At 38.2% G+C, this 144,179-nt stretch overlaps 5 protein-coding genes across 8 annotated transcripts; 3 read left to right on the forward strand and 2 right to left on the reverse strand.

Moving 5' to 3' along the window:
• Positions 1-1,672: 1,672 nt before the first annotated feature.
• Positions 1,673-48,288, reverse strand: LOC131691068 (SEC14-like protein 2). Its single transcript, XM_058977232.1, is given in 5 exon segments — positions 1,673-2,285; positions 2,359-2,513; positions 2,945-3,749; positions 4,483-4,552; positions 47,402-48,288. Coding segments are annotated over 5 exon segments (1,233 nt in total). The 5' UTR covers positions 47,456-48,288; the 3' UTR covers positions 1,673-2,136.
• Positions 48,289-52,458: 4,170 nt separating this feature from the next.
• On the forward strand, positions 52,459-58,470 carry LOC131690183 (optineurin-like). The gene is made up of 3 exons (XM_058975755.1): positions 52,459-52,615; positions 57,561-57,916; positions 57,989-58,470. The coding sequence occupies exons 1-3, from the start codon at positions 52,508-52,510 to the stop codon at positions 58,191-58,193; spliced, it is 669 nt and encodes a 222-aa protein (XP_058831738.1). The 5' UTR covers positions 52,459-52,507; the 3' UTR covers positions 58,194-58,470.
• A 78-nt stretch (positions 58,471-58,548) lies between these two features.
• On the reverse strand, positions 58,549-60,878 carry LOC131690182 (phosphoglucomutase). Its single transcript, XM_058975754.1, has 3 exons — positions 60,593-60,878; positions 59,139-60,527; positions 58,549-59,071 (listed from the first exon to the last, which is right to left on the reverse strand). Exons 1-3 carry the CDS (start codon positions 60,668-60,670, stop codon positions 58,853-58,855), a joined length of 1,686 nt encoding a protein of 561 aa, XP_058831737.1. The 5' UTR covers positions 60,671-60,878; the 3' UTR covers positions 58,549-58,852.
• Positions 60,879-64,106: 3,228 nt separating this feature from the next.
• On the forward strand, positions 64,107-65,494 carry LOC131691873 (translocon-associated protein subunit beta). Of its 4 annotated transcripts, none has more exons than XM_058978550.1 (3): positions 64,107-64,288; positions 64,342-64,658; positions 64,725-65,494. In XM_058978550.1, exons 2-3 carry the CDS (start codon positions 64,463-64,465, stop codon positions 65,108-65,110), a joined length of 582 nt encoding a protein of 193 aa, XP_058834533.1. In that variant the 5' UTR covers positions 64,107-64,288; positions 64,342-64,462; the 3' UTR covers positions 65,111-65,494. The 4 variants fall into 4 exon arrangements, with proteins under 4 accessions (XP_058834533.1, XP_058834534.1, XP_058834532.1 ...); XM_058978551.1 differs by having other exon boundaries at positions 64,415-64,658; XM_058978549.1 differs by having other exon boundaries at positions 64,429-64,658.
• Positions 65,495-110,832: 45,338 nt separating this feature from the next.
• LOC131692865 (uncharacterized) lies at positions 110,833-112,676 on the forward strand. Its single transcript, XM_058980204.1, has one exon. The coding sequence runs from the start codon at positions 111,030-111,032 to the stop codon at positions 111,810-111,812; it is 783 nt and encodes a 260-aa protein (XP_058836187.1). The 5' UTR covers positions 110,833-111,029; the 3' UTR covers positions 111,813-112,676.
• The last annotated feature ends 31,503 nt before the right edge of the window (positions 112,677-144,179 follow it).

Consider the following 144,179-nt stretch of genomic DNA (forward strand, 5'->3'; position numbering starts at 1 on the left):
CTATTAACTCCTGGTTGGCCGTCCAGGCCAGTACTGAATTCATAAGAAACAATTATGAACTTTTCACAAAAGTGACGTTTATGAAAAACAAAATACAATTTTATAGAATCAATAACAGATCTCATATGGGTTTCACGAGAAAACTTATGAAATTCTTAAAGGCATATATTGGAGCGAAGTCATAAGACTGTTTTATGAAATACATTATTTGTACGTCTATGGAGTGCATGAATAAAGATAAATGAATTCATAAGCCTGCCTATGACATTCTAAAGCGTTCAATGACATCGTCAGAAGGTTGGTTCATATGCCGAGACTTATGAAATTCTCAGATGCTTTTTGCTCAGTGTAGTATACTCCGATGGAGAAATTTCCCTCGAAATCGTAATCTCGATGCTGGTCAGTTAGGTGCCGAGGTCAGTCCTGCGATTCCGGGGAGTCACGGCTCCGACAGCATAAGTCATTAAGTGACTTTACGCTTGTCCGGATTTGCCGCAGACTCAGGTGATTCGCATTTAATGCCAAAAGATCCTGACTCCTGCGTTGCAGAAGACAAAGAGTTAAGTAGCCGGGAAACTCAAAGCTTGCTCATATGACCCTACTCCACGCTTTTTTAAACTTTCTTACTTCAAATCCTTGCTCTTCCTTGATTACTATGGCTTTTAATATTGAAAAATATTTCACACTTTATGTGTTTTTTTATGCGGATTTTCAAAATTATGCGGTTTTTTTATGCGGATTTTCAAAGTTGTGCTGTTTTTTTATGCAGATTTTCGAAGTTATGCGGTTCTTTTATGCGGTACGTATCCCGCGCATAAAAAACTTCAGTGTATCTATTCGTAAAACTCGTTCCAAAAATACCCATATCAGTCTATCTTCTGACCTCGCACAAAGCAGAAGCAACAAAATCGCTACGCTATAGCAGGCTATAGGTACTAATGAATCAAGCCAGCTTTTGTTCTATATCAGTGCACAAACAAATTGTATCGTTGCCCCCGGCTGCGGAGTGAAACGAGTTTGCCAAATGAAACAAAAGTGCCCGTGCTACGGGATCACACGATTTCGATCGACTTTAATAAAATCGTGTTAGACCCACAGTTCAGGATTAACAATGTTACAATTAGTTAAAGTTAAAATGGAGCTTAATCTCACTGAAGTTACGTACATTCAGCTACATCACGTTAAAAACTGTGTTTTGATCACGGTTAGAAGTTTAGCACAGACAGAAAACTTCATTGCAAAGAACAACATGCAACACGAGGTCGAATTTAATAACACCAGAATCAAGATATCATGCATATGGAAAACGACAATGTGGACGTGCGTATCTATGATTTGGCCCCGCGCACTAGGGAAGATTACATTAAACGAATCATGTCGCAATATGGAGAAGTAGAATGTATTACGAATGACACCTGGAGAACATCACCAATAAAGCTAAAAACAAGACTAAAATAAATTAGATCGGGGCTAAAATTATGAAACAATTACAAAATTATTAACTGTTTAGTTACGTGTATTTTTTATGCGGATTTGCGTCATTTTTTGCGAATATTTAATTGCTTTAGCAGTTCGTATAATTTTTGATTGGAATAGGAATGCAAAACAATACGCCGCTGACATTTACCATAAATTCAATTTGTGTTTCTTTCAAAAATATTGAAACCATGCGTTTTATCCTGTTTTCGTTAAATATATTACCCTAAGATCACACTTTTCGAAGCTTAGTTGTTACGGGCAACGATCACCCGATTCCGTTTCTTCACAAATTAAAAATTAATGAAAATTTATTTCGCTTCGCTAAAAAAACCGATTTAACATCACATTGTTTATAATTATTGCAGCTGAATACACAATTCCAAATTCTTTGGTCGAACCTCAGCCGTTCCTATCTAATCCAGTTTGTATGTCTATGACCTATTAGCACGTGTTTTTAGAATATAAAACTACTGCATATACAAGACCATAATCTAAGTACCTTTATCGCCTTAAATGTTCTATCACCATTTGTTGTGAAGTGCATGTGCAGTCAAGGCACCGAACTGATTTGAATAAATTTTAATGACTATTTTTGACAGTATTTACATATGTAGGATTTTTATTAGATTACTACACAAAGAGATGAAATAGATCAGTTTAGTCTTCCGTTGCTTCGGCAGCATCTTCCGTAACGGTTATCGAGCTGGCTGTCTGTTCGATTTCGCTAAGTGGTGTAGTCATCAGAATCGAATATTTAATTTTCTTGTTCTTAAAGTAGCTGTACGAATTATCGAATAGAATCGAGTCTGGATAGGAGAAAAAACGAACGATTATTAGATCGGATAGGTTAGTTGTTTATTGAAACTAAGATTTACTCACAAGTGCAACCTGGTTGGCAAGTAATGAAACCAGATTCATCTACCTGATGGGATGCCACTCGTTTCAATGGCACTTCGATTTGGCTTTCCTGAGTTTTTTTGTTGACACATTTTATGCCGAATTTGATGTCGTGATCGATGGTGCGGAATTCCCATCTGTAGAGAGAAAAGGGGTTGTGTTTAAGGCTCGATCGTGGTGACATATATGTTTTATATATAATAGGCGTTGAAATAACTTCTACGTGCATGAACCTAACAGGCCTTTGCTTGAACTATAATCATGTGAGAAAGAAATACAATAAAAGTTCAATTTTATCACTAGTATTATAAAGATCTATTGATTATCGTCAATAATTGAGAACTGCTAGAAGGTTACTGTGCAGGTTTCCAATCAATGAAATACTGCAACGACGGATGAATGAATATGTTTGCGGGGTTCAATTTAGCATTTTAGAGGTTAAGCCTTGGTAGCAGCAGAGGTGCGAACCTGCCACGTAAAACTTTAGTTTAAGCGCAATGATTTACAGTCCGGTCACGTACGGCCGTGTGTAATACCGTATTGGTACCAATGTGTATAAGATACTTACTTCAAAAAGCAGCCCGCATCCTCACAGTCGAACGTCAGCTTCAGCTTACCACCCTTCTTGATTTCAGTGTCAGTAAAGGTGAGGTTGTTGTTGAAGCTATCCTCCTTCGAGGTATACATAGACTTTGGTACTTTTCCACCCCAGCAGAGTTTTTTCTCACACTTTGGATTCCCGTCCTCATCGGTTAGCGTTCCACCAAAGTACTTTGGGATCTGGGAAGCATCACACCGTTCCAGGATTGCCGGTAGCCATTTGTTCTGATCGGATTTGTAGATCTTAATCTTATCAATCGTATATTCTCCAAGAAAATTTTTAACCATGTTATACGCGAATGCGAAAACCTTCGGTGCATTTATAATGTAGCAGCATTTGAGAATCTCCGGATAATTGGCTTCGTACATTTTAATCAGTGAAATGACTACTTCGCTAGCCGGTCGCCACACATACTGCTTCAGGCTAAAATGGTCCATATCGAACACCACCACAAACTGTCGACAGTTGGGGTTGTTCATCTTCTTGCTTTGCTCGTACGCCAGTTGCATGTACCGTTCTAACGCCTGCAGGGTCATGCGAATAATGTCCGCTCTCGAAACGGTATGCAGCAGTCACCAAATGTCGAAACCCGCAAAGGGAATGATGATGATCGGAGAACCTTCCTTATCGAAGCCGCACACACCGTGGGGAGTTAGGTCACACAGTATCTGGGGCGTGGGCCACTTATCGATTTCATCGGCATTCCAGCGCTCGCGAAACTTCATCGAATCACGCAGCATCTTCTCGGACGCCTCCGGGTTCCATGAACGTGCTGGGAAAGTGAATGAGAATCATTATCATTGATACATTGTTTACGAGCGGGTAAACTTGAAATCTTCACGCATTAGTTGAGCAATGTAAAATAAACACGTGCTGGTGAGGTGAGAAACAGTTGAATCAATATAGGGTGTGGAGCCTATTTGAAGCATGTTTCTATTGTCACTGTACCCATTACAACCTGATAGGTGAAGCATAGTTCTGCTAAATACACATCTGTTGTATTAGGTTCTGCTACGTCTGTTTAACGCATTAGCTTAGGTAAAAGGGTGAGAATTGGATTGTTTGATGCCAAACTGTACTTTGTGGAGAAAAAAGGCCAATCACCCTATGAATTCAAACTGTGCAAAAATAATGACTAAACAATTACATCGTCAGTGTATTTCTATCTTGATACGTAAATTTGTGTATGCTTTAAAACTTACTTATTTCTAGACTATCGTCAATTTCAGTTTAAAAGTGAGAATATATAAATGTGAATAGGGCATTCCAGTTGGATTAATCTGTTGTTTTTTTTAGTAAATTTTAGAATATTTTAACAATCACAATGCATTTTTGAAAAAAAATCCTGAAGATTTCTTCCAGGATTATTTTTAAAAATTGCTAAACAAAAAGAAAGAAAGGTCTATTCTACGCGAAATGTAAATCTATCAGTATAAATTTTAATTGCACAACGTGTTTTAGCCGAATTGGACATTTGTAAAAAAAATCGAATACAGCGTAGATACCTCGTAACCATCGCAGTAGATAATAGTCGTCATGTTCTGGTTTCAGAATATCTGCTACTTGTCTTCGAAACTGTAAAGAAAAAAACAATGGAAATGAGCAATATATTAGTTAATAAATAGACGAGAGGTAATTTTCTTTATAGGACTTGGGTTTTTGCACAAGTAATCCAAAATAATGTGCATGTCTATAACGATCTTCATCAGCATACATTTTAGATACTAACTGTTGTGTACCCAAAAATGGGTATAATTTAGTACAACACTAAATTATACCCTAAATTAGTTTACGCTCTTTTGGCGTACCTACCTTTGCAGAAAGGTAAATAACAAACAACTGGATTTGAGACGTCAGTCTCTTATTCCAGTGCGCGATCAAACTAAGTTAGAAGTGTTTTTAACTTATTAAAAGAACTCCCCGGAGAAAGTGTTTTCCCCAAGTGGCATCTACTGAAGCTGTTCCTGCCTCTACTGGTGCACCTCCCGGACGGGATATTACAACTGGCGACGAGGAAAACCCGGAACGCGGCTCGACAACGATATCCAGGACGGATCCCCGGTCATCCGGACGATCTAAACCGCCGCTTCTGGAGCATGGCCATTAGAGCGCAAAAAAATTGTAAGTACTTAAAGTATAGAACAAAAGAAACAGTGAAAGTGCATTGTGTGTAAACCGACGCTAATCGAAACCATTATGCGGTTTAGCCATTTTGTTTCGTTTCAGTGGCGCGTCATTTTTTTTTTATTTTTTCTCGTTCATGGTGTGAGAAGGACGGCTTGGAAGTGACAGTGGTGCCAGTTTTGCACTAAAGGTTATTTTATACAAAAGTTTAGAAAATTAAAATTGTTCTATTTGATTGTAAGTTTTATTTAAAACGAAACATTTTTTTATATAAAAATTCTAATTTTTTTTATCTTTGTTGTTTAGGTCGCTGATTTCCCAGTGAACTGCTGCAGAGGCAAACACCAAATCCGACGGTGTAGTTGGAAGTTTTAGTTGATCGTAAGTCGGCACTGCGGTGATTTTTTCCTTTTATTATTTTTGCCACTCAATTGCTGTGCTAATTTATAGTTCATTGAATGGCGCATACAATAGCAGTCACTATTGAGCTTTTCCACAACGGCACATTGTTCGGAGATTGAGCCACACGATTGAAATACTTTTTTACCGCGAACAAAATAAATGCAGATTCTGACAAAAGAGCATATTTAATCACGTTGTGTGGTCCAGTTGTTTTTTCTCAACTGAAATTGCTCTACCCTACGGGTAACTTTGAAAATGTTCCTTACGATGATCTTATTGCTAAACTAAAGACTCGTTTGGATAAACCGGAACCGGATTTAATTCAACGGCTTCGTTTCAACACTCGCATTCAGCAACTAGATGAAACCTTGCAAGATTTTGCTTTGTCATTACGGTTACAAGCAGAATATTGTAATTATAGTGATTATAAGGACCAGGCAATTCTGGATAGAATTGTTGCCGGAGTAAAGGATACTGAATTGAAAAAAAAGTTGTTGAGTGAGGATAAATTAAATCTTGCTAGAATTGATAAAATTGTAGAAACTTGGGAGATGGCTCAATTCCAAATCTTTTTCTGATAAACACGACGAAGTTTTAGCTATGAATTGTTTTCCTGCTGTTGGCAGAGGGAAAGTATTACAGAATTTGACTGATGTTTACGAAAATAATTGTGGTAAATGCGAGGATAAAACACGCATCCCAGTCATAAATAGAATTAACAATAAACCCTTTAACGACCATCGTTTTAAAATAGTACATTTTGCAGACGCTAGAGAATTTCAAGGTTATGTGCCTGTAGAGTATAAAAAAGAAATCAGAAGCCAACCAATGTTGGACAGACGTGTTTGTTATTTTTGTGGTGTACGAGGACATGTGGCAAGGAAATGTTTCAAACGACGAGAGCAAAAACCACAACCGCTTGATCATATGGATGTTCAAGATAATAAAAGCAAAGAATGAATCCTGCTAGGCATCATGCGGAGAGACGTATGGTAATATGGTGAAATATATGATAAAAAGGTTTTTACTGAATCCAGGTATTTTAGAATTGTTTTTGAAGGCTCAGATAAATCTATGTTTATATAACTTTATAAATTATTTGACGAAAAATGCTAGATTTCCATCCGTAAGAGTTTTCTCGTATAGACCAAATATGTTAACTGATTTGATAACAAACACAAGGAAGAACATGATTTATTATTGAAAAGAGAGTTCCGGTAATTTCTGGAATATTTTTAAATAATCTATATATGGGAGATAAGCTGTGGTATACAAAATGTATTCCATACACAGTAACGTGTCTTAAAAGATTTTCTATTAATACTTCCCAGATTCAAATTGGAAGCATTCCAATTCTCGTCCATTATACACTGCTTAGAATTCCGGAGAAATTCCGGACGTGTTGACTACGGTCAAGTCGCGTAAACAGGACAAAGGACGAGAAAAAGCCAGCATCATCGAGCATGCTGGTAATGGCAGCAACGAAGAAATGCGATTGGAGTGAGAAGAGATTTTACGGCTCATCGAAGTTCCGCGGCTTAATTGGTCAGTGGCAAATGGATCGTCATGTGATGGCGAGGCTTTGTTCTGTGGTTTCCCAGAAGAGACATCCGCGGCAAAGAAGCGATCGATCAAACGTAAAGCAGTTATGAATGCGTTCGAAGCATTCTCTACTAGATTCAAAAGATTTAAGATTCCAAAAAGTTTCAATGATTTTGTGACTTAGAATTTGTCATGTCGATTACTGGCGATTGTTCGTTTAGTTTAGTTAGAGCAGAAAGTTTTTAAATGTTTGTATATATTAGATATGGTAATATCTTCTCGAAAATTGTATAATTTTCTTCCTAAATGGGAAGGACTGTTGTGTACCCAAAAATGGGTATAATTTAGTACAACATTAAATTATACCCTAATTTAGTTTGCGTTGTTTTGGCATACCTACCATTGCAGAAAGGTAAATAAAAAACAACTGGATTTGAGACGTCAGTCTCTTATTCCAGTGCGCGATCAAACTAAGTTAGAAGTGTTTTTTAATTTATTATTAACCTTCCGGCAGTCGCGCTAGTGCACTGAGTGCACTCGGCTCCGAAAATCTATCAAAATCGTCTTAGGGCACCAGCGGCTGCTCGTTCAGTGGGCCATAAGCTCGACTTCAGGAGGGTTAAAAGAACTCCCCACAGAAAATGTTTTCCCCAAGTGGTTCCTGCATCTACTGAAGCTGTTCCTGCCTCTACTGGTCCACCTTCCGGACGGGATATTACACTAAGGGATCATCCATAAATGACGTAGCATTTTTTGAATGATTTTCAACACCCCCCTCCTCCATCGTAGCATTTCGTCACAAAACTCTAAATACCCCCCCTGATAATTACGTAGCTTGACGGTAACCCTACCCCTCCGCTTGTCCCCGTAAAAAAATAAAAAATAATAAAAAAACGATGTCAGTTAGATGAAACTCGTAAAATTGTCGTGACATCAGGTCAACCCCTATTCTCTTTAAAAAAGCTACGTAGCATGACATGACCCCCTACTCCCCTGTCGTCACACATCATCACAAATTACAAAACTCCCCCCTCCCCCATATAATGCTACGTCATTTATGGATGGTCCCTAACATTAACACTCATGAAGATCCTTATCGACACAGGCATCTCTGTCGGTGCAAGTGGAATGGTATAATAGGTAAATAAAATGATTGAAAAATTCGTTAATTTTAGATTATTGCCCTAGAATAAATTGTTGTGTACCCAAAAACGGGTATAATTTAGTACACAATAAATTATACCCATAAGAAGGTCGACCGGATATGAGCATCGTTTTTTATTGGTCCAACTGAAGAGATGTACTTAGGCTGCTAGGGTCGACGGTAAGGACTTCTGTTCTAGACGTGACTGATTCATAATCGCGCGCACACGGGCGTTTGTAGGCTTGCGCTTGAGACCGCGATTGTCAATTTATACCTGCTAAACCGTTCACTCAATCACCGGTGTTTTTCATGTATGCCATATCGCGGGCGTATGATGATCGCGGACGTAGGTGTGTGTGGGTGATCGCGAAGGCTCGAGCGTTTGTATGTTAACGTGTTCGATCGCGGGAGCGTGTGTATTAATTAGATTTTAAAATCGTGTGGTCATTCGCATATTCTCATGCGTTCTGGAAATAAGGCGCGGACAATGAATATGGTTTTTTATTTTCAGTGTGCGGTTCAGAGTTTACAATATAGTGACTCCCTCATATCACTAGGTTTCACGGTAATATCGCCATAGAATATTGGCGAGTAGATATGAGCATCATTTTATGGGTCCCACTGAAGGCATGGAACTAGGTTACACGGGACATGACCGATCCATGATTGCGCGAACACGGGCGTTTGTAGGTTTACGCTTGATACCGTGATTGTATTTTAGAAGTGCTAAAACATCAACTTAATCACCAGGGTTTTTTCATGTTTGCGAGATCGCGGGCTTGGGAGTTCGTGATTGGTTGCGAAGGGCTCGAGCGTTTGTATGTTAACGAATCCTAGGAAGAAAAAAATCGCACGCGAGGCAATAAATTACTCACTATTCCATCATATATGCCAGTTCTATATGCATTTCCTGACTCAGCTGTTAAAAATAATCGACACTTACTTTGCACGCAAAGACTGGTAGACGGCCGACACTTCTCGGATGTTATAGATGTGAGGACCTTCAGAGGACCAAACATCGACTCTGATCACTATCTCGTTGTCAGTAAGATTCGAGCACGGTTATCAACCGTAGCGAACTCAAGAACTCAGTGACCGTTGCGTTTCAATATCCAACGATTCTCAGCAGAAAGTGTGACGGACGAGTACCGCCAGAAGTTTGATGAGCGGATAATGGGAATCAACGTAGACGACAACCTCAACAATCTGTGGGAGACAATCCACGGAGCGGAGCACAGCAGCGCGAGAAGTAATAGGTACTGCTCAGAGACGACCCGGTTGGTTCGATGAGGAGTGCCAGAGAGTGACGGATGAGAAAAATGCTGCCAGAAACCGGATGTTAGTGTCTGGTACCCGGCAGAACAGAGAGCGGTACAAGGAAGCAAGAGGAGCCGAAAAAAGAATTCACCGCAGAAAAAAAAGGAGTATGAGGAGAACGTCAATACTGAGGCGCAAAACAGTATGGAACAAAAAGATAAGCGGAAATTTTATGAAACTGTCAATGGCGTACGGAGAAAAATAGCGTCGTCTCCCGTCATGTGCAATGACCGTGAAGTGACGATGGCTGTGGAGCTCCCGGCCGAAGTTTTCAAATACGGTAGTAAGCAGCTGCACGAAATACTTCACCGTACTCTTTTGAAGGTATGGGAAGAAGAAGAAGAATTACCTGCTGACTGGCTAGAGAGCCTCATTTGTCCCTTTTACAAAAAGGGACACAGACTGGAGTGCGCCAATTATCGAGGAATATCGCTCCTCAATTCAGCGTACAAAATTATGTCACGTATTCTGTTCAACAGATTGAGGCCGTTGGAGGAGTCTCGTCGGCGAATACCAAGGTGGTTTTCGTGAAGGCCGATCAACAACGGATCAAATGTTTATCCTGCGACAAATCCTAGATAAATTCCGGGAATACAACTTGCAGACACACCATCTATTTATTGATTTCAAAGCGGCGTACGATTCAGTGAAAAGAAACGAATTATGGCAGATAATGGTAGAGCATGGTTTTCCGACGAAACTGATTAGGCTGATTCGTGCAACGCTGGATGGATCGAAATCAAATGTTCGGGTTGCGGATGAGATTTCGACGTCCTTCGTAACCTTAGACGGATTGAAGCAGGGTCATGCGCTGTCAAACTTGCTGTTAAACATTGCTCTTGAAGGTGCCATCAGGAGAGCAGGCGTGCAAAGGAACGGTACCATCGTCACTCGGTCGCATATGCTCCTAGGATTTGTGGGCGTTAAAGGAAGTTGATCGTAGAGCATTCGTTGTCTTCGAACGTAAGGTGCTGCGAACAATACTCGGTGGTAAAGAAGAAAGTGGCATCTGGCGGCGTCGCATGAATCACGAGTTATACCAAGTATATAAAGGAGTGGATATTGTCAAGCTAATAAAAAACAGCAGGCTGCGGTAGGCTGGTCATGTGGCACGAATGCGGGAGGAACGACAGGCGAAGATGATATCCAGTAGAGAACCGGGAAGAGGCCGACGTCTCCGTGGCAGGCCGCGTACACGATTACTGTTTGCAGTGGAAGAGGACCTAAAAGCACTCAATGTCTATGGTGACTGGAAGAGATTGGCCCAGGATCGGGTCCAGTGGAGGAGAATTCTTCACTTGGCGTAGATTCAACGAAGCGAATTGTTGCCCATCAAGTATCAAGTAAGTATCGACAATGACAATGGAGAGCGGATCAAATCAAACGTACACTAAATCGCATCTTCTAAATACAGATAAACAATTGTACATTTTTTTTCGAGAGTTGTCCTACTGGAGCTGTAGAGCTAGATTCTCGGAAAGGCTCCCCGTCAGAATCACTCACTACAATTGCAGACGAGACAGGCAGTATCGCCCACTAAAACACTGCCAAAGGCCAATTGCAGCGGGCCGTAACTCTGAATGTGATATTCATTGTACGGTTTAGAAATGTGCAGGCGTAGGGATTTCGCGAGCGCATGTATCATCGCAAAGGACTCGAGCATTTGTACGTCAATGTGTTCGATCGCGTGTGCGTTTGTATATCGCGTGTTAAATTCTATTTTATAACCGTGCGCCTTTTGCATATTCCCGTGTGTTCTTGGATGATTGCTGTCCACTAGAGATGAGAGCTTTCATTTCAATTGGATCAATTGAAGACATGGACCTAGACTTCTGGCATCGAGGATAGAGGTTTCCGGAAGTGACCGATTCATGATCGTGCGAGAGATTGTAGGTTTACGTTTGAGACCGCGTTCGAATGTTTATAAGTGCTGCGACGTTAACATTATCCCCTGGATGTTATCATGTCTTCGAGAACGCGGGTGTAGGTTGCGTGGATGATCGCGAAGGGCTCAAGCATTTGTATGTTTGTTTGTCGCGTGTATGTGACTTCGCGTGTATAAATTCGATTTTTATGTCGCCATGGGACGTGTTGTTTAGTGGATATGACCGTCATCTTTTTGGTTGGTTCACCTGAAGGCATTGGACTTATGTTACTAAGGCCGAGAATAGGGACTTCCGGACACGAAACCGATTCATGATCGCGCGAACAAGGACATTTGGAGGTTCAATCTTGAGACCGCCTTTGTGAATTCATATAAGTGCTAAACCGTTGATTGGGGTGTTATCCTGTTTGCGAGATCGCGGGTGTAGGTGTGCGTGAATGATTGCGAAGGGCTCGAGCGTTTGTATGTTGGCGTATCTGTCGCGTGTGCTAGCGTGTATGTAATTTCGCGTGTATGCATTATTTTTATAAGCGTGTGGCCAATTCGCGTATTCTACAATGATCTTGCGCGGACCGTGGATATACTTAATTTTTAATGTATGGCTCAGATGCTAGAAGAAAGTGGGTTGACCCATTTCACTAGAGTTCCCGATCATGTAGCCATGGAATGTGTTATCTAGTTTTGAAGGCATGAGTTTGGGCTGTTAGGATCAGGGTAGAGACTTTTGGACATCACCGACTCATGATTGCGCGAGCGGTGGGTTGATGCTTGAAACCGTGTTAGTAAATTTTAAGGTGCTAAAATGTTCACCTAATTACCGAGGTGTTTGAATGTTGGCGAAATCGCGTTTGTGACCAGGTTTGTGTTCAGTGCTGTGCAATCATACGATGGTCTTTGAATTGTGATGGTAAATATGAAGTGACTGTATCACCACAAAAATTTCCATTTCAATTTTCCTCTCTCAGTGTTTCAGTTAACTATATCTCACAGAAGCCGTACGAGAGAGAGCACATTGAAATGATGGAGAGAGTGAGTACCATTTATTTTGTATTGGTATAATAAACGAAATATTATCAGTGTATTGTATTCAGGCAGCATGCGGTGCTTTGTTTTAATTTTTTTCTCCACCTTTCTGTTTTTTTATGCAAACTTATTTGTGTGAAACCACCTGTTTGTTAATACTTGCTCGTTGTTTATAATAAGATGACCGTTATAAACGTTTCTATTTTGAAAATAAAATGATGTTCAGTTTCAATTTCTCTCAATGAAGATTCCAATCAGTAAGAGATTCAGAAGAGAACCTTCTTACTGTTATCAATCCATTGGAGTGAGAACCGTTACTCAATAAGCATCAATTACTGTTTTGACTGCTAACCGTTTCATTCTCTTTTGTCTAGCAGGTTTGTCATCAGTACCGTGATGGAGCTCAGCACTGTTTGTCGCATTTGTACGTTTGAGATGAGAGAGATTGTGAGTGTATATGAGAGAATAAGCAATTGATTGTGTTGGTGAGTGTTAGTATGGATCTCATTTAAAATATAGCAACAAGAGAAGCGTGTCTCCAGAGAGAACTTGGCCCTAAACCCACATTAAACATTATTTGACCATGGCACTGGGTAATAAAGGTTGCCAAGTTACAAACTAAAATTGATCACATTGTAGCTTAATTAAAAAGAAAATAATCGTGTCCCAAGTTTCTATGTGATATAATCACTGTAATACTGCTTTGGTGGAAAAGCCCCCAGACCACATCAAGGTACAGTATCATGCCGAGGAAAATACAAATAAACAATTGTACATTAGTACTAAAAACTACCTTTATTGCTACAAACACTATCACTAATGGGTATCTTCTTTTTTCTTTTTCAGTAATGTAAAAATTTCAATAAATACTTTCGATTGAAAATCAAAGTTTAAAAATAGTTCCCAAATATATTTTTAAATCTTCATTGACCTGAAAAACGTGAAACATACATGGGTATCTGTTCAGAGTCTTGGAATTCTTTGCATGCTTCATACGCATTATTCATACATAATCCGATAACTAATAGTGTTTATCTGAATCAACACTGTCTCGTTCAGGTTCATCTAGGCTGCGGACTAACGTGCGAAAGGTAGAATATATAATCAAGTTGATTTCCGAAGCGTCTAATTACAGTCCACCGGGCATTATAGGCGCCCTTAAGTTAGTTCAGCAAGCGGATGCTTTGAGTTCGTGGCCGTGAGCTTGACAACAACCGCGATCAATGATTGAAGTAGCTGCTGAAGCAGATCGCTTAGCTCGTGATATACATGATTGTCGGCGCGTGTACCTATCTACAATGTCTGAGTTTTCAAGCTACTTGAACTTTACCTAATAGTGTGGAGATTTGCGTTAATCGGATTTGTCTCTCGAGGCGGACACTTGATTAGTCATCGTTTTGTAGTAATAATTACGCTTGCAGAATGTCGCCATAGGGCTAGTAAGTAAATAGGAGAATTTGGGGCGAATGGATGGAAGATCCGATAGATACAACAAGAATTGCCTTCAGTATTCCATCCAGATGCTCTTCAAAAGATAAAGCTTTTTTCTTGGATAAAAAATGAAAGAAACTTCTGACTTTGGAACATTACATGGTCCTCTATTCCAAAATTCAATTTTGACGTTTTGTAGAAGACGCACCACCGCGACCAGTATTTAGATCTATTGTGTATATTATGTATATTAACCTATTCATAAAGTTACAAAGTCAGCTTCGTGGTGCAGATCAATACGAACATAATCAAGAATGCTTTGGTCATATCTGTGATATAGCTATCGTCTTCTGTGCAGAGATGATACCCTTTAGTTCAAGTTTCACTATAGAAATAGCAGTTAAACTTTGGCCTTAAAATTACAAATACTGTGCCACAAAAAGGTGTGCAAATTTCCCCATGAACCTCGCCCCTAGCTTCTCGATCAATTCGAAACACGTCCGCTAAACGATCGCCTCTAGCTGGTAATTATTATTAGATTAACCCTTCTATCATATATTGTCAATACTAATTATATACCTAATGGGCGGATGATCGCATCTTCTTGAGGCAGCAATTGAGCAATAAGCTTGCTGGAGAAGATGGTGACTTGACCTATTTTCGATGATTCGCGCAAACTTTGTCGATAAAATATGGTTTCATTGGAATGAGAATTTCAAATAAAAGTGCTAATAAAAGCAACCTTCAGCGATTTCGTTTGAAGTTACCAACTTTTACGAAATTTGCTTACGATCACTCATGTCATCTGCAAATTAGTAAATTTTTAACGTAAATTGACGGAGAAGAAGAAGTTGTATTTCGGTTATACAGTTAGTTACGCTCTCAGTAAGTTCTGGTTATTGAGGCTAATTTTGAGCGGAAATGACATATGCTTGATAACTGATTTATCTTTTACTTTTATGTTCTACCAAAACGTAAACAATTTCTTTCCCACCTATCTAATCACTTTGCTGAAGTCATTGTTACGAGCACCAGACGTTGACCTTCGCAGACTATTTTCACTCGGAGATAACCTTAACTTTTCGTATTTCGTACGAAACCCTTTCAATCTCTATAAGAACATTCCCACGAGTATGAGAACCTTATGCTGTTTTTTCCCAGATTTAGTTGGTGTTGTCGAAAATTAGCCTGTGAAAATGTTATGAATAGCGATTTATCTTGTCAAGTGCTAAGAGCTGTAAGCCGCACTGTGCTTGCATTCCCGTCCCATGTACGTCTTTGCTCCGAAACGCGATTTTATCGTATAATAAAACATTCAGCCAAATTAAATTAAAATCATTATATTACGATACAGCGGTTATTTTTTCATGTTCATACAGAAATTTGATTTTTGACATCAGTATCCACTAATTGATGAGAAAATTTTATTTTAGACACGAACAGGATGATTGTTTTGCAGTGTCGGATAAAACAATTAAACCACTCGTGATTGAAAGATACAAGCACGTGTCGATGCACAGATAGTGCAATGGTGAGTTTTTTGACATTTTGCAAAGAGATTTTTTTCCACGAAATTTTTTTTACGAATATTAAAGGAAACATTTTTCGCATGGTGTAGCAGAATGCAAAATTGCATGAGAATTTCTTCCTTAAATTTTTTTTAAATATTTTTCGGTGACAACAACATAGGTCTGCTGTCTAAACCTGAAGAATTCTGAATTGTCAATTAACAGATTTGGACCCTTCAACTAATACAGGTTTTTACTATTTTTTGTGAGGTGTGACTTTCAATAAAGGGTGTAAGAATCAAATTGTAATCATGGCCCAATAGATTTCGATCGGATAAAGTTCAGCATAGTTTGGAGGCTTTGGTCACTATGTTTGCCACAAGCGCATATGGCTCACCAAATCAGGTACTTTTATGTGAATTTCGATGATCGAAAGTGTCATTCACAGAAAATTTATCTGAAATTGCTTCACTGCGTCACACAGACAAGTAGCTGGTTCCGAAACTTGGCCAAAATTATTTACTGTTGCTACTCTGCCTATGATCGCAAATCAGCCCCATAGAGATAGAAACCCCCATAGAAAATGAGACAAATATGCGATCATGGGCAGTATTGCTGTTATTATTCCGAAATATGAACTAACAATAGGGTCGTCAAATGGTGAGATAACTTAGTTCTCACAAGGCTCGTATCTCATGCCTGCACGCGAGCCTAAGTCTATTGATGACATTTGGTCGATAGACCGGCGACGACTGGGTGTTATAAGCCTTCTGCCGATAGTAGCAGAATGAAAGGGTGAGATCAGCTACAATAAGACTTTAATCTGACTAGTATCGATGATCGCGGATCAATACGTACTAAAAATTCGACGCGTCTGTTTTTATGAATCCAATTTTAAGTTCCTTTATTGCTAACAAGCCCAGGTTAACAATCCTTTGTATTTCCTTTCAATGGTCGTTTTTATCGTGCATTTTATAAAAAAATAAGAAATGCAAAATAGGAAATACTTTCCTTTTTTTATTTTTTTGTTAGGGGAAACTTTGCCACTGCGACCACTATTCAGGTTATCTTTTGTGGCTGCCCCTGTTTGCTCTACATGTTACAAATTGGCCGAATCCAATGTAGTTAGAAGCGAGTTGTTTGTTTGTCTTCATATGTCCTTAATTTGTAACATCTTGCGCTATCATAACTCTTTGTCTGTATAACGTGCTATCACTCGGTAGTTTTCAACCCAATAAATATACCGTAGAGAAGAAATAGTGAAATATATCTAAAATTGTTACAATTCGGTCCATTACGTAGACAAGATTAGCTTTTCAAGGCAATACTCCCACGGTTGGTTGTGTGGAGTTCAAATTGCTTTTATTTAGAAAACAAAGGATACACTCGGTAGCCGGCTACCCAGATCTTTACCCTCCGAAAGTGGCTCACTGAACGAGCAACCGCTGGTGCGCCAACATAATTTCGCTAGCTTTTCAGAGCAGCGTGGACTCAGTGCACTAGCGCGACTGCCAGAAGGCAAGAAAGAACCAACAACTACACAAGATCTTTTCTTTTTCGAGTGATCGTGTACTCGAAGAATAACTAAAACTTATAAACTATGCTTCACAGGTCTCATCACTTGTTTGGAGCGAATCCTAGACCTTATACCCTTCTGAACCTCCAACTCCAACTGGATAGGTATAAATTACTACTTACCATTCCCTAAGCCACTTTCACTAGATAATGAGCAGTCAAACATGATGAAGTTAGTGTGTGATCCACCAAAACGCATGGCAATGCAACGCAAAGAGTGTATTGTTTACACCCACTATATTTTGCAGTTGTCAAAAAGATTTCGGACGAGATGAGAGAAGATTAGCTAACAACGCTCTCGAAAGGATTTTGTTAACCTACATGCAATATCCTGGGTTGTCGCATCGCGCCTTGAGATAACGGATGGATATACATCATTCAATCGTATCATCTTCTAAAGGTTCCAGGAATGACAATGGACCACAAGTCAGGAGCTGCACGAAAACCGGAAACAACGCATAAAAAACGACAGAGTGCTGATTGCTCATTTCAAGCTGAAACTGAACATTTCAACGCGGAACTAGTCCAAAAAACTTGTGTTTTGCAAAGTTTGATGAAAATTGTTGATTTTTTGAAAAGGTTAAAATTTACTAAGAGTTTCATCAATTATTGAAAATTCAGAAACATAAGTGGTCTAACAGATGCCATTCCAATCTACAAACAAGGAGAACCAATATGGAACAGTGTTCAAACCTCTATAGATTATTTTCTTGTACAATATGTCAAAGAATGTAAACTTCTAAAGTGGGACAAATTTTCGAAAACTTTCTCAACAGTGAAGATCACATAATTTCGAAATCATCAAATTTGAAGAAGTTTTCCAATATAAAACAACGCATGTTTTGAAATACAAATTCTACTGATTGATTCTCATAGAAGTAATTGTGAAAAATTAACTCTTAAAAATGGCAAGTGACTTGGTGCCTTCAGCAAAGTTGTTGAAGTTGTTTTGTTGAAAATATGAAGGCTACATGAAAGCAGATATAAAACAATATTTAGGAATTTTTTAAAGCCAATTCTTTTCAATAACTTTTTTTAAAAGTTTTCTTTTCAATATACCCTACTATATTTCGATAGTCTGAATACATAAAGTAACCATGTCTTCAATAAAGTTGTTTGAAATAGCATTTTCGAAAACTTTGCTGAAGACATTAAGTCTGGCGCTAAATTTTCTTGAAAATTAAATTCTCTATAATTATTTCTAGAAGGATAACCACCAAAATTATTTTATCAGACGATGTGCTGTTTTACCTGGTAAAATTCTTCAATGATACTTAGCATCGAAATTTGATAGTTCCGAATGAAAAAGATCGTGACCGTAAAAAAGTTATTCGAGTTATCTTCACTATTTAAGCTCACAACTTGACAACGAGTTCTAGTACATAGTTTAAAAGACATTCAATGAAACGTGCACGCCGCACCAACTGCTTACTAAGGACCGCTCTAAGGTTGCCAGTATGTTTTTGGTGTAACTAGTACTTGTATTTGCGATTTGCGGTAATAATAAGACTCCCATTTTGGTTTAAACACAAGGACAATTTTAAAACAAAATTGAATTGATAAGTACAGCTCATTAAACCAGTTTTATCAATTCTGTAATCAAAAACAATTTATGAATTTCTCTAAATGGGGTGAATTTAGCTCCAATAGGATCTGGTATATTCAACCAGCACAAAAAGTTGCATAACGCAGGGCTGAATTTTGTAACAACTTGTGTTCTCATTGAGCCCTTCGTCATGCAAATTTGGAATATTATGACAGATCGGATAAGTGCGGTGTTTTATGAAGCGCCGCCGTTCCTTTCGATCGGGAAAGGCCGCGTGGAATTTTTGGTAAATCCGCTAACATATTGAAATATTTATTAACTCCAATTAAGCTGCTCATACAACAACAATCAAATGTTCATAAACACCGATTCTGACCTGCTAGAGACAAACTGCAAACGTCATTTTTCACTATCTTCCATCTACTTTCCGAAATGTTATTCTTGTTCTTAATCACATTGAGCTTTTGTCTCAACTCTACACAATCTCAAAAAAACATTTTCAGCAAATGTAGAAATGTATGCACGTTTTTGGTGAGCAAGTTTATGTTTTATAGACAACCAACCTATTCAAACTTAGCTTCGATTTCGAAAAATTATCCCTAATTCATATTTTGGAACATCTGTCGAAAAAAGGTGATAATAATTCAGGCAATTATTTTATTTTATATTGATGAAGTTTGACAATAATGGGATCTTGGCTAAGAGATAAGTTACAAAATTCCCTTCCCATAATTTTCCAAAAGTTATCATGATGCTTAAAACAATAGATTTTCAATGAAGTAATCAGACAATATCCTTCCAAAAGTATTTTGCAAAATATATAATTAAATTAGTCAGCATCAATTAATTTTTTTCCTATCCCATTAATTATGGTTGGGGGGGGGGGGTCTACACCACTTTAAGTGCTTTCACCACGATGATCAATCGTCTATTTTTTGAAAATAATGTACCATTCATGAAAAATAATAACAAAAAGTTTCTATTCTGGGTGCATTGCTTTCCGTTCTTTCTTGGTGGTGAGCAATGCACAGTGGTCCCAAAGAGTAAAAAAGGGGGTTTTTATATAGCATCAAAACGGTTGACTTTAGCAATATGGTGTCTTTGAGAAAGTTTCTTGGAGTAGAACTCCCCTTCTTTTTGTCCTATCGGGTTGATGATTAATCCCCCTAAAAATGAGTTACGAAATTTATGTTCTTCAATAATTCAGATAGACAAGTACTTCAGCAAAGTTGTAGAAAAACTCGTTACAAACATTTCAACTGAAGACTTCAACTCTCTATCTTTTAAGGTTTTTGAGATATGAGACATTATTTGCGAGAGGCCCCTTAAAAACAGTTTTTTCATCATAAGTTTTCTTCTAGATTTTTTCCATGATATAAATGTTCTAGAACATTGTTTGGACTATTAAACTGCATTACTTTGCCGAAGACGGAAACTTGCTATCGCTAGTATGTGTGGAGATATTCACATTTTTTTTTTTTTATCGAAAATAGCTCTTTTTTAAATGCCGATAACTTTTAAACGGGCAAAAACGGGCAAACCACTTTGTAAACAAATTAAAGTGCAAGAAAAGCACAACAAATGATGGAAAAATCAGATCTCCCCAAGGCGGCCCTCTATAGAAATACTAGAGCTTAAGTTTGTCCATACTAGAGCTATTCCGGCATTAAATACATCACCATATATTACTATTAGTTTTTTTATTTCGATTATAGAGGTTTTCACCAGTAGCTTTGATTTTCGATGTTAGACGTTGGGTGGTTTTTGTGTTTTCGAGTGATTTTGGTATAGCCCAAGATGAAGATAATAAAAAGGTGGGAACGTTTGACACTTTTTAGTGTATTAGTTTTATACTTGCAAAATTAAGCATGGCGTCCGGGCCCCTTGAAATAAACATAAACTTCCGAACGAGCATCCTGATTCTTTGGCGCATGATGAAAAGAGAGAAAAGGCCGAGCTTCACATCCGATCTTCCAATACGAACACATAGGGACACTTTTTATCTCGAAACTACGGATAAAAAATAAATATAACCGACCCGAAACAAAACTTATGGCAACAGAAAAGCCCACAACGTCATTTGTTTATGCTTTTCTACTTTATATTCTCCTGTTTTATCGGCTTCATCGAAGTAAAATGACAAATGCACTCAGCCATAGAAAAAATGACACCACCTGTATCCGTCTTGATAGTCGCCTTTTTTTCCTGGCTACGTTAAATATTGGCTTGGGAATACCGTGGAATATTGCTTGTCTGGCATTATTTTGTGCATGGCTGTCTGTGGTGGATTAGCAGATGTCGAAGGATGTTTGGTGGCGTTGGTTGTAGTAGAAGAGTTTCTTTTAGTTGTTTGGTGCATGGCCTACCGTAGTGTGCCGTCTGGTTACAGAACTGACACGTGGGCGTCTGCCTAGGGTATGTGAATAAGATTATTTGTATGTAGTTAACACATTGCGATGATCTGCCCGTTAAGAATACCAGGGAAAAAGTTTCTCCAAGTGCCGTTTGTGACGGATTGTACTTCTCCATACTGCGACATGAATCTTTTAATATAGTCCGTCCAGTGCGCCAGATCGTGGAGGTGAATTTTCGTGAGATCAAGGACCATATACACGGGGATCTTGGCTTTGACATTTTCATATTCGACGTCATGTTGCATTTTGTTCTTTGCTACAAAGCCTTCTGCCTCGGTTAAGAAGTTGAACGTTATTAGTACTACTTGCCTCGTATGATGTAGCTGGATGTGTTAAACTTCTGCAAGAACAAGTTGCATTTTCACCTCGATCAACTGTTCCACTGGAGGTCTAAGACGAGTCTGCGAAAAGTCAACCGCGATTGTGTTCTCCCGTAATGGATGGAATGTATTCTATGGTTCACTCATCTCACTCGCAGTTGGGGGCAACGGAACTTTGCTGTTTCACGATTTTCGTAATTTATATTACGAAAACGTTAACGTGATATTTTATTCATTAATTTCGTAGCGGATTTTGCTGACAGAGTAGTGTGATTTATGTTCATGATTTTAGGACCTTAGTCACGATTTTCGTAATTTATAACTTTCGATTTTGACACATGGAATAATGTGACTAATTGGAGTGACAAGAAAAAATGATCCTCATCGGGCCACCCTTGAGTCGATTCCTAGTCCCAGTGTTTGCTCCGAATTTGAGCCAAATCGGACAAGTCTAGGTACCGGACCAACGTGATCGAAGTTTGTATGGGATTTTTCCGACAATTTACATGGCGAAAGCCCACTAACTTGCATTTTCACCGCTAGGTGACATTGCATGCCTCAGTTTATCACTGCATGTGAAGACTGCAAACCAGTCCGACTTCCTTGGTAAAAGCTATTTAACTTTTAGTGGAGTGATGTTTGAATCAATTTTACATAGGGCCTAACTGCATATAGTGGTCAATAAGTAGTCAACCCCCATCTTTATTTTTTTTGGGCCGATTAAGCTTTAAAATATTCGTATTTTTTCTGGGCAGTCTAGTGATTCATGTTTATAATATCAGTTGAACGATAGGAACTGGATTATAAAAGTATGACTGATTCGCGGTATCTTGTTTTGTGCACTATATCACGAACACGATTTGAGGCTCTATAGTGCATTTTTGGTGCTCAGCACAGTTTTCGTTTTTTGTCCGCACATCGCATTGAACCTTACCAAATAAATAATGATGTGCAAGGTCGTAATAGTTTCTTATATCTGTCACTCGGACCTATTATTAGTTGCTAGCAGCTAGATATAGAACTCAAGATAGATCATGAAACATGTACTAGGAATCAGGAGCGAGGTCACGAATCCATAAATAATATTTTAAGATTTTGTGAACTATTTCACGAGCACGAATCGTCAGTCTTGAATATTACACTAGAAATCATGAAGAAATTCGCGAATACATTAACAATATTTTATAATTTTGTGAACTATTTCACGGTTCATAGTATAATAGTCAGGCATGATTATTATACTAGGAACCATGGACTGTTCGCAATTCTATGAATAAGATTTCACGTTCACTATTTTACGACCACGAATCGTCAAGCGCGACTAATTCATTAGGAATCTGGAATTAGTTCACGTATACATGAATAATATTTTCCGATTTTGTGATCCATTTCACGAGCAGGAATGGTCCGTCGTGATTATTTTACTAGGAATCATTAACTGGTTCACGAATACATGAAAATTATTCCATGATTTTGTGAACTATTTCGCGAGCACGAATAGTGAGTCGTGACTAATTCGCTAGGAATCATGAATCAATCCACGTATACGTGAGTAATATTTTATGATTTTGTGAACATTTTCATGCTCGGACCTATTATTATTAGCTAGCAGCTGGATATAGCACTCAAGATAGATCATGAATCATGTACTAGGAATCAGGAACCAGTTTACGAATCCATGAACAATATTTTAAATTTTTTTGAACTATTTCACGAGCACGAATTATCAGTCTTAAATATTACACTAGAAATCAAAACCAGTTCGCGAATATATGACCAATGTTTTATAATTTTGTGAACTGTTTCACGGTTCGTAGTATAATAGTCAGGCGTGACTATTATGCTAGGAACCATGAACCAGTTCGCAATTCCATGAACAAGATTTCATGAATCAGTTCACGTATACATGAATAATATTTCCGGTTTTGTGATCCATTTTTCGTGATTATTCTACTAGGAATCATTAACGGGTTCACGAATACATGAAAATTATTTCATGATTTTGTGAACTATTTCACGAGCACGAATAGTGAGTCGTGACTAATTCGCTAGGAATTATGAATCAATTCACGTATACGTGAGTAATATTGTGTGATTGTGTGAACTATTTCACCAGCACGGATATTAGATATTATGAACTAATTCACACTGGTTGAAAGAATTCATGAATTATCTTCAGCTTCTAGTAGCTCTCGAAAAAATGTTTTGTTTTTGTGAACAACCACGAAAATTTGACATGTTAAAAATGTAATAAATCATGAATCAGTTCACGTCGTATAGTCGTACTCTGAATAATGTTTCTAAGTCTATGAATAAAATCAAGAGTCAACCTTTGGTATTATGAACAATGCTCATAAAGTTGTGAATTAGCTCACGTACAGAAAATTGATTTGGTAATGACATGGCGGAAACTGTGACTGAAGTTCACAAAATAAAAACAAATATTACAACTAATACAGTAATGTTTCGATTATATCACTATGATTTGATTTGCTTGTTTACATAGAGGGTAATGAGCCTATTATTAGGTTTCGGACTATTTCGTTAAGGGTTTATATATGATGAGGTTGGTCAAAAAGTCGAACGTTTTTATTTTTTTATCTTAAAGTATAGATTCTTAAGAAAGTATCTGAAATTTTTATAGAGGTATAAGTAGTAGAAGCAAAGTTATAGCGCTATTTATCTTGTTCCTTTAAGTGAAGATAGGGCGTGGCGCGAAACTTTAAACGTGAATAATTTCGAAATCATGTTTTACCAAGACGTTGTTGCAATGACTAGGATTGCCGAAATATTCTTCGACCGATTCAATTTTAGTTTTAAATTCTTCGTAACTTATTTGCCGTGTCCTTAAGGGACCGTCTGGAGGGACCGTTTGGTGTAGTAGGTAAACAAATCGACTTCTTTTTTAAATTGTTAGTTATCCGCAAGAAAATCTAACAAAATAATGAGAAAACAAAATACACAAGATATGGTAGGTATGCCTAGATATGCATTTTCTCTTGAATCGATGTGAATACTTTTCTTTTGAAAGGACAACATCAACAATTGGTGATGGGACTATTTCTATGGATGTTGAAACAACGAGAACTGAATCGTAATCTCTTCGAATACACTGATTTAAATAGTCAAGATATATGTCCAAAACCTTAATGTGGCAGATTCCTTTATGTTTAGTTTTGGGTGGTTCAACTATTTTAAGAACCGGTATGTGCTACGTAAGGTGAAGCTGTGTGGGGAAAAATTATCCACTGATGCCATACCGTTTTACCCAATGCGTTGAACAAAGATAGCAGACGCTGCCAACGGCTTCAAATGGGTAGTGTGATTATAGAAGCATGGCAAAAATAAGCCCATTACCCTACTATGATTTATTCTTTTGACTAACTTGACCTTTTCATTACTTTTTGTTTATAGAAATACATGGATTAATGCTTGAATGTAATTTTTTGGTTTGTTTTGAATATATCACGCTAATATACAGACCGACCGTGATATAATCGAAACATTACTGTAAAAGCGTTACAAAACATATGACTTTTTTCATGGTCCTGTTTTCGTAACGTAAAACACGTGATTGTCCCCGAATTCTTGGCACTTTATTAACGATTTTGAGCACATTTTTTAACGTTTACAGAATTAGTCAGTTCACCAAGCCGATGGTAGGTCACGGTTGCAGTCTTTATTTCGCTATATACATGGGACAGTTATGAGTATAACGGCAGTGCATTACGTAGGTGATGATACTGAACATAGGCAACTTCCGTAAACCTAAGCTGAATTTTGCCTTCAGAAAATATTTCACTTCACAAAGACTTGGTAGAATAGAACAAAATTTGAAGTCAGCGACTGCAGTATTTGATTGAAGCAACGCTTTTTCGTTAACTTCACTCAGGACCAGAGCTGCTAATTTTCAACAGATTTGTTTGAACTTGAACTGGATTGTGCCCTACTATGTTTAATTCGTAGTTGTTAGTTGCATCATACATTCAAACAGCAGAGCTGGTGAATCATTTTCCATTCATTTTCAATTTAATTGTCTCTGTGAATATCTTTCTACTTGGGTATTTACTAGATTTTTCAAGCAAAACTACTCTGAACGTACTTCTTACTGTTCATGTATGCTTGAAAATGTCAAGAATGTCAACATTTAACCTAAGCTGGCCTCTATACAGCCCAGATGACAGCTTCGGTTGGTGAATGAAAAAGCATGAATTTGACTTAGCATTTGAATTATGGGTGTATTGCACTGAAAGTTGGCATTTGAAAATAAAAATTCTCGTCACTGCTCAGGACCGCAAGAATAAATAAAACGTTTCCTTTATTCTTGGGACAATGCACACTAGATATCATGCTAGCTATCGTTCATTTTACTCGGTTGTAGCTTTGACTCGGGTAGAAGTAAAAAAGTAGACTGACGTCTCATGTTTTCAGGGTAGGCAGTTGCTCGATTGGATTCATATTCACAGCAGAAAATGAATTCAAAAGGAAGTAGTTCTCTTTCTAATAGTTTTTTTTCTAGGAAAATCATTCTAAGTGTTGACTGTTGATAACACTTCCAGTCTTTGATTACTTGATATCACTCTCTTCTCTCGTATAGAAATGAAAACCTATGTCAGCCTAACTCTCACCGAATTCAACGTGTATCTTCATTTCGATGAATGATGCCCACTAATTGAACTATTGGAGGCCCGGCAGCTAACCTCATAGCATAGTCATGCTCAACCAAAAAGCCTTCATATATGATTAATGGCATTTATAGCTGTTGCTACTGCATAACAAACTTTCGACATGCAATTATCAGCATCCAGCTTGTTTGCAATAAGCAGGTACCAGCTGAATTTTACGGCACATGGTAGAGTTTCATTTTCGGGGATTTGATCATTAATTATTACTACAAAGGTCAAAGATCAAATCTCCGTTTACATCGCTCTTAAGGTTCAATAGAGAAAGCTTGGGAAAGCAGTCATGCTGGAAAACGTCTCACACCGTTCCAAAAATCTTCATGAAAATCAATCAGTAATACTGTACCAATACCACGAATACAATTCATTTTCTTGATTTTCTTGAAGATTTTTCCAATCTGCTTTTTTCGTTTGCCAAGATGGCAGCTTATTGAGGCGTTCTCAGTTGAACCTTAATTTTCGTGGAGCGTACCTTCACAAACTTGACCGTGAATTTTGTACCAGTTTTTTTGGTCCGCTATAAAGTTGGTCATGTTAATGACCAGCACTTCCGAGTTGCAGCGTAGATCAATCACAGACAACAGGTATTTCACTCCAAGCTTCCCTCTGTCACACAACCCAACATTAGGTAGTTATAGTTCCTATACACGCGTTCAATGAGCACGTCCAATACGTATAATCCATCAATACCGAAATACAGTCGGCCAGTTTCTTTACGAATCGCAAACAACGAGCACTCAAGCGTTGTATTGAGCAACGCGAAAACTGAGATGGATAGGCCTGCCTGTCTATGAATCGGTTATTTTTACCTGACTTCATTTCACAACTTTGTTCGCTAAGTTTATGTACGTGCAATGATCTCAAGTGAAGGTGAAACTGTTTGACAGCATGGAGGGGAATCCGCCTGATCTGTGAGATGAGCCGACAATATTTAGCTATAGCCAGACAATAATTTTGTTTTAGAAAATCATGCACAAAATTAGCGGATAGTTTACGTGGGGATATTCCATTTTTTATCAAATGCGTAAACGTTTCGTTCCTAAACTCAATAAATGCGTTGTTGTTAAATATATTGTATGAACATGAAAAAGGAAGAGAAACACTGCTAATATTGGTAAGTTAAAAGAACATGCAAGATTGTGGCGTGATGAACATAGAAAGAATAATTGACGTTCGTCGCTTAAAATAGAAGCTTTTGTTCAGATACGTGTAAAAGAAATCCCATCAACTATCTTAGGATGTTGTAAATTCATCAAAGTATCGCCTGAATTCAATCATGTTCGCTTATGACTGACTGAATATTTATTTTCAAATCGCTTAAAAAAATAATATTCACTAATGACGTAACACGTGTGACACTAAAATCCTAAAAACAAGCTTGATTCGGTTTCACCTACTGATAACCTGTTTCAGTGGGAATATAATAAAAACAGAGCCGGCATGTAGGTCGATCCAAGAGTGGTAATAATCGCCACCGGTAAACACGGACGACTGACCTTCGCGAAGTTTATTAGGGCTGTATCATTGAACTGGTTAATAAACTATGCAGTAACATCGTGCGATCGAAACGGAGCAAATGGTTCGTATTACTTCGAAAAACGTTCTATTGGAGTCAGAGCAGGTATGTGGGAAATTTTAATCGCATCAGGACTAATTATTTCGATACGCGAATACCAACGTCGATAGGAATCTTCCATAGTTATTATATAAATTTTTAATGTAACTTTTGATTCCAATGAATAATGGATCAACCTTCGGACGTCGTTATGGTTATTGGCACCGTAAAATATCTACAACGAAGTTGGCATGTCCTTCTGAGCTCTCATAACATATCCAACAATAAGGAAGCGAATGGTTTCTGTTTTAGTTGATTAATGGAATGTTCATTCGCCTTGAATCATTTAAGAAACATCACATCGAAATAAAGAAGGAAGGTAGATAGGGTTAAAGTGTAATTGAAATGGTAGTAAATATTTACGCTAGAATATTGGGTGAAGGTGAACAACTTTTTCTCTGAGCCATCTCAGCCAACGACCTGCAGTCGCCACTTCACTGCTGCGCTTTAGCAGTTATTACTGCAGCAGACCAGACGTCAAATTTGTGACACGCTGAATAACGTCATCGGTTATGTTGTATCGGTGTGTAAATATGTATATACGGCTTGAATGCTTCAAAACAAACCGGATCGCTCCCTTCGCAGATATAGAAAACATCATTCGACGAGAGAAAATCCGAGCTTGCCGGCACGTGGCGATGTTATGGATAACTACGAGCACCGCGCCGAGCCAGCTGTTCTGAAACCTGTTACCGAGGCTTTGGGAAGCCATGAGTTATCTTCACCCCGGCGCGACGGTGGCATTGCACTTCGATTCGAAATAGACACACAGGTCTACCCGGTGACTGACTAACGGCGACGGCTGAATCGTTTTTTTTTTCTATTGCCAGAGTTTAGTTTCCATGCTGCAAAACTAGTCTACCATACATCGCTGCAAATGGAATTTCGTTCACGGTCTCAACCCGACTGCAAGTTTGAAGATCAAGCGATTTTCTCTACAGCTGTAATAGGAAAATTGCATGTCTACGTCCTACTCGAGCTAGAATGTCAACTATCAAGGCTGCAGATCGAACTTGGGCAAGGTTTTGCCCATTATCACACGCGTCGATTCTTGGGGCTCAATTTCAACTGATATAATTTGATTATTTCCTATGAACAATAAGCTGAAACAATTATACAAATTGCTGAGCTAGTGTTCGTTGACATTTTTATTAAATGCCTTGCTGATGTGGAAAATATCAACTAAGCAAAGCGTTGGTATCACATCCACTGCGGAACTTGATCTTCGATTTCGACAGACTTCATAGTCGATTCTTAGTGGACTATACAATTGCAGGCCTTCTGACAAAACTGGCGTTTTTGCTTGAAGATGAAGCTGGCCCAGTTTCGATATATGAGACATTTTGAAAGCAGTTGGAACTGACTTAAAACGAAAATCTCATGGGACTCGAACATATTTACATTTATACTAAAATCAATATTTCTTGGTCAAGAATTTTGCGTTTCGACTTTGTCTCTTCAAGACAGTGGCCCTTGGCTAAGGCACACGGAAATACTTGTTCCCAAAATTGTGAATAAAGTGCCACGTATTCTGGACCAATCACGTTTTTACGTTACGAAAGCAGTATGTTGAATGTTTCGGTTTCCGCCATACCCAAATAACCATAAGCATAAGGCCATTGCACAATATGTATTGGCAATACATTTGCACTAATGTTGCATTGAAACTCAATTATAACATAACAATGCAATCAAGCTCTATATTAGCTTCTTAAATACATACATGCACAGCCGAAATATAGCATTATCGCTTGCTTTGTATACGTATATAAAGCTGATATAAGGCGTATATGCTTCAACGATCTTTAAAGCATGTAAATTTTACAAGGGCATTTAGTGCAACTATATAGCAAATATAAAGCCGATATTATGCTAACATGATGCTGTGGGCTCCTCTTGAAGATTATATTCGGCATATTTCGTTTCATTCGAATATATGCAATATAGCCTAGACAGCAAAAGCTGCGCACTTGCCGTGAAGGACGAGGCAAGGTACTTCTGTTCGAGACTTACTAAAGTTAATTTTCATAAAACATTATTAATATTGTGTGAGAACGAAATCCCAACAATGCCTTACAATGCATTAGAAGAGAGTTAATTACGGTTCCAAACAATATTTTTATAATTTTCCTTTTTGTTCAGCATACCGAAAAGAAAACATAAAAAATCGTTGCAAAACCACATTGCGGAAAATGACAGCCAATTCAAGCTTTCTAATAGCATGCCATTTGTGCATTAAAGCTATGTGATTGTATTAACCCTTTCATGCCCAACTTTTATCTAATGCATTTAGGTTTTCAAATTTCCTTTTCCTTGAAAAGGGTGGGATCAAGAAACACAAAAAGCCTATTTTCATTAAGATAGGTGCTTCCTCGGTAGTGCTAGAAGCTGGTCAATTTTTACCTTCTAATACTCCATACAATTCTCCTAGAATAATAACAATAGTCCAATTACGTGATGTCAGTATTTTTTCAAAAACTAAAACATCGAAAAACCAACACAAAACTCGTGTTCAGCATTAATTTTTACGTAAGAAAATACTCACTTAACATTTTTGACATTGATTGAATGTACTGTACTGTACTTGCCAGCAAAATTGTATGGATGTTAGGCAACACACCATCCTGGGTAATGGTGACGCCGGAGAGAAATTTGTTCAGCTCTTCGTCATTTCGAACGGCCAACTGCAACTGACGGGGGATAATTCTGGTCTTTATGTTTCCACCGGCTGCGTTTCCTTCCAGCTCCAATATTTCGAGATATTCTATTACGGCCACAAGCTATAGGTAGGTGCTCCGGTATAGTAGCCCTTTCTCAGCACATGGTGAATTTGGCTGACAGGAAACTGGAGACCGATACAAAACGAGCGGGATTTTCGTTTTCCCTTCACCTTTGCTCCTTTACCGTATCCTGACATAGTGAGCGTATGTGTGGTGTAGCCAGCATGAATGTAACACACGAATGGTGCCGCACTCGTGTACGACCCCCGGTACTGTACTCGGTTCAGTTTACGTTCGAAGACAAATTTGTCTGTTTACAGTTTACTTCCATCATCAAAGAGAGGGAGCTTCGAATAAACACTGTTCAAGATTTATGACTCCGTGCATGTAATTAGCGGTATCAAATTAAGAGAAAATTGAGTCAAATGATTTAAAATTGATTTCTTCTGCATGTGTGTATGCTAATTTCGACCTGCCGGAAATAAAAATAATGGCTGGTGAAGGAAAAGATGTTCAAATTTAATTCTTGGTTGATGGTTTGATAGCGCTGATAAGTGCCAATTTGTTTTCCAAACAAAATGTTCTCTTGGTGGGGGATTTATGGCCTCTTTACTAGCATGTAGCTGGTCAAACTAATTATTACAGTCAGTCCACGGAGCCGGCTGAACCCTAGTAATCACGTTCTCTCCCGATTTTGATATGTAGATTCCGGCTTTCCAACAAGATTAACTTATAGAAACCGACCAAAATCCAATTCTTTCGTTTGAAGATATGCGGCTAGGGTGCATATATTTAACGGGAATGAATTACGAAGGAGCTTCGGTCGGGTGTTTTAAAATCGTTTTTCTTCATATGTATGCAGCATTTTACCCATTGGAAATGAAAATAATCGTTGGCGAAAGAAAACATTTCCAAATTTAATTTTTTGAGTAGTTTGATAGCGCTGATAAGGGCTAATTTGTTTGACAAAGAAAGTATTCTTCGAGTGGGAGATTTTTTTTTCCAATTGGCCCTGCTTACTAGCATGAAGCTGATAAAACTAATCCACGGAGACGAGTCCTAATAATCCTTCTCTGCCGGTGTTGATATATAGTATCCGGAAATCTGACAAGATTGGTTCACTTGCTGAAATCGACTGAAATCACAATTCTCTCTGTTCAAGATTTGCAACTCGGTGCATAAAATTAGCGGAAACCAATTACGAACGAGCTTCGGTCAGATGCTTTAAAATCGGTTTTTCGTTTGTGCATGCTACCTTTCACTCATCGAAAACAAAAATGATGGCCACTGCAAGTAGCACGTAACGACAAAAACTGATTCATCCGCCAGCCGTGTAGATCTCACAAATTCAGTTCGGTTTCTCATCTTGCTCAATTCAGAAGCTAAAAATCGCCCCGCTGCTATAGCAGGGCAGGTAATCTAATTTGCCCGTGCGCCACTTTGTGTAGTTGAAAAAGCAAAATTCGATTCCAATCACCTAGTGTGTGAAACGTGAACAATGAGTGGTAATGCCAAGCCAGTTTGAAGAATATGAAGCTCAACATAGCAGAAATTAAAACTGTGCAATTCCACCATTTACGTCATGAGGTACTGATTACGTCCAAAAACGTTAACCAAGCAGTATCATTTGCTACGCAGAACAACTTGAGACACGTTGTCGATTGTAATGACATTTTGTACAGCATCCCAACATACATGGACCGTGGCACTATTGAAGCTAAGCTGCATGACTTAGCATCACGTATTAATCGCGCTGCTATCAAACAACTCATGTCAAAATACGGTGAAGTGGAAAACGTTACGGAAGATACTTGCAGAAACTTCTTCTCAGGTCTCCGCAGCGGAGTTCGTGTCGTGAGAACGCGGCCGACAAAACCCATCCCCTCATATCTGACCATTCAATGCAAATCACAAGGTGTTACATTTAATCAGCGAACTATGGTCACGCACCTAGGGCAGATTCCTATACGCTCTAGTTCTGTGATCAAACGCTGCATTACGGAGATCGGAGCACTAGATATCAAATTACAGCCGTTTGCAGCGCGTTGGTTCTTCCACGAATGAAGTTAACACAAAAGTTTAAACGCAATTATCTCGAAATGAAGTTTGTTGCGATGAACGTGATATCTCAAAAACTATTCATCCGATTTTCAAAAACATAAAAAATTGAATTGTTTGTATTTACATTCTCGTGTGCTTGATCGGTGCCTTTTTCATCGAAATTTTTTCAATTCTTTACAATGATTTTTTGTTTAAACTTTTGAGCACCACAAAACTCTATTTTTGGTCAACAAGTTTTTCTCACAAAAAAAAATTATGGGAAACCGATCCGTTCAAGTAAACAAAAACACAATTTGTTTCAATAATTTTTTTTGTTTCGATTATAGAGTTTTTAACCTTAAGGTCATTCGCCTCTTCGGGTTAGAAAAATCTCTTATGAAAAATTTCCTTATGTGCGGGGTCGGGACCCGAACCCAGGTGCGCTGCGTACAAGGCAATCGATTTACCAACTACGCTACGCCCACCCCTAATAATAATCTTTTTAGTTTTTGTATTTTAGTTGAGCGATTCGGTTTGGAGATCGTTCAAAGCAAACCTTTGCCAAAAAACACCATTCGGGAAATGGGCCATAACTCCGGCAACCTTGAATATTTTTCGCATTTTCAAATAAAATTTGCAAAAAACACTTTAAAAAGTCACGAACTTAGCTTACTTTTTCGCGCTGCGACTTACTTCGTTGGTCCAGAACAAGTTCTACCACTATCGATATGTTGGATAAAGCACAAGACTCTCTCTTGGGCTGCATCCAAACATACCAACCAATGCATTGGCGTAGCTTGAAAACATGCGTTCGATCAAAAAAATTTCTGTCGCATGTGTGTCCGAAAATTTCAAAGAATTTGTTGCATTTTTCCAAGCACAATTGTAGTATGCCAGTCAGGGCACTGACTGGATATTGAAAACTCAATTATCACATGGCTACTATTCAGGGTGCTGAGTATTATTCGTGTGATCTTTGTGAATCCGATTACGGAACTTCATATCATTTGATATGTAACTGCTTTACATTAATGCAATTGCTAATGCGGATTTTTGATTCTCCATACATAGATGACCTATGTACAGAGAGTTGAAGCTCAAGGATATGCTATTGTTCCCAACCCAGTGTGGTAAAGAACTTGAATGACAATATCTCTTCGGGGGTGTTTTCTTTCTGTTACCTCAATATTCTCTTGGAGGTGTTGATATATCCGTTCATCGAGAAGTGTCGTTTATTCCCTTGGGAGTGAAGATTATGCCTCCTTACTTCCTACGGTATATAAAACTTGTGCTGGACAGTGAGGAACAGCAGTCCCGGAAGCTGTCAGAAGTCCGCCTTGACGTAACTCTCTTCATCCTTGGCTTCTTCTGGGTGTGCAGTTTCCGGGTCCGTTCCTTTCCCACTGTATTTTGCAGTTCGTCACGATTTGGAGCCTTCTGAACTTTGTACATATGTAGTCCCTCTCGGTCCATGACTCTCTGAGCGAAAGACTTGGACAGATTCAACATTTTGGCCACATCCCTTACCAAAGCATTGGGATTCCGCGTAAAAGTTTTCACTAGACGCTTGTAATCCTGATCACTAATAGAAGATCCATTCTGACCGCATTTCTCCTTCCGTTCGACGCTCAGAGTTTAGTATTAATTTTACGATTAATAATACGACTCACCGTTGACTGCACGATCCCGAGTTGTTTTCCGATGTACCGATGAGAGAGTAGAGGGTTTTCCAAGTGTTTACGCAAAATCATTTCGTGACGTTGCTTTTCGAGAGAAGCCATTTTCTCCAGTTTTCGAAAAACTGACAGCGATGAAAATACAGTGTAAACTAGGCCCAATGGGTTATTTTCTACAGCGTTTTTTTCCGTGATGCAATTTGATGTGGGACACCCTTTATCAGAAGACAGAAGTTGGTTTCATTGAACATTTAAAGCGTTGGGAAAAACTTTATATTATTGTATTATTGGGTCGGAGTGTGTGAGAAGAGATGGCTAAACGCAAATCCCATTTGGATGCCCTTGCTTTTTTCTCAAAATGGAAAAATATCTTCTGGAATGGTGAAATGTTTGCAATGATTCAAAGATAGATAGAATGGTGTGATTTTTTTCGTTAACGCGCACTGGCTTCGTTTCTATTTTTGCGAATTTACTAGAAAGCTGGATTGTAACGGCTACTTCCGCAGGGCCTGAAAGTAAGCTTTCGAATACATGGGATATGTTAATGGTGTACACGGTTTCGCACTGAATGGGGTATTATATCATTCTGATTCGCATATTATGTCTGTTGAAAAAGCAGTGCTTTCAAACTGTTAACAACGATAGAAACACATTTGAAATAATTGAAAAACATGATTTATGCATAATTTATTTATCAGAAAATAACGCTTTTATTCATTATGCTTTTTCTGATTACGCGTATTGTGACTCCCGTTACAGTTAGAACTTAAACCAAAACAATCATCACGCAATCGTTGTTTCATTCATGTCATACACGCAGAATTTTATTTATGCATCGATAGCATACTTTTCTATCTACCTCTCGTTTCTTCTGCTGTAAATTTTATGCATTGGACATATTCCGTCTATCCACCCATTGAATGCTTACTGGAAGTACATGCATGAAAATGCAAAAAAACCACAGTGGAAGAAAAAAGACGGAAATAGAAAGTATGCAAACTATGCATATTTTTGTTTCTCAGTGTACAGTCTGATTCATGTGTGGTTGTATAAGTGAGACAGCTTAGATTAAATTTTATTGGACCTTGAGAGGTTGAGGCTAAATTTTCTGTAGGCTTACATTGCTTACGCAATATTTCTATATGCGATTCATAGAGTTCTATGCAAATCATTTAACACACACTAATTGGGGGTTTGTTTTCCTCCAGCTGTCATATATAAAACTGTTAGCCAATTTAAACATTTGAAATAGCTCGCGTAAAGTATTTATAATAGTGTTGAAATGCTCTATGACACTGTAAAACTTATTACGGACACGTACAATACCGGTTGGTCAAGCTCCATGATGAAAATAATCCGACCGAAAAGCTATTTTCGATTTGGTTTCCTCCACCTATGACAGGTGGAGGAAAACAAATCGTTGAACACACTAATACAGTTACACATTGTCAAGTACTCTATAGAGGCCAAATGACTCGATCAATTTTTGACAACTCGATTGACAACAAAGCGACAGCGACTATTCAGGCAACTTCTTGACTGAATGAATAGTTTAACCAACCGTGTTCATCTAGAGAGTAAATGTACAACCTTAACATGTTTTAACCGTACTACATGAGATCACGACAAGAATAAATAAAGTTTGCGTTTAATCAGTTCTCTTTGAATCTTCACTTGTAACACACGCACCTCACATTAACTAGTCAACACAATGCGTCAATTGTTCTATTGTTCATATTAATGTGGTGTGATCTGATCTGAAATTCAAGGCCAGCCACTTCGATTGTGGAGTGATTTTCGTTGAAGGAAAAATATTCTGATTCCTAGCGGTTAATAACTGTACATAAAAAAAAATCAAAGAATCATTATGGCGACTAAGAAGACGAAGAGCAAATAAACACCAGTCCCATTAAAAAGATGATTTCTAAGACACTTTCCGATGGTGACGAACACCTCGGTGCTGTTAAGCCATTGCGTTGCACCGTGTTAAATAAACGAGATGATTATAATTTGTTTGTAGAAAGTTATATTCGTATCGATTGTTATTGCATCCTAGGAAGGTGCCCTGTCCATACTTGTAGAGTAAATAGATATGGTTGAGATTCATATTTTACAACTCGACTCATTTTATTGTATCAAAGCCTAGTTCGACCCGAACTCAACATATATATTTTTTCATAAAACCTGAACCCGATTTATTCGAATTCACCGAATACGAGCGAAACCAGGAGGTTCTACAAAATTATTTTATAATGGAAAACTTTTAAAATAATTTCCCATCAGCGGCTACATTAAACTATGTCTCTTAAGGATTTATTATTTTTTTAAAAATACAAATCATGGACAATATTCCTTTGTTATAAAAATCATCACAATTTGAATCCCTAAACCAGAGCAAAATCTAGATATATGACTTAAGGTTCGTTGTCACATACAAAATTTTGAATAAATTATAAACAGGTGTCGAATAATCGTGCCAGTATGCAGGCACGCTCATATATTTATGAGTATCAACGTCGTGGATCTTTACATTCAGTTTATCAATGTATTGTGATGCTGCAAGAATTGATTTGATTTTGTTATTATTAGAGATTCTATTTTCTTACAGTTTTTAGTTATAAAAATGCATCGTTTTCATTAAATCAAAAGTTTTTTTCAATGTACATACTTTTGAAACCCGATTATTTTTATTGTTTTCATCATACATTAAAAAGATTTTTGACAAATGACAGTCTCGTGCAGTTTTCAGTGCCCTATAAATAATAATGATTGGAACTATTAACATATCTTATACCAAAACGATTACGGAAAATACGATTACCATAGTTTGATCTGTTTAAGTTACTGTACAGCGTACAAATACTTTGCAAAGCATTCCTGATGCTTTTTGATGAGATAAACACACCTCATCTGTTCATTTCAAATCTTCGAGTAGTTTGAGCATAACATTGCATACGGCATTAATAGCACTGTTAGGCTTGTGTAAAGGGCGAACACGGAATTATTGCAGCACAATCAATCTACTACCAACAACCGGTAGGTAAGGTGTAAACATGTATTGAACACAGTTTGTATAAATAAAAGGTAGTTTGGAACAATTCTCGACACTTTCACTAAACGCCAAGCATCAGAGCTTCTGCCTGATTCGTATTGCTGATTCAATGCCAACCGATCCGTGACCCTTTCTAGTATTCTTGAGGCGGCGGAATTACAAAAGTTGATTTGTTTCTGTCCCAGCAGGAAAAAGTCCAGTTTTTTCGTGCTCACTCTTTAGTCACGCGCTGGATAGGCATTTTCACTTTCAGCGACTGACTAATATTCCGTTACTCGCTATAATTTGCACTTAATGTATTCGCTTTAATACGATCATATACTGCTTAAAATACCCAGAAGCAATTTGCTCCGTTTCTTTTCATCATCCCCGTTTAGCCGATCTGGATGCCGTGCAAATGTGTTATTGTATTCTAATAAAATAAATTATACTCTCAATATCCGGAAGCGGTGGCTGAATTGAGTGATCAAGCAAAATTTCGACCGAAACGGACGTTCGAGGAAAATTGTAAATCAAGCGATAAACGATCGGACAGATAGCCTTGGTTGGATAGTAAGATCATTACACAACACAATTCTCGTGCCACGATTCTACCGGTAGCTACTGCTTAGATATGTGAGAAACCGCAACTTGTCTACACCCTGAAGTCACGGCCACAGCTGGCGTTTGTTGCTTAATTTGCAGCGGAAAGCGCAGGTGCAGAATTTCCCAAGTTGCCTTCTCATATGTGCGAGTGTGAAAAATACTCTTTAACAGCACTGCGCACTTAACTTGCCAAAGAGAGCGCATCTACCATAAGCCGTATGTATCAGATTGGGGAAAACTTCGAGCTTATATTTTTTTCTTCTACTCGCGCACATGCCGGTCAACCTTCTGCCATCAGTTCATGGATTCTCGGAAGCTAACACTTTACTTCTGCCGGTGCATGTCGCATAGAACTCAACGAGCCGTGTCGTTGCAGTTGAAATGTGATCATCTCTGCTGAATTGTGTTTCGTGACATGAACTGTCGGCGCTATCCAAAATTCAGGAAAAAATCATTCTACATTTACGCCGTAAAACATGAAACACACACGGTTTTATTGCATGCGTTTTACGGGCAAATTAGCTCTGGTCTGTCACGAATGGCCTTGTCCAATGGGCAATAAAACATGTTTGATCGAAATCTGTGTATGTTTGAGCATTTTCAAGCAAAGCTGTTGTTTCGATAAACTCTGAGAATTGTTTAATGTTCTAAATGTCCTGATTGAGAGATGATAACGTGAACATGAAGCACTCAAATTGGAGAAGAAAAAAGGGACAAGATGTATAAGAACTAGGTAAATGAACCACTCATAAAAATCGTATCATAGGTTCCGGCATTTTAATTAACACGAAAGTATAGTAAAACATTTCGATTTTATTTCAAATTAAGTCAATTCCAAGTGAGAATATTACGATATTTCAGAGACCAAATTCAATACACTCATCATTGAGTACATGACATTTGATTTCAATCAATCACAAAATATTTTCAGAACTGATGCTTTTATGCTTCTTCAAACATTTCCTTTGCAGAATCATCCATCAGATTAAATTTTGGTGAATTTGATGGCTAATTGAAGCTGTGCTGAGTTCTTTTCTTTGTATTTTGGAGAGCAATTTAGTTTTGGCAAATAATGAAATAAACCACGTTATGATTGCATGGTGTGTATAACATTGTAATAGTGATTGAAATATTGTACCGGTTCAGTTGCCGGACCCTGTAAACTATGACTTTCGATCTACCGGCGTAGTATCTTCCAGAAATAGATAGAACAACCTAACTTCGTTCAAGCGTTAAAACCGGTTCAAATCATGTGCCTAAAATTAGTTGAATACGTTGCGGTGTCAAGGCCAAAATATTCTACGGGGAATCGAACCTAGTTTCACCTAGTTTAGTTTAGCCAGCATTCAGTGATACTAAAAATGTGAATTTTTTAATTTTTGTTGCATCCTTTGAAATCAGTTTCGGGATTGTAAATGTAAAAATTCCTGCATATCAACTAGTTAATGTTGTTCAATGCATGAATCATACAATATTTTGCTTGATAAATTCATAGTGACGTAAGACGAAAGAAGGTGCACAATGTTAATAAGGAAGCCAACTTGATTTCACTTGCTTTTTTATCTTCCATTTTAAAAACAAACAACTCATTTTATTATTCAGCATATTCCAACCGTTATAAATAAACAACTGTGTTTATTGTTACTATGTTTTAATTGCCACAAGGTTCTGCTGTATCGATGTTGTTGGCTAATTTTGTTCTGTATCCTTGAAGGCTGTGGTTGTTTTATTTGAATCTTTCCAACTGTTATAAAACGACCCTCAGATGGTGAGATAATATAGTACCCACAAGTTTCCTATCTCATGTCTCCACGTGAGTCTATTGATGACATTTGGTCATTAGACCGGTGTCGACTGCGTGCGATCAGCCTTCAGTTGTAACAGCGGAATGAGCGGGTGGCATCGGACGGGCCTCAAACTCCGTTCCGCAAAATTTATACCTCAATCCATGGTGTGACGAGACTCGTACCGAGGGATTAATGGCGGGAGGGGGTGGATCAGCATTTCGAGACTCAGCCCTACGTAAAAGTAAAGCCCTACATGAGTTTGGTGGAGATTGCTGCGATGGAGGTGGAAGAGGAGGAGGATTGCGCGGAAAGAAAACATGGAGAGCTGCTGAATAGTGCCTCGTTAGAGGACGTAGTGTCCTGCACTTTGTCCATTCTCAACACTCCAGCCAGACACGAGGATCGGACAGTGGTCAAGGAGGACACAGACCAGCCCGACGGTGCAACCGGTGGATCGAAGGGGTCCGAGAATAAAGCAAGAGGAACACGGGGAACTCGTCACTTAAGCAGGGCGGTGAAGAAGTGCAGAGGGTGGCTGCTGAGAAACGGCCACAAACCCGCTAAAGCGTTAGAGTTGGCAAAAATCCCTACAGGAAAGGTATCAGTCAAACGACAACGTTCGATGAATACCGAGTCGTCGAGCAATAGTGGGTGCAAGAAGGAGCCCCAACCTAAAAAGATCAAGGAGAAGAATCCAAGACTGACATAAAAAATTGAGCAGCGACCAACCTGCAATGAAATGGTCATGTCGAACTCGATGTTTATCATGCCGATGCGCACTGATCGCTAGCGTCATGGAGCAGAGCTCAAGCGATACGAGACCCCAGTTTACGAGTGCACACACAAAAAAGGGTACCGTAAACCGGGGTGACATTGATCACTTTTCGAAGCAATCATTGCATATTTTTAGACGCAACACATTTTTTTCAAGTTTAATATTTTTAAACCATGTACTGATGTAAGGAGAACAAGATTGGATGGTTTTACCTAAAATTGTCCGCTTACAGCTATTTTTCCAAAAATGATTTTAAGTTGATGTCCGTTTTCGTATTGCGGGGTGACTTTGATAACCTGCATGTTCACCCACATTAAGTTATTGATGTCAATGTTTTTCATTCAAATGTTTGTTTTAATAATTCTGGAAAGATACTCATTGTTAAATAGATGTTAATTGGTATTATACAAAGTATTTAAATGTACTTAAAATTTAAGTAACCAATATTCGTGTCCAACTAGAATAAAAGATTCTGAAAACCTTTAAAGCTGCTAAAATTGTTTTATTTCAGTGCTTTATCAATGTACCAAATGTTTCATCCATTTTAACACGTTGGAATATTGAACAATAAAAAAAGTTGCGAGTTTTAGCTTAAAAAAATTTGAAATAATTGCCAACTAGTTTCACAAAAAAATGTATTTAAAATAAACAAACTCTTAAAAGTAAATTTAGTACATCCCACTCTGAAGGAAAATAAAATCTCGCTTGTAATTTATTACTCTTGCTCAAATCTGAGATTTATTTGTTTTATAAAAAATAGACACTTTATGAAGCTTCGTAAAAATTAGGCAAAGTCAAATTTCGGATTTTTTTAGTTTTTGTACCCAAAAACCGAACAAAATACTCAAGAAGTATAACAAACCAGTATTTCATAAGTTTAGAGTAAAAATCATTCAAACTAAAATGATTCGGTAGACTATTCTGGTTTAATAAGCGATCTACGAAAAGAGTTTCGAGTGATCAAAGTCACCCTGATGATCAAAGTCACCCCGGTTTACGGTATCTCGAAATCGCCTGTGCAGACAGGATGTGTGGCATCCTTCATTCATGCTTTGGGAAGGCGCTTCATAGGAAGTCGTTGAAGTGTCGCAGATTTCAAAAAAGACGCTGTACATCGGGTATTTTCCCGACAGCATCGACAAGTCCAATCCTCCCCTTTGTTGCAGAATTAGTATGACGATTTCTGCAGAGAACGCTGGAGGAACGTGAAGAGAAGAATAGCCTTCAAAACGGTAGAACTTCTGTCAGCGGTATATGAGGCTTCAGTGAAACTGATAACCTCCCAACACAACCAGCTGAACTACGTATTCGGGAAGGCAAGAATGCGCCAGTTGAAGGGTGCCCCGGTCTTCGCCGAATGTGGAAATTCTGGGCAAGCATGTACTGAAAAGCTCCTGTGGGTGGCCCAATGCGGAACACTTCACGAAAGACTTCTAATCATAGCAAGCCTGCAGCAACGGTAACGAGTACTCATCGCACGAGTTATACACAAAAGCACCGGGTCATATGCGGCTCACGAAGTGATACGCAAGTAGAAAATCGGAAACCCACTATAGGTGAAGATGCGCAAACGGTAAGACCACTGGAACGTCGAGCAGCACACAATCTGCTACTAGCGACTAGTCGGCAAAATGAAGGGGACGAAGTATTGGCCCTAAAAACCGCACGATCAACTTTGCCCACAGCAAGGAAACGGGTGAAAGTTGTACTGGCAGCCAAAAAATTCCTACACAGTTCAACTGTGTGGGGTTTAATGCCATCATTGCCGATAATCCCTACCATCCACCGTTTATTGTACCGTCCGAACTTTATAATCATGATGCTGCTAGTTTGGCATGCGAGCAGCGAATGACTCAAACAGACACGCGGCACCTTTATATATAACCTACCGTGTTTGTTTGAGCTACTTAGGTGCTTCCTATGCATGCAGTTTGTGTTTATTGACAGTTGAGTCGTAACTTTTAATAAAAACTTAATTTAAATACTTGCCTAAAGCTAAAATATGTATGCTACAGGTGAGAAATTTAGTTATTTGCAATTTGGTTTGGACTTTCCTATGAAATATAAACTGGCAATTAGTCGAGTTGTAAACACGATAACTCTTGATAAAATTGTCTGACACAGGAAATTCAATAAGATTTCTTGAGGTTAGACTTGTAGTTACTCGAACAACTAAAAAAAAATCGAAAAAAGTACGAGTTACGGAAAATGGCTTTATGAAAACAAAAAAACCTCATAGTTTATTGTGAAAGTCGCTCACTTTTCTTCAAAATAGTAGGAAGAAAAAAATGTTTATTCAGTTTTCTGTGGTTTATCGACAGGCTACACATATTGTGCATTCTCATAAAAATAAGTCAATTCGTTAATTAGTTTTTGAGTTATCGTGTTCGCCAATTTGAAAGACGCGGTTTCGAAAAAAACGCTATTAACCCTTTGCAACGCAATTTTTTTCATTGTTCATCTGCTGTTATTTTTAGCTTTATATAGGTTTTCGGGGTCGCTGATTCTGATTCTGACGTCGAAAATGTAAAATTCAAAATGACGGATTCAATATGTGGGTTGGATAAATTTATTTTTTTTATATTGGCCTAAAACGTCCTACAATGGGGGTTTTCGGAGTCACTGATTCTGATTCTGACGTCGAAAATATAAAATTCAAAATGGCGGATGTAATATGGCAACTGTGCTTAACTAAAAATGGCTGCCATTGTGTCATCCCTGTCTCTCAGAACCTTTTATATACCAACACTATAGTAAACTTTATTTTTGCATATCTTGATAATTTTTTTTTCGAAAGAACTGACCTATGAAAAATTCTACAAAAAATATATTATTTAGTTCAATGTTTGAAAAACTTTCAAAAAATTAGATCTCTAGGACTTTTAGTTCAGACACGGCCAAATTTATTCTTGAAAAAACGAGAGTTTCGAGATTTAATTGTTTATAAGTAATAATCAACAAATTCACACAATTTTTTGTGCTAGTTGTACTCCTTACATCCCTAAGAGTTGATTAAAAGAGAATGCGTATTTATAAATTAGAAATCCAATAAAAACTTAGGAGAAGTAGGTGGGACGTATACGTCCCACTGCGTTGCAAAGGGTTAAAGGGTGTCCCTCATCAAATTGCATCACGGAAAAAAACGCTATAGAAAATAACCGATTGGGTATTTTCTCTTGAAAATTTGGGTAGAAGTAGTTTAGAGTACATTGTTTACACTGTGTTTTTATCGCTGTCAGATTTTCGAAAATTGCTGCCGATAGATTGAAATATGAAATATTTTCACCATGCCGAAATCTTCCGAACAGTGTTGCTATTTTTTTTTAATAAAAATGGATTCTTGTTAATTTTCTGACAAATTTTGGATTATGGTTTGGTTACTGTTTAATTTTTGATAAAATTAATCAATTAAGTATACGGTCAATGTGTAGTAGATACTCGTTCTACCTTGTCGCACAATTTCTGTTCAATTTCATCATTTTTTCTCATTAACGATAACCGTTCTTAGCCGTCAAATTTCTGTGCGCATCTTGGCAGGTCTGCCAAGCTACGTCAACCTTGATTTCGCTCACACTTTCTGGCAGAGTTCTGTGGGGAACTGAGCAAATCAATGGCAGAATTCTGATAAGAACCGTGTAAGAATCCTGATGTTTCTAACAGAATTATAGCAGAAATCGAGCAAAAAATCTGGCAAAATTCATTTCTGCACAGTACTGGGAAAATATTGAAAAGGAAACCGTCAGAATAGTGAAGGGTGAGCATAATTACGTCAAAATATTGAACAAATTTCCGCCAGAATTCTCAGTAGGATTTCCATCAGAATATTTGACAAAATTTCACTGGACCATCCCATTCATCCGCTGTCACTCCGCACTTTTCCCATCGACTAAATTTTACGCTCGGAAGAAATGTTGAAAAGCTCAATTCGAAAGGTTCTGAAGTCGGCGGAGAAGATTGGGGTTTCTTCGCCGTTACAAAGTGCATTGCATTTTGCATAGTTTTTCAATGTCACACTAGGATAAGACATCAAAAAATGTTTTCTTACAGAAAATCGATTATTCGGGAAGAGTAGCCGTCTGCCTCCGTTTATTTTTCACGTTTAAGCATAAGCATAAGCATAAGAGATCGCCCGTAGTTGCTACTCCGTTATTGACCAGAGCCAAATTAGGATGCAAAATGTTCATTGGAACAACATGCTTGGGAATAACATGATGAGCCACATTGTACAATCTATTCCCTGCATGCTAATCAATACCGACGCCGGCTACGTCCGAATGCAGATCTTCTGGGAAAGGAAGGAATGTTAGTCCGATACATGTTGCTACTAGAGACCGAGGTCTGCCTCCGTTTATTTTTCACGTTTGGCCAGAAACCCAAATCAAATATTCCGCTGGGCTGAATTATTCTTGAAATAATTTTATAATCAATTTGATAAAAAGACACCTCAATTGCCCTAATTTCATTTTTACTGGTTTCCTTAGAGTGAGAGTGATTTAAGCCAGAATCAGCTAGGGCTGCCACCTTCGGGTTTGACTCGGAGACTCCGGGTTTCGGGAGCGATCTCCGGATTTTACATCAATTTCTCCGGGTTTGGTAGGAAGAAGCATAATTTTAACTCTTGAAATTTATTGATTCTTTGCAAAATATTTAAAAAGTCTAAGTTTTTTATTACCCTGGCCCAGATTTATTTTACTCGACTAACCATTCGTTTCAAGGTGGCGAAAAAGAGTTCTAGAGAAAATTTAGAATAGGACGTAAGTAACAATGAGAGATTCTCTTTGGGGTCTTTCTCTTTTGTTCATTACTCGGCTATTTCAACATTTACTACTCTACTCTTTGCTTAATTTTCTAGTAAAAACCGTCGGCTTTCTATATGTACTGGAAAATTAGCGCAAAGTGTTGTCATAACGTCGAAATAAACGAAAGAGAAAGTAAACAAAGTGAGGCTCTCAATGTTACTTACGTCCTATTGAAAATTTTCTCTAGAGTTCACCAAACGTTTGCTGATTTCGTTCGCAAACCAATGAAAATGAAAAACAAATCAAATTTGCTACAAATCAAGGAAAGTAATATTTCACTATACGCTACAATTGAAATTTTGCATCCCACTACGTCGCTCAAAATGGTGTAAAAAGTTTTTTGCTGCAATTTTACCAAATCACTTCACTGTTTGTCGTGCTTATCGACCACTGCACCAAGATATGGCGGATTTGTTCTAATTTAACTGGCTTGGCTAGGTCAACATCAAACGAATTTTTCCAGTGTTGTTGCTTCTCCTGCAGCGACCCTTAACTGTTGGCTAAGGAGGTGAGTTTTGCCCCTTTGTTGGGACCTCTGGTGATGAATATCTAACACCACATAGCTATGCCGCTGTCCTGACTCCTTAGCTCGTCTTTGCCTGTTAGTTGGGAAGGAGAGCAATGCTCGTTCGAATTATCCACCACAGCGAGAGTAGCTAGTGCTTTTATATTCTGGGCACTTAGCTGGGGAAGTGAAATATAACACCTAATTAAACCGAAAAAATTGTTCTCAAATGTAAAAAAAGTGCAGCTTCCTTTCAATGTCATGGAAGAGTGGTACGCAATAAATTTGGCAAAAAAATAACACTCTATGGTGATTGTGAGATAATTTTGGTAATGAACTCATAGCATTGATTTAATGATGGTTCAATGAAACAGGTGCCCAGTAGGTTTAGACGGAAAATGAACCGTTATGCCGGCTGGTTCAAGTTAGCATTTCGCTTACAACGACACAACCGATTCTAACTGGAATCGGTTGTCACTGAAGTCGGAATACTAACTAGAACCAACCAGAATCTCGACTAATTTTCCTGCTAGTGCAGGTGGGTGAAGGTGGAATTTTCAATACATACTAACAGACACAACACTCGAAAACAACTCTTTACGATTTTTAACGAACATTTCAAATATGTTTTTAGTGGGGAATGGGGGGTAGACCCCTTGTGAAAAATTGTTCCTGAGCGTAAGGGATGATTTTACACACGGTCGTAAAAACTTATTAAGTTTGGCGGATCGATATTTTTGGTGAAATTTCTCATAGTGTTATATCTGTTTGACAGTGTTTTCAATATAACGTTTCAATATAACTAGCTTAACTGACAATAAAAGTTACACCCACTCTGGATTACTGAAGCTTAAACCTGATGCTATCAGGACTTTCATTAACAATACCGAATTCGATAAAGACGAAACGAAAATTAAAGTCTTCACAAAAGTTCTTTTCTGGTCTGGCTAAAGTCTTTTAACGAGCCATCATATGGTCGAACTCCGACTATTCTTGCCCAGTAAAGTTCAGCCGAATAATTAACCGAAATTCTAGCAGACTCTAGTTAGTATCCAGCTCCATCCATTATATTCTAACTATTAGAATCGATTGTGTCACTGGAGCCGGAATACTAACCAGAACCAACCAGAATCGGGTCATTAAGCCATATGCTGTTTTTGATTCTTTCCAATTCAGCTCACGTTAAAGATACGTAATCGAACTTTTTTTTATTGTTATTTGCGTACAATTATTTTATAAAATCGAATAATCACGACCACACCTTCCATTGAACTACCTTGATCCCTATTCTTTTGCAGGGGTAACTGCAAAAATGCTAACCCATGCGGCTAAATTCATTGTCAAGGAAGACGGATAGTGTCAAACAAGAACGTGTTTACACATTTTTAGAAAACCAATTGAAAATTAATCTTAGTTTTAAAGGTTGAACAAATATATTCTTACATTTAGAAAGATGAGCTTAATCGGTTTATGAAATAAAAGAATTTTATTCTTTATATAATGACCCAATTCCGGCCAATTTCCTGGCGGGACTTACTGGGTAATTCTTAACTTCACTACGATCATTGTACTAACTCTGTAATTGTCTTGTACGCTGAGAATCGCCTGTGCGAAATTTGCCGATATGTTGTGCTAAGCCTCATTCAACTGAGACCGGATTGTTTTTTAACAAAATGTTATTGTTCAATTCTAGAATGTTTCGAAATACAGATCGAAAATGAGCGAAAAATAATTCGAGTTCGTTGCTGATAGTTCATTCAAATCGTGAGGATAGATGGGATAAAGATGCTAGGCAGTAAAGATCTCAACGTCGGAGATAAATGAATGCAAAGATCTTACAGCGATCCTACCTTTCATAAATAAACGTTTTAACTGTTTCCATGACGAAACCAACGTAAAAACGTCACCCTTGAATAAAGAAAATGGAATTTGTTTTGCTCATATCAGCCTCACTTACCTTCATCAATGCAAATCTTTCGTCATCTTGCAAGCCAGGAATTTTCGAGGCCATCGCTGCTGGTATGCTTTCCTGGTTGCTCTCCCAGCTGGTGTGTCAATGCAAATGGCAAGGTAAATGACCGAACGAAACTGCACAAAATATGAAAGCCTCGGTAGATACGTTCTCTCGGAACTGCTGGGCGACACAATGCCTTATCCGTTATCACTTGTCCAACAAATTACCGAGAAATGATTTCAGCAAATAATATTTCAATCTGCACCTCAATTTCAACCACCACCGATAACACACAATCGAACGATCTTATTTATAGGTACTTTATCGCAGATACGTTAATGGCACTTGATAAGGTGATCCGCGCGGTTTTGTTTTGTATTCGTACCGGACAATTTGATAATGTATAGATTTGATACGTTATCTGACTGTACTCGTTGCTTATAAATTAAAAATATTAGTAGAACGAAACAGTTTCGCCGTTACGCAAAAGTTGGTTAATTCCGGTCAGAACACGCAAGCTTCGTTCCGCAAGGAAAGGAAAAAAATCCACGATCACACCCGAAGAAACGCAGTTGGTACGCTTTACTGGGCACAGCACTAACAAAACAAACAAAAATAAGTGACTTGGCCGAAGCAATGCATTGAATAAAAAGGCCTCAGCCCAAAAAAGAGAAATGTTGGAACGTGACTTTTTGAACTGAATAAGTGTCTACACTTTCAATGCTCATCCGGTGTTCGGCTCCCGTAAATACCGATTTACAATTACGAGCGCAAATAGAAGAAAACTGAAGTGCACTTTCTTCGACCAACAACAAAAAAAAAGTTTCGCTAAGTATTAATCTAACTCAAACGCTACTCGCCGTGAACCGCACAAGACTGAGTCTGTTGTCTGGCAGCGATGCGCGTTGAAGCTCTAGTCGCGTTCGGTCCACTTGCGCTGCTTCGCATTGCCCGTTCGGATTCATTCCGCTATACTGAATTGAGAGTGTGAGAGAGAGAATACACCTGTGCGGTGGAAATGAACGCGTGCCATTATCACGCCGTCTCGGTAGTAAAATGTTTACTGCCGGCTAAAAAACATGATGTGTTTCGTTTGAATCGTAGCACGAGTAGGAATATTGACAATAATCACATCATATTGATCAAAATATTCACAGAGTGAGGAATATGTATCTGAAAAAAATGATTCCATTGAATTTAAATCGCATTGACGTATTGAAGTAGCCTTGTTAATATTTTCACCTGGAGTGGAAGTTTTGTTTCACAGCATTTTCATCATCTGAATGGAAATCAATCTGTAGAGTAGAGTGGGTTCTTTGGCGAGCTCGTGCGATGGTATTTTTGCACTGATTTTAACAAACAAGCACTCGTTGGAAAGGTTATACATTTGACAACGTTTTGGCAATAATGATATAGGGTGATGAGCCTATTTGCGCCATGTTTCTATTATCACCCTACCCATTTGAAGCCATTGGTTGGAGCAGTGTCTGCCATCTTTGTTCAACGCATTGAGTCAAATGGTAGTGCAGCAATAGGGGCACTCGATTCGAGTTTTCATTGTGCTCAAACACGAGAATTTTACTGTTTTCAACGCATTTGTGTTATTATATTGGTTCTTAACAACGAAGCAAAGCGGTTGATTGATATTTTTACGCATTCCATTGATTGTAAGGCAAAAGATTACCGAATTAGTGAGGCACCTTGCTTAGTATGGTGAAAATAGGCTCATCACCCTATCTGGTTTTATATTTTTCAAGCTAAATCCAATAAGACAAAAGTACATTCGATGTTTTTTAACACAAATAATAAATGGATTGACGTCAAGCAGTGGACAATGGATGTGGCACATTATGTGAAAAATCATGACACCTCGGAGGAAAATGTTGAAAAAACATGTTTTTTCAGCAGCTTGGCTTTGTACTTGCGGATGACATCTTCGGTGTCCTCGTCGTCGTCAGAGTGTGGAATTAAAGTTGTGCATTCTTATTCACGTGGTTGCTTAGCTGCACGACGGCCATGTTTGCGCTTCGGAGCATTTTTTTTATTCCTCTTTTTCGATTATGTTTTTTCGATTATCTACTTCAACAACACCTTAAATTATTATATTGTTAACTCATGCGAAATATCTGACGCGCTTTCATTGATGACAAGCACATTCTTTTCACACGAACACGTCATGTTTCGAACGGAACCTTGGATCGTTTAGAGACTGATAGAATGCTGGCGCCATCTTGAACAGATGAAATTACGTTCTTTATATCCTCTTCATTTAGTTTTGGCGTTTTTCGTACGAAATTGCGCACAATGTTGCTGCCAAAATAATTTAAATTTACATTATAGTAATGACCTATAGTGCCCACAAACAGCTGATATATCGTCCCCCCTAAGTATATGTTTGATGTTGATGTGCGTATTATTCTCAAAAACAAATAAATTGAAAAACCAACACAAAACTCGTCTTCATCAAGAAAAAACTCACATTTTTTTTACATTGATCAAAGGACGAAAGACAATGCGTTTTCGCAGAACAACACGCGAAAACAAACGACGCCGTAACTAATACTGCTGATCCACGTTAACAGCCAAAATGACAGTCGTCAACGATGTTCTGTACCGTGTATCTAATTCACGCAACATTCATTGAACGTACCCTTGCAAGATGAAATTATCCAACGTTTTTACGTGCCATAATGGCGGTTTTAATTGTTAAGTTCGTAATACGTTTAATTGCCCTTTTTTGACAATAATCGTTTACGCCAACTTGATAGCAACGCCTAGTCGAAGATGTCGGGCGTTCATTGAATAAACATCCAACGCATTGGAATAACGTAAGATGACTTACTCTCACTGAGCTGTTGACGTAAACGATTATTGTAGACCGCCATTATGGCACGTAAAAAGCTGGATATTTACCATAAAAACTGCTAATTTGCTACAGAGCCGTAGCGTGCGGTTGGCCAGGATGGCCCTCGTTGAGGGCGCCAACCTTAGGGGGGTGCCAAAATCCCGATATGCTTTATATAATAAGTGAGGATAAATGCTAATATAAGTTAAACTAAATTTTCGTTCGAAAATCGAACTGAAAAAGAAAGCCAATGTAAACATCAAATAAGCGTACAACTGAGACTCCACCAAAGGTGCCAAAAGATTACCTTACGGTTCTGTCAGTCTCTTAAAACAAATGTGGATAAAAGAATAAACAGCGAACGTGCTCGAGTTGCACGAGCTGGTATATTTGGTGGCCTCTCAAGAGAAAAATTTAAGCTTTTGTAAGGAATCTTATCTGCCTATAATTTATGGGAGCAGTAATAGATGTCTCAGATTGCCATTCAAAATCTTTACTCGTTAGAGCCAGGGGTCCTTGAAATAGCCAACTCCGTGCTTCAGTAGACAAACTCGAATCGGTGATTGCACCGTCGATCTCAACGTTGTAAGCGGGCATGTAGACACGGTAGTCCTTCATGAATGGCTTATCGACAGTAATTTGTTTGCTTTAGTGATTCAAAAGAAGATCAGAGTTCAATGTGGTTGATGAAGGAACAAAAATTCATATAAAGTCTTCGAATTGTCGTATGATAGAAACGAATTGAATTCCCTAATAAATCGTCAGCTCAATAAACCAAGCTACACATCCAGTCTCGCGGAACGATCCTCTGTCCATCACCTTTAAATACCTAGCGCCACCTTATTTTCCAAAGCCTTCCGTAACCTTTAAACACCTGACTTGGAATGATATTAAAGACAAATCTGCCTCGAACTTCTATTTAAACTTTTACAGAACTATAGTGTTTTTGGTGCTTCATATTGATAGAATTACTTTCCGGTTAGATTGGTTGAACAAATGCCGCAAAGGACGCAAAACTGAGACATCGCCAAGGGCGTCAGAAGGCTTCGCTACGGCTCCGATCAGCTATGCCTGGCCCATACAATGAACCTTCTTCCTCCTAGAAAGAAGGATAAAGCTGTCGAATAAGACAAAACACAAATGTTTAAATGTTCAACACAGTTATGGAATTTGCGCTTCGACATCGTCTCATCCGAATCCAACGCTAACTTAGTAATAGGACTAAACTAGCACAGGATCGCCGCTAGCACCCGCATCAAAAGATATTTTGTTTAAGCTGATGAAAAGCAGTGAAAACGAAACTTGGTTTGGCTTAGCAAGCCAATGCATTATGTACTATTCTGCTATTCTCCATCCAAACAGTTTCTCATTAAGAACAAAAGTTTAGTTGAAGTTAGCATAAAAAAGGAAAAGTTTAGTAGGAGTTGGCACAAAAATGGCTCTACACAATTTTCTTCTTGGTGGAGAAAACTTGCTTTCCATCCAAACTTTTCTCCTCAGGGAAAAATACGGCATATTGTATAGTGCATTAGCTTGCTAAGCCAAACAAAGTTTTGGTTTCACTGCTTCTCATCAGCGTAAATAGAACATCTTTTCATGCGGGACATCACGCTTGTTTTCTCAGAAACACAAATCGAGTATCTATCTTTAGAACTAGCGTCAATCCGACCCTAGCGCAGTCTTGTCGCTAAGTTAGTGTCGGATTCTGATGAGACAAAGTCGAAACGCAAATTCCATAACTAATTCACCCTACCTTGATAGAATGTGATGTATGATAGAATGTGACAGTCATCAAATGTGAATTAGGAAATGATGTGCTGTTAGGTAAAAAAACGAAGTTTGGAGCATCTTTCACAGCAGCCTGTATTATTTTGACATATTTCTTATTCTGGCGTTCTGCGGATATTTGTTTTATATACTCCGAGATTTCTTATATACATAAAATAATTAGGCGTAGAACGCCTTATTAATGAATTTAGACTTTAAACATTCGTTTTATCGTACAGTACGCATTTATCTTATCGCGCGCGACCGCTGTTGCTAGAAATTTTAGCGTCCTCGGTCACGGCGCATGAACGAATACGATAATCATCAATACCCTACCCTGCTTTTGTTTTTGTCTGCTGGACTTTGATTGCAAATTCCCAATTCATATCAAAATTTGAAATTTAATCAAACAGTCGTCAGTAAGGTTCGGTCCCGGTCGGATATTGGCGGGTTGTGTGTAGCGACTCAATAATTCTTAATACGGTAGTGTTACAGAAATGGAACTCGAAATGATCAAAAGTAAAGTGGCTCTTCACGAGAAAATTCGCGATTTAGAGGAGAAAAACTCGTTACTTGTGGCCCAGATTACGGAATATGAAAAATTGGTATTTATTTCGCACTGTATACAATTGTGTTACATCTTGTGAAAAAAGTTCATCGACCTACAATGTTCCTATATTGGCATAATTTTACAATCAATGATGCATAAACGGGCGGTACAATTTTTCAAATATTTGACAAAGAAATAAGTTTTGAATAGAAAAATAAAAATTTTCAGTGGAGGTAGGCCAAAGCTTGCAGGAATTTCGGACGGTTCCTCTTTATACAAGAAAATAGACAAACAGTGCTTTAGCGGCTTTAGTATTTGAGGGAATTAAGCTTTCGCTATTTAGTAAACCAATTCTCGTTAGAATCAAGACTAAACCATATGATTCGCTAAAATCAACGTTATTCTGTAACAAAAACCTGCTAACACTCAAGAATATAACCCAGTCAACTCAACTTCAAAAATTTAGAAATCTAGAATGGATTCAGTATGGATTCCAACTCAACTGTAACAACCGATTCCGAACCGATTGAGACGGAATCGGTTGTTGCATTTGAGTTGGAATCCATACTGACTCCATTCAGAAATTCGAACCGGTTCCGGAATGGATTTAACTGGGTATCAGGTTCCTGGTACAGAAGAACATTGGTTTCTGAATAGGTTTGACTGGGAGGTGGTGGTGAACAGAAATTATACACAAACGGTTACCAATTGTGAAAAAAGAATGTTTGGTCAGTTTTGAAAAAATACCCACACATGAATCCGGTGATATTTTTGGACGCATATTGGGACTTGGTTTAACAGGCATTACCCGATATACTTAGTGGTTTACTGTTGCAATCGAGATACTTAAATGTATGTAATTGACAGTTTCATAGCGTCGATCTATGCGCAACTTATATATCCACCACATATTTGCTTTATGCATCAGTTAACATGGCGGTTGTGTTGCACATATTTCTATGACAAGCCTGGATTTATACACCATTATCATCATCGACTGAATCTATTTTAGATTTTCAGGTAATTCGATCTTGAGCCGTCATGGCCCAGTTTCTGCTGAGCCTAACTTTAGCTGATCTTTTTTCGGCATTCGTGAGACATGTCCAGCCCTCCTCAATCGCAGCAACTAACCAAACCTACATTAGCTGGATGATAACGAAGAACTCTCCTTGGAAGACCCTTTGTCTGGGGCAAATTACCATCCGGTTAAAGCCCTCAATAAACAAATTACAATTACAATTTGTCTGCTAGATGGTCCTTCGTCGAAAGAGGCTGAATACAAATTTGATCATCTTTCATCAAGTCACGTAGAAAATAGTATTTTACGTCCATATGTTAGAGAAGTCCATGGTGCGATTGTCTTTATAAAAATACACTGGCGTTTCGGCTTCTTGTCTCAGATCGATAATCAGTCAGTCGAGTTAACTAAACATCGTAACACGCAGCCGCACATAATGCGTTCAGCTCAGCTCAGGTCAGCTTTAGCTACTTCCCAGTAAAGTTCAGCCGGAAATGAACTGGAATTCTGGCTGGTTCCAGTTCGTATTCCGGCTCCAGTGCAACAACCGATTCTAACTAGAATCGGTTGTGTCACTGGAGCCGGAATACGAACTGGAACTAGCCAGAATTCCGGTTCATTTCCGGCTGAGCTTAACTGGGTTGCTGCTTCCTGGTCATCCAGCCGATGCAACATCCAGCTACCTTGAACAAATATCCACTAAGGGACCATCCATAAATGACGTAGCATTATATGGGGGAAGGGGGAGTTTTGTATTTTGTGATGATGTGTGACGACAGGGGGGTAGGGGGTCATGTCTTGCCACGTAGCTTTTTAAAGGGAAATAACTAACATAGTTTTTTATTATTTTAAAAAATTACGGGGACAACGGGGGGAGTTACCGTCAAGCTACGTAATTACCAGGGTGGTATTTAGAGGTTTGTGACGAAATGCTACGATGGGGGAGGGGGGTGTTAAAAATCACTCAAAAAATGCTACGTCATTTATGGATGGTCCCTAAACGAACGTCTGTCCACAGGATCATGGGCCCAATCCGTGTCCGAGAAAATCTCAAACAGCGGTGCCTTCGAATCAGCTCTATGCATCAATTCGATGTCTAGTGATCCCTTGATGTATTTCAACACATGCTTGAGGTAGGTCCAGAGCTCATCAGTCGGACAACTTTGTAATTGACTGAAGAAATTCACTGATGCTGACAGATCTGGCCTCGTTGTAAGCGACGCGTATATTAGACAACCAACAAGCTTGATAACGGCTGAGCCGTACGCTTCTGCTCATCACCTCTTTTTTTACAATGGAGAAGACCTTTACGTTCTAGCCCAGTACACGTGCTATTGGTAGGGTCCAATCTACCACACGGGGTGCACTGGGGGCGTGTCGGGCTCGAATGGTGACCAGCCATTAATACCGACTAAACTCCATTGGGCTCCGCCATCATTCCTCCCAGGAACTAATTACTTCTGGGGGCTCATCACCTCTAGGTAGTTTCAAACGACAAGATTCTCCATCGATCCACATTCCTAAGAAACTCTTAATCTCGCCTATAGCCGTCATTTCAAAATCGGACGAAAAATGTTTCACCTCCTTTAGACAAGTCGCTGCCACAATATCTTCCACATACAACACAATAATGATCGTTTCTTCTCCGATTTTCGGGATGTTCATGCATAGATCACTCGGGCTGCAATTGAAACCCATCCGGCTAGTTTCAGACCATATATTGACTCCTGAAGGCGTCTATCCCGTCTTCGAATTCCTCGGGTTGCACCATAAAGATCTTCTGTTTTAGCTGCCCATTTAGGAAGGCGTTTTTACGCCCATCTATTGGATAGCCATGTTTCCTCTTATATTCCTTGTTTTGACGTGACTCGATTATTTTTTTCTGTTTTTAAAGGTTTTTAGGAACGTGTCCAATGTAAAATACACACTTAATTTAGTTCTACCGAATCTCAGCTTTTTTCGCAAACTTAACCGAGTTTTACACAGCAGAATACTCAGCTAACAAAGTTTTTACCGAGATCTCAGCAAAAGTGACGATTGTTTTGCTGAAACTCGAAAAATATTTCGCTAAAAATCAGTAAATTTAAGGATTTTTATGAACGTGTCCACTAGAAAAGACAGAGAAAGAATGACCGTTCCGGTTCCGGTGAGAATGAAGAAACGGTGAAAATTCACTTTTATTGGAAACACTGAGAAAAGATATGTCCTCAAGCAGGAATCGAACCTGCGATCTCCCAGTATCTAGTTGGATGCGTTAAGCACTCCGCCATCGAGGAACTGTGATGATGCCATCACATGTTCCCAACAGTTTCGTGATCACGATAGGCTTTGAGGGCAGACATCAACATGCCCCTCCATAGCGCTTTCACTGCCAAAAGTCTGGCGGTGACTGAGTTAGGAAAGCCGTTCCGGTCATTCTTTCTCTGTCTGTTTTCCAGTGGACACGTTCATAAAAACCTTGAAAAAGGAAAAAACAAAGACTCACGTCCAAACAAGGAATAAGTGAATTAAAGCCAATTTGCTGAGTTCTCAGTTCATAAATTTTACTGACTGTTCAGCTGTGCGGAAGTTACCGAACTAAATTAGGTGTGTAGACAGAGAAAGAATGACCGCAACGGTGAGATTGAAGATATGGTGAAAATTCACCTTTTTATTGGACACATTGAGAAAACGATATGTCCTCGCAGGAATCAAACCTGCGCTCTCCCAGCCTCTAACCACTTCCCCATTGAGGAACTATGGTGATGTCATCACAAATTCCCAATAGTATCGTGATCACCGCAACAACCCCAAGACCTACTAATGGACCCATCAATTGGAGTCTCCTATAAGCAAATCGTCACCGCCTTCTCTCTTCGATAGGCCAAATATCTGTCGTTATCTAATTTTTGATTCTGTGGATTGCGTTCATGCTTGAGATATTGTCACTGTTTGCACCCAACTGAGATGGCAAAGAACATCCAGTTCTTTCATTTCAGCTTTCGTTCCTCGGTACTCACGCCCTAACTGATCAAAGCAATGAAAATGATCTGATGAGTTCCGCCCTCATTTCGCAACGCCAGCATCTGTTGCTTCAGGTGCATACGGCTGGCGATACGCCGATCAAATTTATTTCGATGTGCGTTTTCTGTGCACAAACACTAAATGGGAGTCGTGAATTCGGGAAATGACCAAACTTTTACATCTCTTTTCTTTCTTCATCCACTTTGTTCGTTCTTTTTCCTTCTGTTACGTCGCCTCCGTCGCGTCTTCGGGTTCTTCCTGCAATGCCTCCACGTCAGCAACATCAGCCTCAACACATTCTAGAAGATCGCACTCCTCCAACAACACCTGCATACGTAATTTCCATGACGAGAAATTGACCCATCCAACAGCGGTAGCTGAAACAGTTCAACTCGATCTTAATCGACCATCGCGATAACTATATACAATAAATTATCGGAATTTGTTTTGGAAATGATCTAGGCCCATAACCTTTTGTGGGTTTGTATGGAATTTAGACGAAATAGCAAAAGAACTATCGAGCAATTTCTGAAACACGTTTTACTTTATTGCGTCTTGTTTGCATAGATAACGACAGAAACATTTTAATCAATTTCGAAAGGTGTGGATAGAAAAATCAATATGAGTGTAGTGGTAGGTTTGCCAGGATTGTTATTCCAACACTGAAAATGTTCATCTTGAGGTTATTATTTCCTTAACTAATAAATTTTAGTGACTGAAGTTGTCTTTTTTCTGTTTAAAGGCATCACATACTTGAAACATTTCTTATAATTTTGCAATTGATTCTTTAAATGAAAAAAACTGCAGTACAAAAACGTCCTGTCAAAAACGAAAATGCCATTAAATTGATCTGTCACAAACATTTATAAACCCCATAACGTGACGATCACTTCTATAAAATTAGCAAATTTATCAAGAAAATATTAAAAAGAGAAAGAGCTAGAGAATATTTTATTAGTTCTACATTGATCATTTCCAGAAAACATCCTGCTCCGACAACTTGGAATTGATCAGAACCAGTTTGGACAATCTACAGGACCTTCTGGCAAAATGTAGAGCTGAGTTATTGCTTCATCTAAATCAGCCCAACCAACAGTCGATATCCTGCAGTCCCCGAACGGAAGAGAACAGTTCTCCAGCAAATAGCTTCGCTGTGAACACATCGCTCAAATCTGAAATTGAACTGCTCAAGGCCCAGCTGGAAATCTACAAGAACGACTTTGCCGAAGAAAGAGTGGCACGGCAAGCTCTGCTGGTGGAAAAGAATAGGCTAGCGGGAGAATTGGGCCAACTGCAGCAACAAAATCGAAACCTGATCGTCGAAGCTATGGCCGGGTAAGGGTTGACCGCTCGAAGCTTGAATTACTATTAATCCGTGTGACAAATTTGATGATAATGCAATTTCAGCCAAGCGGAACATCAGGAGCTTAACAGTTACAACCAAAGGTGCAGCCCAACGTCAACCTCTAGAAGTGATGGAGCGGTTAACGAGCCAAGAAATAGGCATGACGGACAATTGGAACGGGTGGCGTCACACTGCTCGCTTTGCAACCAAGTGTTTGGAGACATTCATTCGCTCGAGACACATATCGACGAGTGTCCGGCTTATTAGCTACATGTTAGTTTCCGTGCAGTTTGTAAGATAGTTAAGGTAATAATAAGAGCAATACATATGAAACGTACGTCTTTTCTTGCTTCCGCATTGACTTATACCACAGCTAGTACAGCCGTTAGTTTCATAGTTTTTCTGGTTCGTCTAACGGAATGCAAATACCTACATTCGTAACATCTGAGGAATGCTATGTTGCAGTATTATTTAAAATGATTTTGTCAAGTATCGAATGTTCAACATTGATTTGATTTTTTCCAACGTACCCATAATAAAGTAATGCGTGTAAAGCGCATTTAAGCTCATAACGATTAATTGATAGACTGCTGGTCATCATGAGGTAAATATTTTTAGCCAGTTTAACTTTTGTTCGATAGACTATAACGCTTGTGTTTTATTTGTCACGGTGATCGAAGCAAAATACAATAATTATAAAAAACAAATTTCACAAAATCATACCTTATGTGCAGTCTAATCAACTTTGCTAATAATATTGAATCGAATATAAAAAAAATAAAATGACACATTTCCTGGCAACAACTTGGTAGTGCATTTTGTTCTACAAACAACTGATAACCTCCATGATAACAATTTTAGTTTACAATTTGAGCTTTAATCTCATGACTATTCCTCTAGCTTACGATGGCACTCCTACCGTGTGTTTACGTGATGACAGTTGGCGCGCTGCGACCCGTGAAGGTCGGCAATTTGGAGATTTCCAGGGCAATATCAATGAGTGGTTTAAGCATATCGGCCGCTTGACCCAACACGTTTTCCTTCTCGTAGGAATCGATGTACAATCGCACGGTGGCACCGGAGCTACCGGTTCCACTGAGACGCATAACAATGCGACTGCCATCGGTGAACACAATACGAAGACCCTATTAAATGTGGATTAAGAACTCCGTTCAAATGGATGTCAAATTACGAGTAAACTTATTTGCTTACCTGTTTCGTGGATATGGACTTATCGATTGGGTCGTTGTAGCTGAAGTTATCGCCCAGTTTTACTTTATAGGTTTTGCCACCTGCCGAGAAGTCCCTGCCTGGGAAGCCAGAATCAGTGATGGTCTTTTCCAGGGTAGACATCATCTCATTGCAAGGAGCCAAATCACACTCCTCGTAATCGTAGCGAGTGAAATAGTTTCGTCCATAGCGTCGCCAGTGTTCCACGCAGATTTCCTCAACGCTTTTCCCAGTATGCTCAAGAACAGAGAACCATGCCAGCACAGCCCAGATTCCATCCTTCTCACGGATATGATCCGAACCTGTTCCAAAGCTTTCCTCCCCGCACAGACATAGACGACCGGCATCCATCAGATTACCGAAGTACTTCCAACCGGTCGGAACTTCGAACATTTCCTTTTTAAGAGCCTTGGCGACTAAATCAACCGCAGATGCTGTTGGCATACTTCTAGCCAGCCCGGTTACTCCATTCTTCTTGAAGTACGGAATGCATTCGAGATAGTGAGCAATAACGGCTAACGAATCACTTGGTGTTACGAAGAAAGCATTCCGACCGATAATCATGTTACGATCGCCATCCCCATCAAATGCCGCTCCAATATCGTAGTCTCCAGTACGAACCTTATCCACCAAATCCTTAGCATAGGTAAGATTTGGATCTGGGTGTAGCCCCCCGAAATCCGGAAGGGGAGTTGTGTGGACGACTCCATCCTTTGAAGCTCCCAAACAATTAACAAAGATTTCATTCACGTAGCTTCCGGTAACGCCGTTCATAGAATCAATTCTCATTTTCAACGGTTTTCCATTGCGAGATTTTCCACTGACAAAATCCTTCAGTTTATCCAAGTCAAAAATTTCCTTCATCAGTCGAACATAATCTGCCACCGAATCAATCACCTCCACGACAAACGGTTTTCCTTCGACCTCATAGCTGTTAACTCCGATCTTTGAAACATCAATCGCTAGTCCTTCAGCAATTTTGTACTCTTTAATCTTCTCCGATAGTGCAAAGATTTTATTAGTGAACTGATCTGGGGCAGGTCCACCATTCTCGCAGTTGAACTTAATTCCAAAATCATTTTCCGGACCACCTGGATTATGTGAAGCGGTCAAAACAATTCCCCCCAGAGCCTTGTTCCGGCGAATCAAACTGGACACCGCCGGTGTGGAGAGAATACCGTTCTGACCGGCCAGAATCTTTGCCACTCCGTTGGCTGCACATATGCGAGCTATCAGCTCACAAGCTTCCCGGCAGAAATAACGACCATCGCCACCAACCACCAGGGTGGAACCGGCCAGAGCACTACCATTAGCGTCCAGAATACATTGGACGAAATTTTCAGTATAGTTCTTCTGGGTGAATACTTTGACCTTTAGGGGGCAAATTGTAAAAAAATATACTTTTCTATTATGAAGCACTTTCATGCTAAGCTCACCTTTTTCCGAAGACCGCTGGTTCCAGGTTTTTGGCCCTCGAAAGGGGTGGTCGCAACAGTCTTAATGGTGATAGCCATGACTTGCTGGATGGTACAACCCACAGACAATCCTCTGATGTTTATCACCGAGCAATGATGAAAGCGCACACTGCTACTGATAATAACGAACAGAGAAATGATTACCTATGTTTTTTGACTTCTGATTTCCGACTGGTTCGATGTACTCTCGATGAAGAACATGAACAGTAACTAGCGGGCTGAAAATGTACTGAATGTCGCGTGAAGGTCGCCTCGCGTATCATCGACGAACGATTTTGCTGGATGCAGGAGAGCGAGACCGGCAATTCTCCGTCTCTCAGAGAACTATACTGCGATAACAAGATGTGATCCGAGCATTACGTTAATAAAAAAGAAATTAATAATTTATAAAGCATCATGTTAATATTTTTTTTGATGCCACTTATCCACCTGTTAGTGCAAAAAATCTTACGTATTTAATGGACGCCCCTACAACTTTGTTTTGATTTAAGAGTAAAGACAGAGCAGAGCTTTTGAAGTTTCATTGCACTATCATTTTTATTTCATATGGAGCTTTATACACGCAAAAGCATTAAGGTGTGTGTAAGCTCTGTGTGAGCTTTCACACGATCACGCGAATTATTAATTAATTAATTTCTCGACAAACATATGATTACGGCCTAAAAGCCAACTGTCAAAATCCACTTTGAATGGAAATTCCGGACAATCCGTTACACGCCAATCACAGATGTTGATAATAAACGAAAGAGAAAAGTTTTTTCTTTCATAAACTGTTGTGAACTGTGTTCGACTAGTAACGGTTTGTCTGGAATTTCCATTCAAAGTGGATTTTGACAGTTGGCTTTTAGGCCGTAATCATATGTTTGTCGAGATTTGTCAAATTATGACGCTCGAATCTAGAGCACTCTAGTTCTCGGTCAAATCATTAGGAATTTGAATCGGAATCCTTAATGGAACCAGTATGGATTCCAGCTCAAATGCAACAACCGATTCTGAAACCAATTGAGTCGGAATCGGTTGTTGCATTTGAGTTGGAAACCATACCCTCTAAGAACGGTTGGTTTCAAAATTGTCCAATCCCTCTAAGAACGGTTGGTTTCAAAATCGTCCAATGAAGGACGTTCGTTGGACCAATTTAGACAACGTCCAAAAAACCGTTCAACGAACGTCCATCATTGGACCCGTGTTGAACGATTTTGAAACAATTTTTTGGACGTCTCAGTGGGATGAAGGACGTTCATTGGGCCAATTTGGACAACGTCCAAATAACCGTTCAACAAACGTCCATCGTTGGACCCGTGTTGAACGATTTTGAAACAATTTTTTGGACGTCTCAGTGGGTACTGACTCCATTCAGAAATCCGAACCGGTTCCGGAATGAGATTAATGTGGTTTTTGTTTGAGGCGAAACTGAGTTAGTTACTAACCCCAACTGCTGTCAAAATGTATGAACTGACAGCGGTTGGGGTTAGAACATGACTCATGTCGTTTTCGATTGAGCACCTAGACACTAACCCAGGTTAGTTGCTTCAAACAAACGTTTTTAATGGAACTGAGTTGGGTTCTCGCAAAACAGCGGTGGTGTGAGTGAACCCGAAATATATTTCAGGTTAGAACCCAACTCGGTTTTCAGTTCAGTGGCGCATAACCTAGGTTCGAAACTGGCTTCAAACAAACGGTTTGACAGCAGTTAGGTTCGAAACTGAGTTAGTTTGTGCATCAAGCAAAAACAACATCAGTTTCAAGCGAAATCGCCATAACTGTGTTAGAGTGTGGCCATGAGGAAGAAGAAAATACTTGACGTATCCTAACGAGCATGAAATTTAACATATACACAATAGAACTACTTCAAATTGCATGCTCGTTCCCAGTCACCGTGGCAAGCAGAAAGTTTGCAAAAGTTGAGTAAAGCGAAATTGATTCTGGCAGAGTTTCTGCCAGCATTTTGCGCGATTTGTGCGAGAATTTGGCAAAGAATTCGCTGAAATGCAAAAACCGTTTCTGACAGAAGCGGTTAAACTAACCAGCGCTGCTCACTTTTAGTCAGAATCCAGCCAGGAATGTACGACCAGGATTTCTGTATGCTTCCTGCCACAACTTTGTCAGATGTTTTGCTCGATTCGCGCTAAATTCTACCTGGTACGAATTGCCAGAATCTGCACGATTTATTTCTGAGTTGTGCAAGGGATTTGCTCGGTTCCTACTAAAATTTGCCAGAAAACGCGAGCGAAACCGAGTTCGCTCTAGCTCAGCTAACCCGACAGGATGCGTGTAGAAATCTGACAGGGCTGCTAAACCAAGACTGACAGAAATATGGCAGAACGGTCTCTGCCAGAAAATTTGGTGACTGGGTTTTGATACGTCAATTATCTTCTTCTTCCTCGTGGCCAAACTCTAACTTGAGTTCTCTACACTGATAAAATAAAGTACCCATTAATTCACAGAAACCTACGCATTTACAATAAACGTGGAATAACCCATTAAATGGGTAGAGTTTGTACCCATAAAAGAGTACAGACTTTGTACGTCAACCTGGGTATGTTTTACCCATTATTTTTCGCAGAACTGTTACAACAAAATGCGTAAAAAATACCAATTCATGAAAATCGCGCCAGAATGAAAAATACTGCCAATAGAATTATTTCTGAATTTAAAAAAAACATAAAGTAACATTCATTTCACATTATTGTCTCCTTTTAAAAATATAAGAATCTAGATTGAGATCCTATTCCAAAGCTCCTTAACAAAATAAAACCGCCAACTGGATATATTTTTTATGGCTGGACCTTTTGGCTGCTCTAAAAATGCCGAACTGGTGCATATTTGCAACATCCTCAGTAGTCTAAACAGCCGTTGTTTTCGGAGCTTTGCCGAAATGTTCCGTTTCCACCACGGACTCCGATGCAGGCCGATAATTTGCAGGTTCCGCTATGATCCTTAGTTTGCAGGTTAACTTGCTTGAAATAATTCTTAAGGATTTTTGTTAACCCATTGTTAAGATCAACATACCCATTGACATTACCTCATCGAGTAGTTGTGAAATTGATATAAAGTACTCATTGTTAGAAACAAAAAAATACCCATTTTTGACAGCTCGAATAACTTCCGAAAATGGGCAAATTGAATACATAAAATTGGCAAAGTTTTTTTACCGTGTATACTCGAATCAGGCTTCTTCATGATTACCTAAAGTCAAGCTGATTTTGCTGTGTCGTGTAGGGTGGGCGTAAGTTTGCATGAACACCCCAATCAAATCTGCCGCAATTTGAATGGGATTGCTGATTGTTTTCTGGCGGAATATCGGTTCAAGCAAAACAACCGTTTCCGACTCGAAATCGGTTGATGCATTTAAGCCAGAGTTCCGTATCAAGTTGCGGGTATAGATTTTAGCTAGAACGCCTTGCCCTCCGGCTGCACACACACATACACAATCATCAAGCTTGTTAATGACAGATCATTTTGACAACTATCGTACACGTATTTTGAACTGCTTGCGGTGTTGGATTGAAAGTGTTGTGGCGAGCGGCTGACATTTCTCTTTCATTTCCACTCCACGGCGTTTTTTTAAGTCGGCAGACGTGTACGGGTCTAGCAGAAACGGAAGCATTTCAGTAACTTTTCTAACTAAAAACACCTGAATTAGTTGAAAAACTAATCGTAAGTACCGTTGCCATTTGAAGTAGAAAATATATAATATTTGTAATTTGTAGTTTTATTGCATACGAAAATCTGTTAGTTTACACTGTACATCAGGTCAAGGAAATATTAATATTCGTTAAATAGCATTTCTGTTATAGAAATTCTAACCAACGTAATACACTCCAGGTTAAAATGACGAATTTTGTGTATGCTATTGTGCTGGGATTATTTGCCCTGAGCCATCTAGGAGTTGCCAATGAAGATAATGCTGCACGGTTACTGGTGTCAAAGCAGATTCTGAACAAATATCTTGTGGAGAACCGCGACATTGTCGTTAAATACACGCTGTACAATGTTGGTTCCGGAGCCGCTCACAATGTACAGCTAGGTATGTTCTTATTAATGTTTGAAATGGTTCTTAATAACTTGATTATATTAATTTTTATATCTACAGTTGATAATGGATTCCACCCGGAAGCATTCACCGTGATTGGCGGACAATTGACGGCTACCATCGATCGTATCGCACCGCAAACCAACGTGACACATATTGCCGTGGTGCGGCCGAAAGCTTACGGTTATTTCAATTTCACCGCAGCCGAAGTAAACTATCAGCCGACAGAGGAGACTGCCAATCTACAGTTTGCTGTCAGCTCGGAACCTGGTGAGGGAGCAATCGTGGCCGAAGCACAGTTCAACAAACAATTTTCGTCGCACTATCTGGATTGGTTCGCGTTCGCCATTATGACTCTGCCGTCGCTGGCCATCCCCTATGCGCTGTGGTACAGTTCCAAGACCAAATACGAGCTGTTGGGCAAACCTTTGAAAAAAGCTAATTAGGGAATAGGTTACTCCTCCTATATATTGTTAGGAGACATATGCTGCCGTTATAAGCATATTTGTTCCATATTCTATGGGATTCCCTATATAAATGGAACAATTATGCGTAGAACGGCTGTATGGGGCGGGCTGGAAACGGGGCAGATTTTTACTGCCTCGCCTTAGAGTCGAGTTTTTCTGAAAGACTAATTTATTCGAAGTAAGTGCGTGTATTTGTTTCAATTCTCATCTTTAGAACGGCAGTTTTTGTTGAAGGCTAACAAAAGTTGAACAACGTTAAAGAGATCATTAGTTTGTATATGCAACGCAGAACCATATTGTTTTGTTACATCAAATCGTACCATGAAATACATCGACAGAAAAGCAAGTTTTTCGCTAGCTTAATTTTCTTTTTGAAACTAGTTATCACATGTCTAGAAATTAAGTAAATCATGGGTTTAAATTGTTTGCTAAAGTTTTTGAAATAGCCACCGAATCAGTCGAATTTTGTATTGCGTGTTGCAGGCAAACGCATGCCTTCGATATCAACCCGGCGTTTCGTCTCTTGTGAGCTGACGATACAGTTATCCAAATCGACACCAAATCGGCTCAAGGTTTATCCATGCTCGTCTACCGGTACCTACGTGATCTTCTTTCGAGCCAAAGGCAAGAAGTATTTGCCGTGACAGAAGTATCGAATATACGCCACGATAAGCTTCGAGTGGTGGTAAATAGTTTAAATCAGAAAAATGCTATAGTTGGCAACGGGTCTTTTACGAAGGAGTACCAGCTAATTAGGTTGATGTCTGTGGGGTCATTTCCGATTCGAGTTTGAATTGTGCGGATCAACTAATACATGAGGTTGGCTGTTTTAAACATTCCATGCTTCAGCCAGTTAAGATACTGGAGTGCAATCGTTTGCATTCAGCATCAGTCGCAGCCGACGGAAAGAGAACATATGTCAACTGAGACTCCTATCGGGAGACTTTCGCTGGGTCTGCCCTACCTAACTACGCGGATCGTGAACTGTACTAATTGCAAACAATTGTGACATACAACCTCTATTGTAGCAAGAAGAGTCGTTGTGGGAAATGCGGCGGGATGACTCCGGTGGTAGGGATGTTGTGAAGTGTCTACTGTGGGGGAAATTTACATGAATTTCCGATATGTCCCGCGTTCAAACAGCGCGCGGAGAAACTGAAGCAATAAAAAAGGAGGAACATCTCTCCTAAGCTTCGCTATAATGGTCGGAAGGTGTCTCTTCAAGGTCCTCTAAAAATAAAATAACACGGGTGAAATGACACATATTCCGGCTATCCCAGCGCGTCCTAGCGCTTTAGACTTGTCCCTCTGCTCGACATCGCTGCGGTTATATTGCATATGGAAGGTAATCCCTGATTCCCACGGCAGCAACAATCTGCTAATCGTAATTACTATTGCCAAGGTTCAGGGCCACCGAATACAATCAATGTTTCGTATGACCTCACACGAAATATTGATTGGAACAGCTACGCGACAGCGATATCCGGCAAAATCGAATCCACACAAGAGCTCCCTCTGAAGGAAGAGTACGGGTTTCTGGCTGGCATTCTCGACACCGCGATTCAAGCTCAGATTAAACGCGTACCAGACGCGAACTCTCGCGAACGGCCTCCCAACCTATGGTGGGACAAAGAGTGCTCAGACGTGTACACGGAGAAGGCTGCCGTGTATAAGACTTTTCGGGCTGACGGGATACCCGCTAGCTATCGACAGTACGTGAGGTTAGACACGCGAATGGAGAGTTTGATGAAAGCCAAGATACGTAGTTACTGGCGTTGGCTCGTTGACAGACTAACGAGAGAAGCACCGATGAGCATTCTTTGGGTACGGCCCGGCGTTTACGAAACCGAAATGAACCCAGTACTAATGAGAGCATGGAATATTCAAACCGTTGGATATTCGATTTCGCCAAGAAGGTTTGTCCGGATTCCGCTCTGGTATATTATATTTCCTGATTATACATCATATTATCATGATTTAATCTATAAAACCCCAGGGGATGACAGAATCAAACGCAACTTGTTGAAGAATCTGCCAGACTCTGCCATCGCTTGTTGAATTTATTTAAAGTTTCTTGAGGGTAACATTGACCCTCATGATTGGAGTCAAGTGAAGGTCATCCGTCCACAAACCAGCCTCCGAGCACAACTCGTATCGACCGATTGCAATGCTGTCCTGCAGCCGTAAGTTGCTCGACAATTGGGTCGAAACAAATGGCTTACGGTCAGATGCACAATTTGGCTTTCGCAAAGACGAAGGGACGAACGATTGTCTTCCGTTGATATCAACAGGAACTTAAATGGCCTATGCTAGCAAAGAGCAGATGGCATCCGTTTTGTGGATATTAAGGGGAATTGTGATTCAGTTTAAAATTCTTTCTCAGCTCCCTTCTTTACAACTTTACGTGAATGACTTTGACGAATATCTTGTATAAAATCCTGCACATTAAGACAGCTTGCAGATAACGGTGTGGTCTCTAATACATGTCCGTCGACTTGCAAGAACCATTGCAAGATACCTTGGTAATTTGTCTGTTAGTTGTTTGCGTATTGCTTTATATAGCATGCGCTCGACTCATATGATGAGTTTGGAAGTGTTGGCGGGCGTCCTTCTGCTGAAAAATCGATTTTGGGACCTCTCATATCGATTGCTCATCCGATGCGATATCTTGCACCCGTTAGTAATTGCAAATTTCGAGAGGCTTGTTGAGCTCAATTCTCAAATTCGATTTATGTCCTTGTACTTCGATTAAATGGCGCAAAATATCAATCCTTCTTCAGATTATCCCAACCGTGTCAATCTCGCCTTGCTACTTATTCAACTGTATTCTTCGACACACCTATGAAGGAGGAGATTCGTGGAATCCCGGATCACATACGTCCACAAGTGATCTTGTATAGTACATTTCGAGAAGTCGACTGCCGCAAGATGTTTTACACCGACGGGTCAAGCCTCGACGGCTCCACTGGCTTCGGTATATTCAATCAAAACCTCTCCGCCTCATCCAAACTCAATGATCCTGCTTCAGTTTACGTCGCAGAACTTGCTGCTATTCAGTACACCAGTACACCCTGATACTTTTCCCACCAATCATTACTTTATTGTCTCGGATAGTCTCAGTTCAATTGAGGCTCTCCGTTCAGTGAAACCTAGAAAGTACATTTCATATTTTCTGGGGAAAATCTGGGAGCGCCTGCGTGCTTTGTTTGTAACATCGTACAAGATTACCTTAATTTGTGTTCCTCCGCATTGTTCCATTCCAGGTAATGAAAAACCGGACTCTTTAGCTAAGGTGGGCGCCTTAGAAGGTGACATATAAGAAAGACCAATTTGCTTCAGCGAATTTTTCAGTATTACTCATCAGAGAACCCTCGAAAGTTGGCAACCTAGATGGAGCAATGGGGAACTAGGTAGGTAATCCTTAAGGTATCGACGAAACCTTGGTTCAAGGGGATGGATGTGGGTCAGGCAATGTTGCTTCAGAATCTTCATCGCGACGAAGCACGGTGAATATGAATCACCTGCATTCGTCCAACATCGTTCTTCGCTGTTATATTCAACTTGCTGTTGATATTCATCCACGAATGAATCCGACTGCCAATCCGTGTTTACCCGAATGCCTTATCCATACGTTCTTGCCTTGCTACTCATCGAACGACCGAATGAACTGCACGAGGAAGCTATGAAGCGAATGACGAATAAACGAATCAGCAAACCATTCCTCACCATGGCGATGATCGCTTACAACTATTGGCGAAGATGACTTCAATTTTATCTTCGCAGAATGATGGCTCGCGAAGAAATATATTTTTATTCTGATGCGTTGTACTTTTCGGAACAAGCCAATGCGCTACTGGTTCTTCAGTACAAAACTATGGGTTAAATTAACAGCCGAATCAAGGCAATATTTGTTAAATATAGTACAATCTTAATAGAAGCCTTGTGTGTCAAGTATTCAAAGGAGATTGAACCCATGTTTGGTGATAAAACTCGGCATATGCAAAACAAAATTCTTTTGGATGAAGTTTTGATTTTAATCTGCTCATGGTGTTATATCACAATAATTTAACCTATTGCGCATGTTTTGCTAGTATCACGACGAATTCGCTTAATCAGCACGGTTGTTTAAAAATAAATTAGCTGTAGAATGAACAGTGTGTTGTGGGTGTAATATGGACACTACAAATATTACTTCTTGTTCCCCCATCGGGAAAGACTTGGCATAAAAAACGTGCTGTAATTATTTTACTCCATATTGTCGAGATCCTTAGATACCAACAAAAAATATAAAATTGTTGAATTTCGATTTTTTAATGCATTCCCTTCTAGGGATTAGCTATAATGATTACATTGCATGTGCACATCTCACGAATTCAACCATGACTGCTAACTTTGTTAACTAGTGCTATAAAGTTAGATTGATGTTTAAGGTGAGATTTTTTGTGACGTGGTTAACATTAACAGTAGGTACCACAGTTTGATAAAAAATACATCATTTAACGCAAATTTATTAATTAGGGGTCATACATTAATTACGTAAGGACATATGGGGGGAGTGGGTGTTTCAAAATATTTTACCAATTCTCACCTGGGGGAGGGAAGGTTTGTCCTTTCTTAAGTAATATCATAAAACATGCATGAAAAATGAAATCGATAAGAAAAATATTCTTCTCATAAGAAAAGAAACTATTTCTTATTTGTGCCATGAACATTTTATATATCAAACAAAATGAGCACATACTGTACATCATGGTCATGGAAACGCAGACCTCAAATCGAAGTGTTTTGCAGCGACAAAATATGATTGTTAAATTAGTTATGGAATTTATTGTTGCCAACGTAAGGGGCGGCTTAATTGTCGATGGTTTTGGAGCAGTTACAGAAATTTCTTGACTATTGGTGGTACATTGTTCTGATCGGGAACTGGAGTCACAATCTGCTTTACGAGTTAAGAAGTGTTGAGATCATTCATGTTGTTAGACCAACATCCTTCTTTTCAAACTTTTGCTTCAAACCCGCAAGGTATATGAAAAATTTTCTGTCATGTGATTGTCAAAGAACTTGTTGGCTGTATAGTTCCAGAGTGTGAACTGTATTTTACTTCAAGAAAATTCGAAGATAGCTATGTCGGAACTATGCGTACGATAAGCGTTATAGTTGAAACTCCGAACAAATTCACACCAGAAGAGGTTATAAATTCTTTTGAGTTCTACATCACAAAAAAATAGATTCAAAGGAAGTGGAATATAGCGAAGCAAATTATGTGGAACAAATCGGAGTTTCTAAATATCTCTTAAAATTTATTCTGAAATTTCTACTGGGCGAGATTAGGATGCAAATGAAATTTCTACAGATGATTATACACACACTTAGAAAAAATCGTATAAATTTACGTCTCCTGATCCTGACATATACGAGCATCAAAAATGACTTAGTTTTACGTTTGATTTTAATTTTACATGACATTGAATTTCGTAAATCATGTAATTTTACTCCATATATGGCGTTTGTTCTGTATGACAGTAAGTGTAATTTTATGTCATTGCGCATGGAACATATGTTTCATGTAAAATTAAATGGAACACGGTGATGTTTAATATTTAGTCATTTCGTGAATTACGGTTTGTTAAATTGTGTCATGTTTGCAATTACGTCAATGATAAAATTTATAATTTTTTGGTGTGTAGTTAAATTTTGTCCTGAGTTCTCTTTTAATAATTCAATAAGTATCGTGTTCGCTATCGAATAATTTAATTAATTAACAATATGATTTAAAATTACACAAAGTAAGATAAAATCTTATGTAGGGGGAAAGGAAGTTCACCAAAATCATACGAACTCTCATCTGGGGGGAGGGCGAGGTTGAATAGTTCTAAAAAAGCCTTACGTAATTAGTGTACGGCGGCCCCGAGCAGAATATTTTCTATGATGAAAGTATTTTCCATTTCAAACATTTACCTTAAGGGATCGAAACAAGCATAAAAATATTTTAAAAAAATTAAAAACCAAAGAGAATACGTTATAGCCAAATGTAGAATCTTACACTTAGTCAAGTCTCCCCATGTTCCCCTACTCTATCGTCAGAGCAATTAAATTTTCGTACATTTTCGAAATATGCTAGAAGTACCAAGTTCCAATCAATTTTACATTTAAATTTCGCCCACTTAAAATAAACAACTTGATCAAATTTAGTAACGCAAGCTTCAAGATAATCAACACATTTCTGATCAAAATAAGTCGTTTAAAAAAAAGCATATCGCGGAACGCATTTTCACGCTAGACATTTTGAATTTATTTATGAAACTGTTATGAACACTTTTTCATTAAAAATATTTCTGTTTAATATTCCAGTAGCACTGATTATGGCAAGCAAAGCTTATTTCCGTTCAACTTCATAGTATGTCATGACTTGTAGAACACTTGAGCGATATTGGAAAATATTGATATTTTTAACGTCCATTTCTCATATTCTCCACAAAAGAAATTTTGAAGTTTTCGAAGAAAAATTTTGCCTTTAAAAATCTGGCCTAGAGGATTGATATGTCTTGACATATTGATTCCCTAGACTCTAGTTTGTTCCGTGAAAAAATTATGAACATTTTTTATATAGGATTTTGAATGAATATTGCAACATATAAAAAAATTGTTTTGGCATTTTCAGGCCATTTTTTTCTAAAAAGTCGTATATTCTTTATGGAAAAAACAGGTTTCACTTTCAGGCACTTTATTCGAAGATGACGAAGTTCTTATAACTTTCAAATGAAAATAGTTTAGTGGTTGGTGTCCTTAAACATCTCATGCGCTCTAAAATATTTTTAATATGTCCAGAGATTACATTTATGTTAAATAATAATTACTAAATTTATCTAAAAACGGTTTTAAAGTGTCACAGCACTGTAGAATAAAAAAAAGTCGATTTTCAATTTATTAGTCAAAAATGGCTTTAGAATGTTAAAAATCATGTCCCAAAACATGGAAGACGCAAACAATACATAAATATTCAGATTTTCCATTCTACCGCAATACCTCTTATGTATATCTCGTGTGTACTGAAAACTTTAACCGTGTAACTCGAACAAATGATTTTTGAACGCTTGGAAATTTTCACAGTATATTCAAAATTGATTTCTCCAGCGACGTACGTAGGATTTTTTTTTATTGCTTAGCTTTTTTAATTAATTTTGTGTCCATTTTCATGACATATTTGGTGTGCTCTACAGTGGTGTAGCCCCTTAATAGAATATATCCAAATTTTATTTCTTGATGTCATGTCAAGTAAGATATACATATTCAGCATTTTTTTTTTCTGTAATGCTTTGTTGTACAACTTTATTGAAAACATGCTAAATTTTGCTGAAACCATATTAGCTGCTATTTAAGCTAAAGAATAGTCTTTCATGGTACAAAAACTTATGTTTACAAGCAACAATTCAAGTTTTATAGCACGCTACAAGTGCAATTTAAATGTTATGAGTGGCTATAAAAGTACGATAAAACCTCAATTGATACTAGGGTATAAGACTAACCGGTTCAGTTTTGGCAAAAAGTTGAATATTTGCTAAGTTTGGTTGAAATCGGAATGCATCGATTTGTCAAAAACTTGTGGCTTGATTGTACTTCTATAGATATAGAAATTATATTATATAAGAGTATTTCGTCTTACGGTTGCTATTTGTGCCAAATGGTCCTAAGAAAATCATTAAACGTAGATTCAAGGAAACTATCACCCAGTGTTGATTTCATCATTAGAAAAAAATATAAGATTTATTTTAACGGCTTTGTCAGTCTTTTGATAAATAATGGAACGAATTTTAATATTTGTCCGACGTTCGAAAGCATCGAAACGTCGGACAAATATTAAAATTCGTTCCATTATTTATCAAAAGACTGACAAAGCCGTTAAAATAAATCTTATATACACCGTAACAGTCGAAATCTTCATTTGCAATTAGAAAAAAAGTTATTTGAAGTACCAATAGTCTACTATGTAGATTCATAATTGTGTTGTTTCGGTTTTCGCCCGCGAGACATCCGCAGATTTACATATGTAATTGATTTGTTTTGCTTTGCTTACGCAGCTTCCCGTTTCAAATCTGATAAAAAAAACATCAGCAAAAAATCATTATGTAATACTAATTGTTGTTTATAGCAAAAGTCATCCTATTCCGAACATAGCAAGCATTTCTGCACCACTTCAGTCATGAAGCTCTGACCCTTCCATCAATGAACAAGAAATTTGTTTTTCTTGGTCGCAATGCAGGAGGAATGAAGAACGAAGAATCCTTAGCGAAGAATGGCTAGTGGCGATTATCACCTAAGCCATTCGTGTGCCGATCCGAACGATGCGTGAAGATGAACATTGCATGAATGGCTAAATTCAACAAACAACGATGCGAACAAGCAGCGAACAGCAGTCATCAGATTCGGATTTTTTGTTTGTTTGTATTATTCATTTTCGATGATTCTGTGCTTTCGTGTGACGAACGGCGCAGCGTTATTCGAGGCATGGGTGAATGACACGACGAATATCGCATCGATGATGAACGAATGAACTAGTTCGGCGAAGAATATTTGCAACATTGGGGTCAGGATTTCATTCGTGTGATGTCTCGGTTCATGTCCAATCACTACACGCTGGACGCCCATTTTCGACGTATTGGGCTCGTGGATAGCGGTATCTGTACCTGTGGCAACGGTTATCACGATATCGAACATATTGTCTGGGCATGCGCCGAATACTGTTCTGCCAGATCTATTTGATTCCCTTCGGGCCCGAGGAAGATCACCCAATGTTCAAGTTCAAGATGTACTGGCAAGCCGAGATCTCCTCTATACGTCCCTCGAATACACGTTCATAATTCAGATTTAACTGCCCCTATTATTTTTCTTATCGTTTTCAGAAGTGCCTTCTTCCGCCTAGCGTACACAAAACATCTCTGTCGAAAGGCCCAACAAACACAACATCACATGCGCCATGCGGCATGTCTCCGATCCGGAGCTGTACTACTAAATCGTCTGGAGGAATCACTGTTGGCTCGAGGAAGACCGCCCGGCGTCCCAATACATGATGCATCCGTCCGAACCTGTAATCCTTACTTTTTTTTTATTTCAATTATAGAGGTTTTAACCTTAAGGTCATTCGCCTCTTCGGGTTAGAAAAATCTCTTATGAAAAATTTCTAACCCTATGTGCGGGGTCGGGACCCGAACCCAGGTGCACTGCGTACAAGGCAATCTATTTACCAACTACGCTACGCCCACCCTAATCCTTACTGTTGATTCCCGATGCTGGATACTGAAAGTTAATATCTTCCCCGCTGCCAGCCTTGTCATTCTCTTTCTCCAGTCTCTGATACACAAATGTATGGCCTCACCCCCCCCCCCTCCTCCCCCTTGAATATCTTCACAAAACATATGTGCCCCATGACTTCTAGTTTTAATTGATCAATATATAATCGCGTTCAGAAATGCCCAACAGTACCACTACTTAAAAATAGTCCTAATTAATCCCTCCCTAATCTTTATAAAATTGAACCACTTCCTCTATTTAATGCTTGTTTTAATATGCTCGTAAAATGTGTAGTTAATAATGAATTGCTTCATTAATCTCCCTTTTAAAAATCCTAAAGTGCATTATTGAACACAAAACACACAAAATGACCCCCCTCCCCTAATCTTACGAATATTTTATTATCCCCTCTTGTATATGTATAAGTTAGCTGTCAAATTTCTTTAGTTTCATTATATAAAAACAAAATAATATTTAAATATGTAACCTCCTAGTTTTAAGAAACTCAAAATGTAAAACAAAGAAAAAATGGTTAGTTAGCGTATGTGTTCAAAAGGTTCTAAACGAAGATGAAGAGAAAGAAAGGCGGGATCATTTGTCACTTTTGGAGTGTACGATTATCCGTAGGGTGCAGAAAAATTTCACTTCGGATAATCGAATCAAAACAAAAGTTTTTTTTCTTCATGAAATATATTTGTTATATGTTCAAAAACAGTATCTAAGGTACATCCATCTATGTTTGACTCATGGAACATTTTTTTGATCAGACCGTTTTAATAACGAATATCGATCGCTTTATATTCTATAAAGTGATAGTAAGACATGTAAGAAAAATAAGTTATATAGCCAAGTTATTTTATTTTAAAGTAGTGTATTCGATTGATTGGGATACTTATGTTTGGTCTAATAATCATGACGCATAAAACTAAATTCCCTGCGTGAAACTTCAGTTAACTTAATGTTGGTTTCGGTAAATTCAGACAGAAATAACAACTGAATTTATGATTACGCATTACTGGTTTGTATATAACAACAAAACTTTGGGAATCCTTTAAGAGCCGATTTCTGCTGAACGGTCTGCTGGGCGTCGCTTATCGTTGGTCCAACGAAAGACCAGCATTGGACGATTTTAAAAAATGGATTTCTGTAGATGAGTTTTGTACACGTTACAAGTAAAAAAACCTATTTTAATCCACCTAGCGGTGCAATTGTGCCTTTCTCAATCATGAATCACGAGAATGTGTGCGTTGTTTATATTCATTAAAAGCTTTTAAATGCATATATTACATTTTATTATTGTATATCACATAACAACTATATACAGGAAAATAAATCATTATTCGAGTTCTAAAATTTTGAAAAAGAAAAAACAGCCACGGTAATATTGAACTGAAAAAAGGTGCGAAATCGGCAGTCCCAAAAAGTCGATTTTCATAAAAAAAAATTTTCGAGATAACATAAAATCTCGACGTTTCATGCATTTTAAAGATGTTTGGCATCAAAAATACGAATTCGATTTCTGAAATTTCATGGGGTCCCCCCTTTGAAAAAAATTTGAGTTCCGGCTTATATGGGAATTTCATATGTGACCGGACGATTTAGTCTATATTTCCGGACCCATATAAGCGATCCGTACGAAATTTTATAGACATCTGTGGAAATATCATAGCTATCATTTGGGACTAAGTTTGTGAAAATCGGCCCAACCATTTCCGGGAAACTGATGTGAGTTCGTAAATTTTGAAAGATGGCCGCTTTTCCCGGGCACTTCCGGAACCGTCTATGGTGGTCAATGCAGTCAACGAAAGTTTGGTTGGCCGTCGGTGACCTAGAACAGCAAATTTAAGTTGTTTGAGAGACATTTTAGCGAAATTTTTACCTTTTTTGCTTTCATCGGAGTATCGGTTTGAATCACAATTTGCTATGTGATCGCACGCCACAACCTGTAACTCCGGAACCGGAAGTCGGATCGGGATGAAATTAAATAGCCATTTACGGGGACGCAATACCTTTCATTTGAGGCCAAATTTAGTTGAATCGGTTTAGCCATCTCCGAGAAACCGATATGACTGTTTTTCTGAATTTAGATACTTCCGCCGGGGCTTCCGGAACCGATGATGGTGACCAATGTGGCCAAATAGACTTTGAATGGATGTTAGTGACCTAATACTACAAATCGAAGCAGTTGTGGTCATATTTTGGAAAAATTTTCACCTTTATGCATTCATTGTAGAATTTATTAAAATCGACATTTTCTGCGTGTTCGTACTCATCACCCTGTAATTCCGGAACCGGAAGTCGGATCCATTAGAAATTCAATAGCAGCCTATGGGAACGTTGCACCTTTCATTTGAGACTAAGTTTGTCAAAATCGGTTCAGCTATCTCTGAGAAAAAATGAGTGACATTTTTGGTCACATACACACACGCACATACACACACATACATACATACACACATACATACACACAGACATTTGCCGAACTCGACGAACTGAATCGAATGGTATATGTCACTCGGCCCTCCGGGCCTCCGTTAAAAAGTCGGTTTTCAGAGCAATTGCAATACCTTTCTATTGAGAAAGGCAAAAACCAAGGATCGTGCGTTGTTCAATCAGCAGCATCATCATCATCGTCGTCATGCGCTCTAGGGTTTTGGAGAGCTACTCAGAAACTAGCTGATTCCTGGTTCATGTAAATTTTTTGGCTATAAATATGTTCAAACGCATTGAGTGAACTTTTTTCTCTTGTTTGATTGGTGGAAACATCATCCAGAATCTTCATTTGGCCATTGTTCGGCGTTCTACGTAGCCGAGTCACTTAAAGGATGTTCAGTGCATCTACTTCGTAACGAATTATTAGCGCTGTTCTTTTTAAAGCGGTTCAAAGTGCTGACTACAGTGAACATCCTATTTTATTAGTCCCCGTGTTTGTCCGCCTCCGAATTTGTCAGCTTTTTGACCCGATTTTGTCAACCACATTTAGGACAAAGTCTTGTGGTTTGATTCTCCTATGTTACATGTTGGGATTAAAGCAAAAGCCTTTTACTTAAGTGAGCTAAGAATTCACAATGTCGATGTTCTTAAAGTGATTAAAATGTTTCGATTTTTTTTAACTGATGCGATAATAGACTGATTCCGAAGAGTTGAGTGGGGTTTTATATCATACTTTAGATAGTCCCAATCAATATGAAACATATATATTCAGATGTTGTCAATCTTTAATACATAATAGGGATGACAAAATCGGTCATTATATTCATTCTAAAAAATAAAGAAAAAATAAAAAATAAAGAAAAGATGGTAGTGAACTCGGGTGATTCGTAGTTATTCTGCCTAAGCTCGACCCTCATTAACAGAAGACAAACATTAAGCCCGTACGATATTAAGCCTGTTTTTATCACCCTGCCACTTCTAGTTTTCCGATCTGTTTACTTCACATCCTTGCTCTCACTTGAGTACTATGGCTCTAAGTTTCATAACTTTCCCTACCCAGTAATCTCTAGCTAATTGAATGTCATTAAAACGCAAAAAAGAAAATGTGACTAACATAGCCGAAATAAAAAAAAAAGGAAAAAAGAAAAAATCACAGATTTAAAAAAAAAAATTCTTCTAGTGATTATAGCTGGCATCTACAACAAAATTATAGTTTGTAGCCAATCCATTAGGTGCATACAATTTTATAGGACACTGCATTGAATTGAAAGATTTGTTGATTATCTGAAACTTCTTCATTTTTCCAAATTATTGTAATTTTTACGAGAGTTTAAAATTTTGTGCTTTCAGGAATTGTAGCTGATATCAATTTCTATCGATTTTTGTATTTAAATATTGGAATAAAAAATTTGTAAAAGATCCGATGTTTCTGTATGTCTACGTAGTTTTGTGAATAGTTTCTGAGAACATAAAATTCCGGTCTTCCAGAAATTGTAGCTAGTATCAATTGTAATTGATTGGTGTACGGAAATATGTAAGTCATCGCATCGAATTCAAAATTATATGTTAAATATTTAAAATTCCTGTATTTCTACGAAGTTTTCATTATTTTTTAGAAAATAGTTATTCTTTCAGAAACTGTAGTTAGTAGCAAACAATAAATTATAAATGTGTAATATAGCTTAAGAAAAAATAATGTGCCGATAATCGAAACAATTTCTTCGGATTGTCGTACTACGGATAATCGAATCATTTTCTACGGATAATCGAGTCTACGGATAATCGAGACTACGGATAATCGAATATGGCCTGTATTAATTTCATTCTTGTAAAATAAAACATTGCGTCCGGTAACCTGGACGTAAACATAAACATCCGGTCGAGCATCTTGTTTCTTTGGCGCACGATGAAAAGAGAGAAACGGTCGAGCTTCACCTCCGAGGATCGATTCGACTACTTAGGGACACTCCTTATCTCGAAACTACCGATTATGATCGAACCGAAACAAAACTGATGGCAACAGAAAAGCTTACTACGTCATTTGTTTACATTTCTATTTTATCGGTTTTATCGAATAAAAATGACAACCGCACCGATACATAGAATAGCATTTGTCCACCTATATCGAATTTGTTCTAAACAATGTCCCTTCTTCGTGCTAAACAGGATGGCCAACCCTACGGATTTTTCCGTAGATGTACGGATTCCTGTCTTTTCTACCGATCTATGGATTAACTCGTGGAATATACGGCATTTTCATTATTTCTTCAGAAGTCTACGAAACTTTAGTAAAACCTATTTACAATCGAGTTTTTCTATGGTTCGGTCATAAAGCCTAACAATTTATGAACGCGTTAAAGAGTAATTAACTTTTCATGGTGTTCCTTGACACAACCCGATCAGAATGAAATATCAAGATTATAACAGAATACAATTTTCGTAACGTATTGTGTTATAAATAAGGACTTTTTAGTAGTTAAAAAAGACATTTATAACAAGTAACAAAGCAAGATATAGTTTTGAAATCTTTTTGGGTAACCAGACATAGTCATTTATGCAGGGATTGTCCACTTTCTTCCAGACCCAGAAACATAAATAAAACTCCCAATGTAGTATATCTCTTGGTATATTTTGTAGTGCTTTACTGAATTTAACAACTAAAATTGTGAACGTTTTCGAAGAAGCTCTCTTTATTTAGGTAACCGTGCAAATGAGAGCCAGATTTTTATTTTTGAACCAGTTTGGCAGTCTGGAATGTTTAGTACCAATAAATGTAAAAAAAACTAAAAATTAATTGTAGTACCTTCCACACGGATACGAACAACCGACGGCCTTATGAAGATGAATTCGAAAATGTCATGGCTCTCGATTTCAAAAGTTTCTCCTTAGATTACATGTCCCGAATAAATTTCGGAAATATGGTTTCCCTCACCGATTTTTTTTTTAATTTAAGATAGCGTTCGATTAAGTGCAACGAAAAAATAAACTGGTGTAAAATGCTTGAACATGGCTTTCCGATCGATTAACTGATGACACTGGATGGGTTAAAAAATGCGCCCAAAAGGGCGAGATGAAGATATGTTGTTGACAACATTGGAGTAAATCGTGGAGCAGTGCACGTGTGCCTTCTGAAAGGAAAGCTTCCACAATCGGTCTGACTATAAACTCTGACACGATAATGTTCATGTAGCTGGTGGAGAATGAGGCAGTTCGATTGATGGTGATTCCAAGATGGAAATGGATGGGGCGCGGCATGAAGTTGTCGTCGAGCTCATACATTTTGGAACACTAGTGACATGTGATAGTAGTGTTAGCCGCGATGTAAAAGAGCACTGTGACTACTGAAACAATTTTCTACGGCTTGCGTATTCAGCTAACGTCATCGAACCCCCACACAACATTCTGTAGAAATCACTGATACACTATGTAGCTCTGTATGATCATGAAGCGTGATCATTAAAGGATACAAATTATCGTGTGTTTGTAAGCAAAATTTAGCGTTCAGTACTCAGCGGTACAACGGAGAATGGTCATGAAACACGCAAAGTACCAATTGTATAAATATGCTGACGTCACAAGATTGCTGAAGAACGACAGAACTCAGAGGGGTGGGCATATACCACTAATGGCGGAAGAGAGACCAGCTTTAGAAATGTTCAGCAGAGAACCTGGAAGAGGTCTACGACTTCGGTGCAACTCACGCACGCGAGCAAAATGCGGCTGAAGACCGATCTCAAAAAACACCCCCGGCCACGATGATGAGGGTGATCCTTAGAAGACACAATTGATAGTTTTGGAGCAGTATTATTTTGCAGCGAGAAGAGATGACCCGTAATTTTCTCCATTGCTATGACGTTTACTAATAACTGTTCTTGCAATCAGAGCCGTAGCGTGGTCGTCTAGCGCCCTTGACAGAGTGTCAGTTTTGCGCACCTTGGGTTTACATTCCCATTCAGTTTAAGTTTGACTTTCGAACAATAGCTCAATGCGTACATAGAAATGGAACACTTAACCTCCCTTAGTTTATAAAGCATATCATGATTACAGTGTCTCCCTGAGCCTGGCGCCCTTGGCGGAGGCTAATTTGACCAACCGCACTCCACGGGGCTGCTTGCAAAACCCTAGCGGAACGAAACGAATCTTTTAAGTTAAAAATATGGAACAAAATATTTTCGAGAAGTCGTCTAGCAAACAAAAAGATTATTAGAACTTTTCGAATTAAAGACTCTGAAATCTTTTATTATCTAAGGGTCTTCATTGAGAGAAACGGCGATGGGCTCTCTAGAGCAGCGGTTCTCAACCTTTTTCGTACCACGGACCCCTTAGAAATCACCTTGGGTTGCTGCTGATCTCCACGGATAAACATCGATTTTGTATGCTATCAATATGTTATTTTCAGTTTGCTAGGAAACAAGACAAGGAGAGAAGAGCTTCTTTTAAACGATTCCGTTGCTATGCAGAAAATTATGCGCGATGTATCGTTAGGGAAGAACACAATTGATTCACCTTTTTTGATGAAGTCTCAGATGTCATGCAAAAATAATGCTTCAGGACCAGATAAAATCAAAATCGCCTTGTTTAAGAATCTGCCTTATGTAGTGAAGAGTCGCTTATTGAATTTATTTATTAGGTTTCTTAAGCAGAGCATTGTTGCTCTTAACTCGAGACAAGTAACAGCGATTGCTGTCTAAAAACCGGGAGCGCCAGCTACCGACCACAATTCACATCGCTCGGTTGTCGTGCATTCCGGTATCCGGAAATGTAGGAGAAAATTGCACCACCTAGATAATTCCTCAAGTAGCAATTTTAGTTTTATAGCACACTACAAGTGCATTCTAAGTGTTAAGAAGGCCTTCAAGAGTACCATACAACCACAATTGTTACTAGGGTGGATTAAGGCAAACCACTAGTTATTAATTTGCCTTTCACAATGAAATGTCTAGTAATTCTATAGGCTTGACGTTCATCTCTTTAGTATCTATTAGACTTACTGAGAAAAATATTTGCATTTGTAGCGAGGGTTACTAAAATATCGAGAACGTTGTTTGGTCGTGTGGTGAATCTCTTTGTGCTAGGTTTTTTTTTGGGTGATTCGATATGGGGCCAAAACAAACAGCTCAATGTGTCTATTCGTGATAAGGTAAGCCGAACCCTGTCTTACAAAAATAACTTTTTTTAAAATTTACGAATAGGCAAGTTATGCGTGGATAATACTGTTCAACACACGATCGGGGAGTAGAACGAAAAAAAAAAATGGCGAAAGTTTACGGTGCCAAGAAACCACTGGTGAAGAAATTTTTGAAAAAATTGAAACGGGGCTTTACAAATTAAAACCAAAGTTTGTATGGAGAACTAGGGTGGTTCTACAAGATAGATATCAATGAAAATGGTCATCTTAAATTTTCGCATATACTCTTACATAAAATGCTTATTACATCTATCTATTACATCTATTATATCTAAGTCCGTGGAACGATTTTTTTTTTTTAATTTGTTTTTAACGGTTTTCGTTTGTTTTGACTATAGATGCTGATGTTTTATGCTATTTTTAGACATATTTCGACAAAAAAATCGATTTTCAACATTTCAAATCCATGTACATGTATTTCCCTTCGAATTTTTTCTTATACTATGAAATCAATATTCAAACGCCGCACCCCCTTAATGATGTCCGATTGAGCTAAAAACTTGCAACTTCTTCGATGTAATAAACATTTTATGTAAGAGTTTATGCGAAAATTTATGATGACCATTTTCATTGATATCTACCCTGTAGAACCACTCTAGTTCTCCATACAAACTTTGGTTTTAATTTGTGAAGCCCCGTTCCAATTTTTTTTTCAAAAATTTCTTCACCAGGGGTTTCCTGGCTTTAAACTTTCGTCATTTTTTTCGCTCTGCTCCCAGAATTTTTTTTAATTTTGTTTCGCAGTGTAATTAATGCACGGAAAATAACTGAATTATTTTATTATAATTATGGTGGTAATTGCACTAAAACAGGAAAAATGGATACCTGATTCAAAAACAAAATGTTACGATTTTTTTGGTTGCAAAGTTTTAAGTGAAATTGCTTAAGAAACGCCACAAACATATAAATTTAAAGCTCACATTTATTCATTGAGATTCAATATTTACGGATGTGATCTAATCCAACTGTGACCACAACTGCTGAAAGAGCTCACATCCCAGTTGGTCGTTGCAAGCGGTTTCATTGTTACTCGCCCGTCTGATCTTCTAGTTGTCATCTTGATCTGTGGTTGGTTGTACGCATCTCCAGATTGTCTCTTGCTGTTTCGCCGTTCAGGTCTTCATTCTATTACTCTCGTGGATAACGATATTTGATTGAATCCAGTTCGAACAGATGATTCAAATCAGCAATCCAATTAACTACTGCTCTTTTCATTCTGAAAAAGTTCCTATAGTAGCTGCAACTAACCATCACGTTGCAGGCTCAAAAAACTTCCGGCTACGTACAGCGACACCCGCCTCGACAAACGATTGATGTTTTTCCAACACCTGAGCCGTTTGACGACGACGTCAAAGCTCGAGTCCATCCGAAGTGCAGCCAGGCAGTCCTAAGTTTGGGATAATAGCTTTTCATCGCCCGCGCGTTCACATTGCAACTGCCGCGAGGACCACGTGAGCCACTGCTTCACGTGAGCTTTTGTGGTGCAGCGTTTGCTGTTTGGCCGGAAATGCAAAAATTTAACGGGCTTCACACCCCTCTAGGTGTGGGTATACTAATGATGCTTGCTCTCCGGGCGTTGTAAGTTTTTGCAATTGTTTCGTGCACTCGCCGTGCAGTTGCTCCATTTGATTGGCAATAACAGGAAGGGAAAAAGTTAGAATGACGTTGGTTGTAGAATCATTCAAATTGCATGCGGGCAAGTTTAAAATAAAAATGCAATGGAGACTAGAGGTCATGTACCTGTTTGGGGTTACAATTACAATTTTACAATTTTAATTTATTTTCTTTGTACAAGAAAATGTAGCTTTTCGGCAGTAATTAGTTCTATTTACCTTTCGAATGAAATGATTAACTCGTATGATGTAACATTAGCGAAGCGTAATGGATGTCGCCCAAATGGCCCACTGAACCAGCAGCGCTAAGAAGATTTCTCTAGATTTTCAGAGCAGCGTGCACTCAATGCATTAGCGCGACTTCCGGAAGGTTAAGGGAATAAAAGTAAAATTTTGTACATCATTTCCAAAGTCTAAATTCCAACGGGCTAAAGTTATCCTGGAACGAAAAACGAAACTTTGACTCACACTCAATAAATCATATACAGTAGGATACCGTTTTTGGCAACAATATTTTTTTCAGTTGTCAAAACTGGAACCGTGCCAAAAATGGAACCTTAAAAGTTTATATTTTCAGTTTGTGACATCATAAATGTTACAAGAACATTAATTATATAGGAATATGAGAAAAGGAATGAAATGATTGAAAAAATCAGCAAATTTAATTTTATTCGCTATGCCCGCCCCCCTAAATATAGTAAATATAACTCCTATGTTTGGAAATAAAGTCAAAAGTGATATCCATTATTATAACAAAATGTGTATTGAGCTTTTTCTTAAAGATTCAATATGAACAAAAACAATGTTGCAAAAATGGAACTTTTTTGTTGTAAAAAATAGAGCATGCCAAAAACGGAATCTTACTGTATTTCAATCTCATTTTGAATTGAATAGGGCCTGGGTCATTTATGAAGAAAGAAAAAAACATGTCAATTTCTCGATTGGGAATAATTGAAATAATTTTTTTTCGATTACGAGAAATTAAAAACTTGAGCAGTTTTAACAAATTTATTTGTACTTCAAAAGTATCACAACTACAAACCAACGAATATATTCTTGACCGAGAAAAGCAGCACGTACCTTATGAGGGAAAAGTTAGAATGACGTTGGTTGCAAAATTATCCGATCACATGGAAGAAACGCAAATTAAAAACGAAACAATGGGTTGAATAGTTCTATTGTGAAGGTATTGAGAAAATTAAATTGTATGCTACGTTAGTGTAGCAAGTAAACTTCTTTAGCACAGACAAATTTAATGGGAAGGAGTTGAGCTTGGTCTGTGTGTTTTAAGAAAGGGGAGGGGGGGGTGGTAGGTGTGGCTAAGGGTTTTCTGTGTGATAAAAACACTTCTTTTTTCGATTTTTTTTACAAAATTGTATTTTTTCTATGCAAAAATATCGACAAGCGCCTCGGTGACGAAGCATATTGTAGAACGTCACTGGAAAAACACGATTTGCGGTGTTAACCGCCATTCAAAAACTCCTTAACCGGTTTATTTCAAACTTTACATACATACTATTCCTTGTATAAAATACTTAGCCCCTTTGAGTTTTCGAGATAATTTTTCAATTAAGAGGGGCTTTTGAATCATAAAATGGGGGAATTATTCGTGAAAAATACTAAAATCCTCTTTTTACACTGAAACTCCCCCCTTCCCCCTTAATGAATGTTCAAATTAAAATAATATTTACCTTTGAATTAGGGTGAATATTCATATACCAGCAGCTCGTTTGGTGAATTTGGTGGCAAACATGCGATTTCTGAGCTTTGACGTGGTTATCTAATCTGATAAATAAAGAATCGAATGGTATACAACTATAAAATTCTTCTTTTATTTCATAAACCGATACAATTCATCTTTCTAAATATAACAGTGCACTTCAAAATGATTTTTAATTCATTTTCTAAAAAAATGTAAACACATCTTCATTTGACGCTATCGGTCTTCCATGACGGTGAATTTAACCACATGGGTTAGCATTTTTGACAGTTATCCCAGCAAAAAGATAGGGATTAAGGTACTTCAATGGGAGATGTGGTCGTGATAATTTAATTTTATACTTTTTTGTTTGTTTTTTTTTGCGTACAAAAAAAAGTGAAAAAAAGTTCAATCACATATCTTTAACGTCAGCTGCATCGGAAAAAGTCAAAAACAGCATAGGGCCTAATGACCCAATTGCTATACCTTTCTATTGATAAAGCCAAAAAGGATGGACTCTATATTTTAGCCACGCATCCTCCGGCATCTCATCTCTGTATTTTTTAATTTTATTAAAATCACGAAAAAAATAGCAACGTCTTGAAAATCTAATTGCAAATGACTACGTAGACTTTGATTTTTTGTTATTCTCGTAACATTAATTATAGATAGGATTTTAAGAGAGTTGTGTTAAACATACTCCCAGGGCCGGCGGATAGCGTGGGTAGTATGGGTAGTACTACCCACTCGAAAATAACCGAGTGGGTAATTAACCACTCAAAATTTTTGACCTTTTCATAAATTTGAAATCTGCTACGTATGTAACTCAGGCACACATTTGAAAATATCAAAGTACAACAATTCCATTTGCACAAACACACCGAAAGTGATTTAATTTTGAATGTAATGCAAGCGTGTGTATTGCGAAAATGAGACAAATCTCTATTCTATTACCCTCACCCTATGCTTACTACCCACTCGGGCTAAAAGTGTGACGCCGGCCCTGCATACTACTAGATTCAGCTAGATGTATTGATGCAGAGCTAGTACACGATTGAGGTAACTACTTTCTAGGGGACCACTCAACCTCGAGCCCACGTGTTTGTTTAGGACAAAACAACAACCTGACACGTTGTTGTTTCTTGCTCTTATTTACATATTGTTTTAATCTCATGAAAAAATACTAGGAATAAGACAAAATGACAGTTCCAAAGTTCTCTCCGCGGAAGATTTTGATTGTGGGAATCCTTTAATGATCCTGTATTGCCATGCATGGATTATTAAATGCATAAACAACTAAAAGTTCAAAAATATTCAAATTAAAACACTGCATTAGGCCAATTGTAGGCGGCCGTGATTCTGAGTGTGATATTTATTGTACGGTTCAGGTATGTGCGGGTGTAGGGACTCGCGATCGCGTGTATCATCGCGAAGGGCTCGAGCATTTGTACGTTACCGTGTTCGATCGCGTGTGCGTTTGTATGTCGCGTGTACTAACGTGTATGTAACTTCGAGTGTATAAATTCTATATTATAGCCGTGTGCCTTTCTCATATTCGCGTGTGTTCTTGGATAATCGCGCGCGGACGGTGAATCTAATACTTAGTTTTTGGTGTACGGCTCAGATGCTAAAAGAAAGTGAGATCTTCCACATCACTAGAGTTCCCGGTGATGTCGACATGGTACGTGTTGTCTAGTGGATATGAGCTTTATTTTTTTTATTGGTCCTACTGAATGTATGGACCTAAGTTATTAGGACAGAGAGTAATGGTTTCCGGACGTGACTAAAATGTTCTCCTTATTACCGGGGTGTTATTAGGCTTGCGCGATCGCGAACGTAGGTGTGCGTTGTTAATCGCGAAGGACTTAAGCGTTCGTTAAGTTAACGTGTTTGTCACGTGTGCTCGCGTTCATGTGACTTCGCGTGTACAAAACTGGATTTTGTAACCGTGTGGCCATTCCTATATACGTCTGCGTTCTTGGATGGTCACGCGGACCTTCATTCTGATAGTTAGTTTTCGGTGTACAATTCACATTCTGACAGGGAGTAAGTTACCCCATATCATTAGAGTCCTCGGTCATGTCGCCATGTAACGTGGTGTCCAGTGGATATGAGAGCTTTCTTTTTTTAAATGGTCCAATTGAAGGCATGTACCTAGTCTGCTGATATCAAGGATAGAAACATCCGGAAGTGACCGATTCATGATCGTGCGACCGCGGGAGTTTTTAGGTTCGCTTTTGAAAATTGATAGGAGCTGAGACATTCACTTTATCACCGAGATATTATCATGTTTACGAGATCGCGGGTGTAGGTGCCGTGGATGGCCGCGAAGGGCACAAGCATTTGTATATTAACGTGTTTGTCACGTGTATGTGACTTCGCGTGTATAATTCGATTTTATAATGATGTAGCGTGTATTCTTGTTTGGTCGCGCGTGAACCGTGAATGTGATGCTTAATTTTTAGAGTATGGTACAAATGGTAGAAGAGAGTCCCCATATCACTAGAGTTAGAGAACGTGTTGTTTAGTGAATATGAGCGTCACTTTTTTGACTAGGACCGAGGTAAGACTTTCGAACTTGACCGTTTCATGATCGCGAGAGTGGTGGGTTAATGATTGAGACCGCTTTTGTGAGTTTAAAGGTGCTACGTTACTTAACTACCGGGTTTTTTCATGTAGGCAAAAACGCGGGCGTAAGTATGTGTGAATTATTGCAGCTGCATGGTCGCGTTTGTGGTCAGGTTTGTGTTATCGTGAATGCCACGAGCGTTTGTACCTAGACTATAGATAGCGTATAGTAGAGATACACTTAAAGGAATCATAACATGCCGAATAAAGAAAAAAAGATGCAAACAGCTTGATTAGAAGTGTATAAATTGACTGATACTATTTTGGTATACATCAATAATGAAAAAGCAAACTAATAGATGTACAAAAGAAACAGACTAGGTAAGTAGAATAGAAAAACACATGTAACATGCAATCTTGTCTAAATGCAGCAAATGTTGTATATTTACCATTAACGACAATTGCATGTTGTTAGACTTTCATCATGCTATGTTGGCCGGGAATGGATGACTCACGTGCGTCGGTAAATTCATTATACCCTAATTTATCCAATCCGACTTTCCCGAATGAATAGAACCAAATGCACAAATTGATCACCAGAAGTATTAGCCACTATTCTATCATATACGCCAGTTCTGCATCAATTCCTTAACCCAACTGTCACAAATACTCAGACGAACACATATATATATGTTTTTTTTAAATGTAGAATACATTTAACCTTTCAATATAGGGGTCCCATTTCAAAATATCGGCTGCGGCGCCGCGTCAGATTTTGAACGTTAATAACTTTTATCATACTTAACAGAATGATTTGATTTTTAGGCCAATTTGTTGAAAATATGTTCCTCTATGCTGTATTAAAATTTGAAGTATGTATAACATGCACTAATAACAAATAATTGTGTTTTGAAAAATCTTTCGAAAACGACTCGGAAAAGTGAAAATTTTCAGCCCATCCCGCACAGAGCCGTCACTTTGGTAGACCAACCGAACAATAAAATAATGAAAAGTTTATATATATAGGTCCACTACATGTTTGTTCCTATGATTATTCGCATTGGGTTGCTTGACGAGAGCAGTTGGTGGGGGAAAGACGGCATATTCCTTTGGTTAGGCCATTAGAAGCCGGACGGAAAGGAAAGGCTCATGCACGGCACGAGAACGAGCGAGAAAGCGATAGTAGTGCATATTAGCGCGATTATAAAAATATCTGTCGGTCGGTTTTTCTCATCATTCGTATTCGTTCAAGTTCAAGCACTAGCAAGCAGCCAGTCCACCGAAGGAAAGCAGTTGGCGATGACGACGGTCGGAAAAAGTGCCCCAGCTACTGGTGACTCATCACAACCCGATCAGGAACTGTCGCCCTGCAAGAATTTCGCCCCAACTAAAGGGCAACAGAGAAACTAATCTGTGTTCTAATAAGAGTTAAACTGGCTCACCGTGTCCGCGGGGAGTGCGTCTGAATTATGCTCCCGCCATAAAACAATAAACGGTTCTTTACAGGACCAATTAATTGTGTTCTAATAAGTGTTAAACTGAAATTTACATTTTATGGTGTATAACAAATAATTTTCAGAAAGCTATATAAGAAATACGATGTGTGGAAAGAAAGAAAGAGAATTTAAATTATCCTCTCTCGCTCGTTTTCGTGCACTGCATTTCCATTCCTTTCTGCTGCTAATACCATCATAACGAAAACGAATGTGCGTATTCTCCCGCCATCCCATGGCCAGTGTTGCCACAATTGCATGTCGCTATTACAATTTGAATTATTTTATTGAACTATTTGGCAGCTTCCGTTGATTAACTACATAAATCGATTTGTTTGTGCAGCTCCTTGCTAGTAGCAAACTAAATATCCTTTATCAGCGCTAACAAATAACACAAAAGAATTTAAATTTGTGAAAATCTTTTCCTTCCTTCTTTTCAAATCTGCAACATTCTTTGAAAATATTGTTGGAATGTTGTTATTGAAAAACTGAACATGCAAGTTTGCTAGCACTGGCCACTAGATTGAATGCGATGGAAAGACAGAATATTCGTTTTGGTTATGCTAGTATTGGTAGTCGAACGAAAAGGAAAGGCACAAGAATGGCACGAAAACGAGCGAGAGAGCGATAGTAGTGCTTTCTCGTGTGTTCATATATGAATATTGGTCGGTCGGTTTTTCGCATCATTCGTATTCGTTCAAGCGCTAGCAAGCAGCCAGTCCACCGAAGGAAAGCAGTTGGCGATGACGACGGTCGGAAAAAGTTCCCCAGCTACTGGTGACTCATCTCAACCCGATCAGGAACTGTCGCCCTGCAAGAATTTCGCCCCAACTAAAGGGCAACAGAGAAACTAATCTGCGTTCTAATAAGAGTTAAACTGGCTCACCGTGTCCGCGGGGAGTGCGTCTGAATTATGCTCCCGCAATAAAACAATAAACGGTTCTTTACAGGACCAATTAATTGTGTTCTAATAAGAGTTAAACTGAAATTTACATTTTATGGTGTATAACAAATAATTTTCAGAAAGCTATATAAGAAATACGATGTGTGGAAAGAAAGAAAGAGAATTTAAATTATCCTCTCTCGCTCGTTTTCGTGCACTGCATTTCCATTCCTTTCTGCTGCTAATACCATCATAACAAACGAATGTGGGTGTTCCCCCACCATCCCATGGCCAGTATCACCGCTAACAAATAAGACAAAAGAATTTAAATTTGTGAAAATCTTTTCCTTCCTTCTTTTCAAATCTGCAACATTCTTTGAAAATATTGTTGGAATGTTGTTATTGAAAAACTGAACATACAAGTTTGCTAGCACTGGCCACTAGATTGAAGGCGATGGAAAGACAGAATATTCGTTTTGGTTATGCTAGTATTGGTAGCCGAACGGAAAGGAAAGGCACAGGAATGGCACGAGCGAGAGAGTGATAGTAGTGCTTTCGCGTGTTTTCATATATGAATATTGGTCGGTCGGTTTTTCTCATCATTCGTATTCGTTCAAGCGCTAGCAAGCAGCCAGTCCACCGGAGGAAAGCAGTTGGCAATGATGACGGTCCGCAAAAGTGCCCCAGCTACTGGTGGCCCATCGCAACCAACTACCGATCAGGAATTGTCGCCATGCCAGTATTTCGCCCCAAATAAAGGGCAACAAAGAAACTAATCCGCTGGCTAACATGCCAGCGTCTGGTTCGTAAGGTTGTGTATTACTTCAAAGTCGAGCTACGCTTACAAAACTCAGCCGTAATGAAGCCAGTGATGCCTACTTGGTCGGTTTGTTTGAGGATACAAAATAGTGCGCCAAGTACGTAACTTTCTCGCAAAAGAAATCAAACTGGCTCACAGTGTCCGCTGGGAGTGGGCGTAAATTATAATAAAAGCAACGGTTCTTTTCAGGACCAATCAATTGTGTTCTAGTGAGAGTTAAACTGAAACTTTCATTTTAAGGTGTGTAACAAATTTTCAACAATCAACATAATACGTTGTGTGGAAAGAAGCAGCTTGCACACGGAACAAAAAAATAAATTATCCTCTCGCTCGTTTCGTGCACTGTTTTTCCATTCCTTTCTACTGTTATTATCAGTATTACCAAAACGAATGTGTTGTTGCATGTGTTTAAGAGAAATGTTGAAGTCGCATGCTTCTATTCGAGCTACCCACCCATCTTTTATTTTTTATTCATTTCGTTTATTTGATAGGCACAAATGCGTTAGCTTGGCGGTGCCAAATGCTTATGTTTTTACATTTTGGATATCTTAAAACTAGGAAGTTACAATGTTGAAATATTTTTTTTACAAAGGAAAAAAAATTTACAGCTATCTTAAGACTATAAATAAGATTCAATATACAAGAGAGGGCCAAAAGATTTTTTTATGAAAAAATTTAAAATAAGGGATTCACTTTGATATATAAGAGGGGGAGTAATAGTATTTTACGAAATATTTTACGGTTATCTTAAAACTAACAATATAGTTTAGTACACAAAAGGGGGAACAAATATTTATGAGAAACTTCACAGAAATCTTAAAACTAGGGATTCAATTCTATTTACAAGATGGAGGACAAGAGTTTCAATAAAGAGTAAAAATTATAGCTATCTTAAAACCAGGAATACAGAATACTAATTTGAATTTTTTAACTAAAACTTATGCTTGGTCAAGATATTCAGAGGGTGGCTTATTTCCGCATCAGTGTAGCAGCAGTTGTATCAAGGACAGGGGAGAGACAGGGAAAGAAGAGCAAAACTTGCAACTTTCGCTCGAACGTTGGGGGGGAGGGGGGGGAAGGGGGATCAGCGAAACAAATTTGCGCCTCAGTCTAGTAAGTCGTCGAGTACCGGATTGGCGGATGGTATTCTTCGGACCCGCGGGGAATCCTTCGAAAGTCATCGGACCTCGAGTCGCTCTCGCTTCAGTTTCCTTCTATGCAGGCGTAGTGGTAAGGGCGACGGCGGTTACATAGTGGCACTCTGGAGCTGATCGGTTCCACAAGGCAGGAGGAAACTCTAAAAACGAGAAATAAAAGAGAGGGGCTAAATTGGGATATTTATCGTTTTTATGAAGGTATAAATAAGGGACATATAGGGGAAATCACGAGTTGCCAGCATATCTCGGACTGGTACATTGGGTGGTCTACCTCGGGCCCGAAGGGATTCCTTTAACTGAGACCTGGCGTCACAATACCCGGCGCATACCCAGACAACGTGTTCGATGTCGTGATAGCCCTCGTCACAAGCGCACAGACTACTCTCCGCAAGCCCAATACGCCGCAAATGCGCATCCATGGTGTAGTGATTGGACATAAGTCGGGACATTACGCGAATAAAATCCCGACCCACATCCATCCCCCCGAACCAAGGCTTCGTTGATACCTTTGGGATAATCGAATGTAGCCATCGTCCAAGTTCCCCGTTGCTCCACGAGGTTTGCCAACTGTTGAGCGTCCTCTGACGACAAATACTAAAAAATTCGTTGAAGCAGATTGGTCTTTCGTATATATCACCATTTAATGCGCCCGCCTTTGCTAATGAGTCGGCCTTTTCATTGCCCGGGATAGAACAATGAGAGGGGACCCAAACAAAGGTAATCTGATAAGATTTTTCAGATAACGTACACAAGGACTCCTGTATCATCCCCAGAAAATACGGGAGTTGCTTTTTAGGCTTCACCGCACGAAGAGCCTCGATAGAGCTGAGGCTGTCCGAAACGATGAAGTAGTGATCTGTGGGCAGAGTGTCGATGATCCCAAGAACACATATATAGATAGACATACGACTAGCACATAACAATTGTGCACTAGTACGAAAAACTACGATTATTACAAAGCGACAACTAATAGGTTCCTACTTATGTATGTATTAAATTAATTTAATTATTAAATTAATTTAATTTGTATATGCACGATGACGAATTCGACCGATAAATGGACACACAATGACTCCCACTGTGAGCCCCGTCCACGAATACCGCCACCAAATTGTGGAACAATATTTGCAAACACGGCACACAGCCAAAGTCAATGCACGTCGACCCGCCAGTCGGCCACATCACCGCGCACAGACCAGTGGTTGAGCGTTTGTATGCGCAGGTGCAGAGTATGTAGAAACAAAGAACATAAAAAATTAAAGGGTTGTGTACAGGACACGACCACGGTGACATTAAAAATGTAGCTTTCTTCAAGAGCGTGCAAATGAATTTTATCTATCAAACATATCGACTCACGTTCTTGCTCACTCTCCTGTTTTCATATGTTACAATTTGCTATACACCCTCCCCATTAAAACATAATTTATTGAAGGTAATTTAACGGTAATCTATTATTACAATTAATCAAGTATCTCACTAACTGATTGGCAATTTTTTGGCTGATCCAACTAGTAAAACTAGGCTGGTTTGTCCAGAAAATATATTAAAAAAAAAAGCTCCATATTGAGAACTGTGATGAGGAACCCGCAGACCATTACTTCATCGTTTCGGATAGCCTCAGTTCCATTGACGCTATTCGCTCGATGAAACGTGGAAAGCACTCCTCGTATTTTTTGGGGAAAATACGGGAGCTACTGAGTGCTTTATCTGACAAATCTTTCCAGATTACCTTAGTGTGGGTCCCTTCTCATTCCGGGCAATGAGAAGGCGGACTCCTTAGCTAAGGTGGGTGCCCTAGAAGGTGAGGTTTATGAAAGACCAATTTGCTTCAGCGATTTTTTTAGTATTACTCATCAGAGAACCCTCCAAAGCTGGCAAAACTCGTGAGCAATGGGGAGCTAAGAAGGTGGCTACATTCGATAGTCCCCAAGGTATCGACAAAACCTTGGTTCAAGGGGACGGATGTGGGTCGTGACTTCATTCGTGTGATGTCCCGACTCATGGCAAACCATTACACGCTGGATGCACATCTCCGGCGTATTGGGCTCGTGGAGAGTGGTATCTGCGCTTGTGGCGACGGCTATCACGACATCGAGCACATTGTCTGGGCGTGCATCGAGTACAGTTCCGCCAGGTCTCAGCTTATGGATACCCTGCGGGCCCGAGGAAGACCAACCAACGTCCCGGTTCGAGATGTGCTGGCAAACCGCGATATCCTCTATATGTCCCTCGTTTACACCTTCATCAAAAACCATCAATATAAAAATTTTACAGCCCCTTCTTATTTCCTATCATTCTCAGAAACGCTCTCTTCCACCTGTACCATACACCCACGAAGGTATGATGCGACTCCAAGGCGACACAAAACATCTCTGTCGAATGAGCCAACAAACACGGGACCTATAGTACGAACATCACACGAGCAAATCGAAGTGTTGCCAATCCACATCGGAGCCGTACTACGAAATCGTAACCTCTGCCGTTTTGAGGTGGACCACCCAGCGTCCCAGTACATGATTCTTCCTGATAAAGGCTACTCGAGTCTGTAACCTTTGCCGTTGATCTCCCGATGCTTGAAACTGAAAGTTTATAATTTTCTTCCCACTGTCATCTTTGTTCATCCACCCCGCTGACTCTTACACCCAGAAGAATAACCCCTACCCCCCCAAATATCTTCGCGTTTTCGTTGCAAATGCCCAACTCTACTACCACATAAAACTAACTCTAATTAATCTTCCCGAATCTTTACAAAATTGTATCGCACCCTTTAGTTATTCTTACTTTTAAGATAGTTGTAAAATTGACCCGCTTAGTTAAAAATTATTTGCCCCAATAATCTCCCTGCTTAAAATGTCAAACCATATGCTCTAAAAACTAAATGACTCCCCTAATCTAACGAAAATTAACTCCTTGCGAATAGTATAAGATAGCTATAAAATCTCCTTAGTTTCATTAAAAAAAATCAATATGTGATCCCCTAGTTTTGAGTAATTTAAAATGTAAAACAAAACAAAATTGGCACCTTTAAGCTAACGCAAACGTGCCTTATCAAATAAACGAATTGAATAACAAAAAATTGTGATGAGGAAGCGCACGCCCGCCAACGGAAATATACAGATTTTGCATGAAGTATGAAAATTCATTTTCCATTTAAATTTTCAACAATGTACTAATGAACTTAGGTAAACAATCTTAAGATTAAGTATTTCTTGATCGATTAGTGGTCGAACAAATGAAATTCTTGGTGACATTTTTCTTGTTGCTAATTATTATAACGTGTAGTGACGGCATGTCCAGGAGCGTTTTATTTTATATAGGAGTTTCAAAGTAGAATTGGAACTAAAACATTGACATCCCCAGCAGAGCATTTTGTTTTATTATTTCGAACAGTTTTGTTTCAAAATTTAAAACTGTTATACGACGCCGTTCTATTTGTTGCTGATTTTAAAACACGTTTAGAACTGTGTTTTAAATAGATGCAAAGTTTCCAGCACAGACACTTAGAACCGATAGACTGGGGAAAACTAAATTTGAATGCAGTAACGCTGAAGGCATGGCGAGACATGAATTTTAAACTGAATAGAACACCCGCTAAAACTGCTGTTGAGGACAGAAAGTCCCAGTTTTTAAATTTTCAGTTTTATATTATAGAAGTGTCAAAATTATAAATCTAAAACTGAAACACTCCTGAACATGCTCTAATCATTGTATTATTAAACCAATTCTGCAGCGTTATATGTTATATAGGTGTTTTATGTGGTAATAGGACTGACATATCTCCAGTACAGCAATTTGTTTCATAATTTTAAACAGATTTATTTTAAAATTTAAATTGATATACACAGCCGTTCTATTTGCTGCATAATGTTAAAAAGTAATGAGAACTGTGTTTTAAATACATAGGGCAGGACAGATACTCTGACTGGATAAACAATTTTAAGTCCAGCAACGCTTAAGACATGGCTTGAATTTGAATCGAAAAAGAACACCCGCTTAAACTGCTGCTGGGACGGTAAGTTTTGTTTTAAATTTTCCGTTTTGTGCAGTACGAAACAAAAGTGTTTGAAATTAGAAAAGTTCTGCTGGGAATGTGATTGTTACCGATGCAATTACATTCAGGTTTTTTTACGCGGGGGATACAGGCCGCGTAAATGAAAACCGCGTAAATTTCAAAAACCGCGTTAATGAAAACCGCGTGAATTTCAAAATCTGCGTAAATAATACCGCGTGAAAAAAACCTGAGTGTACTCTCCTATATAAAATACTACGCTGCTGAACAGTGCTTTAACAATAACTATAGAAGCACGTCGTCAGATGCCTTACTGATAAAAAACATATAACCGAAATATGAAACATATGAAAGCCAATAGGCTCTTTACCCTACGCACTTACAAAGCGCCGTAAACATGGATTAACAAGTTACAACGCACACGCATGCATAAAAATAAAATTAGGTGCGAGTGTGTGCAAATGCTAACGTTGCCGAAAATCGATAGCGCTTATTGCATCGCCCGGAGACGATGTTGCTCGTATGGGATAAGAGCAACAACTGATTTAAACAGACACGCGTCGTTTCTATTTATGATTTTTCGTGTTTGATTGGGCCACTAAGGCTCTGTCTGAGAAATCTGCTTCACGAATGGTAATTTTCCCGTTTTTCGTGAACTTTTTAATTTTACCAATTTCCAAAAGCCTACTTTAATTGGGGAGATATTAAATTATTACCAATATTTAAGTTGGATGATTCTGAATCGGTTGGTGTATGAATGATTAAAATCCATCTAGTGATTTCGGAGTTATAAGCATGCAAACCTTACATAGTTTCGTTACATGGGAGTTAGTTAGGTTTTAGAATGACACCTAGCCCCAGATAGTGGAGTAAGACATTTTTAATACTAAAAAGGCACATAAGCCCTCTCGGTCTCCTCGATGCACCACTATCGAGGCGTAATGTAATAACCATCTTAAAGCAGTTGTTCTTTAGCGCTGATGCACGCAATATGCCTGATGATGTTTGCAATACCGTCAAACTCCTCAACCTTGGAGAGGGGATGGGTCTCGAAATGGTCAAAATAATCGTGCTAATAATATCCTCTCATGATTGTAGGGTAATTTGGGGAGAGATGCCGGACACTTTAAAAAATCGATCCTGCATCAAAATAAACCATTCAATAATTGATGAAATCATTTTTATCAATTGCGACAAGTTTCTAAAATACCGTGAAATGGTTTTTGTAATGAAAAAATAATTCATCAAATTTCCAGGACCTTTTTTAAAAAAAAGGTTATTGCGGGAGAGATGCCGCATGTGCGGGTGAGACGCCGCACTGTGGCCACAAACTGAAAAATGGTGAACAAAAGTATTTTTTGGCTCTCATTGATGTTTTTGTGATTAAGGGTCTTCAGCTGAGTTTCATGAAGTTTGATTGCACCAATAAATAGGCTAGCACTTTCACTTTTCTTAAGGGGGTACTACCATTTCCAGAATCATTTTTTTATTCAATATTTTAAAAATATTTTTCTTTCTCAACCTTGTATAACGGTTAAGTTAGAGTAACTTAATTCAGGGCACTATTTATCTATATGCTTGTACAAGCGATATACATATCTATGTGTTGGTAGCAGTTCCTTAAAAGCACTGTTTGGTTGTTTCTCCCAATGAATTTATACAACTTAGGTTTGTTCTTGAAAGATTCATTTTGAAAAAGCATCAATTCGTTCAAATTTTCGCTTTTATCTCAATATTGGCATCACTACAAATTAATGCGTTCACGAAAATTAGTGCCTGAAACTTTAAAGAATAAACCGAAGTAACTACTACTTAGATACATATCGTCCGGTTAAATATATAGATAAATATACTCATAATCCTATATATCACTGTGTTAGGTCCGTTAGTTTGTGGATATACCTTATTAAGAACCTATAGCTGACGCAAATGATCATTTAATGACATTCCGAGGTGAAAAAAATACATTTTAGCTATGCATCCTCTTTCATTGAGTGCGGCATCTCACCCGCAATTTTGATGCGGCATCTCTCCCAATTTTGGGGAGAGATGCCGCACGACGACATTTTCCTCTAAAATTATGGATGATCGTGCTCATGATCAGAATGCCTTCTAAAAGATCCCAGCTATTCAACCGATACATGATTTACCAAAAAAAATCGAACAATTTAAAAAAACGAACTTTTAATATGGTGCTGATAAATTTTCGACACTCCGTGATGCAACTGAACGCACAAAATCATTAATAAAATTTTCGTGAGTAATTAAAAAGGATTATTTTACATCTCTAGAGTTATAATTCTTCGAAAGACAAACTCACAATACCATATTACCGTATAAAAGTGACCCCATGTACGAGATATAGAGAGTGCGGCATCTCTCCTGACGCGGCATCTCTCCCGATATTACCCTATGATTTAAAATTTGATATCTGGGAAAAGTCGTGGGGTGTCGGGCTTACCGCCAGTTCCCCTATCGCCAAAACAAATTTTATTAAAAATGTGTCTTTGTGAACTTGTAATTTGAAAATTTTATGGACCTACGGTTTTAGATTTACAGTAATAGAGTCGGCACATGAAAACATCAGTTTTACCCGAATTATTAAAATAAAAAAATCGACAATGAAACGAGTGATATACTTGAGTTTTTAAGTTTGATATTCATTTGTAATCAACGGTTTAGTGAGCTTTTAAAAGCCTACAGTTATTTGTTTTTCAATCTGATCATAACCAACATTCTAGAAATATGTTTGCTTTCTCGGATCATTCGATGAAAGGTACCGTCGTACCGCAAGTTCTCCAGGGCTCTACTCTACATACACGATTGCATGGCTCGCTCTTATTACAGGCATGTGCATTTTGCACTTCGCGCAGCAGGTCCCATTTCACTGGAACGCAGATAGAGGCAAGAAAACTGGATTACATTCTTCTAGACCGCGGTGACACTGGATAGTGGTATCAATGCAAATGGGTTGGTCGCAAGTTCATGTCAAGTTTGTCGATTTAAAGTGTGATAATTTGATTGAACCTAATTACTGACAATAGAGCTTATTTTTTATGGTAAACATTGACTAACTTATAAATAGCAGAGCCTTTTAAGCGTTTATTTTAACCACCTCATCCACGCATGTCGCCAGCTGTTAACTAATTAATTCAACGTCGCGGTCGTGCAACTATTATGTGTGAGAAACTATCTTCGATTACTTGCGGCACTGCTTCTTTAAAGTTGCGTAGACGGCATTAGTCACTTATTATGCTGTCTGAGCTGCTGTTGCAAACTCTCATCGGTGAAGATTCTTGAGAACGATAATAATGTCCGCAATTAATCTCGCAGCGTGACCGTTACAACGCACAGCGAAATGCGTGGCCGTTTTTCTTCTACAATTATTGTGCGTTGATAACGACATCAAAGCAGCGCATCAATCCCATCACTGTTATGGCTAAAACAACAACAAGATCCTGTTTTCTTTCTCGATCGGTTACATCTTGCACACCGGTGCCTGTCTAATGGGTTGCAGCAGATCTGGTTCTGAAGCTGTTAGAACTTAGAACGCGAGTCTAGCGTCTGCCTATAAAAAGAATCGGCTCCTTCGGGACGAATTGATAATACCTTGCAAGCAGCCAAGAGAAGTACGCGTGTTTCTTGTTGTGACAGAATTGTAATCGAGTACCAGCCAACTATCAGTCGAAAGAATGCTGAAACATGTGAGTACATATATTATTTCCGGACTTGTGGTTATAGTGGCTGGTGGTGGGAATACATGATGGAATCCTTCGCATCATCGAAGAATAAGAGGATGCAAATTTCCTTTCTGACTTGTGGCTTCCTTCGTACGATTGAATTGTGCCTTGTTCCTTTTAGTAGTATATTTATACGCGATGGAGTGTGCAATGCAATCAATAGAAAATCCAATTAAATAGTTTGACCAAGTGACAAATGCCTCGGATGAGTGAATAGAATTCAATCAATGAGATTGTGTAATATTTATTAATTAAGTAAATCGTCGCTATCTCAGGTTCCCCGATTTCAAGGATGTCCAGGAGCCACACTTCAAGCCGTATTTTGTCGACTTATTTTATGTTGTTAAATTTGCTATATTTTCTTTTCGCTTTCGCAAATATCTAATCGGAATCCTCGGGTTTAATTTCTTATTTCTAAAAATTTCCATTCTTACTGGAACACAGCCAACATAGGCTAACATCGATTTCAATGTTCCATCCCGATAGCTAATCTTCGCCGGCCTGTTTGCCATCGTTGCCTGTAAACCTGCCACAATCCTAGCCCCGGCAGCTCTGACCTACTCTCCTGCACTGCTGGCTGCCGAACCCTATCACTACAGCTACTATCCGGCGTACGCAGCAGAAATCTCATCCCAGTCTGCAGGAATCAGCACAATCACCGAGTACAGGGCTGCGGCCCCGCTGGCACCGATTGTAACTGCCAGCGGATACTATGCTGCCCTGCCGGCTGCGTTCTACTGACGGATGATCGGAACCAATCGAACGTAAAATTGACCTATGGAGCTGGTGTGAGAATGCTGTGCGAACTGGAAAGAACGAGAAGGGCAGTGTCGAATCGATTAACCAGTGAGTGATACTTCAAACCGTGTTTTTTGCGATGTATATTCAAGAGCCTAACAGTTTTTTTTGAAAATAAACTGGAAGCTTTTAATAAACGATGATATCGTCTTTGAATTTGACCTGCGTTAAGCCAAACCGCACTGAGTGCCATAATTTTTTCCTGGAATTTTTAATGCTATAACATTCATTTCTCGATAATTTGCCATTATAATATAAAGTTTAAGTATACTTATTTTGCTATAATTACTATTTGAGTTCTCAGAAATAAATGGATATAGGTGTTTTTAGTGCTACATTGGATGCGATAGCGATTTTAGGCAGGTATCTCAACATGGCTCTGGCCCTCTTTGGCTTAACACGGGCCATTTGTGCTTGAAGAGGTATGTAGAGTAGAATGGGGTCAAATAGAAATGGGGGTACAATAGGTATAAGGCATTATCTTAGCTATGTTATCGCAGAGGTCGTTCATCTGGTGTGAATTAGACACACCGTTACCGTGGATCAGCTGTATTAGTTACGGCGTCGTTTCCTTTTTTATTTCTATTATAGAGGTTTTAACCTTAAGGTCATTCGCCTCTTCGGGTTTAAAAAGTCTCTTATGAAAAATTTCTAACCCTATGTGCGGGGTCGGGAGTCGAACCCAGGTGCGCTGTGTACAAGCCATCGATTTACCAACTACGCTACGCCCACCCCTTGTCGTTTCTTTTTTTTCTAGTGTTGTTCCGCGAAAACGCATTGTCTTTCGTCCTCAGTACAGTACATTTAATCAATGTAAAAAAATGTCAAGTAGATTTTTTACGTGAATTTTAATGCTAAACACGAGTTTGTGTTGGTTTTTCGATATTTTTGTTTTTGAAAAAAATACAAACATCAACGTGAAATATGCGCTTAGGGGCACGATTGGTCAGTCGCTTGGGGGCACTATAGGTCACTACTGATCGTCTCATATCTAATCAACCACGTGAGCCGGAATGAACAACTTCAATTCCACACTCTGGCGACGCCGATGACACCGAAGAAGTCTTTCGCAAGTACAAAGCCAGGCGCAGCTGCCGAAAAAGCATGTTTTTTCAACTTTTCCTTTCGCGGTTTCATGATTTTTCGCATCATTTGCCACTTCTCATTTTCTTACCTGAATGAGGTCAATTTTGTTTTTAAAGAATCTGCCGTATTAATACTCTTCACATAAAAGCTGAACCGGTGATTTTCTAGGCATGTACATTGCTTAATTTAACCTCGAATATAGTGACCTATCGTACCCCCAGGTTTTAAAAACGTCGGGAAAAAATACCTTCGCCTTATTGGATTTAGCTTGAAAAATCTTTGGCCAGGCAAAAAATAATTATTGCCAAAACGTTGCCAGATGATAACTTTTCCAACGAGTGCTTATTTGTCAAAATCAGTGAAAAAATTCTATCGCACGACCTCGCTAAAGAACACTGACCTACCTGAACCCGCTCTACTCTAATAAAAACAGTTAGTCAACGAAACATAGGCACGCGTTAAGAAAGAAATCGCGATTCTAAAAAAATGGATTTAAAATATTCGGTTTGTTCCAGTATCAGAAGAAACTGGAAGCACTCCGGAGAAAATAAATATAATGTCGTTCCTGTATTCTCTTCTTCTCCTTTTCTTCTTCTTGAAGTCAACCGGAGTAAAAAGAAGAGTTTTTTGTTCCGGAAACTCCGGTTTTTGGCATCCATCTCCGTCCCTCCGGTTTTTACATAAATTTCTCCGGGTCTGGAGAGACGGCGGATAATTTTAGCTTTTGCTTGTGGCACTATAAACTGGATTCTAACTGAGCTGCGCACTTATTGGGACATTCACCGAAACGTACACGCCGCACCAACTGCTTACTAAACGCCGCTCTAAGGTTGCCAGTAAGTTTTTTTTGTAACTAGTACTAGTATTTGCTTTTTGCAGTAACAATAAGCCTCCCGTTTTGGTTTAACCCTTAAATGCGCAATGTTGTTTTAAAACAACATTGCGAAAACCATCTCAAAATTATCATAGTAACGTATCAAAGCTGTGAGACAATTTTCAGAATATTTAACCCATTCATGCCCATGTTGTTTGTGGACAACAACGTTTTTAAACAGCTATAACTTTTGATTGGGGCAAGATTTGCTCACAAAAACAAGTAAGGCTAATAAATGTGACTATTGGCTTTCATTTGAGTATTAACGGTTACACGGATCAGCTCTAGAAATGAAGTTATTGCAATTAGTCTGATTGAACTCCGATGGAGCAGTGCTGCCAGGGACCGTTTACGTTGACGACGGAAAATGAATTTTTCATATAACTTCTTTATGTTGCAATATTAGTGAAAACTAATAAAACTTATCAATTTGGACTATTTTTGGCTACGTTTTCCACGCAGTTGTACTATTGTAAATATTCTAGGAGAATTGCAGTGAGCATTAGAAGGTAAAAAATGAGCAGCTTCTAGCACTGCAAGGAAAGCACCTACCTTTATGAAAAATTGTTTTTGGAGTTTCTTGACCCCACCGTTTTAAAGAAAAAATAGTTTTGAAACCCTACATGCACTAGAAAAAAGTTGGGCATGAAAGGGTTAAAAAAAATTGATTTGCGCCTTTAAGGGTTAAACGCAAGGACAATTTTTAAAACAGAATTTTATTGATAAGTATAGCTCATTAAACCAATTTTATCAATTCTGTAATGTTAAAAGATTTTTTGAATTTTACTGAACGTCATGAATTTGGCACCACTTGAATCTGGTATACTCAACCTGCACAAAACGTTGCATAACGCAGGGCTGGTTTTTGGAATAACTTGTTTACTCATTCGGCCCTTCGTTGTCCAAAATTGCAACATTATGACAGATTGGCAAAGCGTGGTGTTTCATGAAGCGCGGCCGTTCCTGTCGATCAGAAAAGGCCACGTGGAATTTTGGGGAAATGCGCTAATACCATTTTTCTTTTAAATTCTTCTCATAAACTGGTTATTTCGACTGGTCTGTCTATGAAAGTAACATCTTTTTCACATGAAATACATGTGTTTTGACAGTTCGCAGTTTTAAGATCACTCGCCCTTTGAAAGTGCGGAGTCAACGTTGGTTGGAAGTGCGCAATAGTACTGAATTCTTTCGTTGTTAACCTCCCTGGTGACTGTAGTAAGGAACAGCGGATTTTTTTGCGCACCGCATACGATGCCACTTTCTTTAGGCATCACTCCCCTGTTTCTGCTACACGCAGAAAAAATCAGTAAAAATAAACAAATTTTGGTTTTAAATAACAATTTTCCCGTTTGATATAGTGATAAACAAGATTCAGGCTTGATTCAATCAATGCTGTTGCTTGAAATTCATTTGTTGGCTTTTCAATAGTTTCAACAAATATTTTGTTTGAAACAACAAAATCATGATAAGTTTAACCGAACAAACAAGTTCGAAGACACAAAAACAAATCTTTGGTATTAACCAAAGGAGAGAACAACTCAAATTTAGTTTGTTTTTGTATTTGTATTTGTTTTATTTTTCAACTGACTGACATTGTCTTATTGAAATTACTTAAAACTATTTAACATTCAAATTGCACAAACAATATTACATAAGACTAACATTTAACACACTAACATTACGTTACGCATAATAACACAAAGCAAAAAAAAAATATCTTTATCTTTTATTTGTTGGTCAGCCAAAGGTCTCGCATGTTGCCGTGGAATCCAAGGAACTCCGGAATGATTACTTCGGAATTCTCGATATCGTATACCATGGGGCCAAGTCCCCTGCGATAAAGCTTTTTCCTTTAGTGTTACATCCATTTCCACTTTGAATGACACAAAGTTAAGGGTCGCTGTGTCCTGCCAAGCGGGTACAAGTTTTTTCACAGATATTGGCGTATCAGCATTCAGGCATGTAGTTGCAAGATCGGCTATTTGCTCTTCGGTTACGCCACTCCCAATATTGGACAAGAATAGCTTGAAGTTGTTGCCAAAACTGGAAAAGTTAGACTGCGGAATTTCTGTTCTCGTCGACGAAAGAGGATCAACTATTTCATGCGCAGGAACATTCGCAAAATGATTAGACGGTTGACTAGGTTTGGTGAAATCAATTAAATTGCTCACAGATGCTTTCAGCTGATCGATGCTGGTTCTCAAGTTTTCAATCTCTTCATCATGCTTCTTTTCGCGAAGTGCGTGCACGGCCACGAGGGAACTAGTTACACTGCGCAATCTAGCATTTTCTAATACATCAACGCACCTGACGCACATCCAGAAAATGTTCGAATTTCTGCATGCTGACAGCTCATCAGCAGATAGTCCAGTGCACCGCTCATGGAATACACGCCATCCATCGCAAAAACCATCACAAATCACCACTTCTGCCTTTTTAACGACAAGGTTACACTTTCCGCATGCCATATCCATCCTTACAATTGGTACAGAAGCACGATTTACTCGCAATGTAGTGAACGGCGGCACGATGAGATGAAATGGTTTTGTCAGCAGTTTGTTTCAATACGAGTTTCGGAGACAAAAGAATTTTTGCCGTTTGTGCGAGGAGATAAATTCTCGCAAGAATCCAAATTTCCAAAGTGTTTCGAGGGTTTCGTGATTGCAAATAACGGGAATATATTACCAGGATGCTTTAGTACAGTTCTGTATAAACATAAACGTTTCGCGAGATCTAATTCCGAGATAAATACGCGTTTTTAACGGAGTAGCGAAAAACACGGCTGGTCGACGGCACAAACAAAACAACTGTTGAAATCAAACAAAGATTCCGTTGGGTTTTAACAAAGGGATCAGTTAGATTCAACAAATTTTATTTTGATTCAACAAAGTTTCAATTTAAAATGTAAACATAAGTATTTGTTGAACTAAACCAAATACATGCTTTCGAGAAACACCCATTTCAGTTTGAAACAGTCATTTGTCGCGTTTACCCAGTGAGCAAATTTTCTGGCAGAGACCTCTCTGCTAGATTTTTGTAAGTCTTGGTTTGGCAGCCCTGTCAGATTTCTGCGCGTATCCTGTCGGGTTAGTTGAGCTAGGGCGAACTCTGTTTCGCTCGCGTTTTCTGGCAAATTTTGACAGGAACCAAGCAAAACCCTGGCATAACTCGGACATAAACTGTGCAAAGATCCTGGCAATTCCTACCTGGTAGAATTTAGCACGAATCGAACAAAACATTTGACAAAGATGTGGCAGGAAGCGTGCAGAGATCTTGGCCGTACATTTCTGGCTGGATTCTGGATAAAAGTGAGCAGCATCGGTTGGTTTAACCGCTCCTGTCAGAAACGGTTGTTGCGTTTGAGCGAATTCGTTGCCAGAATTCTCGCACAAATCGCGCAAAATGCTCGCAGAAACGCTGCCAGCATCAATTTCGCTTTGCTCAACTTTTGCTAACTTTTTGCTTGCCACGCTGACCGGGTAGCTGCGACCCGGTCAGCGTGGCAAGCAGAAACTTAGCAAAAGTTGAGCAAAGCGAAATTGATGCTGGCAGCGTTTCTGCGAGCATTTTGCGCGATTTGTGCGAGAATTCTGGCAACGAATTCGCTCAAATGCAACAACCGTTTCTGACAGAAGCGGTTAAACCAACCTATGCTGCTCACTTTTATCCATAATCGAGCCAGAAATGTACGGCCAAGATCTCTGCACGCTTCCTGCTACATCGTTGTCAGACGTTTTGCTCGATTCGTGCTAAATTCTACCAGGTAGAAATTGCCAGGATCTTTGCACGATTTATTTCCGAGTTATGCCAGGGTTTTGCTCGGTTCCTGTCAAAATCTGCCAGAAAAAGCGAGTGAAACCGATTTTGCCCTAGCTCAACTAACCCGACAGGATGCGCGTTGAAATCTGACAGGGCTGCCAAACCAAGACTTACAAAAATCTAGCAGAGCGGTCTCTGCCAGAAAATTTGCTCACTGGGGAGGAAAGCAATGTTCGTTCGGTTTATCCTCCACAGTGAGAGTGAGTGGTGGTCTTGGATTCTCCGCGGTTAGCCAAGGAAATGGAATTATTCATTTATCTAAACGGACAAAACAATTCATAAAAAACACGGACCATTTGCCGCTTTATGTCAACGGCGTACAGCGGGACGCAATATACTTTGCCGAAATAAAAGTATTTATATTTCAATTCAGTAGATAATAGAAACCGACTAAAGTACTCTAAAATATCGAGCAATCGCTTTCATACAAATTTCTGTCTGGTTTCTCATGAAGCCTATCTCAACTCACTAAAAATCTGGTGAAATTCTAACCAGAGGTGGCAACCCTAACCAACAATAACACACCGGTTACTCGAAAAACTGATTTTACCAATCTTAGTCTCAAATGAAAGGTGCAACTTTCCCATAAAATGCTATTGAATTTCATTCTGACCGGACTTTTGGTTCCGGAATCGCTGGTTGAAGAGGGCTGTCACGTATGATATTTTCAAATCGGTATCAGGATGTTATCAGGATGTAAAATGTATTCTAAATTGCTTGTATTTATAGTTTCAGCTCAACCGGACAGCTTCGGCGGAACCGAAAGCTACGGGAAAGTGACAAATTGCCTGAATTAAATCCACATCTGCTTCTTAGAAATGTCTGGCTCGATTTTGATAATAAACTTTTTTCCATTCTCCTATAGAGAGGTTATGCAATTATTCTAAAAATCGACAACCTAATCCCTAAATCTAAATTATCTTTGCACTAAGATGCATTTTCTTAAACTTTAATGCGGGGCCCGGTTGAGGGCTACCTCCTCCCACTCACATAACACCTCTCTTACGTCATCTCCTCCCTTCTCACACTGGGCCGGCGTAACACCTTTCGCTCGAGTGGGTAGTAATCAGCCCCGTGAAAACTGTTTGTTGCCTGAAGCGGCCACCAAATGCCAGTAGCACTGCGTTTCAAATCTTTAAGGTCTGTTCACATGAACTGTGAAACAATGTTTAAAAGTGGGAATCAAAATAAGTAATCATCAATAATATATGAGAAATCACGCTTTTTCTAGTATCGCTTCTTCTCCATAAAATCCGAACGCTTTTATCACTTGAGTACCAGTTGAGCAAATCAAAATGAAGTTTGCTTGCATTCGACAAGTTTCAGATCGAGGTAACAACATTGGCTCGTAGCAATGTGAACGTTGCTTAAACAGCGTTCGCTGTCATATTTGGCACCTAGCCGAGCCAGGAAGCCAGCTTATGTTGGCTTCACTCATTTTTCAAAGAAACGTCAAAACATTCACCCTCTTGGTAGTAATATAAGCATAGAGTAGGGTATAGGTCATAGCTTTGGATTAAAAATAATTTGTTATATAAGTGAAATTTATGAATTTCTACTTATTCTGGTGATTTTTTAAAAGAATTTTCAACGAATTTGAAGCAAAATTTTTTTTAAAAGTTGTATCGTATAATAATTTTAAGCGATTGGTTTATAAAAACGCATAGGGTATCGCTTTGATGTCAAAGTTATTTGCTAAATAAATAAAATTGCTAAATTAGTGAAATTTCGAAAGTATTTCTGTGATTTTTTTGACAATTTTCAACGAACTTGAAAATTAAAATTCTTCTATAACAGTGGTTTTCAACCGGGGGTGAATTCACCCCCAGGGGTAAATTGGACGATTGTTGGGGGTGAATTATGCGAGACAAATTTTAACTTGTTATCCAAACATTCCCGTCGGGTATTTGTCTTTATATATTGTTTCAGTGTGTCAAGAATTGAGATGCTTACTGAGAGTGCCCCGGAACAGGATTCTTATTGTAAAATTATGGCATTCATCCAATTGAAAATCTTTTTTTACAGAGTAATAGGGTTACCATCTTTGATACGGTTTTCACCAGGAGATTTTTACTGATCTGGGGTAGGTTTTTATAGAATCACGTTGAACTTATCTGACCTATCTGCTGAGTTTAAATTAGACAAGTATAAACTCTTTCATTCTTTTTGTAACTCGTCGAGGTATCAATCACCAAAATTGAGTCACATTGACCTTTAATAGTTTTTTTTGCAAAGCATGATTCACACCACTACTTTGAGCTTTTCTTATTAGCTGTAAATTTATCGCGTTTGTAAACCGTATTATCCACTTAGATAGGTGTAAATTTTCACTTCCCTGACTAACGACAAAAATCCAAAAGCACCCGCCACTCACGCTGTGGAGGAGCAACCATTGCTCTCTGCCACAGCCAAGTACCGTGAAGCAGGCAGGAAAGCGGTAGCATCTGTGAAGCACACTGCGGTGTCTTCCGAAATTTTTGCTGGGCACAAAATATGCGAATATTCGTCATCACAGTCGCTAGGAAGGTTCCAACAAAGTAGCCAATCTTTTCTACCTAGCCAACAGTTAAGATCCGCTTCTGGAGCAGTCAACATTAACACCGGAGGAACTCATTTGAACATATTGAGTTATAATTATTCATCGTATCACTATACTCGGAGAAACAGATGCAAAACCCGGAGGCCATGAGATACTCTCCAACTGGAGTCTCAAACCCGGAGGGGTAGCAACCCTACAGGGTAATGATGGTAAACAATTTTCAGAAAGGGGTACATCATGGGGATCAATATTCGGAAAGGGGTTCATGGAACGAAAAAGGTTGAGACTGTTCTATAACTTGGAGCCTTCATTGCAAATCAGAAAAGGTTCACAACTCCCACCAAACTACCTTAAACACGATAATGATTATTTAAAACTGTTTCAGCCTGTGGATGTACTAAGACACCCTCTACAAACACCAACTCAAATATTGACAAATGACCGATGTCTATGGTTTGCGCCTCAAAAAAAAACTATGTTCAGTACTCCCCACCGTCTCTTAATGAATATTCAAATGAAATGTGCCATTTAAATTCAATGCTACGCACGTCATCGGAAAAAGCATTTCCGAATATACCGTGGAAATTTCAAAACTATCAAAAATTAAACTGAAAATTTTAAAACTAGAAATTGCTCTTCCAAGCAGTATTTTTGGTGGGTGACCTAAGTTTTAAATTCATGACTCGTCACAGTGGCGTAGCCAGACATTTGGTTTGGTGGAGGAGTGGGGGGGGGGGTGGTTAATGACATCTGTTGATTTTTTGAAAATACTAAAATTTAGTATTTAGTATGAGTGAGATAAATTATTGAAATTTCCTTTTCTTGTGGGACATCACTCTTGACTATGGGTTTGCTCAGGAACACAAATTATGTCTCCGTATTTTGGAGCTAGCGTCAATCCGGCTAGCTTAGTCCCGTCACTAAGTTGTTGTCGGATTCTGAAGAGACGAAGCTATATTAGTTCCTAAGGAGTATATTGGTTTTAACTCATCTTCATTCGGGACACAGAAAGATAGAAGATGTTTAGGTGTGTTCACAGGTAATATTTTCAATGTTGGATTAGCGTCAGTCCAGTGCATTGGTCAAGTGCCGCGGCTCTGAAGAGACAAAGTCGAAACGCAAACACCTTGACTAATTAAAATAATAAGATAATGAAAGAATTCACTCAAAAGCCAAAGAAAATACATTTTGAGGTACACCAATAGATTAACGAAGCATAAAAATATACAACGATTTATTCGGAACTAAATATTTGGAACCTAAAAGTAATGAAGAATGTACTCTTGCCTCTCTTTTTGTTTATAGTCTGCGAGGTTCATTGATTTATTTGTTCACGGGATTGTATAGAATTAATATTCATTTTCGACATATTTGTAAACATCGTTATTTGAGTCGTTATTTGACGAGACTCCGCACTAAATTTAACATTATAATTCCCAGAATGTCATCACACCATACAGCAAACCTACGAATCGCCTAGTGTAGAGCTCTGGGTGCTGTGCAGAATCTGAGCAAAAGCTACCTTCAGTGAACTTCACGAGACAAACAAATCATTACTTCCCCTCCGATGGAAATGTGACGCCATCGGTAGGCTTGGCACACGACAACGACTTGGAGCAATGTTATATTTGCCCCCTTCGGAAGGAGCTTTTTCTCTCACTTCTCGCTGGAAATGCGGCGAGAGATCACAGCATCCTTCGTATGCTGGTATTGCTGTCGTATTCCATCGGCATATAACGTTCATCCCGACTATTGTTGGCCTCCGCGAAAAGCTATAAAAGGAAATGGGTGCATCCGTTTGGACTTACTTCCTGACGGTATCTAGTTTGCCTAAAGTCGAAGAGATCCGGTGAAAGAACTGAAAATATTAACTCTATAGTATTGTGATTGAATGCTGATTGTCATCAGTACCAGTGAACTTATAAACATGTTAACTTGTGCAAAAATGGATAACAATAACCTGTCGCCAAACATTGGGATTACCACCGGAACAGGAAATAACAACAACAGCAGCGAGAATATCTACATCGATATTCCAACGCCCTCAACTCGGAGTATTTCGCCACTATCGTCGACTTCGCCAGGAAAGGATAAGTCGTATGGATTCTTTCAGAACATTTACCGCAAAATCAGCTTAAAATCAAGCGACGAAATTAACAGCGTTAATCGGGATGATGACTCACGAAGCTCGTCGATGGATTCTTGTTCTTCGATCAGTGACCGACTGCAGGACCCACCAAAACGAAATTCCAATCCTTGCGTCAAATCAGCTGAACAAATATTAACTCTTGAATTGTCCAGCACATCCAGTGATTCTGCAAGCAATTCTTCCCACGACGTCGAAAAGTCGCTGAGATCATCGAGGCGCTCATCGGTACGCAAGTTGCTGGAGAATCTGTCCATAAAGACACCGACCCGAACCCGATCGCTGTCGTGCAGCAGCACCTCGGTCAATATTCTTAACCAAAAGTGTCTCAAACAGAAAACAGAATCCAAGGCATCACTTTTCAGCAGCAACAGTTCATCAGCCTTACCGAACAATACCGGCAGCAAGCCACCACTAAAGAAAATTCTCCGCCGACCGGTCTCGTATACCTATTTGCGGGGAATCTCCGGATTGCCTACACAACGTGTCCCGAGGTCATCGATTTGCTGTAGCTACTATGGACGTTAGGTGTATCGGATAGCGGCTAGCGTAGTGACGAAAATTGCATTTAGCATGCTGTAGTGGAATTTACTGAACTGTACGCAAACATCATATCAACACTAAGTAAAGGAAAACAAGCAAGACTTTTTCACCGTAAGGAACTAGAACAGCGAAACGAATTTAGTGACTGATTTTAGGGTGTGAGTGAAAGTGTAAACCAAAGATAGAAGTAATCTACGAATAACTAACTCGATTGGCATTCGGTACCTTTTGCAACACATTTTCGACGAAAACGCTGATTTTATGCCCCGCCAGTTTCTACTATTGCGTTGAATAGTTTGTACATATATCTAATACGACCCCACTAAGATTAACGCGTGACGATGTGGACACTAGTTAGGCATTTTGATGTAAGCCAAACCTGGACGATTAAAGTGCAATTATTCTGATACAACTTTTAATTAATTAAGCACGGATGAGAAGCAGAAGCGACCAAATTGTTTGATATGGTAAATGGATAATCTTATTTGGAAAAAAAAACTAAGTGATCTAAACTTACCAATAGTAATAATATTGATAATAAACTTAAAGCTAGTGTGTACATTTGAATAGAGAGATCGAAGAATTGCCACGATATTACGCATTAAGTAGGACAGATACGAGCTACGCTAAGCAACACCAAAATTCTAAATTTCCGTTTTCTGGACTAGCGAATTCCAGTAACTGGGAGATATTATTTCCACCTCGATTGAATAATTCTTAGTGTAGTTCCAGCTCAGTTGTATCCTTTGGAGAAGGAAGTCATGTCGTTATCATGAAATGAAATGTTATGGTAGAAATTGTTTCATGTAGAATATTTTTTGACGATAATAAAAATATTTCGAATTGTTATTACTAAAGTATTTGACAAACAGTGTTATTTCGATCCGAAACATGTTTTGACTGTTACACCGAAAATAATTTCGCTGCAAATCTGTAAAGCGATTTGATCAACATAGTAACTGAACCACAGATATCAGACTTCTAAGTTTGAACAGGTAAGTATGAAATACTTCAATAAACAATTGAACGAATATCCGTTAAAACACTAACACCGCAATATTAGTACATCGCACACCACACGGTAATCACAACAAAACTTATTATAACTATGAAGTACGCATTTTGGTGGGAAACTGGGACTACCCATAAAATGAATATATTGTTTTTACTCTTTTTTGAGTAAACAGAATTTACGTCAGAATCTGCATACTTTCTACACCACACAACAAAGTAAAAAATGCATAGTTTTGACTATTTCGACGAAGTATAAAATGGGTAATTTATACTCATACCTGCAAAGCAAAATGTATAGTTTTTAGTTTCTTGAAAAAGTAAAAATACCGATTTTTACTTCTTAGAAGAAGTCAGTAATGCGTAAATACTGTACAATTTTTGTTTTTCAATTTCTTTCCGAGAAGTAAAAAAATACATTAACTTTTATTTATCTAATTTATTTAAATACATTTATAGGTAATGTGCCGTAATCGACTCACGCATTTTGTAGAGTAGTTGATGGACTGAGAGTCGAGAGCTGTTATTTCCAACTTTGCAACATAAAACTTGATCATAACTGGGATTCCAATCTAAAAAAATTAAAAAACTTGATATTTTAAAGAAATTAACAAGAAACAAGCATACGTACCCTAGCATTATATGATTTACATTGAAGTTTAGAAGTTTCGTCCAAATTTCTTTGCCTGTGACAAGTAATCGCGGAAGTAAAAAAGAAATGCTGTTTGCAACACGAACTTTTATTTGAAAATGGCCTCACGTCAAAGTGTAAATTTTTTTTCTCTGTGAGGTATACTTTTTACGCATTTTGCTTCGTCGTTGACATTCTCAAAAATGCGTAAAACACACTCTTCGTTCATAAGTAAAATCTAATCACTTTTTGACGTATAAATGGTATTCTCAAAAATGTGTGAAACATAGTCATAAAATGGGTAGTCTCGATTTACCGTGCAGAGGTTCAACTATTTCGGTCATTTTGAAATCTCAATGTAATTAGCTGTCAATTGACAGCTAACACATGACATTTATATTCTACTTACCTTTGAATAAATCATTAGTGTAATACACGACTTAAACACTCGACATGAACGTCTAATCTCTGTGACTGAATTCACTTATTTATTGAACGACATTCTCATATTCTTATGAAGGATGAGTAGATAATTGTTGTGACACTTCAGATTGATTGGTAAATCGAATATAGTTATCAAAATAAATCAATACTTCAGTATTTATTTCAGCTTACAGGCGACGGTTGAATTTTAGGGTTGAAGTTGTGGCCTAATGCCAAATCGGGTAAAAAAAACAACGGATTTGGATCGTGCTGTTTCAAAAACCGCGTTTTTGAAAATAACTCACTTTTGTAAATTACAGGGAGAAGTGGGGAAATTCGGACTCTCAGTTGTTTCTCAGCTATGGTAATATTATGCAAAGCGTCTACATTATTTTCATGGCTGTCATGTAGCTCTTTTCTGTCTCACAAAATATTGCGGTTCTCAGTTTTCAGGAGCGAATGTTGCTTTGGAGCGCTTTTTTTAATGTTTAAGCCGTAAAGCATGGTTTTTGTTGGCAAAAACAATTAATTAAATCAAGTGCAATATCGTGATTTAGATCTGCCAGATAATATATTTTATTTATATCCAGTGTTGGGCGAGACTATCAACTATTACTTAGGCCAAAATGGAATTCATTTCTATTGCAAGAAATCGAAAAGAAATTTTATTTATTTTATTTATTAACAGATTAAGGCCGAAGTGGCCTGTGCCGTATACAAAAGATTCCTCCATTCCACTCGGTCCATGGCAGCGCGTCGCCAGCCACGCAGTCTGCGAAGGGTCCGCAAATCGTCTTCCACCTGGTCGATCCATCGTGCTCGCTGCGCGCCACGTCTTCTTGTACCGGTCGGATTGCAATTGAGAACCGTTTTCACCGGGATATTGTCCGACATTCTGGCTACGTGCCCGGCCCACCGTAGTCGTCCGATTTTCGCGGTATGACAGATGGGCGGCTCCCCCAACAGCTGATGCAACTCATGGTTCATTCGCCGTCTCCATGTGCCGTCTTCCATCTGCACTCCACCGTAGATGGTACGCAGCACTTTCCGTTCGAAGACACCAAGTGCGCGTTGGTCCTCCACGAGCATGGTCCAGGTCTCGTGCCCGTAGAGAACTACCGGTCTAATCAGCGTCTTGTAGATGGTCAACTTCGTACGACGGCGAACTCTGTTCGACCGAAGTGTCTTGCGGAGGTCAAAGTAAGCACGATTTCCTGCCACGATGCGTCTACGAATCTCTCTGCTGGTATCATTGTCGGCGGTCACCAGTGAGCCCAAGTACACGAACTCTTCAACCACCTCGATTTCGTCGCCACCGATGCAAACTCGAAGCGGGCGGTTCTCATTCTCTTCTCGTGAACCTCTTCCTATCATGTACTTTGTCTTCGACGTGCTGATGGCAAGTCCGACGCGCTTGGCTTCTCTTTTCAGTCTGATGTAGGCTTCCTCCATCTTCTCAAAGTTTCGTGCAATAATATCAACGTCATCGGCGAAGCCAAGTAGCTGAACGGACTTTGTGAAAATCGTACCACTCGTGTCGATGCCTGCTCTTCTTATTACACCTTCCAGCGCGATGTTGAATAACAGACACGAGAGACCATCATCGCAAAGAAATGGGTGGTCCGAATTGGAACAGGATTGGGGTAATTCGGACCTTTCATGTACTTTTGCGCAGAACCGTTTATACACAATACGGTAAAAGATTGGAAAAAGTCGCCGTAGAAAAAAAAATTGCGCAATTGATCAGGCTTTTAGAAAAAAAAATTATTTGTGATTCGGTTGATACGTTTCAGTTCTTTTGCTCATAAACCCACACTAGCCCTCCCCTACAGTTTTTGGCGCGAATTTTTCACTACGTTTACCACAAGCATGCCATATGCCTGCCTGCCAAATCAGGTACTTCAAAGCTAATTTCCCGTGAAGTATCCCTGCTCCGGTAACTGGTTAAAATCCACTTCGATATACACTGTTGGAAATAAAAAAGTAAACAAATGGCACCTTTTGTTAGTAGTGGTTATTAACCAAATAAAAACAACAATGATTCTGACTTCATCATTCCCAATGAGGTATATAAAGGTGTGGCAGAACACACGGTTTGCTAGTGTTGGCAACCAAAATTATGTAAACAATCCAGAAGCACAACGGGTCGACGTCATAGCGGTCACACGATTCAAAGGGAGCGGAACGACCGCTATGACGAAAGCAAGTCGATTTATACTGTGATCACTCACACCACTCATGTATGATTCATCTTACGAATACCAAAGTGCCATCTTCGCCAGACCTGTATATACGACATTGCATCATTCCTACATTATTGTATCCGAATACCTTGATGCCACAAACACAACTATACTTCGTATTCACGCATACTTCTGCTGTAGTGAAGCTTGGCTGAAACTTTATAGATTTACTCTCGGAAAATAAAAAGTAAACAAGAACGTTTTAGTCAAATCTATTGTGAGTTGTTCCCGGTATCCGTAGTTGTCCATTGTAACTTGACGCATTCGGTATCGTAGAAGTGGTAAAAAATATCAGATGTCAATAATTTATGTAAACATTGGCTCACTTTGAGAATATTTTTTTATATCTAGATAATGGGTCAAAATTCAGCAGAAATTCGGAGATTGATCATTTCTGACGTAAAAAGCAACGTGAGCTACCGTGATATTGCAGTAAAATATTCAATTTCGATTGGAGCAATATCAAAAATTATAAAAAAGCATGATACGATAGGAACCGTAGAGCGAAAATCCGGAAGTGGAAGGCCTCGTAAAACCTCAATCCACACAGATCGTGTGTCGTTTAGCCCGATCGGATCCCGACAAATCTTGCCGGGTTATTCAGGAGAACTTAAACCTTGAAGTAAGCAGCAGAACTGTGAGCAACCGACTGCGAGAAGCAGGGTTACAGAGTCACTTCAAAAAGAAGAAATCATTACTACGGAAAGCAAATATCAAGAAGCGTCTGGATTTCGCAAGGAAGTACGCTGCCCGTCCTACTGAATTTTGGAAGCAAATCATCTGGACCGATGAAAGTAAATATGAGCTGAAGAACACTAAGAGACGTCAGCGAACGCGTTGTTTGAAGTCAGAGCGCCTGCAATCTAGATTTACCCAAGCAACTGTTAAGCATGGGGGAGGATCACTGCTAGTGTGGGGCTGTTTTTCCTGGAATGGAGTTGGCAATATTATCAGGATTGATGGAAAAATGACTGGAGAATCCTACGTGAAGATTTTGGAGGAAAATTTAAAGCCGTCGCTCAGGAAAATGAATATGAGACGATATATTTTCCAGCAGGATAATGACCCCAAGCATACATCGAAGGTGGCGAAGCGCTATTTCTACTCGAAAAAAGTAAAAATGCTTGAATGGCCACCCCAGTCGCCAGATCTGAACCCCATTCAACATCTGTGGACAATCTTGGATGACAAGATAATGATTTTTGGGAGGGTATCAAAGCAGCATGGGATACGATTCCTCAACAAACATTGCAAAATTTGGTCGAAAGTATGCCCAAACGACTTATGGCTGTAATAGCGAACCATGGAGGTCATACTAAATATTGAGATATTATTTACTTGCATCGATTCATTGGTAATAGTTTGTTTTTAATATTGTTTACTTGTTTATTTCCTAATCTTAATCTCTATTGGTAGAAAAAACAATGAATTTGAATTAAATAAAGAAAAAATACACTTAAAAGATTACTTGTATATAACCTTACTATTGCCTGTTATGCTTTAAAAAAAACCCATACATATAATTCCAGCAAGGTTTCATAAAAATATGATGAAACCGTATATTGCGTTGTGCTGTTTACTTTTTTATTTCCAACAGTGTAGGTCGCATCATTAGTGACGAGGCACCGGTATTTCGCTAGCTAGTGTCTTGTAGTGATTTCATCCAAGCATTTTGTCAACACTCTGTTGACGTTCGTCTGTACCTTACACTTTTTCAATCCGAATTTTTTCAGAACGAAACAATGCAAACATCAAGTTTTTAACTAAGTTTCGCGACGAAATGTTAGGATTCCGCTTGAAATGATCAATTGACGCTCATTCGATTTTTCGTCGCGTTGATTTCGGTTCCTAGAATTGTTGAAGGACGGTTGATGATTTTCTTTCATATCGGCCGGAATCTCTCTGAGAACTGCATAATTAAGCGGATATGAACAATACACACAATGCAGGGCCAAATTTGGTTATTGTCTATACGAAAACAAGTAACGCAAGATTGCAAATATTCGATTAATTATAGTCTCACCCTTCAGAAGATTCCAGCCCCATTGGAAAAAGCGCCATGCTTTCCTCACCAAAGTATGTCCCAGACTGTATGGACGCACCTAGTTTTTAGTGAAGGTAAAACACAAATTTTGGTAATTTTATTTCATTACACGGAAAAAAATGTCCCCAAAATCGTGAAAAAAGCGCCGTGAATACTGGAACAACCACGTTTTTACATTACGAAAACAGGACCATGAAAAATAATCATGTGTTTTATAATTATGTTCAATTTCCCTTCAGTAATCCCTTTAAAACATTTATTAGAGGAAATATTCGTTTTTGTTTTGTGAACTTCAGCCACGGTATCCGCCATGTCATTAATAAATTGATTTACTGTACGTGAACTAATTCACAACATTATGAATATTAATCATAAAACCAAAGGTTGATTAATAATGTTTCTGAATTATTTCCCGTGAACTATTCCACGAAACTCGAAACGGAATTTTATTCACGAATCCATTCAACCCTCGTGAAGTAATTCATGATTCCTAATATACTTGTTACGATCCAATATCGGTGCTCGTGAAATAGTTCACAAAATCAGGAAATATTGTTCATGTATTTGTAAACTGGTTCATAATACCTAGTATAATAGTCACGACTTACTACTCATGCTCGTGAAATAGATCACGATATCATAAAATATTGTTTATGTATTCCTGACCTGGTTCATGGTACCTAGTATAATAGTCACGTCTTACCACTCATGCTCGCGAAATAGTTCGAGAAATAAAAAAATATTCATGTATTCGTGAGCTGGTTCATGATTTCTTGTACAATAGTCACGTCTGACGGTTCGTGCTCGTCAAATAGTTCACATAATCATGAAATATTATTAAGGGATTCGTGAACAGGTTCATGACTCCTAATACATGATTTTTCGATGTATTTTGCGTGTATGCGATATTTAGAAGATATCCCTAATCATTTTCAATTTCATGCAACATAGTAACTAACTATTAGGACCTTGAACATCGTTATTCATTTCATAAGGTCCAGTTTGATGTCTGGACAGAAAACGAAAACTCCGCTGAGTACCACAAATCGTGCACGTGATATAGTTCACAGAAGAAGATACCGCGAATTCGTTATGATCGAGTTCACATCATATTTCATATCGAAAGTAAGCTCTAGAATAAAATGTCGCAATAACGTAACAGAAATTACAAAACACGTGACTATGATCCTGAAATCTTTAACATAAATACCCCAACTCGTGACAAACATATCAAAAATCGAGACTAAGATCCTGAAATCAAGAATATAAATAAGCATAAATGTCTACTCACAACTAAAATATCACGACAACGTGAATAGAAATTATTAAAATCATGTCAAAGTTGCTGAAATCATGAATATAAATTACATTAAACACGTTTAAAATATTAAAAATAGTGACTAAGACGCAAATATGTTCCTGCAATCATGAACATCATGAAACATGAACATGAAAACATGAACAAATTATGAACAAGAATCATAACAAAAACTAAGCATTGCTTCAACGAATTTTTTAGTATTTGTCGTCAGAGGACGCTCAACAGTTGGCAAACCTCGTGGAGCAATGGGGAACTTGGACGATGGCTACATTCGATCATCCCAAAGGTATCAACGAAGCCTTGGTTCAGGGGGATGTATGTGGGTCGGGATTTTATTCGTGTAATGTCCCGACTTATGTCCAATCACTACACCTTGGATGCGCATTTGCGGCGTATTGGGCTTGCGGAAAGTAATCTGTGCGCTTGTGACGAGGGCTATCACGACATCGAGCACGTTGTCTGGGTGTGCGCCGGGTATTTGGACGCCAGGTCTCAGTTAAAGGATTCCCTTCGGGCCCGAGGTAGACCACCCAATGTACCAGTCCGAGATATGCTGGCAACTCGTGATTTCCCCTATATGTCCCTTATTTACACTTTCATAAAAACGATAAATATCCCAATTTAGCCCCTCTCTTTTATTTCTCGTTTTTAGAAGTTTCCTCCTGCCTTGTGGAACCGATCAGCTCCAGAGTGCCACTATGTAACCGCCGTCGCCCTTACCACTACGCTTCATAGAAGGAAACTGAAGCGAGAGCGACTCGAGGTCCGATGACTTTTGAAGGATTCCCCGCGGGTCCGAAGAATACCATCCGCCAATCCGGTACTCGACGACTTACTAGACCGAGGCGCTAATTTGTTTCGCTGATCCCCCCCCCCCCCCCGTTTCATCGAAAGTTGCAAGTTTTGCTCTTCTTTCCCTGTCACCATACGCCTTCTCTCCCCTGTCCTTGATACAACTGCTGCTACACTGATGTGGAAATAAGTCCCCCTCTGAATATCTTGACCAAGCATAAGTTTTCGTTAAAAAAATTATTTTTTTGTATTCTGTATTCCTAGTTTTAAGATAGCTGTAATTTTTACTCTTTATTGAAACTCTTGTCCTCCATCTTGTAAATAGAATTGTATCCCTAGTTTTAAGATATCTGTGAAATTTCTCATAAAAATTTGTTCCCCCTTTTGTGTACTAAACTATATTGTTAGTTTTAAGATAACTGTAAAATATTTCGTAAAATACTATTACTCCCCCTCTTGTATATCAAACTGAATCCCTTGTTTTAAAATTTTTCATAAAAAATCTTTTGGCCCTCTCTTGTATATTGAATCTTATTTCTAGTCTTAAGATAGCTGTAAACTTTGTTTTCTTTTGTAAAAAAAAAAATTTCAACATTGTAACCTCCTAGTTTTAAGATATCCAAAATGTAAAAACAAAAGAATTTGGCACTGCCAAGCTAACGCATTTGTGCCTATCAACTAAACGAAATGAATAATAAAAAACTAAACATGTCCAGTGAAAAACAACAGTAGCATAATGAAACATTCGAATTTAACGCCATTTAACGCCATTCGGGGCAAACTAGTTTTTTGGAAAAGCAAATACGGTCGCGGTTTTCAGAAATCGTTCAGTTCCCGAAATCGTGAATTTTGTTTCATGAATTTATGAATATAATATAAACTAATATGAGTTTGCGTAGTGCTACCGATTTTCGTTAACAGAGGGGGGTCGGGTTTACCCACACAGTCGGATTTGCCTCACCTTACCCTATGCAATTACTCTAAAAATCGCCACCCAAACCTAATTTTTTTTTGATTGAGATGGGGCTACCGGATTTCTATGAGGGCGTAGCTAGGGGATGTACGGAAAGGGGTTACCCCCACCGACTCCTCCTCCTTTAAACCTTCTTCAGATCACCCCTCACCACGGTCCCCTCAGACCACCACCCCATCCAGCCCTCATGCCCTCTCAACCCCAACATCTTTATACAACCTAGGGTTCCTAGTACCGACGCTTTTTGGCGAGAATCGATTCTACGGTACTGAATCTCTGAGTACCGGTAAAATACCGATACTGGAATATTGTTGTTAAAAAAATACTAAAACACACAAGAGCGAAATAAAATGTTAAAAAATATACTTTTATTGATAACCCAAGCAAATGAAAAGCACTTAATACCTCCATGGTCATGGTCCAATTTCACCTCCACCGCATGGTCTTTTGATAGTATTTTGAATGGGATCATACGACGAAAATACCATCATCATGATCTTGTATTTTTGTGCAGTAACGGGTTATTGAGACCATTTTATGGTTTTTCGATGGGTGCGAAATTTGGCACGGACCATGATGATAGTATTTTAAGGGGTTGTATGGTGTCTGAACCCATGGAAATTTGCACGGGAAGCTTTAATAGGCTTCAGTCTATCTTCTAATCTCGTCCAAAAATTACTCTGTTATAGCTCTCAATAAACCAAGCAATCAGTTTCTACTGCTTTGTTGCTTATCCACTACACAAACAGTACAGTATAGTTCCTCCGACTGAGCAGTGAATTCAGAAAGTTACAGCAGTGACACGTGCCTCTAGTACAAGAATAATGGCATTTTCTAATGCAGATTAGTGCTGTGAGTTAATATCTCAATCCTTTTTCTATTTCTAAGCGTGAAACTATTAAAAAAAACATTTTTAATTTGTTTCATTTTAGGACAATAAAACATCCAAACCCATGCGACTTGCAAAACTCTATAGGTTGCCACATCAGATCTATCATAGTTTGCAGATGCAACTTGGGATTGCAAGCTGCTAGCGGATTGCAAAGGTTCCAGATCATGCTGTGTGGGGTGCTCTCCCGGTTAAAAATAAGGCGAACGAGATATTTGCAGATACGCCATTTTGTAGGACAACTGTCAGTTCGTCGGCAGAATTTAATTTAGTTTTTTATTTAAAAGTCAGAAAAGGATAATTAAGGTTTAAAAATAATATGAGCGTACTCGTAAGGACACCTACTATAAATACATAGAAAAAATGACACAATTTTTAGAGAATTAAAGATCCCTATTACCATTGCGAATGACTTTAAATAAACTCGTATTAGACCCAGTGGCGGATCCAGGGTCCGGACCCCCTCCGAAATTATTTTACTTGTTGAGAAATTTTTAATTAGTTTCAATTTTATATTAGCTTTAAACTCAAAATTACTCCAAACCAAATTTGATTAACAAAACTGATATTCTTTTAATAAGGTTATTACGTATTACGAATTGTATAATGTTCAATTTAAAATCGAAATTTCGGACCCCTCCCGAAAATTTTTTCTGGATCCGCCTCTGATTAGACCAAATGGACCGTTTGGTGGGGCAGTTCTTAAAAGTGAAAACGGCGATAATCCTCGCGGAAGTGGCTAGTTCGTGGGGCAATATGGTAGTGATAACGTTCAGCAGTTTAGCCAAGGCTGGAAACATCATTATCAAGAACTTCATGCAACACAACATTAAATAAAACAACGTTTGATCCTAGATTCTCGTGTACATGGATGATGATGAAACCGTGGTGCAATGATTCGCACTTCGCACTAACTTGGAGTGCTTTAAAAGAATCATATCGAAATAAGGAGAATTGAAATCCATTACTTGAAAAAACAAACTATTTAAACAACACTGATCACAAACTTAGGTCAGATCCCTACGTGCTCTATTCGGATCGGATCGTTCTTGCATAATAATAATTAATATTTAACAGAAAAATTCATCTAGGCGTTACTTAGGCCCGAACATTATTCTGTCGGTATACAGCGAATAATGGGAAACAATTTGAATGTCGCTTATGGGAGCTTTAAACTACAAATCAATTGTTATTTTATTCATGCTAGTTCAACATATAGGGGAACTGTGGGTAAGACGGACAGGTGGGGTAAGACGGACACATGGTTATTTTAGGGATATAACATTAAAACTTCAATTGCATTGTATGTGTACCCTATCATTATGGGTAACCTTGAAATATGAAACACTTAGTAGGCCTTGAATACTGCTAAACGTGTACAATTTAAGCAAATATTGATAATCAGTAGTGCAGTTTCGTATGGATGTAATTTTCAAGTTTCCGATTTTAAGGTTTAGCGATGAAAATATCAATTCTTTCGCGGATTTTTTCCTTTATTTCGAAAAAGTAACTCTTAAGTGACACCTTCGTGGAAAATAACAGGTAAGTTTATTTATGCTTGAATAAGTACAAACGTTTAAAAATATGTGTGCTGGTGAGGCAAAACGGACAGTCTTGATTAATTCTATTGATTCATCCTTTTTATGAATGTCTCGCCCGTAGAAACGAAATTAAAGCAGTCAAACGTGAAGAACCATCAAGTTAGCTGAAGTCTCACATGCAGTAGACTGCAGGATGTACGTTAATGTGCCTGAGGCTCAATACGAAATTCCTAGAACCTGGTAGACGATTTTGTGCAGGCCCCATACTCTGGCTGTGTGTAATCGAGGAACTAATGTTACCAATTACGCGTTTAATATATAACTTTCCAGTTTTGTATAACTGATTGTGACTGATCATTGGAACTGATTGTCTAGCTCTCTTTATGACAACGGCAAAAACGATATTAGAAAATACATCATTTGCTTCAACTCTAAATCGAACCCCAAAACGTCATTTTTCACCTGGAATTGAACATATATATTAAAAAGAACCACAATCCATTCTAAACATCCGCCAGAAACAGCAAATTTTAATATTTTGCATTGTGATCATCCTTTCTGCAGCATGTCCGTCTTACCCCCACCATATGTCCGTTTCACCCGCAGTCTGGAAAAAGTGCAGATATTTCTTCGTTTTCCAGTTCTTTAAAAAAATGCTACTTATTGATTTTTGTAATATAATTCCTCTGGGCACACCAAAGCCAACATATGGAGCTACAACATAGAGTATTGCATGTTGACAAAAACATGCTCTTACTATGTTATATTTCAGTATATGCTTAATATGTCCGCCTTACCCCCAGTTCCCCTATGAATGACAGATCGTTGAAATTATTTTCGAATAATTAGTTAAAATATCCAGTTACGTACAACGGAAGTTAGGATAACTATATTGCTTATCAAAAGTTTTGTAAAATACCGAAAACACCAGTACATAGTATCTACTCAATTTGTACAGTACCGGTATTTCGGTGCCAAGAAGTGGTGGGTATTCCACGGATTTTCGATACTACAACCCTAATAACACCATTATTATCAGGCATACCAAAATTAGCTGTGGAGTGGTTCGGTTGTGGGTTATTCACCCCGCATGTCAAAATAAGTTAGCAGGAAGACAATATTGAACTAATACTGATTAAGATAATTAAAGCCATTCATTTGTATTAAATGTTGCACCGTCAACACGTAGCTCGTCAAGTTCGTGGCAGGCGAGCCATTATGGATAGGTGTATAATGTACTAAGAAGGTAGTAGAAATTTCAACAATTATATTGAACATAACACAATTGCACTATTAGATGTATCAAAACAGGTTTTTTATAAGATTGTAGAAAAGAATCGGTAGAGGGAGGGAGCTTTAACCCCCTAGCCATCGTATCACATTAATCAAATCATTGAATAACAATAAATAAATGGTGTAACAAACGAATGTCTCGCCTGTCATCTTTCCAGGCCATGGCATACTAAAGTATCGTGAAACTTTCTGCCTTATCATTTTTTTTCAGATCAGAAACAATTCCTTCGCTGCTATCAGGTAACTAATTAAATTTATCCGTCGCTTTGTTTATAGAAAATTTTATAATAATTTAATAGGCAAAAATTTAATAAATTATAAAAAATAGATTTACTAAAAAATATTTATTTTTTATCTCGATGCTTGCAACAAAATAAGGCCATTGTTCGTTACTCTGTCGTATTCGGGCACGCAACTCGCCACACATTCTTCATTTTCGCTGCAACTAACATGAATAAACATTCATTCTTAACCTAGTGAAAATATAACATTCTGAACTTAGGGGGAAAATATCGCGTAACTCAATACAGAACATACTTCGTAATGATGTTGCTTGCCTTTTCTGTTTAAATGAAAACGTTCTTAAAATAGATTATAATAGAACCTGCAATCTATTCGATTGCGAGACGTTTGTAGGATTATCGTTCGATTATAATACTAGATTGCGAGGGGGCATTAATCGCCTACCGGCAATTTTTAATTGAGTTCTATCTTTAGACAGTGCAAAATGATTTTGGTTATAAATATTATTCCGACTGCATTTGTTACTGGAAGCCTTAACAACAGCTGATCAGCGAGTGAATTTTGAAGAATACACGTGTAAAGCGGGATGGAACAGGCTTCTCTGCGGGCGTAGTTGTACCTTCGTTACGCGTCGAAAACCATTCCTAACTCAATTAGTATGATTCTGGTGAATTAATAGAATAATAGAATAAATGGGTAGAAATAGAATCCGGGTAGGATAGGCCTTGATTGCTCGGTTGGGTTAGGAGAGAGGACAGTAGAGAATATGACAGAGGTTTATTTTTGGACTAGCCGGATTTGGAATCCTGCCGTTTGCATCAATTTTCATTAAACTCTTTGGTCTACTGTCATTCTAGTTATTGTAAGCTGTTGTGAGTCCACGCAGTCGTAAAAAACTATGAATTCTAATGACATGCAATGAAAATTGATATATTAAGGGTGTTACAATCAAAATTCAGACATGCAACCATTCCGGGTTCCCTACCATCAGTGAGGAAGCTACTGCCAAGGACGTAGCTCGATCAGAATGGAATAACTCATTTATGGCAGAATTTTCATAGAATATCTGGTTTCGTTAGTAGTCAAAATAATATCACATTATAACACATAACAAATCAAGATATAGTATTGAATTATTTATATATTTTTGTTATGATCTCCTGCTCGGTAAGGTTCACACTCTTCACACGTAAGGGCAAGAAGAAAGAATGATCGGGATTATTAACCCTTAAAGGCGCAAATCAATTTTTTTTAAATATTCTGAAAATTGTCTCACAGCTTTGATACGTTACTATGATAATTTTGAGATGGTTTTTGCAATGTTGTTTAAAAACAACATTGCGCATTTAAGGGTTAAGGCAACCATGATGATGGCACATGGACGTATATAATAGCGAGAGAGAAATTATCGATCCCAAAACGCGGTAGTGAGGAAACAAATGTTTCCCTGCCGTGTAAAAAGGTTTCAACATGTAATGGAAAGTTGCGCGCGGAAGATATGACGAACAGCCATCTATACTATCTGTAATCACTTTCAAAATCGAACATCTAATCGAGGCCCGAAGGACCGAGTCTCGTATAACATTCGACTCAGTTCGACGAGATCGCAAAATGTTTATGTGTGTGCGTATGAATTTTCAAATGTCACCCATTTTTCTCAGAGGTTGCTTAATTTGCACTTAGTTCTATATTAAGATTTCTGACAGCTGATTTACAACCACAGATACAATGTATCGCCAAAGGATTTTGGTTTGTTTGCCTCACGAAATACCTAACCTCAATCGGTTTTTGCAGTGCAATTTTTTTTTGTTTTCCTCACGAAATAATTCGGCACCGTTTGTTTTTAACAGGAGTAGAAAGGTTAAAGAACGGTATAACGCTCTCATGAGCTGCTATAATATTTTTAGTTGATCGGACCCCCGGTTCCGGAGTTACGGGTTGAAGAGTGCAGCCACGCGGCAAATTCCCATATAAACTGCTACCACCGTGATGACCAAATGATGCAATACATATTAAAATGTACGCAACATTACTTGGATTTGTGAGTCTAGATCACTTATGACCAATCAAAGTAGCTTTGACCACAGTGGCCATCTATGACAGTTCTTACTGCCCCGGGGGACTCACCAAGTTCCTAAGCCAATGTCACATCTATTTTCCCGCGATCTCTTATCCGATTTTTACAAACTTGATTTCAAATAAAAGATATATTACTCCCATCAGACAAAATGTTTTTGAGACCCGTTTGTATTAAGCCTGCCCATAATGCGTTGGGCATTTGACACAAAATATTTTTTTTCTCAGAAATCTGTGACGAAAAAGATATCTTTGAAATATAAAAAAAGTTGCACCTTTTCAGTTTCCTGATAACTAATTGGGATAATCAAGTAAAAAGGACTAGATCTTAATTGACGCCACCCAGAAAAGAAGAACGAAAACGAAAAGGTGAAAACAGAAAAGAATGGAAACACTAGAAAGTGCATGGTATATTAATTAGTAATTGTTCAAAACGGGGATTTTCACAAATATTCAAATTCGTTTCATTAGTTTACTTTGTTCAAATAATTTTTGTCTTCAATTTCATTCCATATGCCCATTTCATGGATTGTATTCATTTTGTTTATTTTATGCGTTTTGAATATTGGAATTTTTATTTTTATCATTTATTTTCAGTATTCTTTTAATTCATTTTGCTCATTTGGGTTAATTTTATTCATTTCAACTATTTCATTCGTTTAATTCTTCTGATGTATTCAGATCAATTTATTCATTTCATGCATTTTTATTGAATTTTATGGATTGTTTTCATTTTATGCATTTTATTCATTTTTTTCAGTTTATAGGGGGACCCGGGATATTAAGAGAGTGCGGGTAATTCGGACCCACTCGATTTCTCAGAAAATAGCTGACTATCGTATTGAGAGCTGAATTTGATTTTTTGTTCTTTGTAGAAAGGAGATACAACGTGTTTCGTTGTTTTGCCATTCTCAAACAAAAATCATTATAATGGAAAAACAGCGATTAAAGCAACAAATAAAAGTGAAAAAATAAAAGGTAAGTGTTTTGGAAAGCTTGAGGCTCCTATTTTATGGAATGTTTTTTGTTTGGGTGAAGACACAGATATTTTGGAGACCCTAATCCGTCAACCACCGTTCAGCGGCTTGCGGCTGCTTACACCATTGCACACGCCACAGAAAAGACAATACTTGGGTCGCCAATCGACGGCTGTGACATACCAGTATAAGTTTTTGTAAAAGCAATTTTTTTTGCTTCTTAAGGTGTGTCTCTTGTAAATATTTTATAGGTAAACATGATTCCTTTGTAACTTTGTAAAAAATAAAGAAAAATGACGGTATGAATTGCCCCGTAGGGAGGTCCGATTTACACCTACAACAATTAGGACTTTTGACCGGTAACTTTTTTCACATCTATCCACCTAAAAGGGCGATTTGCTAAAGTAGGTCCGAATAGCCCCGAGTTCCCCTATATTTTATTCAGTTTCTTCATTTTAATATTCTCGCTAATTTTTTTCATTCATTCATTTTAATCATTTCATCCCAATTATGGATTTAACAGAATTTAATTGATTCTATTGATCTTATAACTTTTTAGGATTGTTTAATTTTTTCATTTATTCATTGCATCCCGATCATGTTTTCATCTTTTAATTCATTTCATCAATTCTTTTATTCATTCTACTCATTTGATTATTTTTATTAATGTTATCTACATTGTTTATTTATTGTATTTATTTTATTCATATCGTTTATTTTCAAATTTTTTCTTTAATTTGATGTTATCCATATCATTTTTCCATTCGTCTTATTCATTTTCTTCGTTTTATTTATTCTATTCATTTTCTTTATTTTATTCACTTTATCAATTTTATTCATTTCATTTATTTTTTTTTCATTTTATTCATGGGGGTGGAGATAGCGTAGTTGGTAAATCGATTGCCTTGTACGCAGCTCACCTGGGTTCAATTCCCAACCCCGCACATAGGGTTAAATATTTTTCTAAAGAGATTTCTCTAACCCGACAGAGAGGCAAATGATCCTAAGGTTAAAACCTCTCTAATCAAAAAATTTTTTTGCTCATATCATTCATTTTATTCATTTTGTTCATTTTAAGCATTTTATTTATTCATTTTTTCGTTTTATTCAATTTATTCATTTTATTCATTTTATTCAATTTAATTCATTTTATTCATATTGTTCATTCTTTTTATTTCGTTATTTTTTTTTTCTATTTTATGAAATTTATCCATTTAATTCAGTTAATTTATTTTAGTATTTTTATCTATTTCATTCATATTTTCCATTTGATAATTTTATCGAATTTTAATATATTTTAAACGTTTTTACTAATTGTATTATTTGCACAAATTTTATTAACTAATGGTAATTTTATTAATTTTATTCATTTGATTCATGTAATTTATAATTAAATTTAATTAATATAATTAATTTGATTTTATTTCATTTTATTTTAAACAATTAAATTAAATTAAATTGTTCAATTAATTTATTACAATTATTTAGCTTAATTAATTAAATTCTCTCAATTAATTTATTTTTTTAAATTTCTTTAATCAATTTATTTTTGTAATGCATTTAACTCATTTCTTTCATTTGACTTATTTTAATATTTTTATTTGTTTCATTCATATTTCTCATCTTATTTTTTTATTGAATTTTAATAAATTTTAATTAATAATTTAATAAAGCAATTTTATTTTTTTAAATTTTTAAATATTATACTAATTGCACAAATTTTAGTAACTTTGTTTATTATAGAAAGTTTATTAAATTAATTAATTTGATTAATTTAATTAACATAATTATTTTGAATCATTTAATTGTTTTGATTAATTTAATTAGATAAATTGAATTAATTAATTAAATTCATTTAATTTAATCATTTAAATCATTAAATTCGCCTAATTAATTAATTTTTTTAATTTCTTTAATTCGTTTAATTAATTTAATGCATTTTACTATTTTTATTCATTTTTTCGGCTTAAGTATTTCATGCTATTATTTCATTTGATTAATTCTGTTCAGTCATGTCTTTTATTCATTTCGTTCATTTTGTTATTGTGACTCAATTTAATCTATTCTATTAATTTTATAACTTTTTTGAACTTTTCTAATATTTCAATTAATGAGCTGAAATAAATTGAATTATTTATTTTATTAATTTGATTAAAATTAATCATTCTATGTACTAGTTTTAGGAATTCGATAACTATTCTTTCACTTTTTTGTTGTATTTTTTTTTAAATTTCTTTAGTTTTATTGATATTTTACAATTTATCGGTTTATTCGAGGTTTTATTAGTGCAGGACTCAAAACTGTATTAATCGCACCCCTAGGTGGGAGGCTGGGGCTGCGATTAACACAGTTTTTCTTCGTATGAATTCTGCAATCTAATGAATAATCTAACAGAGATATAATATATCCTTTCCTATTGAGAAAGGCAAAAAGAAAAGGATCAATTAACCCCATCGTAATATACACCCTTTGAAACTTGAATGAACTCCTGATCACTTGCAGGCGGTTTGGTTGAATTGATGAGTGAAAACTATCTTGGGTTTATAAAATAAATAAAATCATACCGCGGTACATCCTCTGTGACAGGCGCTACAACGGTGAAAGAGGGAGATTTACTTTTCTCATGTGTTTTTAAAAAATCCTTTTTTGTGGGCGAACCAATCGGATACGGCGGTCGGATGTAAAAATGTCGTTCGCTTGAACCGGCAAATGATGCTCGATGTAGATGTGATGACGCAGCAGGCATTGCTATTTTTGACGATCCCGATGCGATGGTTACATTATCCTTGTAAGCACGAAGCACGGATCATGTTCAAGATTGAAAAACAAGAATAACAATTGCGATGTAAACTGGTATCCCCATTTCGCCCACTCATTCCGCATCTGTCAATCATATTCGCACTTGTTTGCTGTTTGCTATATTTAGCCCGGTTCTGGCTGAAAAATTTGAATGTTGTTGTAACAAAACAACCGGCGGCAATTTTATTTCATTTTATCAGCATTTACTGCGCGCTTATGTTTTATTTACAAACAATCAGCGTCAAACGAAAAAAGAGACATGACCTCGAGAAAGTACCGGGAAAAGAAGTAACAGTAACATAAACAATGGCCAGTTACGACGACGATGCAGAAGAGAACGCACCACCAGCCACGGTGGACAAACAGAGCACTTTGCTTTTCTCAATAACCCGGGAAGCTTTGCCACCTACTTTCGATTGCCTTTGCCTGGTGTGCTACGGGCCCACAACACGGCGTTCGTTACGTGACTAGCCGTCGTAGGAGTATCATCTGAATGAGATTTTCCAACGCGTGTCAATCCGCGTTGGATGTTTTCATGACTCAAGTCAGCAGAAGTAATCCCACTGGAAGACGAGTATGATTGTCCGCGTGCTGTTTGGGAAATGCTTCCCGGTTTCGATTCACGTTGCGCGAAGTGAGGGGATTATTTTTCTCTGCTGTGGGTTTCCGCGAGTTTCCGGGCTAATAATATATAGGATCTCAAGAGGACAAAGGGTAATCGTCGCTGAGATTTGAGCTCCTTCCGCAAATCTTAGCAACAATTGCCCTTTGTCCTCGTGAGAAATTAAATACAGTGAAGATCCGTTATTATTAGCCACTAGGTGAATTTTAGGTTGATATAACAGGGACATTGACAAAATCGGGATAAATATTTTTCTTTCTTTTTAATAAACCAAGGCTCTTAAAATATTCTTCTTTAGTCTCTAGTTCTAACATCATACCTCTTTCTGATAATTTAGTTTAAATTTCCTTTAAATTTCCTACAAGGGGTTTGACAGCGCAAAATTTAAAAATTTTTTTTTTTGATATGTCGGATACCTAAAATAAGAAAAGTATGCACAAGAAAGGATTTACTCGAATTCAACTTGGTTCATCTGCTAGAACCCATCAAACTATCAGTTATCTATTTTCATATGGGGCTGACAAAATCGGGTCAAAAAACTGACAATATCGGGGGCTAATAAAATCGGGTGCTGATAAAATCTGTATCTTCACTGTATTACTAGCCTGGAAACCCACAGCAGACAACACAAAAACCTCACTTCGCACAACGTGATATCATATCGGGAAGCATTTTCCAAGCAGCACACGTACGATCATACTTGTCACTCAGCAGAATTAATTATAGGTGGCATGAATGGAAATCGGAACTGTGTTGTCGTTCTGCATATGGCAGACAAATAAGTTGATACTAAAATTATCGCCTTAGTCGTACGTGTACGAGACAAAAAGAAACTTTAGAATAAATTGGTTCAAATGGCACGTTCCTTATTTTTAATTCTTTTTGGGGTTTTTACCTTAAGGAAATTCGCCTCTCTTTCGGACTAGAAAAATATCTAACTCTATGGGCGGAACACAGGTGAGGTGTGTTCAGGGCATTCGATTTTTCAACTACGCTGTATCTGCCTTCATTGGACGCTGGCCAAGTATGCAGCCAGAAAAAAATCGAGAGGGCCCTAAGAGATTTTCCAAGTTATGCGGTCATTATGCGAATCCATGTATGTCTATACCATAATTTGTTGTTATCTATTTGAATGCGACAAAGCACATTTACTCCATGGCTGTACAACAATAGCGGTATACAGGGAAGAATGTATTGTTAACTGTATCCTTGTTGTATTGTATACGTGTTGGTAGCAAACTGCATTTGGAGATACAAATAGAATGAAATAAAATGTGCGCAATGAATTCCTGCAGATAAAAATTATAATATGTACCAAGTTTGTGCCCATAGTGTCGCCAAAAAAACGAACTGAGGCAGTCACTAATTGTCGACCGCAAAGTAATACAAAATATGTTCACTAATAACCATAAATAAAATACCAAGCGAAAGAAATTGAAAAATGTCACAGTGAGTCATTAGATGTATGAACTACAAACAAACAATTAAGATGGAACTGATAAGAGCATCGTAGAATCTTTGCTCGCGAACGTTCGTCACATGGCAAACTTTTTATTAAAATTGTATTATTAGCGAAGGGCATTTGTGATAGCTCATACTAGGAATTTTATCTAATCCCAAGTAACAATTTAGCTGGATATTGGCTTAAACAGCTCTTGTTCAGCTTATTCTATCGGATCAAAGGCTTTTTCAGCTTTCGTTGTTTGTTGGGATGTTCTGTTAACAGATCGAGTATAGAAGATATATCATAGTCGGATGTCCAATAGCTTGAGCTTGCGCGACCACCCCAGGTCGCAACTCCGTTATTGATCGGGACTAGCTGAAATTGAACAGAGAATCGATAGATAATTGCATGGGAGTAACAAATCAGCATGCAATGTACAACTCCTGGTATATTATCCAAATTTGTTTATTGATCATTACTAGCGCCGGCCAAGGAATAATGGTCCGACACTTATTATCACTAGATGCCGTATGTACAACTGCGCACTCCAGAAGTGTCACTGGCGTGATGAAATTGAGAGTATCGATCGGTATACGATTGTGTTGAAATTTTCGCTCTATTTTATATTTTTGGAGTCTCTGGGCGGAGACTAATTCGGTGCCCAACAGTACGTTTTAGAAACATCTTAATTACGAAACAAGTAAAAGGAAAAGCACCGAATAATCTCGAAAAAAATATTAAAAATAGTAAACAAACTGAAGATACAACTTAAAAGACGTCAATTGTATTCGCTTTGCATGATGAACATACTAACAATTTTACACGCGCGTCATTTGTTATTTTTATAACTATCAGTAAGAGAAGCAAGCAGGTTTATTACAATAGATAAGAAGAATAATAACAATTATAAAGTGCATAAGAGGCAGGAAATTAAGAAGAGGGTCCTTGTTTTGTCGCTTCTTACGACATGGGAGCAGGAATTCAGTGGATCAATTCTTGACTTATTTATATTGGACGAATACCACACGGCCTCTTATTGGGTTTGTCCGGATCAAGATAATAGTGCTACGATATACGATAAACGATAAATTAATAAGTAGGGGAACATGGGGAGACTTGACCAAGCGCCAAATTCTATTTTTGGCTATGGCGTCTTCTATTCCATTCTAAAAAAATTTTCAAAAATATTTTTAGACTTGTTTCGATCCTTTAAGGTAATTGTAAAAGTTTGGAATGAAAAATCCTTTCCGTACAGAAAATATTACGTGATTGATAAATTTGCATTAAATGATGTAATTTTTTATCAAACTTTATATGGACATATCTACTCGACTACTAATTACTATTAATGTACTAATATAAAATCTTAATCCTTGTGAAGCAGTGAAATGATTTTACATAAATTGGAACATTGGAATAGTTATTACTAGAATTTGCATGACATTGAACGCAACAACTAATGTTGGGTACACTTGACCAAGATTTTATGGGGAGACTTGACTAAGTGGCAATCAGCTGAAGAAAGATACAAAATTCCTGATATTTATTATGCTTTGGTATCTACTGTTAATGTTAATCACACCATAAAAAAATCCCACCTCAAACATAAGTCTTTATATTTTAGTATTAGTAAACAAAGTTAGCAATAGTAGGACTGATTTCTTGACGTGTGAACATTAGAGTGGGACATGGTTATATGAAAAAAATGAAATTTGGCTCCGAGTAACTTTTTGGATCCCATTTAGCTCCCAGAACAACTCTGCAAATTTTTGGCTCGATCGGTGAAACTATATTTTTGCGCCCACGGTTTAAAGTATACATGGGATTTCGTATGGGAAAATTGTCTTTTGCAAATTAATTCTTCCAAGAGTCGCCCGTTATCTCCTAAAAATAAGTAGATGTCTGATTTTTATAGGAAATTTCTCAAAGAAATAAAGTCTAGAAGACTGCAAAACGATCTGATGATTGTGGAAAAAATTATTAACCAAAAACCGATTGACGCCCTGAAGATTGATGAAAATTTCACTTTTCATAGCATCACTGCTTCTGACGGTCTATTTGCATACAAATTTTTTAACTTTCTCTTATTATGTACATAAGAAGCCTCAATTTATCCCTTGAAATCTTGCAAAGTGGCCAAATAGTATAGATAAACGATTTAGACACATTAAGAGAGGATTAAAACAAAATTGCGTATAATTGGACAATTAACAGCAGTGGTGCTAGAAAAAATTAATATTTTATCAATGGTCAGAGAATCAATCGGTTTCTGCTTAATAACTTTTTTCTCAAGCATCAGATCGTTTCGTGGTTTTCGAGACTTTGTTTCTTTATAAAATTTCCTATAAAAGCCACATAACGATTTATTTTTAGGAAGTAATGGGTGACTCCTGGACGAATTATTTTGTAAAAGTTAATTTTCCCATACAAAATCCCATGTAAACTTTAAGCAGTGGGCGCAAAAATATAGTTTCACCGATCGAGCTAAGAATTTGCACAGTTGTTCTAGGACCCAAATGGTAACTAAAAAGTTGCTCGGAGATGGAATCTAATTTTTATCCCACCCTAGTGAACATGCAATGCAAGCAGTACAGTTAACCCTTAAAAAAATGCATAAAAAAAAATCGAAATTTATCAAATGCAACCCTTTTATATTTTTTACTGCTACCTAAGGATCTCGATTTGTTATGATTTTTCAAAATTCCTTTGGTCAAGTCTCCCCATGCCTTGGTCAAGTCTCCCCGCAGTGGGGAGACTTGACCAAAAAAAAACGATCACAGAAAAACTTTTGTAACTTTTTAAAAACTAAGTTAAAAACTCTGCAAAAAATCATGAAGACGCACAATAACTTTGCACATTATATCTCAATGACTTTTGAAGGATTGAAGGCTTTTTTAGAGATTTATGCAGTTTTAGCTGAAAACCTGGTCAAGTCTCCCTATTTATTGTATTGTTGGGAAATGATATCAAAATAGAATATAATCGTTTGATTTCCACGAGTCATTCGAGATGAGCCGTTCTTGCTTGAGGTTACAGCTTCGACTCGGGTGGGTTCGCTGTGTCAAGTTGCTTTGCTTCATTTTCTATGCAAGCAGAATGGTTCATAGGTGAAGAAAGCTTGTGAATGGAGAACGATCGCTTCGAGACGGGATTTTTCTATGCTTGCAAGAAACGAAATTGCTACAAAGATATACTCAAGATAGATTGGTCAGATGTTACTCATGTACCACCTAAATGCGACCCCTCGATGAACCCGGATCACATTCATAGTGACGGCCCCACGATAACCTGGAGCGAAGCTTTGCGAAGAAGAAACAACGTCGATCTTTGCGTCGTATCAGGGCCGGCGTTTCACTTTTAGTCCGAATGGGTAGTAAGCATAGGATGAGGGGTCTACTGCTAGGGCTTTGTCCCATGTTCGCGAAAAAAAATATGTTTAAATTACATTCGCATAAAATCACTTGAATTAGTCCGAAATTTCGAGCGGGTAATTACCCACTCGATTATTTTCGAGTGGGTAATCCTACCCATACTACCCACGCTATCCGGCGGCCCTGCGTCGTATCTATGACAATGAGTTATTACGAAAATATAAATCAAATTTTCGGCAGGAAAATAAAAAAAAACTTTGAACAGGGCCGTCTTAAGACTACACGGGTCCCCTGGGCACTCTTGAACTAGGGGGCCCCTATAATTGAACAGCTATAAACAGCTTTAATAGTAGGATGATCAAAAAAAGATTCCCAGTTTTTTTATCTTTATTTTAGAGGCTTTCAGCTTTGAGCTGGTTCACCTCTTATATTCCCAGTTTTACGATACCGTTTCCACTCCATACCACCCTGAGAATCTTTTCCAAATTTGAGCCAAATCTGTCAACCGAGTTGACATTACTTTAAAAATAAAGTGGGATTCAAATTACACTGAGAACAAAGACGATTTCAGATTTCCACAACCTAGTGTCGTTGCCGATGTCCAAATATCGTCATGGACTTACGCTACGCTATAGTATGCCCAGACGGTGTAATCTGACCTTCATAAGTGGAAGACGTTGTTTGAGGATTAAGGACGCTTTCATAAAAAAGAGTTTCCAGTGTAGCAAAAATTTCATCATACATACTCCATAATGTTCAACCATAACGAAGCACACTGCTGTTAATAATTTCTGGAATACTTTCACATGTTCAGTTGCATTGATTCGTTTAGTGTTGTTCCTGGTATGAAAGCTTCTTGATGTTTCTGATACCTATAATGAAACTAAACGGAGTCGACTTCCGACTTTGGAAAAAGCCATATTTTTTTCTTTCAATGAATATTCCACTTCACTTACAGATAACCGAATTTGGGAACCTTTGAAATCAATCGGTATTATTTTCAATCTAAGCGCGTAAATCGTGTCGTCATTTTGTTCGCATTCCTTTCTGCCCAAATAGAAATAATGGTTCTTTGAATTATTGGTGAGGTAGATTTTTGCTACACACCTAAAAAAATTGTGTAAATTTACGTCTCCTGACCCTGACATATACGAGCATCACAAATGGCTGACTTTTAAGTTTGATTTTAATTTTACATGTCGTTGAATATCGTAAATCACGTAATTTTACTCCACATATAGCGTTTGTTCTGAAAGGCAATAAGTGAAATTGTATGTCACTGCGCAGGTAATGTATAGGTTTCGTTGTATTATTCGGTTATATTTCGTCATTTCGTGAATTACGGTTTGTTAAATTCTGTCATGCTTGCAATTACGTCAACGATAAAATTCATATTTCTTTGGTGTGTGTATATATTCCGATAGACGTTTTATGCATTCATTTATTGTGTATCGGTTCGGGGAGGCGAACTGGTAATAATATCAGTATCCCTATTCAACAAATTGGTGTTATGAAGACAGCCATTAACATGCTCACTATTTGATATAAGAAGTGTACAATACCTTAGTTGAAATATAAAGTTTGTTCAAAATTGCTTTCAAAATGACTCAAAAGATTACTGGAATCTATCAATATGATCGGTACAATTCGTTACAATATCAGAAATGTAAAACGGTCGAAATATAAAAGATGCACGTTATCGCGACGCCTTTTGTACCTTAGAATTCGCCTTTTGTCCAAAAACTAAGGTTTTGAATTTTACTAGGAGAACTGCTTGTGTGAGACACCATACAAGACCATTTATAAAAAAAATCTACGCTACCAAATATCCGAGGTTCACTTGCCGTGACTCGTTTATTCAAATCTATGATGATGATGGTCCCACCTCATACCCCCACAAAGGTGTGAACTGAACAATTTATCTAGAAGATAATCAATATTTTAACTCATGACAAGACCAGTTAACAAAAAAACGGACTGGTTCAATTTGTATACATAGCCTTTCCTTCAAAAGGGGAAAGCTAGGGTTTATATGCACACCAAAAAATAATGAAATTTAAACGACATGTAAATCAATACGCATGTAAACATACAACGATAGAATCAAAAAATTGATTGAAAATTACGTTAAAATCAATTGAAGCATCAAACAGCATACAATTTTACACTTTCATTCGTGTAATATTACATGTCATTCATTTTACAGCATTATTCGAGTAAAAATACATAGAAGTGCATTGGTTTTCCGTTTAAAGAAACTGTACTTTTCAATTCACGTGTAAAATTATAATAAAATTCGTTGAAGAAAGCACGACAAGTCGTGTGTATTTGTGGTGGAACTTAATTTTACATTTTTATTCATGCTCCAAATATGTGCACGAAAATAAACTTAAAATTACAAAATATTTTTTTCTGTGTGTGTTAACACTTTAAAAAGGACATTTTCAAACTTTTTTATTGGGATTTCATGACGTTTTTCTACATGATGGTTTATTTTTTTAGATAAAGCGGATGCATTACAGAACAACATTATTGATATTGTGTCAGTGTAAAACTGACCTGGCAAAATGAAACATGCCAAATCCGACCAAACAGTTTCGAGTCTTCGTAAGACCTCAAGAAGTCACTTTTGGGCATTTCCATGTGAATTTGTCCATTTACAGACATAAATATGATAAAGAAATAAATATTTTTCCACATCCGCAAATCGCTTGCCAAACAAAGTTTTCTAATTGGTTGGCTAAGGTTCGGTGCCTTACAAATTTTTTTATACGTGGTGTACCAAATGTTTGATTGCTGTAGTTAAAAATAAATTGAAACTTGAATCGAAATGTGGGATTCACGTTTTAACTGGTTCAATAGTCATGCAGTACCTCGTTTTGTACCGCTCTGATGCCCTTTAAACAGCTTGATCATATGAGATACGGTGCAATGTGCGATTCCAAGCTGCTAGAGATCTTTACTGCCGCTATACGCATACTAATCAAATCGGACGGTTCCTTGACTTAGACTCCCTGGCGTGGAGTACATCGACGCTGCGAGCCCTTCGCTGAAAACGAAATGCATGCCAACGCAAACTTCGTCGGAAACAATCGCCGGCCACGAGCCACGACTTTTACGTTGTCAGTGAAGCATACCGAAATCTCAACGCTGTTCTGTATAGATCTTACGTACAACGAGTTCAAGTACACTCAGCCAAAAAATACAGTGAACTGCATAAGTACATCGTATATTTTTTAGCCAGAGGCAGGACGTATGTAAATCATAAGACTGTCTTATGAAGCGGTATTTATTTCGTCAAATCGGTTTACTATGATTTAATTTTCCATAACGCATCTTTGAATTATCATAAGACAATATTATACATTTCTCTTATGTTTATGAGAAACATAAGATGCTCGTATGAAACTCGAACGACTGGCATATGAAATAACTTATAAAATGTTAAGGTAATTATACAAGTCGTATGTTTTTCATATTAATCTTATGAAAACATAGTTTTGTTACTTTTCTTGTCATCATAAGATGAATCTTATGAAATTCGCTATGCATTTTGCCTTAGTGTAGGCTTACGAAGTAATCCTAAAGGATTTTGAAAGTTTGTATCTTCAAAACGGAAACATTTCAGCGTTCCTTCTAATGTGTACCTCGATGAAAAGGCAACGTCGTCCACTGCAACAGTTTGTGAATTGTTTGTCAATCACTTCGCATCCGTCGTTGCTCCCTGTTCAGCATCTAGGAACAGGAAATCGATATCGCATTAGTAATTAGTAAGTATTCGATTTTCGATTTCACCCGACATGGTAATAGCAGCTACAAGGAAGCTAAAATGCTCTTTCTCCCCTGGACCGGATGGGATTCCAGCTGCTGTCTACTGTCGCAGTTCCGTCGCTTTGACTGAACCATTGTCTCGGATTTTCCACCAATCATTTGACCAGGCTAAGTTCTCCGACGTTTGGAAACAACCCTACATGTTCCCGGTGTTCAAAGCCCGAGATAAGAGAAATATCAAACAGTACCGCGGAATAACGAATTTTTCAGCTGGATCTAAGTTATTTGAAATTGTTGTCAATTAATTCATCCTCAGCCGTACAGTAAGTTATATCTCACCAGACCAACACTGTTTCATGCCAGGGCGATCTGTTTAACAAATCTCCTTGAATTTACGTCAACTTGCATCAATTGCATGGAGAAGAAAACACAAGTGGACACTATATACACAGTAGGGTGGGGCAAAATGATCGTTTTTTCAGCACAGCACTTTTTTGGTTCCATTTGGGGTCCCAAACAACTGTGCAAAATTTGGGGTCGATTGGATTTGACCCAGCGTAGCGCATTGCGTTTGAAATTTGTATGGAAATTAGTATGGGAAAACCTACTTTTTTGCATTTTCAATTTTACAGACTACAATTTTTCCTGCAGTATACCAGCAATTAGATAGAAATATAGTCCAGGATATGCTGAACAACTTTGCCGAAGGATGCATGGTGCTAGAATGTCTCTACAACAAGTTATAGCTGTTCAAAGTTCGATAGATCGAATTAATTGCCAAAAATCTTTTTTTTTTGCCAACACTGCGGGTGTAGCAATGATATTTCATATAGCATACCAAAATAACATCATATACTTTACATTTGCCACATTGGTATGTTTGGATGAATTATTCAAAAGCCTTAGCTCAATTTCATGGGCGTATGTAGTTTCGCAATAGGGTGTAGTGAGGGGAGAGGGAGGGGGGGCTTCAACATATAGAAATTCTAACTGAAATAACTGAAATCTTGTCGAGTTGAAATGTTCAGATGAATTATTTTACAACATTTACACAATCCGCAAGAGCTCCAGTTCAACAACAATTTTTACTTCAGGTGATCGAACAACATCGAAAAGAGCATCCTATCAAACCATAGTGCGTATTAAAATGAAATATAATCAATGCATTTCTTTGACATATCAACTCGACATCAGTTGATTAAGTCTGCAACTTTACTTCCATTGATATAAAGTCAATGCAGAGGGATACAGTATGTTTCGTTTCATCGTTACTATTATGCATAGGACATTGTGCAAATGTTTTAAAATAATTCAACTGAACATTTCAACTCGACAAGATTTCAGTTATTTCAGTTAGATGTTCTGTATGTTGAAGCCTCCTCCCTCCCTCTCCCCTCACTACACCCTATTGCGAAACTACCTACGCCCATGAAATTGAGCTAAGGCTTTTGAATAATTCATCCAAACATACCAATGTGGCAAATGTAAAGTATATGATGTTATTTTGGTATGCTATATGAAATATCATTGCTACACTTGCTGTTTTGGCAAAAAAATGATTTTTGGCAATTAATTCGATCTATCGAACTTTGAACAGCTATAACTTGTTGTAGAGACATTCTAGCACCATGCATCCTTCGGCAAAGTTGTTCAGCATATCCTGGACTACACTTCTATCCAATTGCTGGTATACTGCAGGAAAAATTGTAGTCTGTAAAATTGAAAATGCAAAGAAGTAGGTTTTCCCATACTAATTTCCATACAAATTTCAAACGCAATGCGCTACGCCGGGTCAAATCCAATCGACCCCAAATTTTGCACAGTTGTTTGGGACCCCAAATGGAACCAAAAAAGTGCTGTGCTCAGTTGATTAGGTTAAGATTACGTTTTTCCATATAACAATGCCCCACCCTAATACACAGATTTGAAATCAACTTTTGACCGAATTGCCCATGAAATTCTTCTCAAGAAGTTGTACAAGTTAAGAGCGTCCGTCAAGCTTACGTTGTGGCTACGCTCCTATCTTACGTACAGAACGCCTTGTGTGAAATTGGGCTCTTGTATATCGGCTCCGTTTACCAATAGATCAGGTGTACCGCAGGGCAGCAATATGGCCTCACTGCTTTTCTCACTGTTTTTTAATGATGTAGCAGTAGTGTTAGATTCCGGGCGCAAGCTCTACTTAGTCATCCAGTCAGCTGAGGACTGCCACCAACTGCAAGCACTATTGGATCGTTTTGTGAAGTGGTGTGGAATGAACTAGCTTACTGTAAATATTGCCAAATGCTCCGTGATGACGTTCCACAGGAACAACGATCCGTTACTATTCGATTACAGTATCGATGGGGTTGCGCTACAGAGAGTCAATGCAGTCTATGACCTGGGTATAATTCTTGACCACAACCTATACTTCAATTCTTATATGACCAACATAATTGCGAAAGCAAATCGGCAGTTGGGATTCATTTCGAAGATTTCACGGGATTTTACGGATCCGTACTGTCTAAAATCCCTATACTGCGCATTGGTCAGACCAATCCTCGAGTTCGTCTCGCCGGTTTGGAATCCACATCACCTAACTTGGTGTTTAAAATTGGAAAGAGTACAGAAAATGTTTGTACGCTTAACTCTTAGGAACTTGCCTTGGCGTGACCCGCAAAGTTTACCACCATATCGTGACCGTCGCCAGTTGCTCAATTTTGAGACATTAGAATGTCGTCGTAGTATCCAGCAAGCTACTACCTTCGTGAAAATATTAAACGGAGAATGTGATACGCCTGAATTGCAGTCCCTCATAGATTTCCGAGTAACGAAGAGAACACGAGATACATCATTATTATTGCCGAGGTTCCATCAGACATCTTTTGGATTCCATTAACCACTTCTTCAATGATTCGAACCTTTTCTCGTGCTAATTGTGCCTTTCAGTTTGGTGACTCCTCCAAAATATTTGCAAACAATATAAGAAGATTGTGTTTACTGTGATGATTATGTGTATTAGTAATAAGAAACCTGACTTGTAATTTTACTTAATTTTGTACATTTAACCTTACGAAAAGATCCACTATCTTTTTTACGCCTATTTGAGGGTGGCGCCTGGTAGGAGGAGGCCAACTCGAACGGACTTTTCCCACCCAAATCATTTGAACTATAATGTCCGATAATAAATAAATTATTAAATAAATAAATAAAGCACTGTCCCATGTGCTATGAGATTCCCAATACACACGAGACAATTATGCGTAGAGTGGCAATACAGTTGCCCCTATGCTAAAAAGTTACGAACAAACACTTTTTTTGAAAATTCGTCTATTGAATGGTTTTTTATTTATCCAAAGCGCGGGACCCCCAAAATCACGGGGCCCCTGGCCCAGTGTGCCCATGCGTAAAGACGGTTCTGTCCAAACGGTGTAATTTAATCTTCATAGTTGTAAGACGTTGTTTGAGGATGAAAAGTGCCTCCATCAAAAACCAGGAAGGGTGGAGTAAGGCGGGTTAAACGTCTATTATTTGAATGCTATCCAGACTAGTAAAAATGTCTTCGTACATACTCTATAACTAAACGAATTGTACTCCTGCTAATATTTTATTTTGTTTGTATGCTGGAGTGTAGTAGAAAAATAACATTATTGTTTCTGTGCCAGACCTCCAAAAGTCCAGAAGTCACTGTTGGAGCCTTCCATATTTATATTTTATAATTCATAGCCATCGTGAATAACTTAATATTTGACACATCTGCGAATCGCTTGCCAAACAAGGCTTTTGTAGCGAATTTCGACATCATCTTCCTCCACTTTCTGTATAGCTTCTTGTGCATGTTTTGCCACCGTGTTCTGGTTGCCGCTCCTGTTTAGTGCCTTTCGAGCTTTGTATATGTGTTGTTCAAAA

This window comes from Topomyia yanbarensis, chromosome 3 (genome assembly GCF_030247195.1).
Source record: "Topomyia yanbarensis strain Yona2022 chromosome 3, ASM3024719v1, whole genome shotgun sequence".
Classification (NCBI taxonomy): domain Eukaryota; kingdom Metazoa; phylum Arthropoda; class Insecta; order Diptera; family Culicidae; genus Topomyia; species Topomyia yanbarensis.

What these genes read in the sequence shown, in the direction of transcription:
- LOC131690183 (XM_058975755.1), top strand. Translation starts at nt 52,508, where the DNA reads ATGGAACTCGAAATGATCAAAAGTAAAGTGGCTCTTCACGAGAAAATT. An exon ending in TTACGGAATATGAAAAATTG is followed by an intron (nt 52,616 to 57,560) that starts GTATTTATTTCG and finishes GATCATTTCCAG; the next exon opens with AAAACATCCTGCTCCGACAA. An exon ending in ATCGTCGAAGCTATGGCCGG is followed by an intron (nt 57,917 to 57,988) that starts GTAAGGGTTGAC and finishes ATGCAATTTCAG; the next exon opens with CCAAGCGGAACATCAGGAGC.
- LOC131690182 (XM_058975754.1), bottom strand. Translation starts at nt 60,670, where the DNA reads ATGGCTATCACCATTAAGACTGTTGCGACCACCCCTTTCGAGGGCCAA. An exon ending in CCAGCGGTCTTCGGAAAAAG is followed by an intron (nt 60,528 to 60,592) that starts GTGAGCTTAGCA and finishes TGCCCCCTAAAG; the next exon opens with GTCAAAGTATTCACCCAGAA. An exon ending in AGTCCATATCCACGAAACAG is followed by an intron (nt 59,072 to 59,138) that starts GTAAGCAAATAA and finishes CACATTTAATAG; the next exon opens with GGTCTTCGTATTGTGTTCAC.
- LOC131691873 (XM_058978550.1), top strand. Translation starts at nt 64,463, where the DNA reads ATGACGAATTTTGTGTATGCTATTGTGCTGGGATTATTTGCCCTGAGC. An exon ending in CGCTCACAATGTACAGCTAG is followed by an intron (nt 64,659 to 64,724) that starts GTATGTTCTTAT and finishes TTATATCTACAG; the next exon opens with TTGATAATGGATTCCACCCG.
- LOC131692865 (XM_058980204.1), top strand. Translation starts at nt 111,030, where the DNA reads ATGCTGATTGTCATCAGTACCAGTGAACTTATAAACATGTTAACTTGT.